The sequence below is a fragment of the Ascaphus truei genome, chromosome 5 (genome assembly GCF_040206685.1).
Source record: "Ascaphus truei isolate aAscTru1 chromosome 5, aAscTru1.hap1, whole genome shotgun sequence".
Lineage (NCBI taxonomy): Eukaryota > Metazoa > Chordata > Amphibia > Anura > Ascaphidae > Ascaphus > Ascaphus truei.
This window is the reverse complement of record NC_134487.1, coordinates 107,249,177-107,393,355: the sequence shown is the minus strand read 5'-3', so window position 1 is coordinate 107,393,355 and position 144,179 is coordinate 107,249,177. Positions and strand designations below refer to the sequence as shown.

At 41.5% G+C, this 144,179-nt stretch overlaps 1 protein-coding gene across 1 annotated transcript; it reads right to left on the bottom strand.

Moving 5' to 3' along the window:
- Positions 1 to 59,619: 59,619 nt before the first annotated feature.
- DCN (decorin) lies at positions 59,620 to 113,030 on the bottom strand. Its single transcript, XM_075600442.1, has 8 exons — positions 112,841 to 113,030; positions 102,634 to 102,881; positions 90,872 to 90,984; positions 76,557 to 76,770; positions 75,127 to 75,240; positions 69,727 to 69,820; positions 66,399 to 66,537; positions 59,620 to 63,572 (listed from the first exon to the last, which is right to left on the bottom strand). The coding sequence occupies exons 2-8, from the start codon at positions 102,842 to 102,844 to the stop codon at positions 63,378 to 63,380; spliced, it is 1,080 nt and encodes a 359-aa protein (XP_075456557.1). The 5' UTR covers positions 102,845 to 102,881; positions 112,841 to 113,030; the 3' UTR covers positions 59,620 to 63,377.
- Between the last annotated feature and the right edge of the window lie 31,149 nt (positions 113,031 to 144,179).

Genomic DNA, 144,179 nt, shown 5'->3' with positions numbered 1-144,179 from the left:
TGCGGGTGAGGAGCTTGTTCAGGTAGCTGGGTAGCTTGCCCATGAAGAATTTAAAGGCAAGACAGGAAAGGTGAACTTTGCGCCTAGACTCTAGTGTTGACCAATCTAGTTCTTTGAGCATTTCGCAGTGATGTGTGTTGTAGTTGCATTGGAGAACAAAATGACAAATTGAATTTTAGAGGGTGTCAAGTTTGCTAAGGTGGGTTTGAGGAGCCGAGCCATATACTATGTCTCCATAGTCAATAATTGGCATTAGCATCTACTGTGCGATATGCTTTCTGACCAGGAGACTTAGGGAGGATTTGTTCCTGTAAAGTACCCCTAGTTTGGCATAGGTCTTGGTTGTCAGGGTATCAATGTGCATCCCGAATGTTAAGTGGGAGTCAAACCATAAGCCCAGGTATTTAAAACTAGTGACAGTTGTTAGGGTGGTGTTAGCGTTGGTTCGAATCAGGAGCTCAGTCACTGGAAGCTTTACAAATTTAGTCTTGGTCCCAAATACCATTGTTACAGTCTTGTCAGTGTTTAAAAACAGTTTGTTTTGGGAAATCCAGTTTTCGAGTCTCAAAAAGTCAGACTGAAGTATGTGTTGAAGGTCAGAGAGGCTATGACTGTGTGCATATAGGATTGTGTCATCTGCATACATGTGTATTGAGGCTTCCTTACAAGCTGTGGGAAGATCATTAATGAACACTGAGAAGAGTAGGGGCCCCAGAACAGAGCCTTGCGGGACACCACAGGTGATATCCAGGGGGCTGGAGTTAGAGCCTGAAATGGACACATGTTGGGATCTTCCTGATAGGTAGGGCTGAAACCAGTTTAAAGCATGTTTCCCTATTCCAGAGCTCTGGAGTTTGTAAAGCAGGATAGCATGATCGACTGTGTCAAAAGCCTTTGCAAAATGGAAAAATGTAGGAATACTGCACCAGTGAGTTGTCCCCATTCCATTCCACACTGGATTTCATTGCAAACTTTTAGCAGGGTAGTTACGGTGGAGTGTTTGGGGCGAAATCCAGATTGGAATTGGCTAGGGAAATTTGTCTTGGTGTAGAAATCGCTTAATTGGGAGTGGACACATTTTTTCATGACTTTGGATAGAATTGGGAGAAGTGAGATTGGTCTGTAGTTTGAGACAGTGTTTTTGTCCCCACATTTGAAGATTGGGACAACTCTGGCAGTTTTCCAGGTCTTAGGGATATGGCCTGCAGACAGGATAGAGTTGACTATGGACGCAATTGGTTTGGCAATGGCTGGGGCACCAAGTAGTAGGAACCTAGATTGTAGTAAGTCGGGTCCACATTGGCTTCTTAGTTTTAGTTTGAGGAGCGCTTGTATAATCTCCTCTTCAGATACTGGGCCAAATTGAAAATTGTGGGCAGTGTTGGGAGGAGGTGGGACTGTAGGGATACTCCCAGGATGAGATTCAGGTTTGGGGTTTGTGCTGCGTTTCGCTAATAGGTTAGTGGCACACCCCACAAAGTAATCATTGAATGCATTTGCAATGTCAGTGGGGTTTGTCAGAGTAATATCCCCCTTAGTGATATTACTTGGTTGTTGATGGTTAGGAGGCTGGAATATATTGTTGATAACCTTCCAGAAATTAGCTGGGTTTGATGTATTCTGGAGGAGATTGTCAGAGTAATATTGTGCTTTTGCATGCCTTGTTTGCCTTGTGCACACGTTCCGCAGGCATCTGTAGTGATTGAGATCCTTGGTAGTGCCAGTTACTTTGTAGCTTTTCCACAAGGCATCCCTGAACTGGTAGAGTGCTATAAGGTCAGGTGTAACCCATGGAAGGTGGGCCCCCCTTATTTTGCGTAGTGGAGCATGGGTATCGCAGAGTTTTAAGAACTCGGATTGGAAATAGTCGAGCGCAGAATCAGGGTCGGGAATTAAATCGATTCTGTGCCATGGGCAGTTGGTAAGGTCATCCAGAAACTGTTGTGGGTTAAAGTTTTTAAATGTTCTAGTGAGGAGAACTTTAGGGCTTGAATGGGGTGGTTTAATTTTCCTTACACAGTACACTATTGCTTGGTCACTGAAAATATCAGGAAGGATGCCAGAGGATTTGATTCTGCTGGGGTTTGAGGAGAGAATCCAGTCTAGCAAGGAATGGTTGTGCGATTTCAGGTTTGTCCGTGTGGGTTGGGAAATGAGTTGCGATAGGTTAAGTGACTTGAGTTGTATCTGGATTTTGTGGTTTTTAGGGTCAAGCCAATTGAAGTTGAAATCCCCAAGAACTAGCTGCTCACTCTTCTCATTCAGAGAGGAAATGGAGCCAAGAAATTGGGTGATATCAGTCAAGGATTGCAGAGGGGCTTTAGGGGGGCGGTAGATGCCAGCAAGCAAGATGGGCTTAGAAAAGGGGAGGCAGATTTTGCCAACTAGAATTTCAAAAGAGGGTGGGCTTGGTGGGCAATTTAACAGTGTAAATTGTAATGTGTCTGCAATATAAAATAACACCCCTCCTCCTCTCTTTGACCTATCTCTCCTAGAAATGGAGTATCCCTGAATGGCGATATTTGCATCAGGTGTTTTAGGGGATAGCCATGTTTCTGTAAGAACGATGGCTTTGGGTTTATGCATAAGGCACCATGCCCTTAATCGTCCAGTTTGGGCAGCAGGCTCCAGATGTTTATATGGGCGACAGATAGCCCTTTTTGGAATTTAAAGGTGGAATTCTCAGGGGCATGGGACAGAGCTGAAATGGGAGGACCTGGGTTAGGTTCAATATCACCTGCTAAAGAGAGTAATAGTATGAGTAGAAATTTGATTAGTTGTTTGCAAGTTGTAGATTTGTGGTGTTTGCCATTAGAGTGAGCAGTGGTTGGTGTGCTGGTTTTTAGAGTTCTCCACCAACATTCAGTAGATAGTGCAAGGCTTTTGAGTAGTCCAGGGTGTATGGTGATGTTGGGTGTGGGCCAGGATGGAGGAGTTTGTAGTGGATAGAGGGAGTAACATCTCCATGAGGCCAGGAGAAAGAAAAAAGTTAAAATACATAGCAGGTTCATGATGCCAGAGGTAGGCAGTGCTGCAAGGAGCTGTTGTGAGCAGAGTGAGTGTGAGCAGACTAAACAGCAGGTGTGTGCCTGTTCCTTGTCAAATGTTTAGCTGTATTGCAATGCTAGAGTCAGTTCAGGGTTTCAGTGTATTGTGTAGTCAGTTATGGGAGAGACTGCAGTAAATAAGTTGTAAAGGGGTGGGGGGTTGAAATAGGCAGGATAGCAAGCTTGGGATCATAGTGTGATCTGAATAGCTTACCGTTTGTTGTCTTGAGTAAATGAGTTTGCAGTAGATCCAGTCCCCAGTCACCTCTAGTCAAACTATAGTCGAACTGTATTTATCACTTAAAAAGCTCACTTTACTTGCCTCACTGTAATGCCAATTGCAGTTCCTGCAAATTGCAGGAGAGGTGTTTGATTTATACAGCTAAAACAGTCACATGACCCTCCCCCTCCCCAATCAATCAGCTTATTCCAGTTGGTCAATTAACAGCACAGAGTTAAAAGGGAAAAAAAACTTTTTAAATTCAAACATACTAACTTATATCAATTCTACAAGGCCAGAGTCAGTCTGTCTTTTACACAGGTTTTGCACGTCAGGAACATACTTATATCAATTCTACAAGGCCAGAGTAGGTCTGTCTTTTACACAGGTTTTGCACATCAGGAACATATTTATATAAATTCTACAAGGCCAGAGTCAGTCTGTCTTTTACACAGGTTTTGCACATCAGGAACATACTAACTTATGTCAATTCTACAAGGCCAGAGTCAGTCTGTCTTTTACACAGGTTTTGCACATCAGGAACATACTTATATCAATTCTACAAGGCCAGAGTCAGTCTGTCTTTTACAGAGGTTTTGCACATCAGGAACATACTTATATCAATTCTACAAGGCCAGAGTCAGTCTGTCTTTTACAGAGGTTTTGCACATCAGGAACATACTTATATAAATTCTACAAGGCCAGAGTCAGTCTGTCTTTTACACAGGTTTTGCACATCAGGAACATGGAAACAAAAGAAACAGTGCACAACGCCAAATAGTGAAGCAAGTAATGCTATATATTAGTAATTACAGGGTAATAAATCTGTGTACATCAAAACAGTGGAATAGGTGCATTTAGTGTGTTTCACACAAGTTACCACTCAGCAACTGTTGTCAGAAGAGTCTGCAGCTTGCTTCTCTCAGTGGGGGCGCTACGTTGGTTCAGAGGTCCCCCGCTGAGAGAAGCAAGCTGCAGACTCTTCTGACAACAGTTGCTGAGTGGTAACTTGTGTGAAACCCACTAAATGCACCTATTCCACTGTTTTGATGTACGCAGATTTATTACCCTGTAATTACTAATATATAGCATTACTTGCTTCACTATTTGGCGTTGTGCGCTGTTTCTTTTGTTTCCATTTCTTAGAGTGTTGGGGGTGCTGAGCCACCCCCTGTGTTTATAGCAGCAGACGCCTCTACAAATACACGGTTATGTGATATAATTTCTTCATATATACACCCTCACTGTGGTTATTGTGATTTATTTCTTGGTCACTTATTTATGTGGTTTAGTCACTGCACTATATTTATATTCTAAATTTTGGGTTAGATAGTAGCGCACAGTATTTTCTCTGTTTTTTTACATCAGGAACATACTTGTGAAGAGAATGCAATTAGATCCATGTCATATCAGCTGAGATTATTGGTCTTGCATGAAGAAAGTGAGTATATTAACTGTAGTCTAACTGTATTTATCACTTAAAAAGCTCACTTTAAATGCCTCACTGTCTAATGCCTAATGCAGTTGCAGTTGCAATTGCAGGTATGGCTATCTTCGAAGAATATAAGGTTGAAGACGCCTACGATGAAACTGGCTCCAAGATTCCTGGGTCCTTTTAGCGTTCTGGAACAGGTCAAACTGTGGCGTATCGCCTTCAACTGCCTCCATCAATGAAGATTCCTTCAGGTTTTCCACGTTTCATTATTGAAACCAGTAGTTCGGAGCTCTCAATTCCCTGACGTCTCACCTAGACCACCTCTGGTCATGGTTCAAGGACAGGAAGAGTTTGAGATACAATTGGTTATTGATTCCAGATACTCCAAAGTAGGAGTCCCATTCCTAGTGCATTGGAAAGGTTTCGGACCCGAAGAGCGCTCCTGGGTACCACTTCGCCAGATCCATGCCCCCGGCTTACTAAGGCGGTTCCATGCTAGGTTCCCATGTAAGCCGTATAGAAATCGTCCTGAGGCCGATCCTTATGGGGGGGTTGTCACGGTAGCTTATGACAAGATATAATGAACACCAAATATCTGGGTTGAACTGAACGAGGCTTAGATATACTAAAATATAATTTATTCCTTAAATAAGGTGAACACAGCAATATAGTACAATTAACAGACAAGACGGTAACACTTACTTAGGGTTGGGGGATGGAGAAGTATCAGCTAGCAATTCTCCAGCAATCCGGTGACATTCAAGATGGTATCAGAAGAAGAACTAAAAACTGTAGGGTTGACACAGTTTATATACCTGTGTAACCCTATTCTTAACATTGAATACAGACTATTGGTGAACAATTATCTGTATCCAATCCCTAACGTGGAGACACAGATTAACCCATGCCCCCCAGCTAATTAGCCCATGTGTACTGGGACTCTATGGGTAGCCCCATAATTAAATCAGGGGCGACGACCAGTCGATCAAATGAAGTATCTGCATTGTTTGTAGGTGTAGACATAACACTTACAAACCACTCCAGTTTGATGATTCTCCACCCTCAGGTAACAATTAGAGTGGCAGTCTGTTGATTAGTACTTGATCTATTGATTAGTACTTAGTGTAAACAATCAGGCAGTTAACTTTTGATCACGGTGCTTAGGCTCAATCAGCCGACTGCCCTTCATGACCTTATTAGCCTAGCAGATGGAGTCTGCATTTTAGATCAGATCCAAAATACCATACATACTGTATATACTATAATATCTACACATATTAATAAGTTCCATTCTGGTGGGCTCAGTGGGTCGAAATTTGCCAGTTCTTAATGCCCACAGTGACTACACACATTGGCCAAATATCAACTCTCTGCGACCTCCAGAACTGGAGATACAGAAATGCACTTTAAAACATTAAAATACAGGATTATAATGAAACATGGGAACAGGGGAACATACATTTTCATGACATGACAAGGTGTAAACCACCTTCCTGGACCGCAGTCCAGTTAACCCCTTGCCTCCCTGGTGAGGTCAGGGGGTGGCCATATGGGGTGCAACCCCTTTAATACCGGGCCAACCCCCTCTCCCTCTACAGGGGTACTGTTAGGCATCGGGGAACAGGTCCTTTGTGATGTGTTCCCTCCTGCTGTGTTCCCCGCTGCGGCCACTGTTCCTGCCCATGCGCGCACCCCTGCTCTCATTATAGAGCGTGCGCGCTCACCTGCAGCTCTTCTAGCTTCCACACAGAACCTGGCATTGCAGGTGTAGTAGGTCTGCTGCTGTTCCTGGTCACTGGCGCCCGAGCTGTGCTCCTGTCACGGGAGACTCCTGTGGCGGGTAGGATCTCGGTGGCCGGAACAGCAGGAAGCGTAGTAGGGGTCACAATCAGAGGGTCCAAGGCAGGTGGCAGACAGCGCAGTCAGGAAACAAGCAGAGGTCCGAGGCAGGCGGCAGGTAGCGGCATCAGCTAACAGGCAGAGGTCCGAGGCAGGCGGCAGGTAGCAAAGTCAGGTAACAAGCAGGGGTCAGCAACGAGGAGACTGGAACAGGACAGGGGAGCAAGGACAGGTCTGGGGGCAGGGACTGAGAACAGGAATAAACAGGGACAAGCCAGATACCAGCAAGGGCTTTTACTGTGAACAGACTTCTATAATACAGGTACAGGTACAAAAAACAGATCAGGATATCAGAAGCATGTACATTAGGAATCTGACTTCAAGCAAAGGCAAAACCAACAGACAGGAAGCAAGCTATAAGGACAGAGAAAGGAGCAACAAGAAGACAGACAGACAGAGGAACCCAGAGCCAACAGAAGGCAGCAGCACACCCAGTGGACAAGGAAGCTATGGCTAGGCAGGAGGTCTAGGCAATCCTGACATTACTGCCCCCTCTCAAGAGCGTTCTCCGGACGATCCTCCAGGCTTTTCCCGGAGGCCTTGATGAAAAGTGGACTCAAGGTGACCCACCTCTGGTGGTTTGTCAGCGGGCAGAGAGTACTCCAAAGGTACAGACTGAAAAAGTCCATCAGAAAGCCGACAGAGGAATTCAATTCTCTCTCAGAACAGTTGAATGTCAGGATGCATCAACCCAAATGCCAGAGAATCTGTGAGCAGTAAGCTTGACTTTGCAGAGTAGGTCACAGGCTCAGCAGAGGACGCATCAGATATTCGTAGATAAACGGAAGAACGTGCGCTTGTCTTCACAGCAGGAGCAGAGGAGCCTGTAGATCCTCCTGACAACCCTCCAGGTTTAGCAAGGTGTCCCTGATGGAAGGCCAACTCACGATGGCCTTCGGACAACACTCCATGTTTTGTAGGAACATAGGGATCAACAACAACTCCGGACAACCCTCCAGGCTCTTCAGGGAAATCTTGATGGAAGGCCAACTTAATGTGTACGTCAAGTGCTGATGGGAAATCTGTGAGAGGTGCATTTATCCTCATCGCAAGAGCGTTGGCATCAGCATCAAGAATATTAGGCATAGCAAGGAACTTCACCAGGGATCCGTCTAACGTCATAGCAGGGGCATCGGGAACAGATACATCAGGCTCTTCACATGCGGCAGAGGGGACATATTCACTTTCCGTGGTCTCTTTTTGTGACCAATATATCTCTTTTAGTTTTGGAATCTGGAACTTCCCAATGGATACGTTCAACTCCATTGCAGAGGAATGGACATCAGGAATGTGGGCATCAATGACGAGTGCAGACTTTTCACATGTGTAAGTGGGAACATAGAATTCACGCTCCATGGTCTCCTTTTGTGACTGCCGTTTCGTGGTATCACCTAAAGTCTCATTAAAACCAGCTATTTGATTTTTCAGTTCTTGAAGCTGTCCTTCTGCACTTCTTTTCCCACTCAATGCAGTTGTCAGTTCGGCTTCTTTGGAGTTGAGTCGCGACTCCATATCTCCCAGCTGACTCAGAGTAAAGCTTAAATATGTTTCATCTTCTTCATTTCTGATCTGCAGCTGCCGGTACTCCTCCCGGGCATTGTCCAGCTCCAGCTGCAGCCGGACCTTATCACGGGCTGTGTGGTCCAATAATTTACAGGCATCGGCCATTTTGACCTCATAGCGCTGTGTCAGGCCAGCCACTTGACAGACGGAAACTTCTCTCTCTCCTTTTTGGCAAGCTGTGTCTTGAGCTCAGCGATCTGCGCCTGCAGCGCTGTGAGCTGCTGAGATGTGTGTTCAGCTGCTAGCTTTAGCTCTTCCTCCAGCGAGGCTCTGGTTATGCTCAGTGTGGCCTTCAGCTCCTCATGCTGTTCTTTGGGGACACACTGGGTACTCAAATAATCTTGCAAAGCATCCTTATTTTGTAGGCAGTCTGGAAACTTTCTTCCTGCAGAACTCGCTGCTTTTCTTCAGCATTCACCCATTTCTCCTTGGTGTCCTGCAGATGTGTACGCAGTTCTCGCAGCTGACTCTGCAGCATATTTTCTGCTTGTGTGTGCCGCTCCAGGGAGACACGTTCTTCTTCCAGCACTCTCTCTGCATTCTGCAGTGCTGTCTGCACGTCTAACTTTTCCTGGGCCAACTGTTTCTTCTCCTCTCCTAATTCATGGAGTTTCTTATCTCCTTCACTGACTTGGACATAGAGATTCTTGCACTCTTGGGTTACAGTTTCAAAACTGATATTTAACCCTTCGAAGATTTCTCTCATAGAACGTATCTCTGTTGTCAAGTAGCATCTCTCCTCCCGATCGACTTCCATCTCGTTTTTGAAGTAGCAAATATCCTCATGGGAGACTTTAAGCTCTGTATTAAGCCTGTCAATTTCCTTCATAGAGATTTCCAGGAATTCGTTACTTTTAGAAGCGTGGCGCCGATTCTCAGCAACCTCAGCATATGCCTTCTCCAGCTCACCTGACATGACATCCAGGTCACTCTCCAACTGGTGCTTTTCTTTTTCCTGCAGAACACACTTAGCAATTGCTGAGGAAAACAGCTCTGTAGTGCAGAGTTGGCTTCTTGCTCCTTATCTAAACGTCCATAAAGACAATCAAACGCTTTCTGTGCAGCTTGAAGCGTCTGAGTAGAAGCATCTTTCTTCTCTTCCACTATTTTTGGGATACGTCTGTGAGTTGCCTTAAGCTGCAGCATATTTCTTTCATCAAATGCAGACTCTGAGGTTAAATTTTCATTCTTAATTCCTTCTGCAACTTCCACAGTAATGCCTCCCTTCTTTTTCTTCTTCTTCCTTGCTTTGAGAAGTTCTGAAGAATCAGTGGTACTGTGTTCACATTTACTGCTCAAGACTGTTTGAGTGGGAGCCATAATTAAACCACACTTCCCAAGAAACCAGTAAAGAGGAAATGTGTTTTTAAAACAGAAGCATTAGAATGAACAACAGGAATATTAGACACAGAGAGACACAAGATAGGAGAGCTGACCCTTTGAGACTTTAACATCAGTCACTGAGATTATAAATGCAAGGAAAAAACATAGACAGAGAAACCTGCAGTTATATCTGAATCTTTAGGCATCAGGCGTAGGGATATCATATAGACAAAGAAAACCTGCAGTTACATCTAAATCTTTAGGCATCAGGCATAGGGATATCATACAGACAGAGAAAACCTGCAGTTACATCTAAATCTTTTGGCATCAGGCGTAGGGATATCATATAGACAAAGAAAACCTGCAGTTACATCTAAATCTTTAGGCATCAGGCGTAGGGATATCATACAGACAGAGAAAACCTGCAGTTACATCTAAATCTTTAGGCATCAGGCGTAGGGATATCATATAGACAAAAAAAACCTGCAGTTGAATCTGAAACTTTAGATATCAGGCATAGAATTATCATAGACAGCAGGAAACTAATACAGAGAAAACTTGTAGTTAGATCTGAAACTTTTGACATCGGACATAGGAATATCAGACAGAGAACCCTGCAGTCAAATCTGAAACCTTTGATATCAGGCGTAGGGATATCATATGTTGCAGAGAAACAAACTTTAGGGGAACTTGCAGGTAAACCTGAAACCTTAGAACCAATCATATGAAAAACTATAGATGCAAGAAAATCAAAGCATGCAGCAACAAAATAATGGGAGCACTTTTGTCTTTTGAAATGGGGACCCTGTGAACAGCAGTGGTCCAACCAGGGAAAGCAGTAAATCAAGGTAACCGTCTTAAATAGAAATGTGAGTCTGAAAATCTGCAGTGGCCCACCCACAATGCAGAGACAATTCTTGTCCAGGTAATGAAAGTCTGAAAATGGCAAAAACAGGTACTGCAGGGAGGGTTTTTTTTTTATTTTTTTTTGTAAAAGGGAATTCTTCTCAGGGAGAAAGTGGCACAAAAAAACCTGCAGAAACCTTTGCAGCAACAAAACCTTCAGGATCCCAACTGGGATTTCAAAAAACAAAAAAAAAGTACTTATCTTCCTCCAAGCGGATGGGGTCTGCTGAAACAGGAAGGCAGAGAATCTGTTCCAGCGAGATCCAGAAGTGGCCTTTGCTTTCTGTCACGGGAGACTCCTGTGGCGGGTAGGATCTCGGTGGCTGGAACAGCAGGAAGCGTAGTAGGGGTCACAATCAGAGGGTCCGAGGCAGGCGGCAGACAGCGCAGTCAGGAAACAAGCAGAGGTCCGAGGCAGGCGGCAGGTAGCGGCGTCAGGTAACAAGCAGAGGTCCAAGGCAGGCGGCAGGTAGCGAAGTCAGGTAACAAGCAGAGGTCAGCAACGAGGAGACTGGAACAGGACAGGGGAGCAAGGACAGGTCTGGGGGCAGGGACTGAGAACAGGAATAAACAGGGACAAGCCAGATACCAGCAAGGGCGTTTACTGTGAACAGACTTCTATAATACAGGTACAGGTACAGAAAACAGATCAGGATATCAGAAGCATGTACATTAGGAATCTGACTTCAAGCAAAGGCAAAACCAACAGACAGGAAGCAAGCTATAAGGACAGAGACAGGAGCAACAAGAAGACAGACAGACAGAGGAACCCAGAGCCAACAGAAGGCAGCAGCACACCCAGTGGACAAGGAAACTATGGCTAGGCAGGAGGTCTAGGCAATCCTGACAGCTCCCTGGGTAACCCTTGAAACTGATGAAAAAATTGTTTTTTTTTCATACTGCGGTAATGTACAGACTCCCAGAACAGGAAGAGCAATTGGACAGGGGCATAATGGATGACATACTGTAATCAAAATGGCAAATAAGGGAGATGTAATTATAGGAGACTTAATTCTGCAAGATGTGGACTGCAGTGTCCATTTTGCAGGTTCAGTCAAAAGCGGGGAAGCCAGGATTGCTTACAGAGGGTATCTCTCAAGCAACTATGAGCTACTAGTGTGAGATTTCACAACATATAGAAAAATGACCAGACTAAATAGGCAATAAATCTTTCCCTGCAAGAAATTTGAATCCCGAATGTCCCATATGTGGTACCATGAAAAATAAAGAAAAAGAATAACAAAAAAAAACCTCCCACAAAATTCTCAGCCTACAAACAGGGCATAATATGAAGGGGCTCTTCATTTCTGGCTGCAAGGACCCGCCTCCAACTTAAAAAAATGACTGCTCTGGTACCAAGGAGCTTTGCATCAGTTTTGCTCCACTTGTGTCAGCAATTTGAGGGTTGGTTTTGGTGCACTTAAGGGAAGAGTTGATTGGACACCATCCAGAGCCAGGAGACAGTCCATTAGTCTGTATGGTGCCTTCTGCCACCAATAGTCTTTTGGAATTGCACTGCTTAGTAAATATGGCACTAAATATTGGACATGAGGTTCAAAGATTCCAACAGTGTCGTTTTCTGTAACTTTTTTGAGTTTCCATGTTTTTCTAGTTAACTTATGTCTAATTTTTGTGTTTGTGTTTTGATTTTTTTGTTTGCATTTTTATCCACTAGATTTGATCTCGGGTATTAAGTTAATGCACGGGTGATGCTTCAAAGGTTTGTCTTGTTTTGGAACATCATTGAAAAAATTATTATCCTTTTAATTTGCATGCATGTCATCCTACAATGAGGGCCATATGTATAAATGTCCAGTTGTATTCTCCTTTTTTGTGTGGCTAGAATAGTGAACCTAATAAGATTAAATGTTTATTCCATATAATAATAACAACTTTATTTCAAATACCGCTTTTCTCCCGGACTCAAAGCGCTCCACAAGTACAGTGCACAGTGCAGACACAGTGTCTGCCCAGATGAGCTTACAATCTATGTTTTTGGTGTCTGAAGCACAGAGAGATTGTGACTTGCCCATTGTCACAAAGAGCTGTCCCTGGGAATTGAACCAGGTTCTCTGATTCAAACTGTCAGTGGTCCTGTGTCATTGAGCCACTCCTTTTCCAGTGTATTTAGTGGTATGCCTAAATCATTACACTATAATGATTGGCTCAGTAAGTAAAGACATTGACTGGCACTGAGTTTGAAGTAGGGGAGCCTTGTTCAATTCTTGGTGTCGGCTCCTTCTGACCTAAAATCACTTTATCCCCCTGTGCCTCAGGCGCCAAAAACATAGATTGTAAGCTCCACGGGGCAGGGACCTGTGCCTGCAAAATGTCTCTGTAAAGCGCTACGTAAAAAACTTGCAGCGCTATACAAGAACATGCTGCTATTATTATTATGTTTTTTTAACATTTACAAAAGTAAAAGAATGTTTGATTCTTCATATAATTACTATGCATCTTCACTTTTGTGTGTAACTGAACTTGCTAGCTATTCACAACAGAAAACTCTGCTGCAAATACACTTCTGGCTTATTCTTGCTACAGTACTGTACTTTAAGACGATGTATTTGTGCTGCACACTTTGCTTGTCAATAAAGATAAAAGAATATACAGTACTAGCACTGTACACTGGTATTACATAATTGGCAACCTTGACATTTATGACATTTATTCTAGGGATAATGGAAAACCTGGCTTCATAGCAATTGCAAATAAAGAGCAGAAAGTTCAAATGGCAGTTTGTATAGCTAGTTAGCATTTGCTTATTCTATGTTTGTGCAATAATTAAACATTCTTCAGCATGAACTTTGGCATGTGAATCACAAAGCTTTACTAATACAAACAATGACCTGTGTAAAGCATACATTAACAGACACGCTAGCTACTCATCTTCTCTTAGGAATTAACCAATAGAGAGCTTATTCTTTATTTTTTTCCATTTGCTGACTGCAAGGCTTAGAATAGCAGCCTACGACGCTAATTGCCGGTCTTCTGTGGCAGGTGCAACTTTAATGAGATGTCTTTATTTATCTAAATGTTCCAATACACGGCCTTGGCAAACAGGATTATTAGCTATTACAGAATCGTATCATATCCTAAACAATAAAGTTGTGTTTGTACTCATAAAGGCATGGGAAAGACAAACTTAAACCTTATTTTCCAACATCTCTTTTTCATGCTTTAGCTATGGTTAATCTTATTCTTGGCTCTTTACTTGTTTAAACTTTTGAAGAAACAAATGTTAGTATTGCACTTATACAGTGGTATTCAGGCATAGGGAATCTAGGGACCCCTTGCCTTCAGGTGTTGATATAGGCATAGTCGGGCTCCACTGGTCCTGGAAACAGACCCTGCACCTACCCAAATAGATTGGGGACTATGAACCAGCAGAATCCTCACACTCACACTGTCACTGTCATGTATACAAGAGCGAAGAATGTTTAAAGTCAGTCAGTATAATCACTTGACTCAATCAGCCATTCTCATCAATTGGGCTCTGTCTCTACCAAGGTCCAACTCCAACTTCAATGTGCTAATAGTGTGTTTCCGTGTGTGTGCCTTTTTATGGTATGTGCAGTAAAGAATTACAAGCACATTTTTCATTTTTGTAAATGTCGACAGCGACATTTTTCGCAAACAGCAAAAGTCCCATACAGTATTTGTCATTACCCACTTATCAAGGTTTTTTTTAGCAGTTATCGGCCAAAAATAGCTACAGCTATTCAGAAAGCCTCGAAAAGTGGCGGTGAAAGCATTTTATCGCCATTTTTGTCTCTCGCCCAAACACGCCACCAGATGTGTAGCGATGAGCCCCTAATCGCCAGTTTTGGAAAAACGTGCAATTCTAGTAGCCTCGATTAGGTTATTCAGGCTTTAGAATGGTGATTTTATTTTAAATTCGTCTCGCCAGAAAAAGTTGGCGTGAAGTTTGTGAGAAGGCTGCAAGAGAGGGACTTAGAAAAAAAAAGCGTTTTTCCTGTATCAGATTGATGCTGGGGTTCTCCCAAGCTGATAAACATTAATACCAGCACCGGAGACTCCTGACATCAATCCGATGCAGGAAAAATGCATTTACAGGCAACTTCATGATCTTAGCGGCTAACCACTAAGGCAATGAAGGGATTAGCTACCATTGCCATGTTTATTATGGGTAGTGGGGGTTGGTGAAGGTGGTATTTGGCCCTTGGTGTTTGTTTAGGCCTTGGGGGGGGGGTGTTGCGGGTGGAGTTAACCCCTTCATTACCTAAGCGGTTAATACCGCTAAGGTAATGAAGGGGTTAACCCCTCCCGCTACCCACCCGATAGGTATAAACACCCAGCAAGGGCCAAATACCAACTTCACCCACCCTCGGTACCCACAATAAACATTCAAAAACACAACAACCCTGCTACCCACCTCCTCTACCCCCAACAACCCTCCCCCCAACACATACAATACAGTAATTGGCAACATTACTATTATCCAGATATGATATTATCAAAATCAAACATTAGCCAGCCAGTAGAAATAAAGTAAATAAAACTTCTATTTACCCCTGCCATGATGAAGCGCATCCTCATCACCATACTACAGGTCCATGTCCTCCGTTGGCAGCAAGAGTACAAGAAAAAATACAATCTAATGCCCCCCCACCCCTTCATCACCTTAGCGCTTAATAACCACTATAGTAATTAAAGGGTTCATCCACCCTCCCCTGCTACCCACTCAGGAGACCTAACCACCCACCCCGGCATAAGTACTCGCACCCTCTACCTATTGATTGACACAGTGGTATATCATACCCATATAATATGGGCATGATAAGCCACTATAGCAGGCAATGGCCAACCTATCAAAAATATCATCATGCACAAAAATACACAACAATTAAAGAAATGAAGAAGCACCTCAACACTACAAGTTTAAAAGAACTAAAAATATTGTTCTGGTTCACTATGGGACGGGTATGCTATGGTGGGCGGCGGGTGTTCCAAGCCTTGATGAGGTACAGAAGAGAGAGGTTTTGCCTTGTTAGGTATACTGATTATCTGATTCTAATTGGATACCAATTGGGGCTCGTGCTTAAACGGAATCCTAGTACCAATATAGGTATCTGGGCGTAACCCTAATGCAGAAATATCTAGTACTTGCTTGGTTACCTTGAACCTAAATATTTAGGCCCAGCTAAGTAACAGGACGATCTAGTAATCACCGCAAGGGACTATCCTACTATTCAATTTGGGATTACCCACTGTTCCCCGTTGGTGTTACTATATCACCCCTTTTAATTGTTTAATGATTATTGGAGTATGCGTCGTTGTTTATGGTTTAATAAAATTTGATTATTTTGGCCATTATAGGCTTTTTGTGGCAACTGTCCTCCTACAGTGTTGGGAGCAGTTACTTTGTGTACCCTAAAAAGCCAACTAGACATTGTGTCAGGGAGTATTTAACCCCTATACAAAATAGTAGCCTTGAAGTGCAATTAAATAGGGATCTTTGGGAGATTTTGTGATCTCCTGGTTTGTGTTTGTGTATTATTACCATTCCCCTGCACCGGCTGTGCTTTGATTGAAAACAAAACTTATTAAAATTTGGTGAGCGGTCTACCACAAGTTACATTCAAATACATAACAATTTTGATAAAACAATAAACATAAATAGAAAAAATAACAATCAATTCAAAACAAGCATTTGCCAAAAAATGCATTGCCTGTCACTGTGTTTATCTGTACCCTAAAGGGGCACAGATTAATACATTAGCAGTCAATGGGCAATCAAAAACATAAAAATAAATAAATACAATAAAAAACCCTGATAAAAGACAATTACATACATTCAATATTTATCTTACCTTTAGAAGTCTTCACCCTCCGAATACCGGTGTATCAGGAAGCTCTGGACTCGCGATGTCATCCCCGCAATCCGTCTCCATCCTCCTCCATTCCCCATAGTAAATCCATAGTAAATCCAACAATGGAAGTTGCCTCGTCGTCTTCTTGAGCTAAAATGAGACGGAACAGGCCTTACATAGGGCCTTTGACATCACATTTTATGGTCAGCTGGTACAGCTCAAAAATTGAGTGTGCTCATATCACAATGTATATGTTTCAATGTTTCAATGTGAGAACTTTTTGAATTGTTACTGGTATAGACACCTTTTATCTTTTAAAGACTGCTTTAAAAATGTTAATTTATTTAATTTATTTTAATTTATGTCTAAGATAACATCCTTTAATGTTAAAGGCCTCAATAGTCCCAGAAAAAGGAGGATGATTTGTGATGTTATTTTTGGATTGAAATCAGATATAGTATGCTTACAGGAAACTCATTTTACCTCTAAAGAAGAACATTTTCATAATAATAAGAAATATTATTACTCAATATTTCTAATCTGCGTCATTTAAAAGAAAAGCAGCAGCCATTTTTCTTACATTTTTTTCCCTATTTAACTTAAAAAAGAAGAAAAAAGATAAGGAGGGTAGATATTTAATAATTATGGTCATGTGTTTGGGGAAATGATTACTAGAATTAATATTTACGCTCCCAACACTAATCAGTATACATTTTTTCATGACCAATCTCCCATTGTAGCACAATTTATGGAAGGGATCACTATTTGTTGTGGGGACTTTAATTTAGCTTTTGATGCATTAATGGATAGGTCTCGGTCAAACGCCACAAACGATAACTCTGAAGCTGTACAATCAGAGAGTGAATTAAAACAACTGGGTATGATTGATTCATGGTGTATGTTAAATCCTACAGGTAGGGATTATACATTTTATTTTTCTTCTCATTATCCCTACTCTTGGATCGATATATATTTATATCCAGTCAAGTCTCACAATAACACATGCAAATATAGCTTGTATCTCAGTATTCGACCATGCTCCCATATCAGCTTTGTTGAAAATTGTTCCGATTTCACTAAAGACATTTTACTGGAAACTGGGTTTTAATTTACTTCAAGACAAAAATATTAAAGAGGAGATTAAAAGGGATATAATTTCATACGTTGATTTAAATAGACCAGAAGATACTGCTCCTTCTAATGTGTGGGACACCATTAATTAGAATAATAAAAAAAAAAGTTGAAATAGATAATACAGGTAAACCCCGTTATAGCGCGGTCCTCGGGGTCTACCCCAAGACCACCGCGTTAGTAACAGGGTCGCGCTAATTTTTTTAAAAAAATGTCCGCCGCGCGCCTGTTCGGGAGGGAGGGAATGAGGAGGGAAGGAAGGAAGAGGCCTGTACAACATGCGGCCCGTCTGGCCTCTCTGTGGGGCCCGCGATGACTCTGGCCGGGCGCCAGTTAATTAAATAAATAAAAAAAAAAAAGTTTAACAAACGGCGGCGATTCATCCCTCCCCGCTACCTCTCCCTCCACCCTCCCTCTCCCTCCCAGCCCCCGGCAGCCGTGTGTTTTTTTTTCTTCCGGAGAGGTCAGGCGGGGGCGGGGCTTAGGCTTAGTACCGGGGAGAGAGGATGTGCTGAGCTGAGCTAAGGTAGGGGGGGGAGCGGTGTGTGTGTGTGAGTGTGTGTGAGTGTGTGTGTGTGTGTGTGTGTGTGTGTGTGTGTGTGTGTGTGTGTGTGTGTGTGTGTGTGTGTGTGTGTGTGTGTGTGTGTGTGTGTGTGTGTGTGTGTGTGTGTGTGAAAAATGGGCTGGTGGGGGTGTGTGTGTGAAAAACGGGCTGGTGGGGGTGTGTGTGTGAAAAACGGGCTGGTGGGGGTGTGTGTGAAAAATGGGCTGGTGGGGGGTGTTCTGCTGACATGTGAGGGGGGTGGGCTGCTGACATGTGAGGGGGGGTGGGCTGCTGACATGTGAGGGGGGGGTGGGCTGCTGACATGTGAGGGGGGGTGGGCTGCTGACATGTGAGGGGGGGGTGGGCTGCTGACATGTGAGGGGGGGGTGGGCTGCTGACGTGAGAGGGGGGTGGGCTGCTGACATGTGAGTGTATTGTGAGTGCTGTGAGAGCTGTGTGCTGTGAGAGTGTGCTGTGAGCAGTGTGCAGTTAGAGTGTGCAGTGAGAGTGTGTGCAGTGAGTGTATGTGCAGTGAGTGTGTTTGCTGGGAGTGTCTGGTGTGTGCAGTGTGCACAGGGAGTGTGTGCAGTGGGAGTGTGTGTATGCAGTGGGAGTGTGTACATGAAGTGGGAGTGTGCATGCAGTGGGAGTGTGCATGCAGTGGGAGTGTGCATGCAGTGGGAGTGTGAGTGTGCAGTTGGAGTGGGAGTGTGCAGTGGGAGTGGGAGTGTGCAGTAGGACTGTGTGCGTGCAGTGGGAGTGTGTGCGTGCAGTGTAGAGTGTGTGCAGTGTGTGCAGTGTAGAGTGTGTGCAGTGTAGAGTGTGTGCAGTGTAGAGTGTGTGCAGTGTGTGCAGTGTAGAGTGTGTGCTGGGAGTGTGTGCAGTGTGCTGTGAGCAGTGTGTGTGCAGTGAGCAGTGTGTGTGTGCAGTGTGCAGTGTGTGTAGTGTGTGCAGTGTGTGCAGTGAGAGTGTGTGCAGTGTGTATTGAGCAGTGTGTGCAGTGTGCTGTGAGCAGTGTGTGTGCAGTGAGAAGTGTGTGTGCAGTGTGTGCAGTGTGTGCAGTGAGAGTGTGTGCAGTGTGCAGTGAGCAGTGTGTGCAGTGAGAGTGTGTGCAGTGAGCAGTGTGTGCAGTGAGCAGTGTGTGCATTGAGCAGAATGTGCAGTGTGTGCAGTGGGAGTGTGTGCATGCAGTGGGAGTGTGTGCATGAAGTGGGAGTGTGCATGCAGTGGGAGTGTGCATGCAGTGGGAGTGTGCATGCAGTGGGAGTGTGAGTGTGCAGTTGGAGTGGGAGTGTGCAGTGGGAGTGGGAGTGTGCAGTAGGACTGTGTGCGTGCAGTGGGAGTGTGTGCGTGCAGTGTAGAGTGTGTGCAGTGTGTGCAGTGTAGAGTGTGTGCAGTGTGTGCAGTGTAGAGTGTGTGCAGTGTGTGCAGTGTAGAGTGTGTGCTGGGAGTGTGTGCAGTGTGCTGTGAGCAGTGTGTGTGCAGTGAGCAGTGTGTGTGTGCAGTGTGCAGTGTGTGTAGTGTGTGCAGTGTGTGCAGTGAGAGTGTGTGCAGTGTGTATTGAGCAGTGTGTGCAGTGTGCTGTGAGCAGTGTGTGTGCAGTGAGAAGTGTGTGTGCAGTGTGTGCAGTGTGTGCAGTGTGTGCAGTGAGAGTGTGTGCAGTGTGCAGTGAGCAGTGTGTGCAGTGAGAGTGTGTGCAGTGAGCAGTGTGTGCAGTGAGCAGTGTGTGCAGTGAGCAGTGTGTGCATTGAGCAGAGTGTGCAGTGTGTGCAGTGAACAGTGTGTGCAGTGAACAGTGTGTGCAGTGATCAGTGTGTGTAGTGAGCAGTGTGTGCAGTGAGCAGTGTGTGCAGTGAGCAGTGTGTGCAGTGATTAGTGTGCAGTTTGTGCAGTGAGCAGAGTGTGCAGTAAGTGTGTGCAGTGTGCAAAAAAAATGTAATTTTTTTTTTTTTTTAAACGGGAGCCACGTGAAAATTGCGTTATAACCGATTCGCGTTAAAACGGGTCGCGTTATAACGGGGTTTACCTGTACTAGAAATAAATCTTTGGATCTGGAAACAGAGCATGAAAGATCAGGCTCCTCCCATAGTGTACATTGGAACGTGCAATTGAGATTAGAGGTAAACTCAACATGCTTTTGTCAGACAAAATAGAAAGGTATATTATGTATACCAAACAGTTTTTTTTTTTTTTTTTTTTTACAATAAAGGTAATACACCAGAAAGATTACTAGCACATAAATTTAAAGAACGTTAACAGGGAAACTTTATTAAATCTATATCCAATTACAGTATAGAGGGCAGAAATCATATGAGGATAAATTCAAAAGGGATACTTTTCTTGACTTTTAAAAAAAACTTTATACTAGTGAAAAAGTGAATTTGTCTCTTATATCTTCATTTCTGGGGTCATTTCACTACCTCAGATTTCAGAGGAGGATAGGGAAATACTGGAGTGTCTAATATCGGAGGAAGAAGTGATTAAGGTCATTAAAACTTTAAAGATGCATAAAGTTCCAGGCCCAGATGGATATACTACTACCTCTTTTTATAACAAATACTCTTTTCTTCTTACACCTCATCTAACTAATCTTTTTAATTCATTTCTAGTTTCTGAACAAGTTACTCCATCTATAATGGATGCTTCAATCTCTTTACTTCTTAAGTCAGATAAGGATTATGGGGGCTATGCAATAAGCTCAATGGCTTTGCGATCTGATTTGGCCAAAAAACAGGTTCATTAAAAAGTGAAGCCGGGGATGCGATGCACTAAGGCCTTGAGGCCATTTTTTAACGTACCTGCTCAAAATAGCTCAAAACACCCACAGCGTACGGTTTGCTTTTTTTCCCTTTGCTAGCGTTCTGAACCTTTCCGTACGCTAGCTGATAGAAAAAAAAGCCGCATGTAACATTTGCATAGAGATTCTGTATCTCCATGCAAGGCTGTTACAGGCGATCGTACACTAAATAAAAACATTTTAATAATAGTGTACATGAGCAGGGGGTGTCCGGAGCTGAACCGCATTGGTTTCAGGTCCGAGGACACCCTACTTCAGGAGAATAGGCCCCTTTATGGGGTGCCGGTATCCCCTGCATTTTAAAGCTCCCGCGTCACGTGACCGGGTTATTTACATTCTACTGGGGATACCGGCACCCTATAAAGGGGCCTGTATCTCCTGAAGTAGGGGGTCCTCGGACCTGAAACCAATGCGGTTCAGCTCAGGAGACCCCCTGCACATCTACACCAGTATTAAAACACACATAACAATAAACAATAATTCATTACGGTAGCGGCTATACGCTATGGTAATGAAGCTGCTTTAATGTATTTTTAATAATAGTGTGCGGGAGCAGGGGGTCCCCTGAGCTGAACCGCATTGATTTCTGCCTCAGAGACCCCCTGCTTCCCGAGTTACAGGCCTCGGTATAGGGCATCGGAGGCCTATGTCGCCACCATCTTTATAGCATCCAAGACGCGATGTGGGCTCTATAAAGATGGCGTCCACACTGGCACAGATGCCCCAAACCGGGGCCTGTAACTTGGGAAGCAGGGGGTCTCTGAGGCAGAAATCAATGCGGTTCAGCTCAGGGGACCCCCTGCTCCCGCACACTATTAATAAAAATACATTAATGCAGCTTCATTACCTTAGCGGATAGCCGCTAAGGCAATGAAGGGGTTAAGGCACATTATCATGTTTATTGGGGACAATTGCCCCCAATAAACCCACATCCCCCCCGCCCCCTAACACATACAGTACTGTAATGGGCAAAATTATTATTATCCACATATGGATAATAATGCATTTGCCCATTTTAAATACATATAAATTACAATAAATACAGTCAAAACATTTTATACTTACGTTTTACAGGCACCCACAATGAAGGCCGTCTTCATCCTCATCTTTATTCTGCCCATGCCCCTCCGGTGCGGCATAACATGCACAACAATCACAATAGCCAATGTAATGTCCCCTAACCCGTTAATCACCATAGTGGTTATTAACCGCTACAGTCATTAAGGGGTTAACCCACCCTCACCCACCACTCGGGAGGCCTACATACCCTCCCCCACTAACCCCCCACCCCGTGAGGCCTAACCACCCTCACCCACTACCCACAAGGGAGGCCTACCCACATACCCTTGGGGCCAATACACCCTCCCCCCCCCAATGCATACAGTACAATAATGTGCAAAATAACTATTATCCAGATATGGATAGTATATTATTTGGCCATTATGAAACACATAAAACATGCATAAATCAAAACATGATTTTTTAATCTTAAAATCACCACATTGCATGTTACAATAAATCCAGCATCTATTGTAAATATAAGGCAACAAATCAGCAGCTCCATAAATGTATATGAAATGTCACACAATTGCATTGAGTGTGTACATGATACAATTAATCTGTGCATCATGTAACACTATGCAAAATATATGTAACAATAAAATACACTATGAACAATGTCCCCTAACCACCAATGCCATCATGAAAATCAATTAGAAACTAACCAACATCAATACAATTAGCATGAATCAATTAATCCATTTTCTCAAACAATTAAAATACAATACAAATCAATTATACAATTCCCTATTCCATTCCTAAAGCCAAACCATTGCCAAAACAATTCTAATTTAAAGTAATCACCATCATTCTAATCTAACTACCATAAAGAAGCCATTACCTAAATACAAATTACATTATTCACAACAATGACAAAATAAAGCTGCTAACTACATTATCCATACATTAAAAGAACCTAAACATGAGCCAAATAATCAATTATTATCCCTATATGTCTATCTATACAGATAGATAAACATAACATACAGGGGCAATAATAGAGCATAAAATACAAAGAATATACATACAAAATTCACATACAATACACCCATTCAGTGTCTGTGAATGTATGTATATACATAGATACATTAACGGGCATTAAATGGGACTGAAAAAATAAAAGACATGAATCAAAAATCATAAAAACCTGTAAAAGTAAAAATAATAAACTTTTCTTTTGTTTACTCACCATTAGATGTCCACTCACCGAAATCCAAGTGACCCGGAAGCACAGGAACCAATCCACAGGTAAGCCATAAAATAAAAAACCATAACAAATCCACGTCTGTGTCTTCTTTCTTCTTTGGGGTCTTCTTCCGTCTTCTTCCATCTTCTTACGCCACGCCCTTCTTCTCTTCTTAGGAGGGGAGATGTTTCCTCCTCGGCGACTAGCTTCAAAATGAGGCGACATAGGCTTTTATAGGCCTATGATGTCACATTTTGGTCAAATGTTTCACACGGTCCTGATTGGGCCGTGAAAAATATGTGATTTGGCCGAGCAAAAAAAAAATGATGACGTCATTTAAAGGCAATGAAAGCACAGCCAATCAGAATGGCTTTGCTTCAATTGCCTTTAAGATGACGTCATTAAAAGAAACATGGCCGGTCTCACATGGTACGGTAGCCAATCAGAGCATGGGAACTCCATCCCAGCTCTGATTGGCTCTAGTAGACCATGTGACAGAGGCTTGGGGGAGAACAGATGGGACGTCTTTGATAGCCTGTCACATGGTACTAGAGCCAATCAGAGTTGGGATGTATTTCCCACGCTCTGATTGGCTACCGTACCATGTGAGACCGGCCATGTTTCTTTTAATGACGTCATCTTAAAGGCAATTGAAGCAAAGCCATTCTGATTGGCTGTGCTTTCATTGCCTTTAAATGACGTCATCATTTTTTTTATGCTCGGCCAAATCACATGTTTTTCACGGCCCAATCAGGACCGTGGGAAACATTTGACCAAAATGTGACGTCATAGGCCTATAAAAGCCTATGTCGCCTCATTTTGAAGCTAGTCGCCGAGGAGGGAACATCTCCCCTCCTAGAAGAGAAGAAGGGCGTGGCGTAAGAAGACAGAAGAAGACGGAAGAAGCCGGATAAGACCACAAAGAAGAAAAGAAGACCGCAAGACAGACGGAAAGAATTACAAATAGAAGAACAAGACACAGACGTGGATTTGTTATGGTTTTTTATTTTATGGCTTACCTGTGGATTTGTTCCTGTGCTTCCGGGTCGCTTGGATTTCGGTGAGTGGGCATCTAATGGTGAGTAAACAAAAGAAAAGTTTATTTTTTTTACTTTTACAGGTTTTTTTGATTTTTCATTCATGTCTTTTATTTTTTCAGTCCCATTTAATGCCCGTTAATGTATATATGTATATACTGTACATACATTAATGGACACTGAATGGGTGTATTCTATGTGACTTTTGTATGGAAATGCATTTTTTTTTTATGCTGTATTATTGCCCCTGTATTTAATGTATATCTATTTATATGGATAGACATACAGGGATAATAATTGATTTGTTTGCTAATGTTTATGTTCTTTTCATGTTTGGCTAATGTATTTATCAGCTTTATTTTGTCATTGTTGTGAATAATGTAATTTGTATTTAGTTACAGATTAATTGTAATGGCTTCTTTATGGTACTTAGATTAGAATGATGGTGGTTACTTTAAATTAGAATTGTTTTGGCAATGGTTTGGCTTTAGGAATTGAATAGGGAATTGTATAATTGATTTGTATTGTATTGTAATTGTTTGAGGAAATGGATTAATTGATTAATGCTAATTGTATTGATGTTTCTTAGTTTATAATTGATTTTCATGATGGCATTGCTGGTTAGGGGACATTGTTCATATTGTATTTTATTGTTACATATATTTTGCATAGTGTTACATGATGCACAGATTAATTGCATCATGTACACACTCAATGCAATTGTGTGACATTTCATAGACATTTGTGTAGCTGCAGTTTTTTTTTTTTATATTTACAATGGCTGCTGGATTTTTTTTTTACATGCAATGTGGTGATTTTAAGATTAAAAATGCATGTTTTGATTTATGCATGTTTTATTTGTTTAATAATGGGCAAATAATCTATTATCCATATCTGGATAATCGTTATTTGGCACATTATTGTACTATATGTGTTGGGGGGGGGGGGGAGGGGATGTATGTATTGAATGTATAGGTCCGGTTTATTTATTTTACATTCAGGGTTGGTTCCTTGGTTCTGCGTGAGACCTCTGGAGACCACCTGCGGTATCCTCGGGTATCTCACGGGTATCAGGCTGGTGGTTCCACGGGTAACAGTTGCGGGGAAGAACCGGTGGCCTCACATCTGTGGGGGCACCGCGGACCCTTAGTGTGCAGGGATGAACCGGTGGTCCCACATCCGTGGGGGACCCGTAGCGGACCCGTAGTGAGCACCCGTGAGTCCCCAGACTCTGACCCGGGGCTCCCAGACATTTTTGTCATTGTTGTGAATAATGTAATTTGTATTTAGTTACAGATTAATTGTAATGGCTTCTTTATGGTACTTAGATTAGAATGATGGTGGTTACTTTAAATTAGAATTGTTTTGGCAATGGTTTGGCTTTAGGAATGGAATAGGGAATTGTATAATTGATTTGTATTGTATTTTAATTGTTTGAGAAAATGGATTAATTGATTCATGCTAATTGTATTGATGTTGGTTAGTTTCTAATTGATTTTCATGATGGCATTGGTGGTTAGGGGACATTGTTCATAGTGTATTTTATTGTTACATATATTTTGCATAGTGTTACATGATGCACAGATTAATTGTATCATGTACACACTCAATGCAATTGTGTGACATTTCATATACATTTATGGAGCTGCTGATTTGTTGCCTTATATTTACAATAGATGCTGGATTTATTGTAACATGCAATGTGGTGATTTTAAGATTAAAAAATCATGTTTTGATTTATGCATGTTTTATGTGTTTCATAATGGCCAAATAATATACTATCCATATCTGGATAATAGTTATTTTGCACATTATTGTACTGTATGCATTGGGGGGGGGAGGGTGTATTGGCCCCAAGGGTATGTGGGTAGGCCTCCCTTGTGGGTAGTGGGTGAGGGTGGTTAGGCCTCACGGGGTGGGGGGTTAGTGGGGGAGGGTATGTAGGCCTCCCGAGTGGTGGGTGAGGGTGGGTTAACCCCTTAATGACTGTAGCGGTTAATAACCACTATGGTGATTAACGGGTTAGGGGACATTACATTGGCTATTGTGATTGTTGTGCATGTTATGCCGCACCGGAGGGGCATGGGCAGAATAAAGATGAGGATGAAGACGGCCTTCATCGTGGGTGCCTGTAAAACGTAAGTGTAATATGTTTTGACTGTATTTATTGAATGTTATATGTATTTAAAATGGGCAAATGCATTATTATCCATATTTGGATAATAGTAATTTTGGCCATTACTGTATAATATGTGTTAGGGGGGTGTATTTAGTTATAATTCTTGTTTATTATTTTTGGAGGTGCAACATTGGTACTGCAGGCCCGCGGGGACCCCGGGACGGCCGCGGGGACCCCCGGACTCCCACAGGAACCCCCGCACTCCCGTGGGGACCCCCGCTTGGTGAGCCAGGGACCACCGGACTCCCGCAGGGTCAGTCGGGGACACCCATGCTACCCCCGGGCTCCCTCTGGGACCCTCGCGGGGTCAGTTGGGGACACCCGCCGGCCTGCTGTATGGGTTTTGCGCATGCAAAAATAAAAAGCAAGAATTTTTTCTAAGTCCAGATTTCTTTGCGTCTACTCTGACCTGACGTGTTCTGATTTAACGCAACTTTCGTGTACGCTAAGGTTGCGTTGCTTAGTGCATCCCGCTTAAGGGCAGAATTTAACGCAAACAGGGTTGTGAACCAGCAAAATCATTTTTAGAGCGCAAAGTGCCTGTTTGCGTTGCTTAGTGCATCGGGTTGAGCGCAAAAGCACGTTCTAAGAGCACTTTGCGATCTAAAAGTGACTTAACGGAGCTTAGTGCATAGCCCCCTATGTTCCTCTTATAGGCCAATTGCTTTACTTAATTTAGATGCTAAATTATTTATTAAAATATTAACCATGAGACTAGAAAACTTGCTTTCTGATCTTATTATTAATGATCAATCTGGATTTATTTTAGGACATCAAACTTTTGATAATATCCGTAAAAATCGTACATGAATCATAGCATGCCTCCAGGGTGGGCAGTGGGTGAGGGTGGGTTAACCCCCTAATTACTATTGCTATTACTAACCACTAAGGTGATTAAGGGGTTAGGGGACATTAGATTGGCTCTTTTTGTTCTTCTGTATTTTTTGCAGCACCGGAGAGCAGGGATGGGGAGAGGATGAGGATGTACTTCATCATGGGTGCCTGGCAGGGGTGAGTGCAAGATGTATTTATTTTATTTCTGCTGCTTATTGTATTTTAAATGGGCAAATGCATTATTATTCATATGTGGATAATAGTAAATTTGCCCATTACTGTACTGTATGTGTTAGGGGGCTGGGTTGCGGGGGTGGGGGGAGAATTTATTTTAAAGTATTTATATATTTGTTATTTTTTGGGGGCACAGAATTTGTACTGCAGTCAAGCGGGGACCCCCGGACACCTGCGGGACCACCCGAGCGCCACCGCCGGCCTGTAGTATAATTCATGTGCCTCAAAAAAAATCATTATGTACTGTGTGTTATGGGGGTATAGGGGTTGTTGGGGGCATAGGGGCTGGGTAGTGTATTTGATATAGTAATGTTTATTGAGGGCCTAGGAGGTGGGTAGCAGGGCTGTAGTGTGCATTGTTTTTATTGTGCATAGCGGGGGTGGGTGAAGGGGGTTTTAGCCCCAAGGATGGGTGTTTAGACCTTGCGGGTGGGTAGCGGGAGTGGTTAACACCTCCATTACCTTAGCGGTAATAACCGCTAAGGTAATGAAGGGGTTAAGTCCACCCACAGTCCCCCCAAAAGGCCTAAACCACCACCAAGGGCCAAATACCCCCTTCACCTACCCCGCTACTCACAATAAGCCTGGCATGGCTTGTTAATCCCTTCATTGCCTTAGCGGTTAACCGCTAAGGTAATTAAGTGGGCTGTAAATGTATTTTTCCTGCATCAGGTTCATGCTGGGTGTCTCCAGTGATGGTATTAATGGGTATCAGCTCCGGAGACCCCCAGCACCAATCCGAGGCAGGAAACATGCATTTTTTTCTAAGTCCCGTCTCAGCACCTCTCGCCAGCTTCTCCCCACCTTCTTGCCAACTTTTTTTGGCGAAGCGTTTTGGAGAGTAATTCTCCATTTTTGAGTGGCGAATAGCTGCGAAATGCTGATTGGGGCTCGTAGAATACTACGAGTTTCAGACCCTGGCGAACAGCGGCAAAAAGTGGCTTCTCGCCAAGCGTTTGGCGAATTTTTTTTCTCGCCAAAAAAAATGGTGACTCAAGAATTTTACGCCAGCTTCTCGGAGTTTACTGAATAGCAGTAGGCACTTTTGGCGAGAAGCTGGTGAAAACTGACTTATCGGAGCTCTCTGCATAGGCCCCCTAGTGTTTTAGCTATTTTAAATTATGTATTGTATAGTAACTTATATTTTTTTACGCACGTGGCATTTTAACATTAGCATTTAGCATTTTTAGATTAGGTTACAATTTTTGATCTTTTCAAATTTGTTTGTTTTTTTTATACGCATTTTTAGATTACAGGTTTTAATATATTTTTCTGGGGAATTAAATTACATTTTCACCTACACTGGCGACACACTTTATTCGAGCTCGGCTAGTCCCACGAATTCGGGTATACCCGGGTGTATTGAGGTTTGTGACTGTTTTCTGCCCGAGTGCATTGGGTTATTTTCCAGGCAGGGATTGAAGCATTTTATTCCCGCTGGCTGCAATACTGCACAGTATATATATATATACTGCATTACAATTCATGAATTTATGCCATCTGGTAGACACGCGAAGCATTGCAGCCTATTAAATCCTAATCATTATCATTTAACAGATCAGCCGCCCGTCAGCCAGGCATGAACCCAGGCTGGGAAGGCAAACACAACGGGGCTTGTCAGAGGTGAGGAGCGGCGCATTCCAGGTATCTGCCAGGTACATACTGGGTATTTGCTCGAATAAAGTGTGTCGGTGCAGTACTCTATAAAACAATATAAATAGCTAATTAACTCTAGGAGTGCACCTTATTTTTGGATTTCTTTCTCTATTTCTGGAAGTATTATTTATATCAATTATAAGGTACCTGGGATAACACTCTTGAATACCTGAGGCTTGAACAGGGATTAACACCCTTTAAATTAAAAGGTATACAACAACACTGCATTAGGATCCCAGTCTGTTATTCATTGCATGCCGTATAGCTTTAGACAATACACATACACCACACCCACCAAATGTGCAATTGTTAATAAAAAATAATACCTCCTTGTGGTAAGTATCCCACAGTTCCTTGCCCCCATGCTTAACTAGCCCAGGAGACGCAACTCCATCACATAGCAGGGGTGGGAGGAGGATGGGACCGAGTCAAGAGGCCCCTACCTAAATGCTGGGACATTCCCAACTAGGGGAGGCCCAACTATCCTCCCTCCATCCCAAAATAAACACACAACAACTTGTTTTGAAGGGAATAAGGTCAGAGCTATTTATTAACACATAACATCAAACAACCGTGGTAGGAAAGGCTGACATATCACATGTCTCGAGCCCACAAGGTTGCTGCAGCTCATGACTCCCGCTGCTAATGGATAATTGAACCAGCAGATATCATTTATAATGCCTCCTGAGACAACACTCTCACACACCAGAGCTCATCCTATTTCCTCCCAAACCTGGCCCTACTACCTCCTTCTACAATACTGTTGGAGGCACTAACATACATCCCAGTAGCACTGTGCCTATTGGTTACACTCCATTCCTCTCTCACTCCCTCCTTTCACATTCAAAAGGTACCGTAGATAAAACCTGTAATTTTTTCCTCCGCAATAGTACAAATATACACCCTTTCCTCGGTTGCTCTACTGCTAAAACTCTGACACAGGACCTCATTCTCTCCCACCTTGACTACTGCAACATCCTGCTGTCGGCCTTCCTGCCTCTCACCTGTCTCCCCTACAATCTACTCTAAACGCTGCTGCCAGAATTAATTTACCCTTTCCTAAATCTGTCTCAGCGTCTCCCTACTGAAATCCCTCTCCTGGCATCCTATCAAATCCTGTATCGCTCACTCAATTCTCCTCCTCACTTTTAAAGCTTTACACTCTTCTGCCCCCCCCCCTTAAATCTAAGCCCCAAGTTCTCGTTATACACCATCCAAAGTCTTGCAGACTCAAGGATGTCTTCTGTCTACCCCTTTTGAATCTAAAGCCCTCTCCCGCCTTAAACCCTTCTCACTGACTTCCCCACCCCTCTGGAATGCCCTTCCCCTCAATATCCGACTAGCACCTTCTCTATCCACCTTTAAGATCCATCTTAAAACCCACTTCCTCAACATCTCATACATCTCATACATCGGCCTTGGCCCCTTGGACACACACTTACCAAAACACCTTCCTACTGTCTCTGTACTCTCTTCCTACCTACCAATTAGATTTTAAGCTCTACAGGGCAGGGACTCCTTTTCCTAAATGTTACTTTTATGTCTGAAGTACTTCTTCCCATTATGTGTTATTTGTTATTTATATGAATATTTCACGTGTATTACTGCTGTGATACGCTATGTACATTAATGGCACTCTATAAATAAAAATATACATACATGGATACGGTATATACATACATAGCAGAGGCCTGAATATGACCTGCCACCCTTTAAATTAAAGGTATCGAACGAGGCTCTATTCATCACATTCTGCCACCTCAAATTGGCCTATCGACTCCACAGACTAATAGCACTCTGCAGGCCACCCTGGAGACCCAAATTGAAAATATCATTACTGATGTCAACAAGTGGATCCAATCAGATCTGAACAAACTGAGTTCCATATTTTCCATGACCACATGCCGGAAAACTGAGTCCCCAAAACTGGAACATGATCTTATGTACTGTATGTGTGTGTGTGTGTGCATCTGTGTGTGTGTGCGTGTGACTCTGGTGCCTCTGTGTGTGTGTGTGTCTGCCTGGGTGCCTTTGTCTCCTAAGTGCCGAGCCCGGACGCCACTGCGCATGTGTGCTAGAGTCTGGCCACCACTGCTCATGTGCGTCAGAGTCAGGTCGCCACTCCGCATGTGCAGCGAGACCCGGCAATGTATTTTTAGCATGACAGCAACGCGTGAAGGGTGCGAGTGCGATGACAACACAGGATGGGCGCGAGTGATGGCACGCACCTATTAGTACCGTGACGTCACTCGTGTTATGGTTTTTCGTTACAACGTAATGATTTTTCCTCATGAAAACCCTGTAGGAGCCAGCAAATAAGTTCTACTTCAAAAACGTGCATTAACAAACAAAGTAATATTGCTACGTGCGCAGGATGCCTTAAATAACAGTAACTGATACGCTTGAAAGCAGCCTTGCTCAAACCTAACCTAGCTGACTTTGTAGCTGCCCCAACTCTGAAGCAATGAGTCCCATAGCCACTAGAATACAACTAGACAAAGATCTACACAAAATACAACCAAATTATTAGCATTATAAGACAGAGCCATTCTGTTGCACTAAATACATCAAACCAGATGACTGTCACACAATGTCGTATTCCCTAAATATCTTGACTAGGCAAAACGACTGCCAGCCAAGGCTCCGTCATGTACCCACATCCCATCCTAGTTGAACAGTCTTAGATCTAATGACAAGAATGCTCACCTGGGAAGGAGTGAAGCGCATGTCTTCATGCTCCCCTCTCCCCCCTCCCCCCAAGAATCCCTGCGGCAGACATGCTGATAATATTTCACATTTTATGATTCAGATTAAATCTCACAGGAGGTAAACCCTTAGATTCATACGTGAAGATAATTTTTCATAGCCACTAATTCAAAGGAGTTCAACACTTGTGCCTGAACTTGTATGCTGCTCTGCACCTGCACTGGCTGTTATTTCACAGCCTGCAAACATAGAACATTTTAATTTGATGAAAGATAAGAACTACTTGGCCCACATAGTCTGTCCATTTTTGCATTTGATGTTAATTCTCAGATCCTACTTCATTTTAGCTATGTTTTGTATTTAGAACAGTCTAACCCAGGCATGTTTCAATTCCCTTACTGAATTAGCCTCTACCACCTCTGTTGGGAGGCTGTTCCACAAATCCACTACCCCTTCCTGTGAATTACTTCCTCAGATTTCCCTGGATACTGCTACTAGCCTCCAGCTTCAGGGAATGGCCTCTTGTTCTAGAACTTTGGTTTCACTGAAATATGCTTCCTTCCTATACTTTGTTGATTCCCTTTATGTATTTTAAAGTTTCAATCATATCACCCCTCTCCCTTGTCTCCACTAAGATGAACATATCTAGTCTTTCCTGCTACGTTTTATGCTATAGACAATGCACAATTTTAGTTGTACTTATTTGCATAATTTCTCCAATTTATTTATGTTGTTTTGGAAATATGGTCTTTAGAATTGGACATAGTACTCCTGGTGAGGTTTGGCCAAGGATCTATACATGGTATCACTAACTATCTCTTTTTGCTGCTAATACATCTCCCTATACAACCAAGCATCCTGCTTGCTTCCTCCATTGCTGTGTTACATTGCTTGCCACCTACTTTTAAGTCAACGTAAATAAATACCCCAGGTTCCTTTCCTCCGTAGTAGTGGACATAAAAATGCCATTAATCTTCTATTGCTTGAGAGTTGTGAACCTATGACTGACATGTGCCTGTCCACATCTAGCAGATTTAAGTCTTTCATCATGATTACATCTCCTTTAATTGCCATTTTAGTGATGTCCTCTATGCTCTATTGTCCAATCATCTTCTTATCCTGGAGGTCAGTAGATCATCCCAGTATGAATGATAACCTCACCAGTTTCTAGAAATGTCCAGAGAGTAACTCAGTATTTTCTCCAGTACCTTGTATTAAAGTAACTTTTATATTGTTCTTCACATTGGTATGTTTTGTTTGATTGGAACTCCTCTTATAAATTAATCCCATCTGCTGTTGATCTTTATTTAATATCTAGTTGGACAACACCTTGTTTAGAAAAATCATCGGTTTTAATGTCCCTCACATGTGCTAATTAAGTTGCCTGGGCTGATCTTCATTCAGTTAGGTGACATTTTAGAACTATATAACCACACACATAGCAGCCCATGCTGTCTGCAGCCCATGCTCAAGTAGCCCATTTTAAGTAGCAAGCAAAGTGGAGTTTAAAAGGGAGCTTAAAAAGAATGGACAACACCTACTGGCCCTGAATCCTGGATTTGATCTACGCTGGAAAGGAGGATATTATCTATCTCAGACTGCACATCTCAGCACTTTACAATTACTGTGATGCCGCCTTTACTATTTATATTTGCTATGGCCTCACTTCTTTTCAAATTATGCACTTCCTTCTACCAGCCTCAATATGTCTCTAACTCTATTCATATATCTCCATCTCTCCTCGCTTCGCCAATTCTCAGTTCACATGAACTACTTTCTTAATTGCACCCTCGGACGCTACACAGCTATATCCCCTGCATTAAAACACACCCCTACAAATCATCCTCACACATTCTATTACTATCCATGCTTCTCCTCCTTGCTTCTGGGGATATCGCTCCAAATCCTGGTCCCTGCCTTATTTCTACTGTATATGCTCTCGTCCTCATCTGCCAAATGCAACTTCTACTCCATCTGGTGTCATCCCCTCAACCCTCATACCCATCCCCTGCCACCCTCCATTCTCTCTCTCTTTCTCCTGTGCCCTTTGGAAAGCTAGCCTCTTTTTAACAAGTTCCTCTCTGTGCATGACTTCTTTCTCTCTCACTCTCTGCTCCTCTTTGCTATATCTGAGACCTGGATCAGTCAGTCTGACTCTGCTCTGGAAGCTCTCCTCTCTTATGGTGGCCTTTCTTTCTCCCACACTCTCTCTCTGATTTCTCCATTTCCACCTTTCCTCTCTTTGACATCACCTCATCTTACTTTATCTCTCGCTTCTCCCCTTCTCCATCTACCCCTCGTTTCTGCAGAAACCTGCGCTCTATTAACCTACCATTCTTTGATTCCACTTTATGCTCCATCCTCTTCTCTCTCAGTTTTGCTGCAGACCCTGACAACCTGGTCAGGAACTACTGAACAACTCTGCCTTATCCTCCTCTCTTGATCTACATGCCCCGCTTTCTCTCTGCCGACCTCGCCCTTCTAACCCCAGACCCTGGCTAAATTCGCACACGCGCATGCTGTGTTCTTCCACTCATTTCTCTCAATGCCTCTGGAGGAAATCTCACACTCTCGCAGACTTCGTTCACTACAAATTTATGCTGTCCTGTTTCAACTCTACCCTCTCTCATGCTAAACAAACATACTTTTCTTCACTAATCAACACGCACAAGTCTAACCCACGCAGACTCTTCTCTGTCTTTGACTCTCTACTTAGACCACCATCAGCTGCCTCTTCTTCTTCCGTCATCTCACCTCAGGACTTTGCTGACTATATTAAGGAAAAGGTGGAATCCATACGTCAGAACATCCCTTTGTTTCCTCCTCCCATCCTGCACCGCTTCCTAACTCTCTTCCTGCCTTCCTTGACTCTTTTTCCGCTGTCTCGGAGGAGGATGTATCACTGCTGATTTCCTCTTCTCCCTCTACCACCACCGTCTTGACCCCATTCCCTCCCATCTCCTAAAACCTCTTGCTCCTACTATAATCCCTACGCTCACACACTTTTTGAACTCCTCCCTCTACTCTGGTACCTTTCCCTCCTTCAAACATGCAACAGTTATACCATTGTTATACCATTACTCAAAAACAGCAAGCTTGACCCTACCTGTCTTTCTAACTACCGACCTGTCTCCCTCCTGCCTTTTGCCTCTAAACTCCTTGAACGTCTTGTATTCTCTCGTTTGCTCCATTTTCTCAACACCTATTCTCTCCTAGACCCTCTACAATCTGGCTTCTGCACTGCCCACTCGACTGAAACAGCCCTCACTAAAATAACTAATGACCTCCATGCTGCCAAAGACAGAGGTCATTACACTCTACTCATATTGCTCGACCCCTCTGCAGCATTTGACACAGTGGACCTCCCTCTTCTCCTTCACATTCGCCATACGCTTGGTACTGTATTCAGAATAAAGCTCTATCCTGGATCTCCTCCTACATCTCTCATCATACTTTCAGTATCTCTTTTGCTAACACCTCCTCTTCCTCTATCAATCTCTCTGTGGGGTTACCCCAGGGCTCTGTCCTGGGACCTCTTCTCTTTTCTCTGTATACACTTTCTCTAGGTGACCTAATCACATTGGGTTTAAATATCACCTCTATGCTGATGGCACACAATTTAAAATTTCAACCCCTGACCTTACATCTGCTGTACAGACCAAAGTGTCAGGAATCAGCGTTCTCCACGCTCCTCACACAGAGCACACCCTCCCTGCAGGGAGCCCCTGGACACACAAAACAATCCTGCCTTACCGGCCTCCATGGCTCCCCGCCCCTACCACCGTCGCGGGATCACTCCCCTCGGTGATTCCTCTGTACAGCGCCGCGCGCGCCCACGCCCTCCTGCACGCACACCTGCACCATCCACTGGCTCGGTTCATGCGCGTACACGAGTTACGGAGCACGCTCAGTCTGCACACTCTTCTTCCCGTCCCCCCCGACCTCAGGCTCCGCCCCCGCACACTGCACGAGCATACTCAGGTTACCAACAAGACTCACCTGGCCTGTTATGCCTGCACCAATCTGCAGTGTCTCCCTGTAGCTCTTCCTGTCCCGCCTCCGTTCCTAATTGGACCTTCCTGCTTTATCTAGCTCCTCTCTGCTCTCAGTCTTTGCTCGACATAGTCTCTGTATGGAAGTACTTCTGGATTCTCTCAGTGTTTTCACAGGTTCTGACGCGGCTTGTACGACTACCCCCTCTGGCTCTCGATCTCGGCACTCCTTGGACAACGCTCACTCTGGTTACCCCTTGAACACGGCTTGGACTACGACCTATCTCCACTCTCCACTCCCTGACCTCGGCAAGGCATTAATCACTCTATCTCTACAACCGGTACCGGCAAGTATTGTCTACCTTACTACACCTGGCCTGGCAACGCTTCATACCACACTCCGGACATGCTCCATTGCTGCGGGTGCGTGTATTACCACTTCCCCCTTCAGCTCAGGGTACGGGTCTGCTCTGCCGGCAGCACCGGCGTAACATTATATCGAGCCCACAAGACGCAGATCAGATCGAACTTCAGCAGTTTCTCTCCAATCTGCTTCAGCAAAACCAGGCCATGGCGGATCAAATTGTGGCACTTACACGCCAGGTCGCAGTACTCTCAGACAGGGTACCGACCGCGACCCCGCCAGATGTAAGCCCCCACTCTGCAAGCGCAGTTAGCAGCTCAGATGTAAGGATTCCTCCCCCCAAGCCTTATGCAGGTGAACCGCAAGATTGTAGGGGTTTCCTAAACCAGTGTGAGGTGCAGTTTGAAATGGCCCCCCATCTCTACAATACTGATCGCAAGAAGGTAGCCTACATTTATAACCTCCTCACTGGCAGCGCCATGGCTTGGGCTTCCCCGGTTTGGGAGCGACGTTCTGACCTTGCCCAAGATTACCCGGCATTTAAAGCAGAGTTTCAACGGGTATTCGATTCCCCCGCTCGTCGGGAGATGGCATCTGTTTCTCTCCTCCAGATCACTCAGGGACGGCGGATGGTGACACAGTATGCTGTGGAATTCCGGACTCTAGCAGCCGAGACTAACTGGGGACAAGAGGCTCTCGTCTCCGTATTCTGGCAAGGCCTGGCAGATCTCATCAAGAACGAACTCTCTCGCCAATCCAGGCCGGATCAACTGGAGGTCCTGATTGATTTGGCCGTCCGAGTGGATCAACGCATCCAGGTACGCCGCTCAGAGCGTCAGCGCACTCGCTTCCATAACTTTCAAATTCCGTTCTCCAGTACTCTCAGCAGCACTCCTGCTCCCCCAAGTGCTACCACACCTCTTCGTCCTGCACTGGAGTTGCCAGAGCCAATGCAATTGGGGGTACAACGCATCCGCACACCGATACGGCAGTTCCACCACGCCGGGGGATTGTGTTTCTACTGCGGATCCATGGAACATCTGGTTCGGGAGTGTCCACTGTGTCTGGGAAACGGGAACACCCAGTGAGTACAGAGGGGCTCTCTCTGGGTGTAATGTCTCCACGTCCTCTTCATAAAGATGAACTCCCTAAGAAACTTACATTTCCAGTCTTCCTTTCAGGCGATAAGTTCAAGACTTCTACCGCCGCTTTCATTGACTCAGGAGCTGGAGGAAACTTCGTGGATCTTGAATTCGCCAGGGTAAACCGCATACCACTAATGAGAAAGAAGGTTCCCATCGCACTCGTCGGTATCGATGAACGTCCTCTTACCCCGGCCCACATCTCCTAAGAGACGGCTCCCTTGCTTCTGTCTTCACATCTGCAGAAGGAGACCTTAGTTCTCGATGCCATTCATGCTCCTGGGATACCCATCACCCTTGGTCTTCCTTGGCTACAGCTTAACAATCCTCTCATTGACTGGACTTCCTCCGCTCCCATTTCCTGGAGGCCGAGGTCAGGCGAGACTCAACTGCTGGCCAATACCTCTGTTCCCGAAGTTATTCTAACTTCCGTTTACCATCAATTCCGGGACATTTTCAATAAGGTACAGTCAGACCTCTTGCCGCCACACAGGACTTACGATTGTCCAATCGATCTAGTTCCTGGTTACTCCCTACCCAAGTCCAAGACCTACCCCTTGTCGTTACCAGAATCTCACACTATGGATGAATATATCCAGGAGAATCTCAAGAAAGGCTTTATTCGTCACTCCAATTCCCCAGCAGGGGCTGGGTTTTTCTTCGTCAAGAAAAAGGACAGGTCATTGAGGCCTTGCATCGACTACAGGGGTTTAAACCAGATAACTATTAAAAATCGTTACCCCTTCCCCTTATTACCGAACTGTTCGATAAATTACAGGGGGCCAAGATTTTTTCCAAGTTGGATCTGCGTGGTGCCTATAACCTGGTGCGCATCAGGAAGGGGGATGAATGGAAGACAGCCTTCAACACGCGTAGTGGACACTACGAATATCTGGTAATGCCTTTGGGCTTATGTAATGCTCCCGCTGTCTTCCAGGATTTCATCAACGACGTCTTTCGTAAGGTACTCAATATTTTTGTTATTGTGTACTTGGATGATATCCTGATTTTTTCCAAAGATCTCCAGGACCACATACGCCACATCTCCTACGTCCTTTCCCGTCTCCGGGAACACCATTTGTACACCAAACTGGAGAAGTGCACCTTTCATACGACCTCTACTCCGTTCCTGGCGTACATCATTTCCGATGAGGGGTTTATGATGGACTCCGGTAAACTTCAAGCAGTCACTGAATGGCCAAGACCCAACTCTCTCAAGGCCATACAACGTTTTTTAGGGTTCGCTAATTATTATCGTAAGTTTATACGGAGTTTTTCCACCATTGTGGCACCCCTTACTGCACTCACCAAAAAAGGAGCTTATCCTTCTGCTTGGTCATCCGAGGCCATCTCCGCCTTCGAGACACTCAAGGAAGCCTTTATATCCGCACCTATTCTCTGTCATCCCGACATTGAACTTCCCTTTGTCCTGGAGGTCGACGCTTCTGATTGCGGCGCTGGTGCCGTTCTTTCTCAGAGACCCACGCCCAAGATAAGTTACATCCCTGTGCATATTTTTCCAAGAAATTCTCGTCTGCCGAGAGGAACTATGACGTGGGTAACAGGGAACTTCACTCGTGAAGATGGCTTTTCAAGAGTGAAGACACCTGCTGGAGGGGTCGAAAGAGCCGTTTACTATCCTCACGGACCACAAGAACCTTCTTTACATAGAGAACGCTCGACGCCTTGGTCCACTACAGGCTCGTTGGGCTCTTTTTTTTCCCCGATTCGATTTTCACCTTTCATATATCCCCGGGACCAAGAACGTTAAGGCAGACGCACTCTCCCGAATACATTCTTCTGAAGAGAGGCCAGAGGAATCTTTGGAGACTATCCTTCCGCATGAGAGGATTCTCGCCACGTCTTCTTTTATGAATCTTGACAAGATTTTGCACTCCCAGAGACGTATTCCCAAGGACTTGGTCGTTCCCGACAACAAACTCTTTGTACCTTCCAAATTTGTTCCAGAGGTCCTGTCTTGGGGTCACTCCTCTAAATCTGCAGGTCATCCAGGTTTTAAGAAGACTGCTGATCTAATTCGTCGGAATTTCTGGTGGCCAAGGATGTCTCAAGATATTCTGGAGTTTACCCGCGCCTGTCCCACGTGCGCTCAAAGCAAGACTCTCCGTCAAAAGCCTCAGGGTTTTCTGTTACCCCTTCCAGTTCCCAACCGCCCCTGGTCCCACATTTCGATGGACTTCATCGTGGAGTTGCCCAGGTCCAGAGGAATGAACACAATCTTGGTGGTCGTGGACAGGTTCTCAAAGATGTCCCATTTCATTCCACTTAAAGGATTACCCACCTCCCCCGCCCTTGCTGATATCTTTACGGAGCAGCTTTTCCGGATTCATGGGATCCCTTCGTCCATTGTTTCTGACAGAGGTTCTCAGTTCGTATCCAAATTTTGGAGAACTTTCACGAAGAGATTGGGCATCTCTTCTTCTTTCTCTTCCGCCTATCATCCTCAGTCCAATGGACAAACGGAGAGAATCAATCAATCCCTGGAGAAGTACCTGTGATGTTTCATATCCGATTTCCAGGATGATTGGGCTCAACTCCTCTCTTGGGCAGAGTATGCCGTCAATTCTGCCAAAAACGAGTCCACCCGGGAGTCGCCCTTCTTTATAAATTATGGGTTCCACCCTCCCTGTCTTCCCATCCCCAACATTCCTTCTGGAGTACCAGCCATAGATGAACGCATTTCTTCTCTCCAAACTGCATGGTCCAGGATTCAGTCTACCCTTATCAACTCCTCCCGCAGGTCGAAACTACAGGCCGATCGTCGTCGTCGTTCGGCGCCCAGTTACAAACCAGGGGATTTGGTATGGCTCTCCTCTAAGAATATCCACCTTAAGGTACCATCTCCTAAACTGGCACCCAAGTTCCTGGGTCCTTTCCCTATTTGTGAACAAATCAATCCCGTTGCATTCCGTCTCCAACTACCACCCAGTATGAAGATTCCCAATGTCTTTCATGTGTCCCTCTTAAAACCATTTGTCTCCAGTCACTTCTTTCTGGATCAGACTCGTAAACTGGATCCCATTACTGTACAAAATAACGAGGAATACGAGGTTCACTTTCTTTTGGATTCTCGCCTATCCAGGGGTCAGCTCCAGTTCATGGTGCATTGGAAGGGCTTTGGCCCTGAAGAGAGATCCTGGGTTCCTTCAAAGGACATTCATGCCCCGGCTCTTCTTAAGTCCTCAGGAAAAAGTTTCCAGAGAAACCGTTCTTGGACCGTCATGAGGCCGTTCCTGAAGAGGGGGGTACTGTCAGGAATCGGCGTTCTCCACGCTTCTCACACAGAGCACTCCCTCCCCGCAGGGAGCCCCTGGACACACAAAACAATCCTGCCTTACTGGCCTCCACGGCTCCCCGCCCCTGCCGCCGTCGCGGGATCACTCCCCTCGGCGATTCCTCTGTACAGCGCCGCGCGCGCCCACGCCCTCCTGCACGCACACCTGCACCATCCACTGGCTCGGTTCACGCGCGTACACGAGTTACGGAGCACGCTCAGTCTGCACACTCTTCTTCCCGTCCCCCGGACCTCAGGCTCCGCCCCCGCACACTGCACGAGCATACTCAGATTACCAACAAGACTCACCTGGCCTGTTATGCCTGCACCAATCTGCAGTGTCTCCCTGTAGCTCTTCCTATTCCGCCTCCGTTCCTAATTGGACCTTCCTGCTTTATCTAGCTCCTCTCTGCTCTCAGTCTTTGCTCGACATAGTTTCTGTATGGAAGTACTTATGGATTCTCTCAGTGTTTTCACAGGTTCTGACGCGGCTTGTACGACTACCCCCTCTGGCTCTCGATCTCGGCACTCCTTGGACAATGCTCACTCTGGTAACCCCTTGAACACGGCTTGGAACACGACCTATCTCTACTCTCCACTCACTGACCTCGGCAAGGCATTCATCACTCTATCTCTACAACCGGTACCGGCAAGTATTGTCTACCTTACTACACCTGGCCTGGCAACGCTTCATACCACACTCCGGACACGCTCCCTTTGCTGCGGGTGCATGTATTACACTGGCGACACACTTTATTCGAGCTCGGCTAGTCCCACGAATTCGGGTATACCCGGGTGTATTGAGGTTTGTGACTGTTTTCTGCCCGAGTGCATTGGGTTATTTTCCAGGCAGGGATTGAAGCATTTTATTCCCGCTGGCTGCAATACTGCACAGTATATATATATATATATACTGCATTACAATTCATGAATTTATGCCATCTGGTAGACACGCGAAGCATTGCAGCCTATTAAATCCTAATCATTATCATTTAACAGATCAGCCGCCCGTCAGCCAGGCATGAACCCAGGCTGGGAAGGCAAATGCAACAGGGCTTGTCAGAGGTGAGGAGCGGCGCATTCCAGGTATCTGCCAGGTACATACTGGGTATTTGCTCGAATAAAGTGTGTCGGTGCAGTACCACTTCCCCCTTCAGCTCAGGGGACGGGTCTGGTCTGCGGGCAGAACCGGCGTAACACAATGTTTCTGAATGTCTCTCTGCGATATCATCCTGAATGACCCTCCACCGACTTAAATTTAACACGACAAAAACGGAGCTCCTCATACTTCCTCCGAAACCTGGCCCTACTACCTCCTTCCACATTACTGTTGGAAGTACTAACATTCACCCAGTAACCCAAGCATGCTGCCTAGGGGTCACTCTCGATTCCTCTCTCACATTCTCCCTCACATTCAAAACGTATTTAAAACCTGTCGCTTTTTCCTCCGCAATATTACAAAGATATGCCCGTTCCTCTGTTACTCGACTGCTAAAACTTTGACTGAGGCCCTCATTCTCTCCTGTCTCGATTACTGTAACCTCCTGCTGTCCAGCCTTCCTGCCTCTCACCTGTGTCCCCTACAATCTCTTCTTAACGCTGCTGCCAGAATCACTCTACTATCTCCTAAATCTTTCTCCGTGTCTCCCCTGATGAAATCACTCTTCTGGCTTCCCATCAAATCACGCATCTTGCACTCAATTCTTCTCACTTTTAAAGCTTTACACTCTTCTGCCCCTCGTTACATATCAACTCTAATTTCTCACTATGTACTGTACCATCTGACTCTTGCGTTCTGCTCAAGGATTTCTTCTTTCTACCCCCTTTGTATCTAAAGCCCCCTCCCACCTTAAACCTTTCTCACTGACTGCCCCACATCTCTGGAATGCCCTACCCCTCAATACCCAACTAGCACCCTCTCTATCCACCTTTAAGACCCACATTAAGAAACACTTGCTTAAAGAGGCATATGAGTAGCACCATGGCTAATACTATACACATGATACATAAAGCTTGTTCCCCTGCAGACGCACTTACCAGAATGCCCTCCCACTGTCTCTGTACGTTCTTCCTACCAATTAGATTGTAAGCTCTTTGGAGCAGTGACTCCTCACCCACAATGTTACATTTCTTCCCATGATCTGTTATTTGTATTATTTGTTACTTATATGATTGTCACGTGTATTACTATTGTGAAGTACTATGTATATTAATGGCGCTATATAAATAAAGACATCCATACTGTACATACAGTACAGTAAATGGTAAGTATTCCTCCCATCCTTCCTTTCCTGTCATTTTTAAATCTAGTGTAACCTGATATCTCTATGTCCCCATCCTGATTTTAATTATAAGAAGAAAGAGTATCTCTGCACACTTCTAATTAAAAAACCAAGCAAAAAGAATTGTCTCAAAACACATAAAACAGTGGTACTACGAAAGAGTATATAGACAAGCACACTAAACAATACAATATATTAATTGGCTCATAGCACACCCAAATGCAAAAATAATGCAAAAAGAAACTTACATATATATTGCAGATCTATAGTCAGTGTTTTTAGTCTTCAAATTATTTTTGTCTTTAGGTGTGCTTTGATCCTATTTACATATCTGATTTTTATTGTACTATGACTCCATAATAACCACAATATCTAAATAATCCATTGTCATTATTACAATTAGTTCTGGGATTTTATTTCCTAAACTACAGTATGAGCATTTGTGCACATAGCCTGAAGACTTTTGTTACTGCTTTTCTTAATCCTTTATATTTCCCCTGTCGCTCTCCTTCTGCGTAAGCTGTCTTCTATTCCCCTGAATATTGTTACTGCTCTACAGTGTGGACCAATACCTACCTCAAGGAGGATGAGGGCAATTAGATTTATCCTAATTAATTTCACTGTCCCTGTCAGCTAGTTTAAATATTTCAGCCTACATCTGCATTGCCCCAAAGGCAGTCGTCTGAAAGGTTCCTGAAGAGCTGGTCTACTCTGCATAGAAACAAGGTGCTAAGGGTTTACATCTGTGATGTGTTTTGTCAGCTCCATCCTCTTCAGTTTGTATTGCCCTGAACTAAAGGCCTTGTATAGCACAGCTGAATTAATTTAGAACCTCTTCAGCCTACATCTGCCTCATCCCAAAAATGGTAGCCTTTGGTGGCAGCCGAAGGGCAGCCAAACGGTGGCAGTCGTTTGTTCCCGTTCCCAATACAGCTGCTGTTATAATTCCAAAACACACCAACTTTCTCTCCCCCCAGTACAAAATTCTTCCACTTACCCAGCCTTATCGATTGTAAGCTACGTGCAGCAGGGACTTCCTTACATACTCTAACAAAGTATGTTAATGTTTGTTATTTTATTCCCTTTTGTCACCCAACCCTATTGTACTGTGCTATGTAGATTATGTTGGTGCATTATAAATAGATGATGATAATAATAAATATTAATATTTGGTAATGAAGCATCTGAACTCACTGAGCACCCTTGTTCCCATTCAAGATGATTTCAGACCATCTTTCTTATATAGGCCCATATGCCTTAAATTGAAACAGCTATGTGCAATAAATCTAAATCCCTCTTCTTCACACCCCATTCTAAACCACATATTAAAATCTCTGGTCTGAGGAGTTCTGATCTCCAATACTTATATACTTTACTGGCAATACGTCTGAAAAAGCTACTGAGGATGTTACCTGGCTAACTTCACAAATTCCTCCTGAACTGCCATAACGTCATGCCGTGCCAGGTCATTAGTCCCTAGGTTGGCAATGATGTCCTTTTTTGCTGCCTAACAATTCTTTTTAACAATTCATTTTCTACTAACTATCTGCTTCTACAGTACATCTATACCCCAAACAATGGAATTCACCAAGAGGAGTTGCCTCCTCTTTTGTGATCCCATTTTCCTCACTCTGTGCTTCCTATTAATTCCACAAACACACAACTTCTCCTCCACTGTAGTAGTACTGTAGGTGAATCTGTGGTGTAATTTTGCCATGCTAGTGCATTACATTCTTACATTCATTGCACTTTAGAACACCCAATGTGTGTAAGAGATGTGTACAGAGGTACACTGGCGACACACTTTATTCGAGCTCGGCTAGTCCCACGAATTCGGGTATACCCGGGTGTATTGAGGTTTGTGACTGTTTTCTGCCCGAGTGCATTGGGTTATTTTCCAGGCAGGGATTGAAGCATTTTATTCCCGCTGGCTGCAATACTGCACAGTATATATATATATATATATATATACTGCATTACAATTCATGAATTTATGCCATCTGGTAGACACGCGAAGCATTGCAGCCTATTAAATCCTAATCATTATCATTTAACAGATCAGCCGCCCGTCAGCCAGGCATGAACCCAGGCTGGGAAGGCAAACGCAACGGGGCTTGTCAGAGGTGAGGAGCGGCGCATTCCAGGTATCTGCCAGGTACATACTGGGTATTTGCTCGAATAAAGTGTGTCGGTGCAGTATGCAATGGAGACTATTTAAGGTGAAACTAAAATGAGACTTTATTACGCCTGTTCCTTAAACACTGCAAAAACATAAAAAATAAACAAAATAAAGGCCTACTCTGCTTTGGAGAATAACTACACCTTTATTCTGTCCCTTTCTAACTGGGTGGTTAGCTAAGCTAGTTACCACCCACAAACATATATGCATATAGATATAGAACAGTCCAAGAAGAAAGTCTCGTATCTGTTTGTTGTAGCTGTAGGGAAAGACCTCTGCTCTCCGGGGTCAGGACCATTATATGATATGGCAATGTCTGTGTCCAGGTATAGGTATAGGTATTGGACTGGTCCCCTTGTCTTGCTATCAGCATACAGTCCTGCAGTTCTAGACATCAATTCCTCTGGTCAGCCCTAGTTGTGGGCTAAGGAAATCTTCTTCCTGTTTCTCAGAACAGGCTTTTTCTAACACAGTCTTAATCAGCCAAGTGGAGTCTGGTTGATTACCTGTGCAATTAACCAGCACACTGCTGGATTTAGAGACAGTTTTTCTCAACAGTGATAAGTCCCTGTTACAAGGTGTAAATGCTATTGAGTTCAAACGCTTTCTTTTTTTTTTTTAACTCACATTTAAAAAAGATTGCATGAACCCATTCATAGCTTTTCCTTTTTGCATCTGCTATTTCAAAGATAGAGGCATTTGCATAAGGTTAACTTTTACAGTGTCTGAACCTCTTGTATTTTGCATTTCAGTATTTGTTTGTGACAATCTGGAAATGATAAACAATCCTGCCAAGATTTAATATAGAGGGAAAACATTATTCAGCTAGATTGAGATACTCTATGCATATCTGTAAAATTCAAATGTACCTATAATGTTACAGATAATAAATAATATTTGTATAACTTCTTGCTATATTTGATGCATGTTAAGCAGACTTAATTGTATAACATTTCCTGTGTGTGCCTGTGGTATGCTAGGTAAGGGGTGCTCAACTCCAGTCCTCAAGCCCCCACAACAGGTCAGGTTTAAAGGATATCCCTTCTTCAGCAAAGGTGGCTCAATCAGTCCCTGCTTCAGTCCTGTGCTTTGGTCCCTTCTTCAGCACAGGTGGCTAAATCGGCAACTCCGTCAAAGACAGAGCAGCTGATTGAGCCACCTGTGCTGAAGCTGGGATATCCTTAAAACCTGCCCTGTTGGAGGAGGTGGGGGGGGGGTGGAGCTTAAGGAATAGCGTTGAGCACCCCTGTGCTAGGTAGAACAATACATCTCATGCAGTGCTTACAATCTGCCACTTTGGTACCTGAGTGCTGTAGTCACAAGGCTATTCCTCTTAGTCCAATACCTGAAACATTCCAATAAACAAATGATTAACTTTATCGGTTTGGTAAGATTCTGTAAGTTACATTTTAGATTTCCTAACCAGTAGTTTACATTGCAAAGAAAATACTAGTAATAAATAAATACTGGATTCATACTGTATGTACCTATTTGTACTGAACAATGACCATCCTGTTAGTAACTTCATATATCATGAAATACATAGAATGTTGTTGTTGTTGTTGTTGTTATTATCATTATTATTATGCCAACATATAAATACAAGATATCTAAAAGATGCAGTTGTGTGAACTGCATGCCATTTATTGTTCTTTAACTAAACCAACTTGCAGTCCGGAATCCAGACATTTCTAAATGAAGAAAGAAATGTCAGAAAGTAAAGAAGTGATATTCAGTTTGTCCTGGTCCCCTTAGTACCGGTATTCATTTTTCATAAGAGTCAACAGAGCAATCAGCACCTTTCAAACGGTAATGTGATTAAAGTCAGTGATTAATTCACACATTTATTATAATTTGATTTTAGAAAGCAGTTAAAAGAGTAAACTAAAATATATTGCAAAAACATGTCTTTATTTGGTTAAAGGTTTTTTTGTGTCTGCACTAAGGTACACAATACTGAAACAAAATTAAGATCCAGAAGGACTGCAATGCTGTTCAGATGTTAACATAATGGGATTTATAAGAGAGAGAAAAAAAAAGTATTTTGTAAAAATGTTCCTTTTTAAATTTGTGGAAATTAAAGTCGTCTCTTCCAAACTTACAACAATTACTGAAATAAAGTAACATCAGATATTGTTAAAGTCCTGTGCTAGTGCTAACATAATGGAGTGCATGAAAAGACAATAGTAAGATACGGTACATGTTTGGGAAAATATTAATGTTTTTACTTTAAGCTACTGTATAGCTCTGTGCTAGTGTTAACATAATGCATTACATTTAGAATGGTCACTTCTGAATCATCACAAAATTGTTTTATGAGTAGATTGAAGATTATTAATCACGTGAAGTGATTATGAAAACAGATCTTTTTTTTAAGAACATAAGTACTGTAGCAGTCAGTTTACCAGTCCCTCGTTTCCCACGTTAAAATGGACTATTATGCCAAGAAGTACAGTTTATGCAGTGTTGTTGTACCATCTCACTTATGAGGAGAGGCTAGCTAAATTAGATTGAATTACATTAGAAAGAGACGTCTAAGAGGAGATATGATAACTATATACAAATATATTCGGGGACAATACAAGGAGCTTTCAAAATAACTATTTATCCCAAGGACAGTACAAAGGACTCAGGGTCATACCTTAAGGTTGGAGGAAAGGAGATTTCACCAGTAACAAAGGAAAGGGTTCTTTACAGTAAGGGCAGTTACAATGTGGAATTCATTACCCATGGAGACTGTGATGGCAGATACAATACATTTGTCAAAAAAAAGTTGGACATCTTTTTAGAAAGGAAAGGAATACTGTACAGTGTCCACGGCGCACAGAGGCGGATGCCACAAACAGAGGGAGCAAGCACTATCCACGGTAGAGGATACACGTGTGAGCCCAGCAGTTCGGTGCAGCAGCAGCCATCCATAGAGGGGATACTCTTATATATCCACTGCCTGATACCTTCTTACATTCGGTAAGCAGGTACCCCCACCTGAGTTGGAGTGTCCTAACAGTTTCTATTTTATGTATTTTTAATGATATGCTTTATTAAATGTGTTTGTAATTGGTCACCTGTTGTTCTCAGCGTCCGTCTCATGTTATATGTTTGTATGTATGCCTAACAGTATTACACTATGTTGTGATTTTTTCCCTTACATGTTCACCCATCACATGTGGAGTATCCATTCCCAGGAGAAACATCCACGCCACTGGTTGTATATTTTTATTACTATATATTATATGTTTATAATTCACTAGTGCAGAGCGCCATTGATATATTTTTTGTACAGCGGGAATAAAATGCTTCAATCCCTGCCTGGAAAATACCTCAATGCACTCGGGCAGAAAACAGTCACAAACCTCAATACACCCGGGTATACCCGAATTCGTGGGACTAGCCGAGCTCGAATAAAGTGTGTCGCCAGTGTACAGGGATATACCAAATAAGTAAACATGGGAAGGATGTTGATCCAGAGATTAATCCGATGCCAATTCTTGGAGGCAGGAAGGAATTTATTTAGTTTTTTGTTTGCCTTCCTATGGATCAATAAGTAAGTATAGATATAGGATAAAGTATCTGCTGTCTAAATTTAGCATAGGTTGAACTTGATGGACCCATGTCTTTTTTTCAAACTCTTCTACTATGTAACTATGAAGTAAAGTGTCTCAGTACAACAAAAGCATCAGATCAAATTAGCTGCAGCATTTCATCCCATTAGTAGACTGGGGAGGAGACGTTGTTACATTTTAGGAGTGTCTCCAACTGTATATATGTCCCCTCACCTCCCACCAAATAAATTAGGGATAGATGCCTGTGATGAAATATGAACCCACCTGAGGTACCCTAGGAGATATGATAATGGCTATGCAAAGTATATTTAAATGAGTCACATCCCACACTTCCTAAAAGTATTTCCATAAGAACTATATTGAGTTAGCAAGCTTAAGGCCCTTAGTGACTGGAATGGTGTACTGGTGTCTGACCCAACATGATTAGAACCCACACAACTTCTGTTATTCCAGACATTAGCTCTAGCAGTGTGAGCTTAACCAGCTGATAGCTATCACTACGGTCACAGAATACTTTTGAGCTCTCCTTGTCACTGGGTGCTCATTCCTGTACAAATCACTTTACTGTATCCTGGGATAGAGAAGCATATCTAATAATCAATCTTCTACCATAAGACACTTTCTGGTGCGGGAAGACACCTTACAGTCTATTTATTTAAATAAACTGTAATGTATTCCAGCAACGAAAGTGCCTTATGGCAGAACACTGCTTAGTAAATATGGCCCACTGTCTTTATCGTTTATTAGATTAGAAGTACTAACTCAAGTACCAAGGTCCCTTAGTTATATTACTTTGTCAACATCTTCTTTATTTGCTGTGGATTTATGGAAATTCTATTAGGTGTGGGATGTGACTCATTTAAATATATTTTGCATAATCATTAGCACAAATCTCCCAGGGTACCTCAGGTGTGCTCCTTTTTTAGCACAGGCAACTCTCCGTAATTTAATTCTACAAGGTTTGAGAGGATATACAGTATATACACCTAGAGACACTGTAAAAATGTAACTCCTCATGGTTCCCCCCTCCACCTGCCCCTCCAAAAACGATATTTCTGGTGTTCAAATCTGACTTCAATCTTTAAGAATCTGAAATCTGTTCCAAGATGGAATCCAAGTTCAGATTCTTAAGAATCCAAGCAGATTGGATCCAATGACTGATTCCAAGGCATCTGCTCAGATTTTTTAGTACCTAATCCACAGACAGATTTTGGTGTGCTGATCGGTTTTAGGTAAAATGATCAAATTAGATTTAGACATTAGGTCATATCATGTTTTATTTATTCTATTATTTAATTGAGCTTGCTGCTGTCATGAAATGAGTGCAGTATTATGCAGGTAAAAGTGAAATGTTATAAATAGGATGCAAATAGTTTTTTTTTTTTGGCAATTAGATAGTACTAGCTAGATGAACAAGCATCATAGCATGAATGTCTGCTTCATGTACTCCTCTTTGTTACCCTAGTGTTAATACACATGATATAAATGCTATAAATTGCAAGGTTTCTGTGTAGAGATGAGCGGACTGCTTCAAATCCCCTTCCTGGATTTTCACAGGCTTTTCAGACAAAATCCCATCCACACGTTGAAATTGGAGTTCGGATTTCAGCAACTTATGCTCACGTGGATTCTTTAAAATCTGGTGCTTTGATTTAGAAAAACAAATGTAATGTAAATCTGTTCCACGGAACGTGTTTATATCAAATTTCATGCTGGATTCCTTTTGTTGGATTCAGATTTGGACTTGGATTCAGATTTTCGGTAACAGAAAAAAAAGGCAGATTTGCCTTTTTGAGATTTATCTGTGGAAATCCACGGCTGAAAGAAACTGGCCAGCCCACTGCGGATTAATTTGAAGAAAAACAGGTTAGTGATTTTGGGGCGATCAAGCATTGACACTTCAAGCATGGAAAACTGCATGGATCACTGTCATGACTATAAAATAAACTGGCAGAATAGGGAAGGGACTAAACCCATTTAAAGAATGACACCGCCTCTAGTGTCATTGGTTGAGAGATTAGAGTTTCTTAATAAAACATACAGTTCCAATTCTGCATCTGAAGTGGATGATTCTTTTTTTGGTAGATTTCTACTGACAAGCAAAGCCACCGCTCACTAGAATTCCTTACTCACAACTGCAGGTTTCTATAAGTGTTTTCCATGGGTTAAAACCTGCACAATTAGTTTCATTTTTTCCATCCTTTCCTATTACTGTACTGTATGTGCGACATTTCTGCACCGTACAGGCATTTGTGAAAAAAACCTATGAACAGCAATATTCCCCATAATTAATGTGATATATATTACTTTTCTAACATAAAGAAGAAGTATGAATTGGTTTTCTTTTGTGACCACAGTAAGGCATTGCTAGGCTTGTTGTGTGCAAAAATGCATTCAGCTTTTATCCATAAATGAAAACTAAGCTGAAACTGTATGCTATGTTGTGAAATGTAGCCCTTCTAGCACATTTCTGTGGTCAATAGCTTTGGTCAGAACTGGATTATTCATTTTTATATTATGTTTTAATCTTAGTCCACTTTACTTCCCATCAAATCTGATGTTATACTTTAGAGCTTTTACTTGGAAACGTTCTTGAACTGAAAGGCATTGGAGCCTATGTATAAAGATTTACATTTTAAAATCAAATTTAAATAGTACATTGCGTACAATAACAATAATCAATTCTCAAGCGTACAAAGAGACTTGCCTAGACAAGTAAGAGTACCCCTTTAGAACAAGCACTCATAACATAATTGATAGAAGTAATTAAAAAAGTAACCTTTATTAGTGTCTGTGGGTAAAATAAGTGAAATACATAAACACTCAACACAATTAAAACACGTATTAAACTATTTGTCTCTGAGTCTGACTCAGACTCAGAGACAAATAGTTTAATACGTGTTTTAATTGTGTTGAGTGTTTATGTATTTCACTTATTTTACCCACAGACACTAATAAAGGTTACTTTTTTAATTACTTCTATCAATTATGTTATGAGTGCTTGTTCTAAAGGGGTACTCTTACTTGTCTAGGCAAGTCTCTTTGTACGCTTAATGATCCTCTCACCCCTGGCACCTAACCACAGACAGTAGCTAGAGCTCTCTATCCTTCCCCCCCCATTCCCTATTACTACACACGATAGCGGTTACCCCGCATTCTTATAGCTCTAAGCACGTCCTTGCTAATATGGCAGGCTTTTTGACTACCATCTCAGACTTCTCTTCGTGGCAAAAGGAAGCCAGTGATGTGTTTTCATCTGAGACCATCATAAACTCCTCTCCCAACGACGACATCAAAAGTTATTTTATTAATCTTGAACGACTACGCATTAAGCAGGCAAAAATGTGGTGGGAAATCACGAGTATAGAAAATTATTTGAAAAATAACATAATACCAAGGGGATTGCGGGTCAATTTGGCCCCATCCGTCCCACCCACAGACAGTGATTTCTTTAAATCCTGGGAAAAGATTCTAATTCAGTGTTCTGTTAATTTAATGGAATTGATTGTAACCCATGAAAAAGAGAAATTAACTACCACAACTGAGGAATTGAACAAATGCCTAGCTGATGTTCCGACTTGGAAAGAATCTGATGAATTCATTTCACTTGAGATCAAATTCAAAAACAATGTATCTAAATTTACAAATGATCTCAAAGCACGTAAACAGCGTAAGTATTTACGTGACAAAAAGGATTACACGGAGGGATATGTCTTCAAACATAACAACCCAAAGAAACCATTTAGACCCGCACACAGCGATTCCAGCACAGATTGGGATACCTCCAACGATGAGGGTGAACGAGAGTCACGACACACAGGGGCAGAAGGAGGTAGAACCTCTTTTTTAGACAAAGACACAGATGGCCTAATACCCTTCCCCGATCCAAATATAAGACAAGAAGGGGGAAGAGGAGTCGGTCTTCGAGACAGAGAGATATGGGGTTTCAGAGGCCAGAATGGGAGAAGGAGACCGAAAAGGAGACGTCGGTACTAACAATACCCCAGGAAGAGAGTAGCCAAATTATCAATCTCTCATCAATGGTATTAAATGACTCCCACTTGAAAGTACTCTCTATGGGCCTCTCTTTTTCACCTACATCAGATTTGAATATCTTCGAGTGGGTGAAAGATGTCAATCTCTTTGGCCGGAACTTAATGTTACACAAGTTCTTCAAACGCAGAGAGGACTTTATGTACAAGAATATGGGCCTCTTAGATCTAGACCAACTAGATCGTGAGAACCTGACTGCACTTACCTCACTCGAAGAAGAGTCAACTAGACCCATTGGTGAAGGACCATTCACCGATCTGAAACCCAGAGCCACCTTTATTCCTCCACCAGGAATTTGTCCCAATGTAGAGGTATTCACCAAATTGGTTGTTACCGACTTGGAGAAAATAAGATATGCCAAAAATACAGGCAACCTCAACATGCATGAAAGAGCAGCTCTTAATGATCTACGCTCCAACTCATCCATAGTAATAAAACCCTCTGATAAAGGGGGAAATATTGTTATTTTGGAAAGAGAGGCCTATATCAAAGAAAACCTTAGGCTCTTGTCCGACCATACTTGCTATGAGGTTTTAGCCAAAGACCCCACCATCCAATATAATCAAGAACTTCTGACCATTCTGAATCTGGGCCTATCAGAGAAAGTGATAAACAAACGAGAATTCAACTGTATGTACAACAAGGTCCCAAAGATAGCTACTTTCTACAGCCTCCCAAAGATTCACAAGCTTATTAGTCCACCACCGGGACGACCAATCGTCTCCGGAATTAACAACTTGAGTGAACAAGCAAGTGTATACTTAGACAAAATACTGAGACCATTTGTGGTGGCATTACCATCGTATTTGAGAGACACTACTGACATTCTTACCAGAATTGATGACATCGTAATTGATGAAGATACACTTCTTATAAGCATGGACGTGGAGGCCTTATACACAAGCATCATACATGATAATGGTATTAATGCAACGTTGTATTTTCTGAAAACCAGAGGCCTGCTATATACAAATCATAACAAATTTGTGGAACAACTCCTTCGGTTTGTATTAACAAGAAACTATTTCCTCTTTAACAGCAAATTATACCACCAGGTGCAGGGAACAGCAATGGGGACGACATGTGCCCCATCATATGCCAACCTGTACCTGGGATGGTGGGAGGCAGAAATAGTGTTTACCGAAGAGAATGATGTATATACTAACCACATCATTCTATGGGCCAGATTCATAGATGATATTATCATCCTATGGCAAGGACCACGCACGCTGTTTATTGAGTTCATCAATAAACTTAATCAGAATTCTCTCAATCTAAGACTCACTTACGAAATAGGGGCTGATAGTATAGTTTTCTTAGACCTAAGAATAACACGTGCTAGTAATGGGAGGCTAGAAACCACCATTCATCGCAAGACCACAGCCACTAACAGCCTCCTACATGCTAAAAGCCATCATCCTCAAAACCTCATCCACGGCATTCCAACTGGCCAGTATTTAAGAGTAAAAAGAAACTGCTCGAATGATGAGGAATTTGAAGTACAAGCACGCTCTATGCGTCAACGCTTTCTCGCTAGAGGTTATAGCAAGAATAGCCTGAACAAAGCATATAACAGAGCCAAAAACACACATAGAGCAACTCTATTACATCCCAACCCCAAGCAACGAGAACGCAAAATAATACGCCTGATAGGCACTCACAATAGACAATGGTCTAACATCTTTGAAATTGTGAACAAACACTGGCATGTTCTCCTAGAGGACTCGGACCTGAGGGAAGTGTTAAAATCTAGACCCACTATGGTCAGCAGAAGATCGACAAACATTAGAGACCTCTTGGTCCACAGCCACCTCCAACCCAACACCGTTGGCACATGGCTAGACAAGAGATCACCTGGGAACTACAAATGCCAAGGCTGTCGTGCCTGTCAGTACGCTCATGTTTCAAAAACCTTTGACAATTGGGATGGTAGCCGAACATTCACTATGCGCAATTTTGTGAACTGTAGAACAACTGGAGTGATCTACCAAGCTATCTGCATGTGCGGTAGAAAATATGTGGGGAAAACCAGCAGACAACTAAGACGACGGGTCTTAGAGCACATTGGGTCAATTCGTAATAAATCTGACACCCCACTGGCCAAACATGTAAATAACACACATGATGGAGATTACTCCAAGTTACGCTTCAAAGGCATTTGCCAACTCCCCGAAACCATCAGAAGGGGTGATTGGGACCGAGAGTTGCTCAAAAAAGAAGCAAAGTGGATTTATACCCTGGGAACATTGTATCCCCAGGGTCTTAATGAAGGTTTTATGTTTGCCCCCTTTATAGGGTAGGATCAACACACTTCTTGCATTTGTTGCACTTGCACAGTAAATGTAACATATATACATCTGCAAACATAACTCCATCTTACTGTATCTTCAACCCACTGAGCTAACTATCGGTGACTATTCATTTTGCTACACATGCTTGTACTAACCATATCTCAATGATGGTGTTATCTAAGCAACTATGACCCAGTATATCGGAATTACGTACTTTCATCTACATAATACAGCCTCCACACTGCCTAATATAACTAAATATCTATGTAAGTAAATCCTATATACCATTATTGTAGGTGGGTTGCTATCAGTTCTTGTCTGCCTTTGGTATATATCCACATTGAAAAAAAATAGCACTAGCCACCCAGTTTGAACTCTTATAATATTCTCACGTTTGGTTTAAGACTAATAACATCATTCACTTACCTGAGTTAACAAGGGTTCTATTATGAGCATGGTTTCATACCCAGCCAGCCAAAATAAATGAATAAAAGCTCAAACAGCAATAAATATCAACACAAACCACTGTCTTTATTATATTGATATACTTACCCAAGTGCGATCGTTACCATAGCAACGCTTGGCTATTTAAACTGCTGGCAAACGTAGAGGCGGGGCCACCTTGAGAAAGCGTCAGTGTGACGCGAAACGTACGTCGGTGGGCGGTCCTTTGTGACGTCAGCACGCGCATCGGTGCGGCGACATCTGTTCTTAGAGCGCGGAGTAATAGCCGCTGCTTCATCTTCGAGCTCCACCCGGCAGTTCATTACATAGCGGTGTTCATGAATACACCATGCCGGGCGGAGACTCAACAGATGCCGCCACTCGTGAGCAGGAACTAAACGCTCCGAGACAGCAGCCCCCCCACAGCCCCCTTGAACTGTAGAGGGTACACCATAGCGGCTGCAGGGCACCATCTAGACTACACTCAGTCACCTATAACCAGCAGACAGGGCGCATTCGCCCTAGATGATAAGTGATTACAGAGACAAATTTGTCTATGTCAATATAGCCAGCCCATTTACAACACTTACATGGACTGATCCAACAGGGCGGCCAGTATATATATCAATCACCTACCTATATCATATATAGAGGTCTGCAGATATAGAGTGATTTTTATTCTATAGGCAGCTGAAGTTAACCCTTTATAATTGGATTCATTATTTTAGAGATATCAGCTAGCCTATCTACGAACACACTTGCTACCTTCACAGGGGACATGAGCAGCTATTTATCTCACTATTTATTCATCAAGTAAATTCTGTCGAGCTCATTTGAGGCTATTATAATATTATAATAAAACTGACCAGGGGGAAACAATATAAGTACTATTATATACCAATAGTTTCCACTATCTAGCCTCACCACCCCTAGCTACGCAGTAGCCTTCCTTTTACTTGACTTCACCCAGCGTTGTATTGAAGGAAATTTATTAACCTCTTGTTGGTTTCTCTGACAAATCAATTCAAACCGGGCCACATTCAGCATTGATTATGTTGGTCTAGCAAGAAAAGTACCAAATATATTATACCATCTATATACTGTCAGAGAACCACATATCAATCAGATGTGGTTTGAAAGCAGTGTGATTTACACTTTATTTACGTGACACACTCTAGATCCTTTCATCTATTATATACACACCACACTGAGGCACCGTACCCTATACATTCTATACTGCAATAATTAAAATCCTTTCTCTTGTTTTGACTTTATTGCATATGGTGCCAGTCACACTATATTCCTTCAAACACTACCTTCATTAGTCTATGACTCAGACTCAGAGACAAATAGTTTAATACGTGTTTTAATTGTGTTGAGTGTTTATGTATTTCACTTATTTTACCCACAGACACTAATAAAGGTTACTTTTTTAATTACTTCTATCAATTATGTTATGAGTGCTTGTTCTAAAGGGGTACTCTTACTTGTCTAGGCAAGTCTCTTTGTACGCTTAATGATCCTCTCACCCCTGGCACCTAACCACAGACAGTAGCTAGAGCTCTCTATCCTCCCCCCCCCATTCCCTATTAATAATCAATTCTCACCTAAAATCATTAGTGCATATTTTTGTACATCATTAATCTTATTTTACATTTGGCACATTTTGTTATTTTTTAGTATGGGGTGTATGTCATGTCCATACATACAGTATGAAAGCATTAAAAATTGTTTGTGTCTGCATTTGTCTTTATATGCCAAGACAACATTGATACTCCTCCTCCAACTCCACCTCTTAGAGTAATTATGTTGTGATGTAAAACACAGCAACATTGGTTTTATATGTTGTGCACAGTTTCTTTCAGTGACTGATTATACACAGAACTCATGGTGTTTGACAACTACAGTATTTTATTCATTGCCGTGGGGGAAGCATTCCATTGATCTGAAAAGCAGATAAATACTTCATATGTCATGAGTATACTTTACAGTTTTCAAAACATGGTTTTAAAAATAGAAACAGGTCTTAATTATTTTGCCAATGTCATTTATCAAACTATCACACTAGATCAGTAGTTCTCAACATTTTTTGAGCAGGGCTACCCTGGAGAATTTTTTGGAATCTTGAGGCCTCACTCATTCCCTCCTTGCTCACACATACCACACTCATTCTCACATGCAATCCTACCACACTCACAAGAATATACACTCACACCTACCATACTCACTCACCTCCTTACACACTGCCCATTTAACTCTATCTTTCACACAACATACTCCCAACACTTTCAACACACACTCCACATTCACTCCGTTTGTCACACAGAACACTAACTCTTTGTCTAAATACACATTACACATTCAATCCCTCTCTCTCATGCTCCAAATACTCACCTTCCCCCTCACCCCATACATACAGATGCAGCGGACGTTATTCGAACATATCACAGAGCCGTTTTCATGTGCGCTGCTGTACTCCACGCGGCCAATCACGCAGTTGCGTTGTTTGAATTTCATGGATCCCAATTTCTTCCAGAACACTAAAATGCCATTTTCTGCACTCGATAAAAACGAGTCAACATGCGGTAATGACGCGCCATGACATGGGTATTCCAAGGTATACAATGCGTGATATGTTCGAATAACAGCCGCTACATCTGTACAGAGACCACTCACTGGCCCCCACCCACACACCACACAATTACCATAGCCACCCCCTTTTTACATACTGTACACCGCTCTCCCCCCTTCTCTTACTCACACCACATACCTTCCCCATACCCACACAAATCTCTTCTCGCAACCATTCACTTCCTTCCCCTTCCAACATAAACCACTAACCTTCTCCCTCCTCGCAGAAAGCCTTCAACACAAAAGCCCCTTACCCCTGTCCCACACAAAGCCCTAAACTCCCTTGCCTTCACCTTAACACAATACTCCCCCCTCGCTCCCCACACAAGGCTCTCACTTCCCTCCCCTCCAGACACCCAGTTCTCAATTCTCTTCCTCTCCCCACACACAGTTCTCACTGCTTTCTCTCTCCCCACACAAATCCCTCACCCTTTCTCTCTTTCCCACCACCTAGACAGAGAGACAGATCACAACATTTTCATCTCCAGAGAGCACGCAACACACCCGCTGAGCAGCTAGTAGAGTGTTTCCCCCGATGTCTGCTGCATCCTTGGCAGAGGGTCACATCACCAGTGTACCGTGGCACCACGGTTAAGAAACGCTGCACTAGATCCTTCTGCTGACGTTTGCCCAACATTTTTATTATAGCCTTCCCCTAGAAGTAGTAGCCGGCTAGCAACATTCTTCAATTTATCTTGTGGTTACTATGTATAATTTAGTGTAATAAATGACAAAAAGTAGACATTAAGGGCCTCATTCAGAGAAGGTTCATAAAAAAAATCACCGGTCCATTTATATCACCCTTTTTATGAGCGTTACTATCACGGTATTCAGAAAGCCTTCATTACCCGTCATAGCAAAATTCACAAAATGGGTGAGAAGCCGGTGATCTGATGAACGACCCTCTGAAAAGGCCTTACCCGGCGAGTTGTATCTGCTGCAGAGAGAGCTGCTCTGAGAGAGCCGTCTCTCCCTGTGCAAATAGCGCCCGAAATTTATGTGTATAAATTTAAATTTTGTTAATAGTTTAGATGAGCATAGGGTCTCCTGAGCTGAACCGCATTGGTTTCAGCCTCAGGGACCCCCTACTTCCCAAGATACAGGCCCCGTTATGGGGTGCGGGTATCTCTTATGCATTTTATTCCCATGGTCACGTGATGCGGACATTTAAATGCATAGGAGATACTGGCACCCCATAACGGGGCCTGTATCTCGGGAAGTAGGGGGTTCCTGAGGCTATCCGCTATGGTAATGAAGTTTACTGTAAATGCATTTTTATTGCACAGGATTCATGCCAGGGGTCTCTGGTGCTAATATTAATGGATATCAGCTCCGGAGATTCCCGGCATCAATCCTATGCAGGAAAAATGCATTTTTTTTCTAAGTCCCATCTCGCCGCTTCTCTGCAGGTTTCCAACACCTTTAAGCCAACTTTTTCTGGCGTGAGAATTTTGTGCTAAAATCACCATTCTAGAGCGGTGATAGGCGTTCATAGCTTAATCACTGCTACTAGAATTGCACGAGTTTATGAATATGCCGAAAAGTGGTGATAAGTGGCTTATCACCGCTGCCTCAGTGATTTTTTTTATGACCAATTTTTTTTATGACCAATTTTTTTTTGCGCAATTCAGTCTTTTATCACCCACTTATCACTGCTTACTGAATAGCAGTAGGCATTTTGGGTGATAAGTGCTTGATAAGTGGCTTATGAATGCTTTCTGAATGAGGCCCTAAGTGTTTTTGATGAATCAATGACACAAACAAGTATGAAAATAAGAAGCTGAAGCTGTCTGTTGTTGCTGTGCACTTCAAATGCTTTATTTTTGATCAACAAAATTATTTGTGCTTTTTGTCTGAATAAAACTGTTCATAAAAAGTTTGACATCTACAAACTTTTAATACAATATTATTTTTTTATCAACAAATCTATTGGACACTATCTGAAAAGTTACATTATTTTCTAAGTGCCGGTGCTAAATACATACATTCAAATATGTTGCGTTGAGACATTTTGCCGGGGATATTTCATACCACCTGAGCCTTTGGATGTAGAAAAGAAGTGACCATTGATTTGAAAAGATGGACAAGTATTTACCATTGATATTATTTACAATGCTCTTAGAAATAAATGAAATGTAGTGCATCAATTAAGACTAAGATACTGCAAGATTATTGATCAGTTTAACCTTCAATATAAAAAAGCTTTCAACATTCTTTGCACCTTTTACTAGCAAATGTTTTTTTATTATATACTGTATTTTTACATCAGCTGATTAATGCAGCTAGTTACATGATTTCATACTCTAATATACAGTGCTTTTTCCAGAGCCACAGGATTTCTATTCCACTTTTATAACACATTGAAGATTACATATATTTCATAACTGCAGTATTAAGCCCTATATTTATGTCATCAGCCATAAAACACATTCTGGCACTGGAAGACACGTACAGCCTATTCAAGTCAGTGGGCAGTAATCTGTCTGCCAGCAAATGTGTTTTATGGGCCCAAATCTTTTATTTAGTAGTGGTGACGAGGCAATTTTCATTCAGGGAGCTACAAAATAAAAAATAAAAAAACGTCATTTATTTTTAGTCTAAACTCATTGCAATTTGGGAGTTCAACCTCCCCATCCAACATTTCTTCCCCATATTTATTGATAAAGAATTCCTAGGGTAGTCTCCTTTGTGAAGAACAAGTGTGTTTTTAAGACTTTCTACTTCTAGTTTCAGCAAGCTGCGAACAAATGTAGATATACAGTAAAGAATAGACAAATGTGTTTTTAGTACCATAACTAAAATCAGTTAAGTTGCTGGCAATTTAGAGGCCTGGATCAGCCAAGGCATGAGTAGGTTTTGATAAAGGAGAACACCCTGAGGTCTTCTTTATCAAAAACTGTACATTAAAAAAATCCTATGTAACCATGTCCAACATACCCTATGTTTTACAGTTTTAGGATACTATTTACTATTTTTTTGTGTAAATTTCGCAAAGCAATGCTAATTAGGGTACTGATGAATGTGAAGTGCCATTCAACAACTCAAGACTAGACAGTGTACAGTATAAAGTACCTCATGGCAACGGGGATACTGTATTCTTATGACATAAAGCATTATATACCTTGATCCTCAACTGTGCAAGAAGTATCACATTTGTGAATACTTATGTATCAAGAGGGACGTCTGCGTTGTATTTTTTTCTGTCGGAAATGTGACATATTTATGAGGTGTATTTTACTATTTTAGAATTTGACTACTTTTCTGTGCTAAAAAAAGACCTACAGTACGCCACCTCTAAAGCATCATAGAAAACCAACCGTCAAGAAAGTAACACAAGCCTCCCATTCATTAATATGTAGTCCTGCACCGATATGCAAATGTAACTCTGCCCTAACTCCTCCCACTTTATCCATAAATCTCTCATCTCATCGCAGATAGACGCAGATATACCGAAAAGTTGAGCAACTTAGATTAATACACGGGTGCTGCCTGGCGTAGGCATATGTCATTGCCAGTTGTGACAAAATAACGACTTTACGACAAAATTGACCCTTTGATGCATAGAACCCTCACTGTCATTTGCATCTTCCCTCCTGAGGTTTGTGGAAATTAATAATTTCTTACTGGTAGCAATTTAACTTAAACTACTGTATATCAGAGTTGTCTTAGTATTGAAGATGAGCAAATAATCTGTCTTCATATGCAAAAGAGGTGAATGTTGACTTTTCAAGATCAAGTTTAATCGCAAATTTGTGAAAATGTACTGTACATTCAAAGGCTTTCACTAGAGGTCATTCTTGACGGAAATTTCCCTATAAAAATCTAATAATGCCTAACAAATCATAGCACTAACTACAGCTGCATTTACCCTGTATTTTCAAAGATGTGTGTTTGTAGTTTAAAGTCTATACAAAATGTATAGAAAAAGACTGAGACTTATCATATCTTTAGGTGTTAGGAAAAAGGTTATATATGATTTGTGATTTAATTATGGCCCTCAGACTGGAATTAATTGATTGGCAACTGCCATTCAAACCAATGGTAGTTAGCGCTAGATTGGGGTGGAATACCCCACATCACAGCTTGATGAATACCAGCTATTATAAAGTTTTGATAATAGGCATCGGAGCCTAATCAACATTATCTTACATTAACTTGAATGGCACTTAATGCTGATCGAGCTCCGATACCCATTAACGGGGATTACAAAAATCTCTACAATTGAGTACAATTGACGCTGTGCTACATTGGCATGCACTCCTTTCCTTGCATCTTCGTCTTCTTATGGAAAACTGCAAATGTGCTGGTGCCTTGTAAAATTCTAGCTGAAGAAACAGGGCGAGAATAGACACGTTCATTATGTTCCCAAAAATGCTAAAGCCCCACAGATAAGTTATGAAATCCAATGGCATGACACATCACTCGTTAGTTGAAAATAACTACTGTACTGTATATTTCAATCACATTATTTTAAGTATCGCCTAGATATTTAACATTTTCAGATTATATGTGTGTATTATATGTTTCACTATAGATTTCACAAAACATTGTCGTAATTTTCAAGAAAATCAACAAAGTTAGCCACAGAATTGCAGAAAGTGTCACGGTTTAAGGGTTTCATTGTCTTTATTTGTACATTTTTATTACCTACTTTATTCCAATCCAATGCCTGCAAAGAAAATTGTATGGAGACTGTTGTGAGAGGGATGTTCCTGGTCCAGATTAGTTGGTAACCTTGCACAATATTGTTTATTTTGTCCAATTATTAAAAGCAACTGCATTACTTTCTATCTACTGTACATTAAAGCCTCATATTTGTATTTCATAGCTTTTAAGCCAAACATATGTCTACCGGAATATGCATGCTTAGAATAAGAACTAATATGGTTATATGCCTAATACGTACAAAAAAACCTCAGCTCCAAAAACCTAGATATAACTTGCACGTATATTGAATATTCAGTAAACTAAATCAACAATTATGAATGGTAAGATACAGAATGTTTTTCATGGCGTAAAGCTTTTCCTTTTCTGAATATAAAAAAGTAAAGTCAGACAGTGAGTTCCACGAGAGGCATAAACTTATCTACACCTTACACTTAACAAAATGAAAAGCAATTATACACTAAAGTAAAAGTAATGAAAAATAAATTGTCAATATCACTCATTGCAGTACAGTACATAGTTTTGCTTATGTTACAATTATCGGACTATGGAGCATTACTGTAGGTTTTTAAGTAAGGATTGTAATTCTACAATACTTTGAAATGAGCTGGCAATTATTGAAATCAACGGAGTTGTTTTCTATTCATGTTATAGCCTAATATTTGAATTTCTAGCACATGCAATTTTTGAAGTATTGCATCATACAGAAACAAACTGTTCATTGTTACCATTGCAAAATAAATCCTTTCTAATACATCCGGCATAGAATCTGTTTTTTTGGGAAAATTTCCAGTATTTGACTTATTTATCTGTCACTAAGGCTTGTTAAAAAGAAAACAAAGAAACGACTTTATTTGAAATACAGCAGATCAATATACATCACGTTTTATTTGTAGTTTCCCAGTTGTATTGCGGAACGTTCGTATATGCATCGGAAAGTAGATGGCTGAATTTCCCAGTACTGGACAGGATTACTGAAGAGACTGACACCTGAATATGAAGCCTTCTTCGTGTTGTATCCAAGGGGGCAAAAATCATTTGTTCCAACAGCAGCAATTTTGTTGCTATGAAGGTATACAACCTGCAGAATTGTATTTGAAATACATTAAGACGTTGCCGAAAAATGTAGCTAGTCAAATGCAATAATGTAAATCAAGCTTAATGTAGATTTGTAGCACTTTATCATCTACAAGAGAAGTGGTTATTATTTCCAAGATAAGTTACATATGTAAATAAGGGCGTCGACTCATTCATATACAAAACTTTAAAACTAGAGTGTCATTTAGTATTTTTCTCTGGTAGGGCATATCAAATCCTTTCTTTCATCTATTTATTTTTCATATTCAATGGATTCATCAATTTTTTGCTCGCAGTCAGATTATGTTTGTTCTATGTTTGTTCTATATAACTGGGATTAAAATAAATAGTAAAACCCATACAGACTCAACTTGTATTTCTAAGCCATATCTTTGACACCAGCAATTCAGAAGTTCCAACTTGGACACTGGGTGTCCTTCTAGAGGCACAATCCCTGCTAGAACCAAAGTAAACAAATTCCAGTGGCATGTTTAAGGGGTTTCATCTGAGTAATTGATATCTTTATTTACCCACATCTGACACCTATAATAATGTTATCATTTATTTGTTAATGTCAGACTCTGGAGAGGTTGGATTTCCTCTGGCTACTGCCTTTTCTCTGATGTCACTGTGTGTTCAGCAAGTGCCTCTGCATCCAGTCTCCCACCCCCAGCTTACCTTACCTTTATTGATCTCTGATAAGGAGAGGGGGGGGGGGGGTAAGGCTAAAGAAAACACCTGATTGACAAACATTTAGAGTCCCCTAAGAAATCTAAACTGACGGACTTTGTGGGATTGCTTGCACCTTTAAAAAGTTAAAACTGCTGCAATAACACTATTGTTGGCTTTTTACAGTATATGCTATCCTGCCATACTGTAGCAAACCAGCTCACTTAGGGCTCACTAGTAATTCAGGGTAAATATCATGATGTTACCTAAAAGATTAAGGGAAGTTATTTTCCCTGAGCATATCCACAAAGCTCATAATATGCAAAACCAACATCCATTTTACAACTCATTAGCCTAGGCTTAACATAACGTTATTGTAGCGTAATATTGCGTTACAGTAGCTTTCAATAATATGATATTGAGTATTTCCAGGCATTGCTGCCATCCACACCATTGTATAGGTTATTAACTACAGTTAAAAAAGAGAGGTAAGGAGAGGGAAAAAAATGCTGAAAATTACATTATGTTAGTTAAATCATACCTAACTGTGGTGTTACACCCATCCAGACCCTATAAACGCCCTATTTCAGGGTCTGGATGTGAGTAGCACCAAGTTTAGGTACGTGTATGACCTAACTAAGATATTGTTAAGTACTTATGTTAACCTTAACAGACCTTAGTGTGTGTGTGTGTGTGTATATATATATATATATATATATATATATATATATATATATATATATATATATATATATATATATATATATATATATATATATGACAAGCAAAAAAGAAAAAAGCTGCGCCTCTAATAGAAGTGAACCAGTGTGGATATATTAGTTCTAGTGAATCCCAATCAATATGTACTAATATGGGAGTATCCCTAAATGACATATGCAATTATTATAAACCCTTACAGATAATGAAGTGGGCACATAACAATAATAAAACAACATATGATTGAAATGGACATAATATAATAAAAGAGCAAACAGGAAAGAAAAAACCAGTCCTCAAATTGTTCCAATAGTTGTGATGGATACTGGTATGCAGGGTCTCCGGCAGCTCTCAATGTGAACAACCCATGTCCACAGGGTATCTAGAAGGAAAAGAAGAGGAGAGAGCGCACGCCCATAGCGTAAAATAGTATTTAATGAGGAGAAGGGGGGGAGAGGGGGGGTAAAAAATGCACTTACAAAAGTACAATAAATTCAAGCATGTGTGAAAATAATCACCACCATCCGGTTCAAACTGCAAGCTCTTTGGGACAGTCCCAGGCTCCGTTGGTGAAGGATCAGCGTCCCCGCAGGTTTCCAGGGCTGGTGTGCTGTTAAAAGTCCAAGAAATCAGTTCCGTGTGATGAAATCTCTTTAGCACCTGCGCTTGGATATGTCCGCTCCAGCGCTTCGTATTGACTTCAATGTCAGTGCGTCTGACGTAATGACGCTCCCTGAAGCGCTGGAGCGGACCTATCCAAGCGCAGGTGCTAAAGAGATTTCATCACACGGAACTGATTTCTTGGACTTTTAACAGCACACCAGCCCTGGAAACCTGCGGGGACGCTGATCCTTCACCAACGGAGCCTGGGACTGTCCCAAAGAGCTTGCAGTTTGAACCGGATGGTGGTGATTATTTTCACACATGCTTGAATTTATTGTACTTTTGTAAGTGCATTTTTTACCCCCCCCTCTCCCCCCCTTCTCCTCATTAAATACTATTTTACGCTATGGGCGTGCGCTCTCTCCTCTTCTTTTCCTTATATATATATATATATATATATGCACTGTAAGGGGGAACACCTCTTTTGTATTTCTAACATCCATAAAAATGAATGGTACCTTATTTAGATGAGTAAAACTGGATTAACATTATGCTATTCACTTTAGTGTATAAGTGTTACTATTAACATAAAATTCATGTAGGTTAACATCACATTAAATAGCTAAATGGAGCCTAGTGAATCTGTCGCTGAGTCCTTTAGTTCAGAATTTCCCTCATTGTCTGTGGTTGTACCTTTCACTACAGTTTCTACAAGTAGAATGAGAGTGAAAGACTGCCAAATTGTACTCCATAAATGTTTAATTATTATTCCACTGTGGTTCCTTTTTACCATGAAGTATTTAATTGTGGTACTAAGCAAGAATACTATTACATACTGTACCTGAATGTACTTGTGTTCACCAAGTCCAACAGGCACCTGTGTCAGAGCATTGTGATCTAAATGCAGTTGCCTTAAATGAGGTACACTTGCTATGGATCCATTTTCAACAGTAGTAATGCTGTTAAAGCTCAAACCTAATCTGCAATACAATAATGATTTAAATTGGAATTAGCATGTGCACTGATTTGTAAAAATAATGATAGAAAACCTACATTTGTACATGTATACATTGTAGTTGACAGTATATTAAAACATATCTAGCAGCTTGTTACACCTGTCCGAAAGTGGTAGACAGTTCTAATTTTCCAGCAACATTTAGTTTATTCTTTACTTGAAGCAGAAGTTATATTTTTTTCATAAAATTAAGGTGGTATGATTATATCGGAGACATGACAAAACAATCTTTAAAAATATAATTCATATACTGTAGTTCGTGCAAAATATACAGTCTATACAGTAAAGAGGAAGCTGTGTAAAACTGATCAATGATGGATATGCAGACAAATACATTAAGCAGATAAGGAGGAAAAGACAATTATAAACATAGAAAGTCTTGAAGAAAAACTGCAGCAGAATGGAAGAGATTGATAACAAATAGACAGATGTAGTGATAGTTAATAAGTACAGCAAAGTTATAGTACATGTATCTCTGTTGGTCTTGAAAACCATAGATTGGGTGTACTGTAGGTTATAATATTTTTTTCATGGACCAACAAAGGTGTAATTGCATAAACAGATCTTCAGAAACCTTTACATGTCTTTTTTTTTTTATATGTAACCTCTTAGTTTCAATATTACATCTACTGTATGTACTGTAGAACTATCTTGCTATTTTACTAACATGCATCACAATCTACCAATCTCTTTGTTAATAATTGAGTTACTGTATGCCCTCATTGGGCATGCTCACTCATGTTTTATTTTTGGTTTTTATTCTAAAACATTGTTCTTTTTACGTGTTTAGGTTTTGATTCTGAGTTGACAGAACCGTTTGGTCTTGGTATAACACTTATTTTTCAAATGATGGACAAATCTAAAACAAAAAAAGGATAATGCTAAAATAGCAGAGTAACACATAGAAATGCTTAAAGTACGTATGAAATCCTTAACAAACTAGCAGAATAAAATAATATAACTGAAAATATTTAAAATTATGTAAAAACATACAGTATTGTAAGAAAGACCCAAAATGTTAAACTCCACTGGAAAATCCACAGTAGAGATGGGCACTTGACAAGGTGTTCTGGGTTTGGTACTAAATAATTTGGGGGGTTTTGGTTCTAAAAAAAAAAACTTAACGGTTATAGATTTCATTTTGTATTTGGTTTTGGAATGTAAGGTTCTGATTTGATACACTCAATTTTGTCCATTTCTACTTATAATGTGTTTGTATTGCACACTGTCATAGTAAAAGTAAACATTCTATAAATGTTTACTGTGATAAAGATACTTAACGTGCTATGTGTACAGTATGTGCCTTACTCAAGAGTTGAATGGGAAAAAAAACAATTTTTTTTAGCAAGCCTGGAATGTGTTATCTAAAAAGCCATAGGGTGTCAGGTTGTGTTTGCCTGTGCTTGTTATCAGTCTATTATGACCTCTAGGGTTTGTACATGTTTGAGCACTGTTATCTGAGTCTCTAGTATTTATACTAGTAGACCTGTCAAAGAGGTAAATGTGTGAGTGCACATACAGTAGGTAGTAATAATGAATCTGTTACAAAAAGATACATTATTCAACTGTATTCCAGAACACTCAAAGATATTTTTAAAATGTTTCTTGCCAAACTAAGCAATATTGCAGTTAAGCCATGCAATTTTTAATGAACAGAAATCATTGCTTAGGTGTAATAAATGTAGGTTTGTATGTGTTCATTTAAAAAAAAGATACACTGACCTATCTTTTATTGTAAATAAAATATTGTGGTGCTTTTAATGACTATACGTATAGCACATACTGTACATAATTCAAAGAGTTTTCTTAAAGAGTATTGATTTTAAGTTAAAATCTTCAGAGCCTTCGCCTAAAATGTTGTTTTTTTGCGCTGCTCACTTTTACGCCAGGGTTCACCAGCCTCTAATACAGTACGTGTTATCACGCTGCAATCTTGCTATAACTTCCAATGACTTGAATGGAAATTAACTCTGGGTTGTGGTGTGATAACTAATATTGGAGGTTAGTGAGTCTTCCCCTTAGAGGACTCTATCTGAAAGGCATCATGTAAAAGGAGGAGAAGCCGTTAACGTATAATTAGCAATGCACCAGCATCCATTCAACCCTGTAATAGATAGAATATTTTCAGCTTTCAGGGATTTTTGTACAGAAGATTAAATTGAATGACCGTAGGCACAAGCAATCAGGTCAGCAACCTATCATTCTTATGGTTCCTTATTTTGTTCTTTCCACTTAGTTCTTTAGGGAAATTAAACATAGTAATACTTCATTTTGCTTTGTTACATGCTCATTATAAGGGATGTGGCTCTCGGACATGCAATTCTGCTTTAATGGATACATAGCTTGATTTTATTTTATAGGTAAACCCACACACATAAAGTATCAATTGGTAATATGGTGGTGGAATGGATGTAGACCTGTTTATTGGAAAATGTATCGATGTGGGGATTTTGTATTTGCTTCTGCTCTTTTGGGAAGCAGTAGTTGTGGTGAATACTTGATTGCTTAAATAATGTTGTCTTTCTTATGAAAATCAACGGTGTGGGCACTATTGAGCCTGTTTCTTTTCTTTAGCAAGTAATAACTAGATACTGTACTGTATGTGCAAACATTGTGCTACACTTTTATGAACCATGCAAAGTTGCTGTTTTTTCAATGCAAACAAATGTCACACCGTTTTCAAAATTCACAAGCCATTTGCCAAGTAAAAAGCTTTTCCAACCCTAAAACAGTTTTTTTTTGGAGAGGAGCAGATGTTGCTTAGAATTACTGTAGATTTGCTGGCCAAATTTGGTAATTTCGCTAGAGATTTCTAAGTTCCAGTTACATTTGTAGAACATTTCCGCCTAAAAAGTTCAAGTGAACTTTTTGCAAATTTTTGAACATTTTAAAAGTTTGCATGAAACAGTGGCAAAGCGAATCTCAGCAAGTTCATACATCTCTACTAATAACAAGGTGGGAAACACTGCAATATTGTATATTAGTGCATATTTTGTGGCTTCATTAAGCTAGCTTCTACCTCAAAGCTAGTGCATTGCCTATAGAGCGCTTGCAGAGGCACCCAATCACACGTTCTGAAGTTTGAAATGAGATTGCAGCAAAGGTAATGAGGATACTTTAGATTTTCTGTAGGTCTTACACAAGCTTTACTTACTTTGCTAGGTTATTCAGCCCATTTAGTCTGTCGGCTTCAATTTTAGTGATTTTGTTACCGTCAAGATGAAGCTCAGTAAGAGAACTTGGTAGACCTTCAATATAAATGAGACAAAAATCATTCGCACATAATGAAATATACTGTAGTGTAGACGTGAACAAAACATGTTGTGCTAAAAAAAGAGATGTCATTTTTGCAGATATTGCACTAACATTCCTTCTTAAATGGAGGTGATTTTACATGAGTTTTGGAGACCTACATTATGACGTTTCTTCTTTAGCAGTACAACCCCTACCGCTGTAAACGTCAATGTGGAAAACATCTGAAGGATTAATCCACCCTCACTAACCTCCATTTTTTACAGGATGGGGCCGGGCGGTCCTCCAGAGCTGAACCGTACTATTTTCAGTTCCAGGGACCTCACCGGTTCCAGATATACTTATTGGTGAAGTAAGTACTGCCTGGTTTTTAAAGGGGATTTAAGTTGCTATCCTATAGCAAGCCCCAGCTTGATGATGTTGCAGCTTCCTATTGGCTGAGATTTGGCAGCAATATTGTTTCCCCTGAGGGAGGTTTAAAACCGGTAACTTCACTGATAAGTATCTTGGGAACCGTGGGGTCCCCAAAACTCAAAATATTAGGGTTCAGCTCGGGAGTTTAAAAAAAAAAAAAAGAAGAGCAGGAGGAACTTCTCCTTTAAAGTGCTGTAAAGAATGTTTAAAGATGCATTGTCCAATATGTATTTTATTTGTACTAGGTGGAAAGCAGGGGGACTCTGGAGCCATGCCAGTAGCGGCCGCAGCTGGCACGCAATATGGCATAACCTGCAGGAGATACCGGCATGCCGTACGGAGGAATCTCAGGAAGCAGGGAGTCCAGAGCTGAAATGAATGCGGTCTAGCTTTGGACCTCCTTCTTCCCACATAGGGGGGAATTTGTATGTTATTCTTTTTAAAGGAAATACACCTTTAACTTAACAGTTAAATTTGTCTCATAAAATTCAATAGACAACATACCAAATATCTACATTATATCCCAATTACGACATAGCACTTACATCTGAAAGAAATAGTTTTTGAGAACTCAAAAAAAATTAAATCTACTTTATAAAATTATATGATTGATATATTGTTTGAGTGATTTCATTTTGGGCAGTGGTTCTTAATCTTTTTTTGAACTGGGGCACCCGTAACAGAATGTTAACATTTCTGCTCTTCAGATCTCACTCATCCCCTCCTCACTTAAATGCATACACACTCACCCTCCTATTCACAAACACACACTCACCCTCCTCTTACAGATCCACATTTACCTTTACACATCATACTCACCTTTTTACTGAACACACACCCCACGTTCATCCCCCTTCTGACACAGCACCCTCGCCCTCTTTCTAAATCATAAACACCACATTCACGTCCACTCTTCTCTTACTTACACCACACACTTTCCCCCAGCCCACAAAAGGCACAAGCTTACCTCATCCTCCCCTCACAAAGCCATCACACTCTCCTCCCCACATACAGAAAAGTCCTCACAAATTCCCTCTTTCCTCCTACCTTCCCACACACCTCAAACATGTCAGATGCTCAGTGGGCATCTCTTGCCCTGTCTGGAGATGAAGAGGCTACTCTCTCTCCTCTGTGCTAGGCTGAGAGGAAAGGTGGATCTCTGCCTCTGTCTCCAGGCAGCACGGGAGTTGCCCACTCAGCAGTCAGCGGAGGTTCTCTCCTAGAGCTGCAGCACCCTTGGCAGAGGGTCGTGGCATACCAGAGTTCCCCAGCCCCCTGTTTGGGAAACACTGTTTTAGGAAGTAATAAATGCAAGATTCCTTATATTTTATTTATATGTTGATGCACATCTATCACGCTCTGTATCTCCTAAACCCATTTTCCATCCTGGGTATGTTGTACATCACAAGTACATTCCAGGAAACTGTCAGATGTTTTAATTTTCAAAATCTGTACCCAAAACTTTGGAAACCCGTTTATTGTTTGCCTGTCATGCTATCTAGTTACTACAACCCTTTTTCTACCTGGCCCTGTTATAAAGCAAAGAGAGCAATTCACATACATGCAGCGCTAAACCTACTATAATTAGCAATGTGATCACCCTGTGATACTTAATACAGAATGTTCGACATTTGCAAGCAATTAAAATTAAAAGGGTCAGCTTTAAAATATCTCTTAAAGGAATGGCAGCCTGGGGAAGCCACAGGTTCTTCTCAATAAACAAAAGTCATACACTTGGCGAAAAAATGGCTCTCCTTGGTGCAGAAATATTGAAGAAGGGTATATACATGTGGCCATGTTCCCCCTCTGGGCTCCCCATGTCCCCTTACCTCCGCGAGTGTTGTGGGTGCTGGCGCTGGGGTGGGCATGCTTCCAGTGAGTGCGGGGAGGAGGTAGGATGCAGTGCCGGTATGAGGAAGGTGACCGAATCACTGAAGGCTCCCGGTGGCTCCCTTTGCAGTGCGCCGCCATCTTGAATGTGGCCGCCCATGTGCAGTGCAGTTGCGCATGCACAAAGGCTCAGTAGCGGTGGCCATTACAGACACAGGGCTCTGTGGGGACTACAAGCCCCACAATGCACAGGGGCTGGGGGATCAGGTGCCACAGCTAAGCCAATGGGGCTGCGTGGATCCCCTGCTCCCAATATTGATATTTTTCACGCGCTGAGGAGACCACACCAGTCTGCAGAAAGAGAAAAGCTGAGTGGTAGTGTCCAGGGAGCTGTGCTTCCCTGGACTAAGCCTAGCTTATCCCCTTAGGCCCAATGTAGGCCATGAGCCCCAAGAAGCTTGTGGCTGTTATAGGGACAGTCCCTTAAGACAGGGACACTGCCTCACTTAGTATCATTAGTGACACAGCAGAATACCACGCAGCAGTTGTGACCTGTGGTCTGGGACCAGACCACCACCGCAAGACTAGAGACTTTCATCATGGTGGGACACTCCAGCCGGATACCACCCCACATAGAGGTGGACGCCTTCGCTAATGGCGATGGCGTGGGACAGACTGTTCTCTTTTGTCGGTGATACCAGGTGCTGGAGCACCTGGCAGGTATCCCCATCTATAAGTGCACCAACATTAACACTTCTTGTGGGCAGTGCTGTCACACATACATTGGGTGGGTTGGCTCCTGTGGACACCGGGTGGTTAGGTGCCATGGGCACGTCCGTATTTTAGGGTAAACTCCACCGGCGTGTGGACATGGTGATTGGGGTGCACTGTGTGGGGGTACGGCCCTGTGAGGCCTGAGTGGTCCTGTTGTTATTATTCCTATGTGTTCAATAAACTTGTTAAACCATACCAGTGTGTATTTCTTACATTGTGTCTTGTGATGGGGTTATTCCACACTTATTGGATCCCTAATGGGTGGAGGTGCTGTCACCATACGATCCAGGTATGCCCCAGGTGCCCCATAGCGGAGGTTCAGGCCTCCTGTGAGCCACAGGTAATGCACCACACACACAGTAGCCACCACATCTCCCATAGGGTGGGGGAAACTGTGCTACTGTACATACAGATTTTTTTTCTAATTGGACTTTAAGACCAAAGAAGACATCTGTATATATCCTTCTTCAATAATCCTGCGCCAAGGAGAACCATTTTTTCGCTAAGTAACCATCCCTGTAATACATTGATACATTGATACAAAGCTCTTTGGGAGTAATTTCCAGTAAAATTATAGGATGTTTACATGTTGTTTTTTTGGACCCTGAAATGTTCATACTGTTACGTGAATGCAACCATTTTGCAATCCAGTGATGGTATATATATATATATAAATATCGATGGAAGACTCTTCATCAGTACCTTTCAAGAAAATGATCCCTTTTTACATGAACGCTGACATTTGGAGAAAACTATTTTCCCTCTACTTGTCACATCTCTCTGTCTCTGTCTCTGTCTCTCTCTCTCTCTCTCTCTCTCGCTCTCTCTCTCTCTCTCTCTCTCTCTCTCTCTCTCTCTCTCTGTGTCTCTCTCTCTCTGTCTCTCTCTCTGTCTCTCTCCCTCTCTCTCTCTCTCTCTGTCTCTCTCTCTCTCTCTGTTATACATTGATGGATAACTCTTTAAGAGTACTGTAATTTCCAGAAAATGTGCCTGATGTTTTAATTTCCAAAATTTGGACCTCAAGAATTCAGGATAACTTTTTTGATGGAAACTTTTTGCTACCCAGTCATGTTGTACATCAATGGAAAGTTCTTTGCTAGGACCTTCCAGGAAAATTCTCTGATTTTTCCATTCCCAAAATATGCATCCCAAAATTTCAGGTCAACAGTTTTTTTTCTGCTTCTCTATGATAAAACTGTCTAAATAAATCTATTAAAAAAAAAAATTGTTCCATATCAACCTCCATTACAGATCTCAAAGACCAATGAAGGGGAAGGGAACAGTAACAGCCTATCAAACTCTCCTCCCCTGTGCTTTAAAGCTCCATCCAATGTTGTCTATGCAGAAGTACTATAACCTACCTCAAAGTTTACAGTTTTAAACAGGTACTTAATCCCTATTAAAATGTGCAAACTACAGGGATTAAGTTAATTTATCTTGGTTCACTTGTGTCCTTTGTCATGCATGTGCGTGGGTAGTGTTAGTTTAAACTATAAGGTTTAGTTGTGATTATGTACTAATAAAATTAATTTCATGCATACAGATGTGGCATACGTTGTTGTATTTGCTGGCGCATCCCAGTGGGTGTAATAAAATGTTAGCCCTGCCCATTTTTTGTAAGTCCTTACATCAAACACAATGTTGTCTACTAACGCTGGTGCGTTGTGTGTGTCCCGCTACAATGGGAACAATAGCGCCTGTACAGTGTATGCAATTGTTTCTTTTTCATGTGAATATATTTTATTGTTATCATCAGGGCACGGCAAATGCACTCGCCCACTTGCCTGCGGCGAGTTCATTTTTCCTGCTGTCGAGTGCTTACCTGAGGCATCTCTCTGCATTCTCCGTCTTCTACCCTGCAACTTTGACTATTTCCCCTGCAGCACCTTTAAAATGGCCACGTTGCCATGACAACGGGATGCTACATGTCCCGATGTCACATGGAGTCACGTTGCCGTAATGTCACTTAGCGTCCCGTTGTCATGGCAACGTGGCCATTTTTACAGGAGCTAGAGGGAAAACAGTCAAAGTTTCAGGGGAGAAGCAGGAGAATGGAGGGAGACACCGCACAACCGCCGCCGCACCCCACCACAGATAAGAGTGGGCGGGGGGGTTGAGGGAGGTTTTTTGGGGGGGTTAGTTTTTTTTGGGTGGGCGAGGGTTTTTTTTTAAGACTGTCAAGCCCTGATTATCAGTATATTCATGCTCAATTTTGTTTTAAAAAAAGCTATTTTTTTTTTAAATTTCCCAAACCATAACTTTAATGATACATTATTATTCTTACCTTGAGGAATACTAGTTATGTTGGTGTCTGCAATCCTGATATAGGACAGTTTTTTCATTCCTTGAAAAGCGCCTTTTTCAATTCCAGAATTTTCTATTGGATTTGTGCCCAGTTCTGCAATACAACATTTATGCTTACACTATTTGCTGTAGTTACTTGAACAAATTCACAAAAAAAGTACACGCCTATTTAAACTTGGCATTTGGTAAAATACTTTTTCTGCACCTTGATGGGCTACTCTATTTTATCATTTATTTAATTTAGCTGTCTTTTAACAATATTAATAGTCACATCTGCATTTTTCACCATTTCCCACACCCTCTCATTTGAAATACCAGCATAATCCTCTCAATGTTAGAAATGGCACTTAAGCAGAATCATTCTCATATGCCTGGCATTATTCCATAATAGGAACAAGTAGAGGTTAGAGATGTATCCTAGCTGCCAAACTGTGTCCCAGATACACTAAACTCTGTAAAATTAGGGTAAATAATGTGATTTTAACTAAATCAGAAATTGCAATTATTTGTCCTGAGTTTTATGATGTACTTATAAAAACAATTACAATATACAGTATGCAAAAATAAATTTCATACAAGAACTAGAAGTATTGGGGGAACGTCATTCAATTTCAGGATAACGCTATGTTCCAGTATCTTCAATTAATGTGACGTTATTTAAGTCCTGCAATTACTCTCAGCTAGTCAATGGAATAGGAATTTTACAAGAGAGGGACATACTGTAAATACAGAAAATCAAGCTTTGTTATTTAAGTCAGGCCTAAACCTGGCGTTACTTCCAGCAAAATACAGAAATAGGTATTTTGCCTATTTCTTTTGTCTGAATGGGAGTAACGCTTTTGGATATGAAGGTTTGGATATGACTTAATAACATAGCATTATTTTTTGGTATTAACATTAGCAGAGCATTGTAAGAAGAGTACTTATTTGCATATAATTTGTTTATTGTCTTTAACATCTGTTTTTTTTATAGTGCTTGGCTTTTAAGAGGACAATAATATAAATTAACAGGAGAGCAGGAACTATAATTTTTTTCCTGGTAGGGGTTCTCTACATACGAAATCAGTAACATACAGTACGTACAGTACATTACAATAATGTATAAATGTATAAACCCACCGCACCCCTAATTCCAGCTCCAGTGTAAGTTAACGTTACCTTTCTCTTTGTGAGTACATTTTTACAATAGACATTACATTGACTAATGTTAACTTTTTGTTAAATAGAGTTACGGAGGTTAGCCCTGATTCTTTGATTCCTCTCGGTTTTCATCTACTGTATGTACAGTTTGTGCTCAATTGGCAGATTCAAAGCGTCTGATCATGCTACAAAGCTACCAATTAATATTTATTTTCAATAAAGTGCTTGTTTTTAAATATTTCAATAAATTGCTAAAAATGATCCATTTACCTATAACAATCATGTGATTTAATCCATCAAAAGCCGATTTTTTCACTTTGGATATGATATTCTCATGCACACGCAGCTCTTGAAGTGATTTTGGCATGTTAGCAGGAAGTTCTTTTAAGTTATTTTTCGATAGGTATAGTCTTTCCAGTTTCGTCAGAGGAGCAAAAGCAGAGGGACTGATTGCTTTGATTTTGTTATTAACGAGGATTAAAGCCTGTAAAATAAAATACTAGAGTTAGGCCTCATATTTTTGTTTTCTAGAAAGTAAGTAAACATATCCCATACATTAAACATCTACATATAGCAAACGTTATTACCCCAGTTATCGTTAAATAACGCAAATGTTGTGTCTTTTTAGAGCACACTTTATAACAGTAGCCACTTTTATGCAGAAAGAATAGATGTGCGAGATGCCACATTTTTGAACTGGGTGAGATGTTCCCAAGACAGTATTACTATTGTTAATTTACAAGTAAAATGCATAGTCTGCCGCATAGAAGCACAGAAAGTGGAAGAATGTGGGAAACTAATAATCTGTAAATATAATTCAAGTTTGTTATATTTTATAAATATTTTCCTTCAGAAGATGTTATAATCTTTTGTTCCTCTGTACAGTACTCTGTCTGCACATGGAAAAAACAGAGTTGTGACCAGCACTTGCAGAGGTACAGATGCAGCCCCAGTATTAGATCACTTGCCTTGGAAAATCTGGGGCAATCTCACAGTAAATGTCTCAACATGCCTCAAGTTTTCTGTGAGATTCCTAATGGCCCATCGCATTAACACAGCGGGGGGTCCTTGCAGACCCATTCAAACCCCTACTGTGTTAATCCGATGGGCCATTAGGAATCTCACAGAAATGTTGGGGCATTTACTGTGAGATGCCTTAGTTTTTACCCAGGCAAGTGATCAGAAACTGGTGGCTGCATCTGTAGCAGACTTTATTGCAGCCGTTAACACGGTGCTTTAACAGTCATGCTATTGACATAATTCGCTAAAGAGATTACGCATTATTGTGTTTTTTAATTTGTGTTAAGGTGCAATAACATCTGCTATGTCTGCAATTCAAGATTATTTTTCAAATAAAGTTATGGAAATAATTGTGGTAGGTTTGATACCAGTATTTCAGACACTGGTTATTACAGTTCTGGAAGTAATACATTTTATATTTCACACTGAATCATATTTGCTTATATCTGCAACTTGGTGTCTCTAAATGCGGAGTACTTCTTTAAACTATGGGCCTCATGCAGAGAGCAGCGCTATTTCAAATCTCGCCATTTTTGGGGGAAATTCGCACAGAAAACTGCCGAAAATGGCGAGTTACGGAAAACGCGGCATTTTTTTTTTCTTGTTCAAAATCTCGCCGCGCTGCTGGCGAGAACCTACATCTCGCCAGTTTTAAAAATATCCTAATGCAGAGAGCCGCGAACGGCATCTAGCGGCTGTTCGCGCCAAGAAAATGGCGCGATTTGCTACTATTTGCCTCGCCAAGAAAAGTTGGCAATTACATGGAGCTCGCCGCCTATAGGAAAGGGAAAAAAAAATGCGCGATTTTTTTTTAACACATTTCTGCAGCACGCATCTCTCCAATTCTAACTCGCCACACGCATTAATGCCAAACATTGCAGAATTCGCACATTTCTGCATATGGAGAATAAAACTCTCCAAAAAAGCTACTTTTTATTAAACTCTCCAATTTTTAAATTCGCTGCTCTCTGCATGAGGCCCTATGTTTATTATAACAGTTTTATTTTTGTTTCATTTCAATTTTTTCCCTTTGGTAAAGAATACAGCAAGAGTTGGATTTTCTTTTTAAAATCATGTCTACTGAAGTTTTGATAGCAACAGTAACTTTAAAAATTATTTAGACTTTATTAGTGGGAAATTTGAATACCATATATTGATGCCGTTTTTTACAAGTACCAATGGTTAATAAGAAATATATTTCATTAGCTAGCCATGCTATTACACATCGCTAGTCAAAATATTGACTAGTACATACTGAAACACGCCCTTTTCTAGCAATTTCACCATTAATTAGTGTAACCTGTCCAAATTCACATAATGAGAACACCAGGGGGCCTATGCAGAGAGCAGCGCTATTTCGAAATTCGCCATTTTTTGGAGAAAATCGCGCAGAAAGCAGCAGAAAATGGCGAGTTCCGAAAAACGCGCCAATTTTTCTTTTCTATTTGTAAAACTCGCCTCGCGGCTGGCGAGAACCTCAATCTCGCCAGTTTAAAAAATATCCGTATGCAGAGAGGCGCGAACGGCATCTAGCGGCTGTTCGCGCCAATAAAATGGCGCGATTGTCTCCGTTTTGACTCGCCAGAAAAAACTGCCGCTCGCGGCCATTGCAAAGGGAAAAAAAAAGGCGCGAATTTGTTTTAACACATTTCTGAAGCGCGCATCTCGCCAATTTAAACTCGCCACACGCATCCATGTTAAACATAGCAGAATTCGCACTTTTCTGCATATGGAGATTAAAACTCTCCAAAAAAGCTACTTTTTAATAAATTCGCCAATTTTAAAATTCGCTGCTCTCTGCATAGGCCCCCAGGAGAGATATGTATAAAATATGGTGCAATTTGTGCCAAACACAGAACATCTGCATCAATTCATGAGCAGCAACATATGTTTGAATCTTTCAAAAACGTGCTTCTTAAATTTGGCACAGATCCATTTGGAGCAGCGACTAATGCCACTACAATGTGGCAGATTTATTTGGTACAACTGCATCAGTATTGTGGCAACTTTGGATACATCTTATTATAATATTGCGCTGACTCTCTCTTCCCCTAACCCTACCTATAAGCACTCATCAAAACCCTTCTGAAGCAAGTGGCGCAAATTGGGGCAGACAATTGAGCAATGCACCATGTAACAATGACGCAATTTGCACCAGTTTGAAAGCAGTGCTTGACCATTGATACATATCCCCTTATGATTCCTGACTACATGGAGCTAGATTAGTAATACTGTTGCTATTCTTATCACTGTGATCATTCTTTTAGTATATGTACTGCGCCTAAAAAAGAGCAGAAATGCTGTAATTTGTGATACTTTTTTTTTTTTTTACTTTAATTATAGGTATTTATTTCTTACAAAAATAACTACAGTCAACATATTTACAGTTGCAATCATTGGAGTCACTTGAGATACTATTTAATCACAATTCAAGCGCATCTACTGTACATTTGTCTTTAACAAATAAATATCCGAATTATATAACCATGCTGCCCTCATTTCTTTCAAATAACGCACAAGATCTTAAAGATGCAATCTACTGTAGGATTGCTTATGAACCACTGCATCAAAAACAAGACCCACTCTTGTCAGAAGGTTTCAGGGTTGTTTCTTAACAACTAATAACATTATTTATTGTGAGATAACACGACACCCATTCAGTCTTATTCAGCAGAACTATATTTCTGGCGTGTCGTTCGTTTTGTATTTTACTAATGACGCCCCTATATATGTATTTGGGGAGAACCTGAGTGTTTTTAGAGTGGTTAAACAGGGTGCACAGGAGTTTGGCAACCTCTTTACACAATATTTTGTAGTATTCAATTGGAAATCCATGGTCATGATTCTAGTAGTATATCATAAAGATGCAGTTAGTGCCAATTTAATTGCACCAGAGCTATTTATTCTTTCTCATAAAGTGTATCAAGGACTCCTGCTTTCTCACCATTTAGATTATCTGTTCCTTGTCCTTGTTTTGTTGACATGTAAGTAGTATTGCTCTTGGTCTTTCTCCTGGGTTAAATATTGATCCCAGTGTACAATGAACTTCCTCACTTTCCCATTTTTTATCTGATGCCATGTTCAGCACATTTTTAAGAACTTTTGACTTAATATTTCCAAATGTGTGTTACCCCCTACACCCCCTTAGAAATTCCCAATATGCGTATGTTGGATCTACGATCTCGGTTTTCTCTGTCCTTGGCTTGTTCTTTCAGTTTAACTACACCTTGTTCAAGTTAATTGCTACCTTTGTAGTTTATTGAGATTCAATACTTTTAATTAGATGTTTGCCAAGTTTGGAATTTAAATTAGATTGACCTGGTACTTTAATTCTTTACCATTTGCACGGATTTCTTGCAGCATCACTTGTTGGATGTCATTTGGATATGGCTGCAAATAACATTTCTGAGAAGTCCGGACTTCTTCCTCAGATTCATTATGATTTGGATGATTATTATCTTAATTGATTCTGTGTAATTTTTTAAGAGACTTACTATTTCTGTGTGATCTGTTTATGAAACCAGCTAAAGCCAATAATTCCCAATATGCAATATTCCTATTACACAGATCAAGGCTTGTGATAATTAAATCTTGCTATTTAAGTGTATAGTATTAAAGGATCCAGAGTTTTGTTTACTGTAGTAGCATGCCTCAGCCTCAGCAGTCATCATTCAAATTTAATTAGGCTTTTAAACGGAAGTGTGTAATCGCTAACAAAAATAGATATAGGAAACTATTCTATTCTAGTTGCTCCAAAGTGTGACAAATCGCTTCTAAAGTGTACTTTAGAAGCGGATTGGCATGACTTGCAATTCTGTAAGCCCTTATCATATGCCTAAACTGCATCAAAACGTTTTTTTATAAGCTGTTTCTCTCTTGCTTTGACAATCCGATTGGTTTGTCAAAAAAGCCTCCAACTAGCTTTTTTTGCCCACAACTAATATTCTCGTAGCTCCGTTACACAAACTGCTTCTAAAACTCTCATTGTGTTTTCACCTAAAGAGTGGCGAGATTGGTATTGCAAGTTACATCTATAGCCTGAAATATTGGTTTGGTTGAGAGAGCAAAACCCATGTGTTAGACTGGGGATCGAGTTGAAGTAACACCACCTCTGCTCATTCTGCTTCTAAAACAAGTACAAACCGTGCGGTTTGGCTGTTGAATTGTGCGGTTTGTCACTTTTTTTTTAGACGCGGTTTAGTAGAAGCAGTTTGCAATAAAGAATATTGTTTTTTTTTCACATTTCATTCTTCTACTTCTGAACATGCCAAACCATGTCGTTTGGCAATGCCAACTTTGGAGCTACTGGAATAGGCCCCTTAGTCTCCTGAATAATGTTGGGCTTTACCCTCCTTGACTTCGATGGGCTGCGCTTCTTAGCTAACATTTCTTACTTTTAGCCATCAACAAGCCTCAGTCTGCAATAATGTGTACAGAGGCCTTTGTTTCCATCTGTATCATTTACAGTTTTACAGTACAATTAACAGTTTCAGCATTTAGGGGATTATTAATTAGGGCTCATTGGGGCACTATTGAAGAGAATGGGACTTCTGTGGCACTTGAAGTCAATAAGAATTTCCATGAGCTACTGTAGTGTCCCAATCGGCACTACCACAGTTTAATTAATTGCACCCGTAACATGTCATTTTGCTGTGGCTTGTGTCTAGAATTTAAGATTGGAACTGAAGTATCATATTTAAAAATTGTGTTGAGTTAGAAAATAATAAATTAATGCAGACAATACAAAAATATGTACAATCGAGTACATACTAATTGCTCAGCAGACTTTAACTTGCACAGCAAAAGACAAAGGAAAGGAAGAAATGCAGTCATACTGTAGGTCTGGGCTTTATTCATTTTTTACAGACCAAATAAAGAATGGACTGTTAAAGTAAACCTTAAGGTAAAATGAATGTAAAAAGTTGCAAAGTTAAACAAATGCAATACAATTTTTTATTTTAAATATACAGAAGCTTTATATGAAAAGCACATATCAGTATATTTTACACATTGAGTCACTTTGCTTGAAAGGAATCTGGCTAGAGTGGTAACTATAATTTATACCGGGTAAAAATGTGGACTATGAAGAACTGGTCAGCAATAGATTCTAGTACTTGGTTACAGTATGTCACAAAAACGCTGTTCTGACTCAGATTTACTCTTCTGAACAATCTGTCCATATTTTGTACTATCTAAATTAACCTCACTGTCTATTAAATTCCAAAAATGTAATTTGTCTAGAAATCAAGTATCCTTTTATTTTGTAGAGTCCTGTGGTTTGTCTATGGCTATGCACCATCAGGAACCTCTTAATACACACCATCTCGAGAGAGAGGTACATTTTCATGTTTAACTTTCGATTTTAAGTATGTTGTCTAGCAGATGTTTTTTGTTACTTTCTGTAACAAAGCCAATCTTGTAACATACTTATTGGCCTATTTTTTGGAAGTTACTGGGCTTGCAAGCAGTCCTTGGAGATGACCTTCAAAAGTAGGTCATGTTAAAATAATTCTGATTCCCTGATTTGTTTCTTTTTTTATTTAAAAAAACATTTAAGGTTCCTTAACCAGTTTTCCAGTATATACTGTATATTAATATACATTTAAAGGATGTACACAGCTAATATTAAGGTCTCTTTTAAATTGCATTAGCATCTGTCTTGTTGCATAATGATTACAAACAGAAGACAAGCACCACCTAGGGGAACTGCAGTATATTTACCAACGTATCTAGTTTAGTAATTTTGAGCACCTACAGTTAAACCTTTTGCCTTCATGCAGCACTTATTACACATGTTACTACATACACTACCGGCACACTTTATTTGGGGATAAAATAATGCTAGCCGCACTCCCTCGGCGTGCCGCGCGTCATCGACGCGCAGTCACGCGTCATCGGGAGCCTGCGCCCCCTTCACGCGCGTCCAGGGCTCCCCGAGGGAGCCCTGGTGTCCCGCGATGTGGGGGACGGCGGCAGGGGGTTCTGGGGGACCCGGCGGACCCGGCAGCGGGAGAGAGAAAGCCCCGATCGGAGGGCGCTCCTCCGTGTCTTCGGCGCGCGCCCGGCACCCTCTGGCGCGCGCCAGGTTACTGCTGCGGCCGAGAACGGGCAAATGCTCAAATAAACTCGGCCGCAGCAGTACATGTGATGAATGTCAGTGGAGTAGAAACGTTTGTGCCTCCCAGATCTGGTACAGTAGATTATTTGCATCTAAAATGGGAGAAAACTATGGGTCTATGTGGCAAATATTGCTACTGTACATTCAATTAACTAATCTGCACAAACTAACTATTCCTGAGCTCCTCTTATTGATATTGATTGATATAAAAGCTTGCTAATTTGAGCAGTGCCTACATCAGTGTAAAGAGCTTAATGTATTGACCAATCCACTTCTAAAGTGCACTGTAGAAGGGGATTGGTATGCTTTGCTATTCTTTAAGCTAATATTACATGTCCAAACCGCGGCTAAATAGCTTTTTTAGAAGCGGTTTCTCTCTTGCTCTGGCAATCCGATCGTTTTCTTAAAAGAGTCTCAAACTCACATTTTATGCCCACAATTGTTATTCTAGTAGCTCCGTTATTCAAACCGCTTCTAAAAACGCGTATTTTTTTTAACACCACCTAAAGGGTGGTGAGATTGGTATTGCAAGTTACTGTAAATCCAGAGCCTGAAATATCAGAGGTCTGGAACTCGCAACCACCAGAGCTCAGGTGTACATCAACTTTACCACTGTTTCAGGTACGGTGTAAGACTTATTTCTTCCTTCTGGCTTTTCCTACAGTCTCTAATAAAATTAATTGTGTATAATTTTAGGTTGTTGTTAAAATGAATGTAAAGTATTGCGGTGCTCGATTGTAACGCTTGCGCTACCCACAAACAAGACAAGACCCCGGTACTGAGGTGGGAAGGTATGAAACCACGCACCGACAGCAGTGTCAGCGTAGCCGGGTCTGGGTAGGAGAGAGTGGGTTAGTCTGTATACTCGCCGGGGTCTTGGGTTATAGAGAGCAGTGTAGTTGAAGTCCGTTAAGCCGTGGTCTGGGATTGGAGAGTTGAGAATCGTCGAAGTCTGTGTAGCCATGGTCTTGGGTTAGAGAGGTAAACGTAGTCGAGGGTAAGCCGAGGTCAATATCCAGAGATGTTTCACTAACAAGCCGGGTCGGTACACAAGGAGACAAACTACTGGACAAGAGCTAGCACAACTAAACTGTGGCACACAAGGCTACAATAGATATGCTGAGCAATGCAAGAGAGTGCAAGCAAGATATTTATGGTATAGCAGCCAATAGGACAGGGGGCAGAGCAGAGGTGTGACCCCAGTGGGAGCCGTGACCCCAGCGGGAGCCGTGATAGGCACAGGAGACAAGTGGCAGTCTGATTAAATGCCGCGCAGCTGGGGAGTGGTTCATGTCATCACGTGAACACGCCGCTGATGCGGGAAGTGTGGTGCATCGGGGGGGTGGGGCTATGCTCCGAGGCAACTCTAGAAGAGCTGCGTGTGCGCTCGCTCCGGTGCCAAGACGGAGGACTGAGTAGCAGCAGGCAAGGAGGGAACACGTCGCAACGACGTGTTCCATGATTCCTTACAGTACCCCCCCTTGAGGATCGGCCTCAGGATTATTCCCATAAGGCATATGGGGAAACCTGGCATGGAAGCGCTTTAACAGACCGGGAGCATGGATCTGATGCTGAAGTACCCAGGAGCGTTCTTTGGGTCCAAAACCCTTCCAGTGTACCAAGAATTGGACAGTTCCTCTGGAATATCTGGAATCGATTATTGACCGAATTTCAAATTCCTCCTGTCCCTGTACAATGCCCGGTGGCAGTCTTGGAGAGACGTCCAGAAACTGAGAACTTTGGAAGACAGGTTTCAATAGTGAGACGTGGAAGACCGATGACATTTTCATAGATTGGGGTAGTCATAGGCGGTGTGCCACAGGATTGACTCGTTCAATGATGGTGAACGGACCCAGGAACCTTGGAGCCAATTTCATCGTAGGCATCTTCAGTCTTATATTCTTTGAAGACAGTCACACTTTGTCTCCTGGCCTGAATTTAGTTGCCTCTCGGCGATGTCGACCTGCCTGCTTCTTCTGTCTAAGGACTACCTACTGAAAAGTTTGTTGAATCCTTTTCCAGGAGTTCTGAAGCGCGTTTACTCTGGCATCAGCCGCGGGAACTCCGGAGGAACTGGAGAAAATAGGGAGCCGAGCTGGGTGAAACCCATAGTTTACAAAAGAGGGTGACTTCTGGGTGGACTCGTTTCTGAGTGAGTTGTGAGAGAATTAGGCCCATGGAAGGAGGTCTACCCAGTTATCCTGTGCGTCGGAAATAAAGCATCTGAGATACTGCTCTAAGGATTGGTTTGCGCTCTCCGTCTGACCGTTGGTTTGGGGATGACACCCGGAAGAAAAAAGAAGTTAAATATCCAATCTTTGGGCGAAGGCAAGCCAAAATTTCGAGACGAACTGTGAACCACGGTCCGATACTATAGAGAGTGAAACACAGTGGATGCGAAAAATCTCCTTAATATAGATGTCCCCCAGGGTGGCAGAATTTGGAAGGCCTTTGAGAGGTATGAAATGAGCCTGTTTCAAAAATCGATCTACAATGACAAGAATAGTATTAATTCCTTTAGAGGCAGGAAGATCGACAATAAAGTCCATAGAAAGGTGGGTCCATGGACGATACGGAATAGGTAGTGGGCAAAGCAGACCAGACAGCTTGTTGCGGGCAGACTTGTTAGCGTAGCCGGGTCTGGGTAGGAGAGAGTGGGTTAGTCCGTATACTCGCAGGGGTCTTGGGTTATAGAGAGCAGCATAGTTGAAGTCTGTTAAGCCATGGCCTGGGATTGGAGAGTTGAGAATCGTCGAAGTCAGTATATTTGTGGTCTTGGGGTAGAGAGATAAACGTAGTCAAGGGTAAGCTGAGGTCGATATCCAGAGGAGTTCCAATAACAAGCCGGGTCGGTACACGAGGAGACAAACTGCAAGACAAGACTGGACAAGAGCTAGGCACAACTAAACTGTGAGGCACACAAGGCTACAATAGATTATGCTGAGCAATGCAAGAAAGTGCGAGCAGGATATATACAGTATATGGTACAGCAGCCAATAGGACAGGGGGCGGAGCGGAGGCATGACCCCAGTGGGAGCCGTGATAGGCACAGGAGACAAGTGGCAGTCTGATTACTTGCCGCGCATCTGGGGAGCGGTGAACGTCGTCACGTGAACGCGCCGCTTAAGCGCGATGCTTGGTGCATCCGGGGGGTGGGGCTATGCTCCGAGGAAACTCTAGAAGAGCTGCGTGTGCACGCGCGCTCACGCCGGTGCCAAGATGGAGGAATGAGTAGCAGCAGGTAAGCACGTCGCAAAGGACGTGTTCCCCAATTCCTTACATCGCTTAAGTAGAGGTGTGCTTTTACTTAAAAAATAGATGATGATGATGATGATGATGATGATGATGATGATGATGATGATGATGATGATGATGATGATGATGATGATGATGATGATGATGATGATGATGATGATGATGAAAATAATGTTTGGCTGAGAGAGCAAAATCCATAAGTCAGACTGGGGGTGGAGTTAGCACCACCTTTTTAGAAGAAGTGATTTGCAATAGAAAATACTGTTTTGCTCACATTTCAGTCCACTTTTTGGGAACATGCCAAACCGTGAGGTGTGACAATGACAACTTCAGAAATACTGTACTAGAATAAACCCCTATGTATTAAGGCAGTTTTGGAGTAAAATTGATTTTCATTTTGTGACTCCTGGAGTCAATATATTAAGGAACGTCCTGTCATTTTCTCCATGTGCATCAGGTTTGATTTAAGATATTGTAGGAATATTGGAGTTACCTCCACAGTAATCCTTTGAAGATAAGGGTCTATTTGTTTGGTGAACAAAGTTCATCATTTGAAACTCTTTGACAAAGCGCCAGTATCAGCGTGAAACGCGTAAGAGAATTTTTTCTTGCTGACTCAATGTGCCAATAAAGTTTTTTCCTGCACCGATGGTTACCGGCAGTCCATGTCTGTTTCTTTTTCTACAGAAGTGCACCACCACCACTAATGTCTTTCTTGATTTAAGATATGGCAAAATGGATGGATAGAAATTAGCAGTGGAGGTAAAAGTATAAAGAAAATGTTTGTAGGGATATGCTACAAACCACCAAATATCTGTGGGATTGAGGAAGCTAAAATACTTTTGCAAATGGAGAAGGCATCAAAACTGTGTCATGTTTGCGTACTGGGGGATTTTAATTATCTAGACATAGACTGGGGCAATGAGATTAGCATTACAACAAAAGGAAACAGGTCATTGGGGGTACTTAAAGACAATGACATTACCCAAATTATTAAGGAACCAACCAGGAGAGGGGCAATACTGGATTTGGTACTATCAAACAATGTAGAAGTAATAACAAATATTCAAATCAGGGAACATATGGGTAAACGTGATCATAACATGGTCTCATTTGAAATAAATGATCAAAAAACAGATTACTTGGGTTCAACAAAGACCTTAAACTTTAGAAAGGCAGATTTTAATAAACTGAGGTCTAATCTAGTAGTAATACAATGGGGTGATGCTTTTGCAGGGAAAATTGTTGAAGATAAATGGACAGTCTTTAAAACATTGTTAGAAAAGCACACTCATCAGTGTATACCCTTGGGTAATAAGTATAAAAGAAATAAGTCAAAACCAGTGTGGCTAAATAAACAGATGGGGAGGAAATGGAAAAGAAGAGGCAGGCGTTTAGATTCTTTAAGTCAGACGGGACGGAAGCATCGTATCATAATTATAAGGAATGTAACAAAAATTCCAAAAGGGCCATCAAATTAGCAAACATTGATAATGAATAAAGGATTGCAATAGAAAGTAAAATTAACCCTAAATAGTTCTTTAAGTAACTTAATAACAAAAAAATGAGAAAAGAAAATATAAGACCTTTTCAGTGTGATTTTGGCAGGCAGATTATTGGAGGTAAGGAAAAATCAGAGGTATTAAACATATTAGTTGCCTCTGTGTTTACCAGGGAATAATCTATTTCAATTGTAGTGCTGCAGGAGGAAGCCACAACCTCCATATTAATGAACAATTGGTTAACTGAGGAAGTAGGTCATAGGCGGCTTGAAAAAATTAAAGTAAATAAGGTACCTGGCCCCGATGGCATACATCCAAGAGTTCTCAAGGAGTTAAGTTCACTAATAGCCAAACCATTACATTTAATATTAAAGGACTCAATTTCCACAGGCTCAGTACCACAAGATTGGCGTAAAGCAGATTTGGTGCCTATATTTAAAAAGAGAGCTAGATCACAACTGGGGAATTACAGGCCTGTAAGCCTGACTTCAATAGTGGGGAAACTATTTGAAGATTTAATACGGGATAATATTCAGGAATACGTAAAGGAAAAGAAAATTATTAGTGATAGTCAGCACGGATTTATGAAGGATAGATCATGCCAAACTAACCTTATTTGTTTCCTTGAGGAGGAAAGTAGGAATTTAGACCAAGGTAATGCAGTTAATGTGGTCTACTTAAATTTTGCAACGGCTTTTGATAAGGTTCCACATGAGGTTGGTGTACAAAATATATGCACCTGGATTGAAAACTGGTTGAAGGATAGACAACAGAGGGTTGTCATAAATGGAACTTTTCAGGTTGGGCTAAAGTTGTGAGTGGAATACCTCCGGGATCGGTTCTGGGTCCCCTGATTTTGAACTTCTTTATTAATGACTTTGAGGATGGCATCGAGAGCAAAGTCTCCATCTTTGCTGATGATACAAAATTGTGTAAGGTAGTAGAATCAGAGCAGTATATAGTTTCTCTCCACAGAGACTGGAAACTTGGGCAGGTATATACCAGATGAGGTTTAATACCGATAAATGTAAGGTTATGCATATGGGAAGCAAAAATAAACATTCAACTTACAAATTAAATGGGGATACATTGGGGGAATCCTTGATGGAAAAGGATTTAGGAGTGCTTGTACACAGCAGGCATAGCAATAGTGCCCAAAGTCATGCAGTAGCTGCAAAGGCAAACATGATCTTTTTTCCATTAAACGGGCAATGGATGGAAGGGAAGTAAACATAAGTATGCCCCTTTAAAAAGCATCAGTAATACCACACCTTGAATATGGAGTACAATTTGGGGCCCTACTCCTTAGTAAAGACATTAAGGAATTAGAGAGAGTGCAGAGAAGAGCCACCAAATTAATAAAGGGGCTGGACAATTTAATTTATGAGGAGAGGCTAGCTAAATTAGATTTATTTACATTAGAAAAGAGGTGTCTAAGGGGGAATACGATAACTATATAAAAATATATTCGGGGACAGTACAAGGAGCTTTCAAAGAATTATTCATCCCAAGGACATTTCAAAGGAATCTGGGGCATCCCTTTAGGTTGGAGGAAAGGAGATTTCACCAGCAACAAAGGAAAGGCTAGGGCAGTTAAAATGTGGAATTAATTGCCTATGGAGACTGTGATGGCAGATACAATAGAATTTTTCAAAAAAAGGTTGGACATCTTTTTAGATAGGAAATGTATACAGGGATATACAAAATAAGTAAACATGGGAAGAATGTTGATCCAGGGAGTAATCCGATTGCCAATTCTTGGAGTCAGGAAGGAATGTATTTTTCCCATTATGAGATATTATTGGATGATACAGTTTAACAGTGGGGGTTTTTGTTTGCCTTCCTCTGGATCAATAAGTAAGTATAGATATAGGATAAAGTATCTGTTGTCTAAATTTAGCATAGGTTGAACTTGATGGACGTATGTCTTTTTTCAACCTGATCTACTATGCAACTATGTAAATTTAGGAATTAGGAAGGAGTTACATTACACAAATATTAAACTAAGACCAAATTGTACATCTCTTCTTCTCCCTTCTTCTTCCATCAAACAATGTACCTAGTCTGGGGTGGCATAAACTATCCAGACCGAAGAATTTAGACCTAAAGCCTTGTTTCTATCAAGCAGCTTGGAGTACAAAAAATGGTGCAGTGCTTTACCTGAGAAATCTAAAAATGATCTACTTTAATGTAATCGAGGGCCAACAATGTTTTATTTTTATATTTAGGTTTTGAAAAAGTAAAAAAAAGTAATCCTTCCATTAAACAAGCATGAGATGCTTCTGCGCAGTGTTGAAATTAATCAGCTTCTGTTAAATATTTTTTAGTGAATATGATTTCTGTGACCCCTCAAATGTATCTTTGTGACCTAGAACCAAACTGTGCAGTCACACTGCTATGATGACAAAGTAAACAATACTTAGATAAACTATTCATTAGATTGGACACAATACTTACTGTTTTTTATGCTTTTTTCAGTAATCTATGGGGAAATTATTCTGAATGTATAAACATTTGTTTGACTGAAGTTAACATTTGCTTAAAAATACATTTCCTGAAGTTATGTTACTTATACATGAAGTATTCTTGGAGTTCTCATTTAATCAGTGCAATCATCTATCTTTCAGGGTTAATTTATTTGTACTACATGTGTATTGAAGTATCGTATGAAATATTAAAAGACTTCTTACATGAAGATTCTTGAGGTCCTTGAAATCGCCGTCCTTAATGTCAGTGATCTTGTTGTTTTGTAAGTCAAGTAAAGTGGTGTCGGCAGGGATGTCCTTTGGCACTTGCTCCAATCCTGCAAAATAAGTTAAGCAATCTGTACATTTTACCATCATATGATTTTGTACACTAACTAGAAATATTAATAACTTCTAAGCAGTTACTGTAGTAATTAAATGATAAATGCTAAAACCCACTGTTTTAAAGAAATGACTTGTTTCACATTCAACACTTGCATCATGTAGTTTATTTTCTAGCATAGTTCACAAACAGTTTCAGCAATAGATGCCTCTACAACACCATTGTTTCATTATATCAGACTTCTATGTAATAAGGGTGTCTTATTCTATATAAAGCATGTACTCTGCCTAACAAATACTGTCTGTGGGGATCTATATTATAAATACAAAACCTAAACTAAGTTTATGAAATAGAATAAATATTTCTGTTTTCTGCATTTTGAGGTTCCAAAGTTGTCATATCAACTATTTGTTGATCCATTAGAAATGTATCACACTTCCTACGCCTTTTGTTATTTCACCACATGGCAGAAAGGCCAACACTGCTACCCACCCTGCTTTACCTACTTTAGGTTAGAAGCAGATTTTTGGTTATAATTAAATTATCAATCTTTTGAATCTACTACGTCAATTTTAAGTTAAAAGTAGAAATGCTTTTTTGGAGATTGTGGAATTAACAAAGTATTCTAACCATCTCTGAATTACCATGCTGTACAGTAGTAATGATGCTTTATATCCCATAATACTATTTGTTTCCATTTCTTGCTTCCACGCTCCAAGGGAGTAATGGTTACTGGGTAAGTATCTGATGTAATTTCTATAGAAGCCCAGTAATGTTTGTTGTGACTACTTTCTAGAACAAATATGTTTTGCTGATTTGCAAAGTCACTGGTGCAGTACGATAGTCTCCCTTTTTCTTGCACATCAAATTAAATAAATCTTCTTTTATGCAGATAAACCTCGGTATCTGGGAATCTGGCAAGTCCGGATAGAGATCAGTTTGTTTCCTGGGGATCAAAGTATCCAGCTCTTCTCTTCCTAAGAAAATTCTGCTCTCTTTCTTACTATTAAGAATAAAAAGGCAATTACATAGAGCAATTCCAACATCACCTCTTTTCTTTTCCATTAAGTTGTTCACCTCAGCAATTTAGACACTAAGCAAATAGAATGGGAGTTGACCGTTTTATGACTTCTTCAGAGAAAGTGTTTCCAAATTAAGCTAAAAAAATTGAGTTTGCATCCAAGCGTTCTGGAGAACAGATTCCTCATTTTCACAGTGAGTGCCAAAAGAACATCAGACAGTTTAAATTAAAAGCTCTCAGTGGGACAGTTTTATGAAAAACTGATATGTAGCACAGATGAAGTAATGGAAATGAAACATGTTCCTGGTAAAAAAAAAAAAAAAAATACTGCCTTAACCCTTCTATACTTTTTGGTATAAACTTTTTTTGAAGTAGAGTGTTGTACAGCCCACACAATCCCTGCAAGCTCTTACTCCAGCACCCACAACATTATATATATATATATATATATATATATATATATATATATATATATATATATATATATATATATATATGTTAAAAGGACTGCTACTGGCCGTGGCCAAATGTATGCAACAAAAGACAAAAATACCCAATACAGCACATTCAATGTGACAGAAAAAACATAGTAAAATACTTAAATGTTTGTATTCTCATAAATAAGGGTCATTTAATTAAACCCTTTGGATACTCACAGGTAGTGTTATGACCTGCAGAGTAGTCATGCCGGGACATAGTTGCAGGCCTATAACGTTTTGGCCAAAGGGTTCAACTAAATGACCCTTACTTATGAGAATATAAACATTTAAGTATTTTACTATGTATTTTCTGTCACATTGTATGTAGCATTGGGTATTTTTGTCTTTTCTTGTATAGAGCAGGCGTGCGCAATTTTTTTGCGGCACCCCCTGCCTTACCTCCTCCGTTGGCCGCTCCCCTCCTTACCTCGTGCGGCATCAAATGATGCCGTGGGGTCGTGTGACATCACGTCACGTGACCCGCAGCGTCATTTGACGTCACGTTACCAGAGCAACCGTGACATCACATGACCCCACTGCCTCATTTGATGCCGAGTTGCTATGGTCACGTGCCCTGAAGCCGTCTGAATCCCGGTAAGTAGATTTTGCAGAGGCCTCGTGCAGTACTCTGGCATTTAATTTAAATGCCTTGGAGAAGAGCGCGGGACCTCTGCAACCACCCGCGCCCCTCAAAAAAAATCTAGCACCCCCCTAGGGGGCGCGCCCCCAGTTTGCGCACCGTTGGTATAGAGTGTTATACAGTACTTGAGATTACTGAGGTATAGAGGGTAATTGTATATACTCCAAAGTGGCTGTTTGGGCCTTTTTGGACTAAATGGATGTCTTTTTCAGGTAATCAGAATTTTCATGTGAGTTTTCTCTTTAATGTTTTTCTAATAACCTATGTTACTGAAAACAAACTAAAGTTCTGTTCAGTGCTAATCTGTTTTCAGTAAAAGTGGAAAAAAGTTCAATCCAAAATGATAAGATAATACTTAACAAATTACAGTATATAGAACATTTCTATAGAGTAGATGCATTAGTCAAAATAATATTTTGTGTGTGAGGGGGAGTAATTCTTCTCATCTGCCACTTGGTATTTTTTGGAACCTGGTATCTTAGTGTCATGTTTCTTTCCTCAGATGCTAAACCCAGAAAACTGGATTTAAAGAATAGCTTAACATGTATACTAGGAATTAGAATAAAAAAACAAATCAAACAAAAATAATTAAATAATTCCTTTAACGCTAGGAATTTTGAGAAAAAGAGAAAACGTTAATGCATATGGGGACTGTACCTTAATAGAAACCTAACTCTAAGTGCATCTTAGAAGTCACTGCTGCCTTAAATAACCTTTCAATATTTACAAGCTCGTTTTCTAGACCAGGGGTGCACAAACTTACCGTCACGCGCCCCCCTTTCTCCTCTCCCCTATGGATCGTGCCCCCCTCTGCACAACTCCAGCGTCAAATGACAATGCGGGGTCGTGTGACCCCACGGCGTCATTTGACGCTGGTTGCCATGGAGACACGTCGTTGGAACCAAAGTAAGTTAAGAAGTTACAGAGGCCTCACACGATCCCCGGCATTTATTTTAAATGCCTTCGGGGAAGCACAGGGCCTCTGTAACAGCCGCGCCCCCCCTAGAATATCTAGCACCCCCCACTTTGTGTACCCCTGTTCTAGACAAACAACTCCTACCCTGGAATTCACAGAGCTTGAGCCAGCATTAACTTGAAAGGGAGTTAATGCTAACAGAGCTCGCATAACCCATGTGGGAGCTTCATGAATCCTCCTTTATTCTACATAAATTGCAAAGTTACTTAATAGAGGAGGTTGAAAAAAGACATGCGTCCATCAAGTTCAATCTATACTAAATGTAGACAACAGATACTTTATCCTATATCTATACTTGCTTATTGATCCAGAGGAAGGCAAACAAAAAACCCCAGTGACATATCATCCAATGATATCTCATAAAGAGAAAAATAAATTAATTCCTGATTCAACAAATTGGCAATCGGATTACTCCCTGGATCAACATTCTTCCCATGTTTATTTATTTGATATATCCCTGTATACCTTTCCTTTCTAAAAAGATGTCCAACCTTTTTTGAACAAATCTATTATATCTGCATCACAGTCTCCATGGGCAATAATTCCACATTTTAACTGCCCTAGCCTTTCCTTTGTTGCTGGTGAAATGTCCTTTCCTCCAACCTAAAGGGATGCACCAGAGTCCTTTGAACTATCCTTGGGGTGAATAGTTCTTTTGAAAGCTCCTTGTACTGTCCCCGAATATATTTGTATATAGTTATCGTATTCCCACTTAGACACCTCTTTTCTAATGTAAATAAATCTAATTTAGCTAGCCTCTAATCATAAATTAGACTGTACATCCCCTTTATACATTTGATGGCTCTTCTTTGCACTCTCTCTAGTTCCATAATGTCTTTTCTAAGGAGTGGTGCCAAAAATTGTACTCCATATTCAAGGTGTGGTCTTACTAAAAATTTATAAAGGGGCATCATTATGTTTACTTCCCTTCCATCCATTGCCTGTTTAATGCAAGATAAGATCTTGTTTGCCTTTGCAGCGACTGCATTACTTTGGGCACTATTGCTAAGCCTGCTGTCTACAAGCACTCCTAAATCCTTCTCCATCAAGTATTCCCCCAATGTATCACCATTTAATTTGTAAGTTGCCTGTTTATTCTTGCTTCCCAAATGCATAACCTTACATTTATCTGTATTAAACCTCATCTGCCATTTACTTGCCCAAGTTTCTAGTCTCTCCAAGTCCTTCTGGAGATAAATTACATATAACCAAATGATCAAGAGAAGATCACAAAAAGAAACCCAATTAAACTTGCACTCAGCCTATATTAGTAATGAAACACATTGGTAAGTATATCTAGGAGGGGTAAAATCCAAAATAAGAAAATTTTATTAATAAACTCTTCTAAGTGTATAATGTGAAAACTATATATAAAATGGATAAAATATCTCAAGATGAGATGATGCTAATTACATACACCAGGTCTATGGTAACTACTTTGTAGAGAAACCATGGGCCAAATAGGATTAGCACAAATAACTTTAGGGTTGTAGAACTGAATGTGCAAGGGAAAATACCCACATGAGCAATTTTGTATTAGTAATGAAGTATACAGTAGAGGCAACGATTATTCTAACATTTACTGTAAACTAGCCGGGTTACATTCTGGGTATGTGCTGGGTATGTGCTGGGTATGTGCTGGGTATGTTCTGGGCTAGTTTGAGGCACGTTTAAGGCATTTCTGCATTGACTAACGACCCATAGGATTAACACAGCAGGGATCCCTGGCAGTCCCATTCAGTTTGAATGGGACTGCCAGGGATCCCCGCTGTTAATCTGATAGGCCATTAATCAATGCAGAAATGCTGGGGCTAGTTTAAGAGAAGTTTAAGGCATGTATTCAGAATGTACCTGGGTGTACCTGGGTCTTTTGGGGAATTGCCACTGGTTTTTGTTAGAATAATCTCTGCCTCTACTGTAGTTGCCAGATTAAAATTTGTAGAAACAGACTGTGGTAAATATATAGTATCACTTCCAATGTTTGGTAACTTTTTCCAAAAGTAGCGACAACAAATTGCATTCAAATACAGTTCAAACACAAGCTAGCTAGCCAATAACTTCATTACTATCACCATGTAGCAATCATGTTTTAACCTGCTGCATGTCGCGTCTAGCTCTTTCACCCAAATACTTATGAGGCACACTAATATAGCCTAATGGTATGAAGGATCCTCACTATTTGTAGGTAGGGATCAAAACATTCTCAAGCTAGACTGAGGAGTTGTTTAAAAACATCAGCTGCATGTGTGACATATACAGAGTAACAGTAGTCTTGTCATATTCTGCAGTTTGTAGTACTCTCACTAGTATATGGTGAGAAGACACAATGGTATGGTTAAGTGTATAAATAACCCCCCATGCCATGTGTCTGAGTACAATGTCACTGAACTGAATAATAGGTGCACAAGAAAGTATTCCTTATATTTCAGAGGGATTCATACAACCCGGTTTTGCGGCTTCACTGGAATGAATCCCTGGAATTAGTTAATCTTGGTCCTAGGAGAATTTACCCCTTTAAATCTTAGACCCTACATGATTTCCTGGTTTTATTGTGTTTTTCCCTATCCCATGGACTTTCCTTGCGCCTATCACAAGTTTTTGAAGTGAAACTTCTTTGCGCCCACCTACCACACGAGAAAATTTCCCTGGCAGTAAATGGACTTCATGGTGACGGAAGTGACGTCATTGCTGGCAGAATATGCCATTAGCGACGTCAGTGTTGCGAGCTAGAGGAGGAAGGCAGAACTGGATCCATTGGGGGGGGGGGGGAAGAGGAGGATATAGGACACACAGACACAATCCATTCGGGCGTCATGTCCCCGCAGCTCTGCCGGGGGGAGAGAGAGGAGGGACTGCTCCGGGCCGTGGAATGCTGAACCCACCAAAGCAAATGCACACCCCCCACACTGAGAACACTGCTCCACACTTAGCTCCCCCAAAATCTCCTCTTCTTCGACCGGGAGATGTGACGGGGGCTGCGAGATCCAGGTGCCGTGTCCCCGCAGCTCCACTGGGGGGGAGGAGAGGGGGGGGCTGCTCTGGAATCTGTGCATGCGCGTCGGAGGCCTCTGCGCATGCACATTATGCAAGAGAGGTCAGACCGAGGGGGAGGAGAGGAGCTGGGGAACACCGAAGAAGGGAGGGACCAAGCCGTGTCACCCGAGATCCCGGTGCAGACACAGACACAGTCACAGAGTCAGACACCCACACACATAGTGACCAGTGTTGCCATTGTCATTCTCCGGGTGGTAGTTTGCGGTGTGGTGCAACAGCGTCTCCGACATTCGCCATTATTTTCCTGCAATTACCCCTTCAACTGCTGTTAACATGGCTGTGCGGCATCAGCTGACGCCGTGTTGCCATGGGAACCAGACGCTACATGACATCATGACACTATGCGGCATCACGGCAGCGCATAGCATCATGACGTCACGTAGCGTCCGGTTGCCAAGTTCACTGCATTTGGAGGGGGAATTGCAGCACGACGCCTGGAGACGCCGCCAAGTAAGGGGTTTTTTTGGGGGGGGGGGGTTGGCCTCGGTAGAAGGTGGCAACCCTGAGAGTGACACACACAGTGACACACACACAGTGACACACACACACACACACACACACACACACACACACACACACACACACACACACACACACACACACACACACACACACACACAGAGTAACTCTTAAAATGCACGTGCTCGGCACACACCCCCTTTTGTTTTATATTTCTTATTGCTTTCATGCTGCTGCTTTCTGGATGCTACCTGAATCTTAATTTTTTTTTAACTGGAAATACTTTTAAAATTCATTCCTTTTATTTAGTAAATTATTTTGACATTGCAAATCTTAATTGTAACCCAAGCTCCGTTTGCCCAGGGGGTAGATAGTGAGGTCACTAAGAGGGTAATTCATTTACCTACAATAGTACCAGTTGGCGATTGACTTAATTGGGAGTTGTCATGCGATAGTACTGTGAACGGCAGCTGAATGAATAAACTCCTATGCTTCTCCTCATAAGGATTTCACTGCAAAGTGTGTTCAAGTTTGACTGCCTTGTGTGTGCATCACCATGGTACAAACCCATTCCTTAGCAAAGTGCAAGCAATGTTTCAGACTGGTTGAAAAGCCTCCTGCTGAAACTGCATCCAGAGATTCTTGAACACACAGGATTACTGTGTGCTGATTGCAAGGCACGAGGGGAACAGACCTTTCTTCCAGGGTGCAGAAAACCTATGAACTGACCAAAAAGCTGGCCCTAAACAAACACCCACCTGGAACCAGGAACTAACCTGAAGGGCCACCTGCTTTGGGGTACCTTCTGAGACTTTGTGGTGATATACTTTTCCTCCCAGTCTTGCAGATATGTACTGGGAAGTGAGTTAGCCCTTACACAGGATTATTTGTTTATTTGTGTTTGCTGTGCATTGTTTAAAGGGACAGGCTAAATAAAGCCATGTTTTAATTTCCCCAAAATTGTCTGCCTGTGCGTACCTCATCACGTCTCTTACAGTCACCCAGAGGGAGTGTGTAGAGAGAAAAAAGAAGAGGTCCCAGGACAGAACCCTGGAATATGCCCAGAGAGAGATTGACAGAGGAGGAGGAGGTGTTGGGAAACAAGACACTGAAAATACAATGAGCGAGGTACTGTAAGATGAAATCCAGAATGGAGCTCTGTTACTGATAATAAGAGTATGGAGAATGTGAAGGATAAGTGGGTGGTCCACAGTATCAAATCCTGAAGAGAGGTCAAGTAATATAAGCAGGGTGTAATGACATTGGGCTTTGGCAGCATGGAGATCATTAGTTATTTTGGGGATGGCTGTTATGGTAGAGTTTGCAGTTTGGAAGACAGATTGTAGAGAATCTAGGAGAGAATATGAGGTTCGAAAATGGAGCAAGCGAGAGATTACAAGGCGTTCAAGGAGTTTAGAGACAAATGGCATAAGGGAGACGGGGTGATAGAGAGACAGATAGGGTCAAGCTTACTGTTTTTGAGTAAAAGTATAACTGTTAAATGTTTGAAGGATATGAGAATGGTGTGAGAGCAGAGGGAGGAGTTTAAAATATATGTGAGTGTAAGGATTAGAGTGGGAGCAAAAGGTATGAGGAGATGGGAGGTAATGGGGTCAAGAGGGCAAGTGGTAGAGGTAGATAGGGAGATGAGCAGTGACACTTCCTCCTCTGTGACAGAAGAAAAGAATAGAGATGGGCTGGTTCCTTTGGTCTGCAGAATAATTTCAAGGGCAATCCGCCATTCCCCGCCCCCCCCCCCCCCAAAAAAAAATCCTATCACTGGCAATCCGTGCAATGGATTGATAATTTGAACCAACTGCAATCCATGATCTGCGGAGGAGGAGCAAAGGAGTATTAATAGAGGACTTCTTTGATATGAGACCACACAAGTCTCCCCGAAGGCGGCTCCCCAAATTGGGTCTCCCCACCATGCTTCCCCTTCACTGCTCCTGTCCACTAACCCGGCGTGGACAGGGTTAATTTCATCAAGAAGGGACAGACACAGCTTGAACAGCCTGGAAATCATCACCTACACTTCTTCTCCCCCCTCCCCCACCCCATCACGTGTCTCCCCAAAGGCGGCAGCCAAAGGGTGTCAGCTTGCTGCCATTCGCTGATGTATGAGATGCTCTGTTGTAATTCCGATATTCATTTTTTATCTTTAACTGTCCATGAAATGTTTGTAAACTGAATGTATAACCTCTGTTTATTTAATGTACCCCCCTATATCTTATGTTTCCAGTTACCCTACCTTGTTTTCGTACTCCTATTGTACAGCACTTCAAACCATGTTGGCGCATCATAATTAAATGATAATTTATTTATTTTATTTATAAAATATTTTACCAGGAAGTAATACATTGAGAGTTACCTCTCGTTTTCAAGTATGTCCTGGACACAGAGTTAAGACAAATAATACATGGTCATGGATAATGACAATGTATTATTATAACTCTAGCTTTTCCTGTCTCTCTCTTGTGTAACATAATAATTGTATTTAATTTTAGCTGTTCTCAAACTGACAGTAAAGTAATACGATGCCCCCTTAAGTGGAGGACTGTATTTACTTAAAAAAATAAATGATGACTATGAGGTACAGTCCTCAGGACATACTTTTTTATTTTTTCAATCATCAAAATTATTATTATTATTATTATTGGGTTCTTATAACTGTATATGAAGATTTGTATCTCTTGAAATGCTGACCGGCTATGGGATTTTTGGGTAATCTCTGGGGACGGCCGACATGAGTCAGAGCATCCAATTACTACCTGGTTTTAATAAAAGCTATTGAAGCTGGAATTACCGTGGCTGAATGACTGCTGGCACCACACAATGTTGGGTTAATTATCTTATTCACTAGCCTGCAGTTACATCCGTGATCTTACCCTCTGTCATACTGTATATAATTCACAAATCGCCATACCATCAACCCCAAAGATATCTTATTGCCAAAACAAGCAATTTTGTCATCATATATTAGTTCTATTTCAATGTTAAACATTTAGTAGTAGTGATGATGTCCCAACCAATTCAGCCCCTTAAGTGCCGTCGCTACTGTGCCAGGCAGGCAGTGCTACACCCGCTTCTAACATATCTGTCACAATTCAGAATTGACATTTGAAGCCACATACCAATTACATAACATCCATATTGTATGTAAAAAAAAGACAGCCAGTGTCTGCATCAACACATTCAATAGACATGAAAATGTATGTAAGAATAGTTTATATTAAAAAAGACCAATATAGCGCTGAGTCCTGATGTTTTATTAATAAAAATACATAATATGATAGAGCGGTTGCTAACTCTCACTCTCCCTCCCAATCCCATGGTACTAGAGGTTAGATATGTGGCAGGGATTTTAATGGTTTTAAACTTGGTATAGCAGTGAAACTAGGCAACATACAGCATGATTGACACACACATTGTCTAGCACACGTACTCTATTTAATTAATGGTCTCATGTTTTCTAGTTCAATGTACTCTACTAATGTGCATAGCATATATTTGATAGTTGGCAGAGAAAAATTTGCTCACTGTAAATGATTTTGTATTCCAAAAATGATCTTATTCTGGTTGTAATTTCTTATGATGGATTAATCCACATACTTTTTTTTATTTTTACAACGGATAAACAAAATCTGCGTAATTGATTTAGGTTCATCCCACTGGGAGGTTACTTTAAAGATGCATAACCCATTCACATAGGAGAATTTTAACTAATCCACAAATATTAAAGTTGAAACAATCAGTTTGGATTTTACCCTACTGAACAGGTGCCTCCCCAATGCATTTCCATTTCCAGTGTGAGATGTATGGGAAACTTGTTTTCCTTTATCAACAACTATATAATTTCTAACCTTCTTGAGAATGCAATATGGGCGGAAGCTCAATGATGACCAGATTTACTGTTGCAGTGATCAAAGAACTATGATCATGAATGAAAATCTGGAGAACAGTTCCCCCCCTTCCTTTCTTAGTATATAGATTATTTTTCTCTTTCCAAATTTTACTCGTCACCGCCCATCATCCACTAAGCTAAAAGCATAATTCTTAATACTAGCAAATATTATTTATTATGTGATCTTAAAGATTGATGGAGTAGAGCAAGATATGATTAAAGGACTGTGGGATGTGACCAAGAAATTGATGTTAGGTGGTATTTAAATAAGAAGCACACCAGCATACATTTTAAGTTCCAATCTACTTCCATACAAGCCCTCTACTAAAGTATCTTCTTCATTCTGAGACTAAATATGTAATTAAAACAGCAATCCCGGCTGCTTCTAGGGATCCCCGGAGCTGGTCAGAGTTATTTTTGCTCGGGAAATCCCCTGATTCCCAAGATACAGTACTTACCTGTGAAGGTATTAGTGTTTCACTTCCCTAAAGGGAAAACAAAAAGGCAGTTAAAATCTCCCAAATGATGTAGGCCAATATGAAGCCACGACACCATCTTTTGTGGCTTTTTATTGGACTACGTCACATGGGAGATTAAAAACCAGTGCAAAGTCAGGAAGTAATGCCAATAACCAGCTTCAGTCCTGGAAATCCCTGGTTACCACCCTGTAAAACAAATTGGGGCTTGGTAGGTGGGAGTGCTACTTTAAACTTTTCAAAATGTTCAAGCGCTTGCTAACTTGCCATCTGGATAATTACTTGTTCCCAACCCACAGGAAGAATGAATCGGCTATGACCACAGATAGTGGTTATACTGGTATGGGTATAAAGGGAGAGTTTTTAGGTTATAAATGGATGTTTTTTACATTTTTATCTTTATCCTTACTCAAAGGGATTATTCATTAAGATTCAAGAGATCAGACCAGGCATTACCGTACAAAAATGACAAATGACTTAAATAGAAGATTTTGTGCAGTAGTGCCTGGGAGTAACACGCCAAGTGAGAAAAAGAGGAACGTCTTTGATTTGTATTTTAACAATATCATATTGACTATGTTTGTATTTAATTATATGCCGTAAAGTATTCTTTTTTTAATGAAGTTATAACTTACCTAAGTCAGAACACTGCACAACACGGAGATGACACTGACAACGAAATGGGCATGTAGGTCCAACTGGTTCATTTTCTGGAAACAATGTTGTATCAGTGGATCCGTCACCAGATGGCTCATCTTCTAGCATAAAGTCAAACAAGCCTTTTTGGTGAAAGGGCTTAGCCCAGCAAACTGTTACGAGGAGAATGAGTATGATAGCTGCCCTCATTGTGTCAGATCATCTAGTCCAAACAGAGGGGAATAACCTAGGAATCAAATCAAAGTTTTAAATAAGAAGGATAAAAAATGAAATGTAGCACTGACTGTACAATTTAGCATCTATGCACTAAAAATATAAACAAAAAAATGCCAAATAGATTGGCATGATCTCCTTCTATTAAAGCATCTAAAAGGCTTTAAAAAATTTTTGAAGACTTTATTAAACTGATTATGTATACTGTATAAGGTGTACCTGCCTTTATATCTGTATACTGCATACAAAGTGAATCCAGTGTTTCTGTTTACCATAAAATGCACGGTAAGTTTCCCATCCAGCATGTGCTATTTGAAGTAGTTCACTATATGACTTTCAGGTAAAAAATATCTCACCAGAAAATAAAATTTAATTATTCCTAATTAAATGTGCAAACCGTCCACCCATTTTTTTCAGATATATAAAAATATTTTTTTAAAGGATTCTTCAAAATAAAACAACATGGCTGCCAGATTAATTCCACCTGTTGCAGTTTGTAACACATCATATTATAGAGAACAGCCCAATTCTTTAAGTATAGAAGAAATGAAGTCAGTGGTGGCCATTTTCTCCTCTCCTTTCAGAAGAACCAGAGGATATTTGTAAATAAGACCCCTTTCCCCCCCAAAATGATCACAACTACATTGATGATGATTTTAGTATTTGATAGGGCTATGCAAGATTTCCAACCTTTCCTCTTAAAACTATGAGAACCCATAAATGCATTTCAATATCCCCTAGACCTGTCTCATTGCCACATGTCAAACAGTGCATAGCCTGCCAACAAGGAATTTGGGTACTGATACACCAATGAGTACGTGTGTGTAACTTTTTAGCTTCCAATCCATTTTAACATGAAAGTGTCGCATGCCGTATTGCATATCAGGTTAAAGAGTTTAAAAAAAGTGCAGAATCAGAAGACACATTTTGCACCTGCTTAACTTAGAATGAAAGATTACCCATCACCATTTATGCAATTATCACCATAGTTATCTGTCATGCACATTTGCTATGTTTTATTTACATTTCGTGAACCGTGTCTTTCCTGATTACCCCCTACAACTCTGCACCATTGGGTTCATTTGGTATCTAAAACAGTAAACATGAAAATATAATTTAAGAGGTATCTGAAATGTAACCCCCTCTGTGCCGGGAAGTCCACAGCACCTTCTAGCTTCCAGGTTATGTGATCGCTAAGTGTACAGTAGTAATCACATAACCCTGAATCACCCGCTAATGTCAGGAACGGACGTTGAGGACGTTCATCTCTTCCATTCTGATTGCCATCTCAGTTCAGTGAAAGCTGATGTCACAATCTCCCTTTGACATTATCCAAACTGTCATGATATTGGTTGTCATAAGGAAAAAAGGATGCCAATTGGCTAACACTGACCCAGTATCATGGGTCACTCAGACGTTTGACTTTTAATTTGGTAAAATCAGCTAAAATCCCAGGTACTTCACTGTAGCAGCAATATTGTTTTTAACTGAATGGATAACGTTATGCTGCTATATTTACACTTTTCAGGACTATGAATCACTGCACACACAAACATTATATTTATTATTGATACACACTGTTGTGTTGGTTTACACTGTGTTATGAAATTGTGGGTTTGAAGTCATTGCTTCTGATAAAAAACGATGTATTCTGCCATAAACTGGAACCCTATATGAACTTTCCCTCACAAAGATAGATTGATAAAATATTGCAAAAATAATAACAAATGATAGATATACTTTATTTTTATTTCATTTACAAGCAAGTTACAACCCAAACTGCCAATTAATGTTTCTACTGTATATTTGTATTTGTCTTCTCTCGGTTGAAGAATCCTGCAGTATACTGTAGATATCTAGTTTTCAACCTGAACTCGTTGTTGTACAGTATGTACTGTATTAAAAGATTTCAAATAAAATGTTATCACTTTTATACTTTTCAGACAGTCCAGGAGAAGCATATATGGGGAAAAAGGAAACAAAACAGTGCAAATTTAAGTGCAGACGTTGAGATTAAGTGATTGGCTGAATGATGAAATCTTGGCTCTAATGGTCTATCTACTCACAAGATGTTTGTGGTATATGCGCGGTTAGCAGATAGGGCTGCCACCCAAAGTGGATGATGTATATTGTGGGGTTCCCTCCAGGCTCGTCTCGTCAGTGTGGCAATGATATATATGGAGGAGAAAAACAGCACTACATAGCGCGATCTGTCTTGTATTAAACTTTATAAAAAAATAGACATATAAAATGTGCACTTACAATGTGCTAATATAAAAATCGCATTTATCACATTAAAAGTGAATGAAGTGGGTGTTCCGCCGCTCTCACCGCCTCCTCTCTGGCTCCGGATCTCCTTCGTCTGCAACTTGGGATTCCAATCTCTGTGTGTCCTCCGGTGCGTGTGACGTCACTGCTCAGTGGACGGTGCAGCTACGGATCCCTCACTAGTCCAAAACACCACTCAACGCGTTTCGCCCAGCCCTTGAAAGCTGTGTATGGCTTCGTCAGGAGAGTGTCAACTCCTGACGAAGCCATACACAGCTTTCAAGGGCTGGGTGAAACGCGTTGAGTGGTGTTTTGGACTAGTGAGGGATCCGTAGCTGCACCGTCCACTGAGCAGTGACGTCACACGCACCGGAGGACACACAGAGATTGGAATCCCAAGTTGCAGACGAAGGAGATCCGGAGCCAGAGAGGAGGCGGTGAGAGCGGCGGAACACCCACTTCATTCACTTTTAATGTGATAAATGCGATTTTTATATTAGCACATTGTAAGTGCACATTTTATATGTCTATTTTTTTATAAAGTTTAATACAAGACAGATCGCGCTATGTAGTGCTGTTTTTCTCCTCCATATATATCATTGCCACACTGACGAGATGAGCCTGGAGGGAACCCCACAATATACATCATCCACTTTGGGTGGCAGCCCCATCTGCTAACCGCACATATACCACAAACATCTTGTAAGTAGATAGACCATTAGAGCCAAGATTTCATCATTCAGCCAATCACTTAATCTCAACGTCTGCACTTAAATTTGCACTGTTTTGTTTCCTTTTTCCCCATATATGCTCCTCCTGGACTGTCTGAAATATATCATTCTACTTGGGACCCAGGAAACAGGTTCCACCAGAGGGTTCGAGCAGGGATATAATATTTGAGCACATATTGCATATTATATATTGCACTATTAACTCGCACTTACTGTCACTTATATATTTTAAGTTGTTAGCACCTTTTATTCACTATTATCTACAATATCACTTTTATACTTGCCATTCTTTACAACTTAACAGCTGCAGAACTTTGCTAATATAACCAATATGTGGTTTAGGTAGAATCTTACTGCCCATTTTTGGAAGCTTTGAACTATTTTGAAGGCTTCTAAGGTTTTTCTGGTGTTCTGACATAATGTGTTCTCCTGGACGGTAACCATTCTAATGTTGCTCAGACATGTTTGTATATTTTTCATCCAACCACCTGCATGCATCACTTTAAAGCTGCAGTTAAAGCAATATCCTAAATGTGTGTTTTTTTTATAAATCAGTTCTGTACTATGAGAAAATACATGCCATACTAGCATTAAAAAAAACAAACATTTTAAAGACATTTGTAATGTATTCTAATGTGACAAGCATTTGTATTCCTATAGCAACCATTTACAAAGCCACACACCCTTCCTCTTCTGAAAGCAGAGCCCTGCCCTCTCTAGCAGTGAACCAATTGAATCTAGTACCTGCCTGTCACATGATCTTCCTCACAGAACTTTTGCTGTCAGTGCAGCAGAAGAGGACCCAAGATGCATTTAGTGAACCCTGAGCCGAATCTTCACTGATCAATCACCGGAGAACAGATCAATCGGCAACTTGGCTAATCACTTGTCAGTGTGTAGATTGTATTCATATACATATTGAATTAAAAAAAAAAGACAGCTTGAACTGCAGCTTTAATGAAACTATGAATGTAACTTCAAAAACATATTTTCACTTTTCTTTTTGTTTTCATGGTTAATGGAGACTGTGTGTACTGTAGTTATGGAAATGCTAATGTTGTTGCTCCAATAACAATAAATATACACTGAAGAAAAGTACTGTAGAAAGATTGTAAGGGGTAGATCCACAGAGGACTTCACTTTTGCGCTAATAACAATCGTTACCCATTTAGGTAATGGACATTGTATTTCTCCAGTTTAACGGGAATCTTCAAAGCTAATGATATGAAAAAATGAAGTCCGTTAATATAAGTAGCAGTGCCAGTAACAGGGATTTTCATGGAGCAGAGATGCGTTAACAATTTTAATGCACATGGGCGTTGGCAAAACTTTAACTCACATGTGTTAGAGATGCATTACTCATGTGCAGGGGGGATTGCCCTATCGAGACTTTGAGCTTGCCCTGTTTGGCCAGTGCTGCGGGTGTGCCTCAGCATGCCCACAAGTTCACAGCACCGGCCCATACCATGTTCGCAACCCCAGTCTACAGCACACCTGTGGGCATGCTGGGGGCCGGGGCTGCACTTTGCATTGCGGTTACAGAGGCCCCCGCTCTTCACCACAACAATAAAACTGATTGCCGGTGGAGAGTGCGGGGCCTCTCTAAGACTTACCTCTTCCAGATTGGCCTTCCTCCATCAACATTGTGGCGTAACGTGACGCCGCACTGTCATGGTGACACAACGTCCCATAGCGAGACGCGAGAAGGAGCACCTCAGTGAGTAAAGACACTGACTGGCACTGAGCTTGAAGCAGGGGAACCTGGTTCAATGCCCTGTGTCAGCTCCTTGTGACCTTGGGCAAGTCACTTTAACTCTCTGTGCCTCAGGCACCAAAAAGTAGATTGGTGTGGATCATCAGGAAGCGCAAACAGAGGGATAGCAGAGACACCACTCAACCGGTTGCAGAGATCCACTGCGTGAGATCTGAATGCTTTTTTAAATCTTTGACCATGTGAGTGTATTGGATTTTATCTACCCTTATAAATTATCCTGTACAGTCTGCACTACACTGGCGACACACTTTATTCGAGCTCGGCTAGTCCCACGAATTCGGGTATACCCGGGTGTATTGAGGTTTGTGACTGTTTTCTGCCCGAGTGCATTGAGGTATTTTCCAAGCAGGGATTGAAGCATTTTATTCCCGCTGGCTGCAATACTGCACAGTATATATATATACTGCATTACAATTCATGAATTTATGCCATCTGGTAGACACGCGAAGCATTGCAGCCTATTAAATCCTAATCATTATCATTTAACAGATCAGCCGCCCGTCAGCCAGGCATGAACCCAGGCTGGGAAGGCAAACGCAACGGGGCTTGTCAGAGGTGAGGAGCGGCGCATTCCAGGTATCTGCCAGGTACATACTGGGTATTTGCTCGAATAAAGTGTGTCGGTGCAGTATGTCCGGCTTTATCTTTTACTAAGGTCCATTGGAGTGATCCATTTGGTGGGAGACAGATTGCTATCCTGATTGCATTTGTTTGCAGCACACCTCCCAAAGATACCTTTACGTGTCCATAATCACCACACGTTTGTGAGTATTCTACATATAGACTTGCTAATATATTACCCATGCCACTATCACTACTATACTGCACCATCAGTATTTGTGTTTTGTTTTCACATGTTTGCACTTCCTGATGATCCACACCCTTCCACTTGCCACGAGGACTGAGAGAGCAGTCCTACACCGGGTTACAGCAGCATTTGTTACATGTGTTTGAATGAGTATCACTAATTTTTTATTAAGTTGATTTTACACCTCACTGTTGTATTTACTCACTTCACTTTAGTATACAGCGCGCCACGTTTGATAAGGTTTTTTTCTATACCAAAAAGTAGATTGTAAGCTCCAAGCAGGGACCTGTGCCTGCAAAAATGTCTATGTAAAGCGCTATGTAAAACTAGCAGCGCTATACAAGAACGTGCTACTATTATTATAGCGACCCTCTGCCATAACGATGCACCATTATGTGACATCACGTGATGCAGTGGGAGGTGGCCCGGAAGGAATGTCAAATGCCCTGCTACACATTTCCCCCCCAATCTGCCCCTGCTCAAGTGGGTTACTTAAAGCTAATGCAATTATTGCTATAATATGGATAAGTGTATTTTGGGGGACATTTTTAAAGTTTTTTTTCGTTATTTATAGTGTCTTTCTTTCATTCATTTATCTTCTTTGTTCATAATTAAAAGTTGTTTACCAATTATTATTGCAGATATGTATGGATAAACAGTATTGTACACCCATACTTAATTGTCATTATTACAGAATACTGTATACCATATTAGATCATACAAACATATCACTTTAATCACTAAGAACCATAGTATAGTTTATGATGTGTTTTAGACATTTAAATGATCCCTTACCTCTTTGTTTGACACTTTGTTTTATTGAACGAGTTAATTTATATGTTCATTATTGCTTTTAGGCTATTCTAAGAAATAATACAATGATAATAAGGGTCTGGATATTGGCAAAGCCAGCTTTTGGAAGGTCCTAAATATCGTAGCGTTATTCCCATGTGCTAACATGCACGGAGAGGTCTAAGGATCTCCATTGTAAGGTTAAATGATCATAACCATATGATTTGCATATGATTAAGCAAGATGTCCATTGAAATTTATTGATGACATTTTTTTCCGTTAACGCGAGGGTATGGTAACGCAAATCCCCTTTGGGGATACGCGTAACAGATGACAATGCGTTAAATGACGATAACGTTACGATAAATATTTAACGGCCTTCTGTGGATCTACCCCTTATATTCTATAATGATAAATTCAAAATTAATTATTGTATACAATATCTGAGTCTATAAAGAGCAGACAACATTATAGCATGTTGATGTTTTCATAGTGTTTAGTAGATGTAAAAAATTAGGAAAAATACTCTTCTCATGAGTGAGATAGGTGGCTTCGGGCTACATGGAGAAACCACTGCATTAATAGGCATGGCTGCTAATGTCTCTCTTAGATAAACAGGAAGCAGATTTGTCACTTCCTTTTCCTCTTTGGCCAGATAGGGATCAACATTTCTACTTTATTTCTCTTATTGGGCAGAAGCAAATAGGGATTTCTACAACTTTTTAATGACCAGTAGTAGAACATATTGACCTTCCAGCAGCAATTAAAATGTGAACAATAAGAGTAAAAATTGCTGCAAAATGTCGTTATTAATACTTTGACTAAATGTAATACAAGTGTAGCTCATTATTGGAATGACTAAATACTGTATAAAGAGAGGTTTGTTGAACTTCGCCTGAAAAATACTTGTTTGTGGTAATTGTCCGAATTGTCTTTTATACAAAGAAAATGTGAATTGTCTTTTTAATTACCATCTTTTAGTAATATAGTATTACTTGAAAAAAGTATTGAAAATTAGTTTTAGTGAGTGAGTTTAAATCTGGATATCTTGGAGAATGAACACATGTTATTCATTAAAAGAAAACATAAAGGTTATGACATACTTATGCTTAACATGCAATGATTGTGTCAAGGAAAATCTCAGTGGAAAAAATGCTGAATGCATTGGGACGAGTAAAGCTTGCCAAATCTTTATAAGATTGCCTGGGGTATTTGCTTTCAGCAACATTTTCCTTTTCAGATGAATCATTGTTTTGTTTTACATTTTTTCACATAGTTTAAAACAACAAGATACAACTGTTCCTTATAGTAATTTAAAGTTTCAGATGAATGTGTACTCAGAATTTGTCAGTGTGGTCATGGTTAACTTCATTAAAAATGAAGGGTGGGTGCATTCACTTGTGTTTTGGTTAAAAATAATAATTGTGTTTTGCTATTGCTGGAAATCAATTGTTTTTAAATTTGTAAACATACTATATATGAGAAATAAAACTCCAAAAAGGCATACAAATATATATATATAATTTGAACTTGTGATCATATATAGGAGTTTGTCCTTTTCAAACCCAAAAGTTTTCCCAGTTTATAAAAAAAAAAAAAAGTGAAATAAATGTAAATAAAATAAATCCGAGGATGAGTCTCTTGAGTTTTGGCACATATTTAGCTTTCATTCAAAAATGTATTCCAAAGTTCAACACGGACATCTGACGCACTTTGCAGTTCATGATGTTTGGCTTTTGAACCCATTGACCTGCCCATCCTTGCTATAAGTGTTTAGCTTCAGTGCAGCCTGTTCTTATAATTTGAAATGTGAATCTTGATATGATAATAGTATTGATCTCAATATATGTTACTTGAACTGAGATTTTTCCAATAAAGTTCTTCCTCTTTCAAAGTTTTTCTTTATTCCCAATGTCTTTGTCTTAAACTTTGTCCTGCCATCTTGCTGATTAATGTTGATTTCCATGCATGATACTGTGCATTGGAAATAAAAAGTGCATGGATACTTAAATACAGGTTTGTGGCATTTCAATAGGTTATGTCACCATAGTGTCTTACAACAGTTGTAAATGTAGCTTATACATGTATACAATTGTTATAAAATGGCTGCAGTGTAAAGATGCAGGTTTCCAGAATGTAAGATTCCTGTTGCATAGACGTTTGATCCATTCCTGGGTTTATATACTGCACATACATTGAGACAGAAGTATAGGCAGGATAAAGTAAACCAGCATGCTACAATTTAAACTTACTTCCAGACCTGAAGCAAAATAGACATTGCAATAAAGATGCAATGTTGATCACTGACTAAGCAGCTGTAGTAATTTCTGTAGACAGGCTATGATATATGACACATATTTATATAAACAGGACAGGCACTCCAAAACTCACAGATGAAATGTAGTCCTCAACGCTTTGGCTTCCAATGAAGCCTTCATCAAGAGCACTGAATGCTCCACTGGAAGCCAAAATGTTGAGGAAAACATTTCACCGGTGGATTTTGGAGTGCCTGTCCTGATCTTTCATATCAGATGTGCTGCTTTGCTGACACCTGGATGGTATGCACCCTGCATCAACTTTATCTACATATGTCAGTGCCTTGTCTCTGGACTGTACACACACACACACACACACACACACACACACACACACACACACTGTATATATACATAATCAATATGTATGTAATCAGCCATTGGTTACAAACAGTGAACACTAAACTGCAAAGTGGGAGTAGTAAAATGATAGTGCTGCTGACACAGCAATCTCATGTCACAGTGATAGCAGCTAAAACACACACTATAGATACTTAACTTTTTCAGACAATCCAAATAACTTGTTGGTTAAAAACAATCTCAGTTTCTACCAAGTATAGTTCTCAAGTATAATGTATGTCCTAGAAGTGACAATTGTTATTATCAAGTAATATAGAATATTTCTAACATTTGAAATGGTTTCATTGACTCATAGAATAGTAAGAACAGACTGTTACTGTAAATGAAATAACTCCAGTAAAGAGTCTGCTCTGTTTTGCTTTTTGAGGTCCTCATATTGAACATAAGCATAAACCATTACAGTTAAGCACTTCCTATGATTAGATCTGCATTTCACATACTGTACTACTATACTGTAGCTAACTGCTAAAAGGTCAATTTCTAAAATACTAAACTATGAATTGAGAAAGATTAATGTTTGATATGCAGTATTTGTTTTAAATAATGCCTTTTCTTTTCAGTGTGCTTTAACATTTTATTTACTAATAATGTATTATGAGTAAAAAGTCAAGACTTATTGCATTGCACATATTTAGTTAAAGTACTCTGCATGCTGATACTAAAACAGTTACAGCATTCCTTAGCCACTCTAATATGATGAAATATTGTACAATAGAAGCCACTTGCATTCAATATTTAACTGTGCTTTGCATCCTGCAAAAACCAAAATAACAGACATGTTCACCATTAAAAGTATTAAAACATACAGTCAAAGGCTATTTGTATTGTCTGCCTTGATCTTAAAGTGCATTCATTGTTCCCTGTGCTGTAGCACATTCATTTCTGTTAGTTAATAGTTAGCTTCACATTTTATATAACTCATACCTTTTAATCCTGGGATTTGGAAGAAGACCTCTCAAAGCAGAGATGTAATTTAAATATTCAGTCCAGACAAAAAGAGTTTACAGGTGTGCAAAGGAGGAGGGGGTAGATCAGTGATCAGCCACTGTCACTTTGTGGAAAACCCTCCTGCTCTTATTCCTAAGCACAGTTAGAGAATACAGTTTCCTTCAATGAACACAATCCAGGCTAACACCCACATTAGATCATATGGTAATGATATGTCTCCAGCTCTTTAAGCCAGAATTTTATCTGCCTTTTCTTTTGCTTTTCTGTACTCTGGATACTTTGTATTGCTTTCTTTGCTAATAATTTTTTTTGTTTACTTGGTGTGACTAAATTGACATCTTGTAAAAGGTTTAAACCAAACATCACTTTCTTTAGTTTGTTTCTGATCTCCATCTTATCCCATCCACTAAACAAAGAGGAGAGAATGCTGTGGTCTTTTTTTAGTGTACACTTTCACTGCATTTACAATTTGCTGCCAATTCTTTGATTACCTAACTATGTCATAAGGTAATATAAAACCGTGTAGAGTACAGAATCACCATATATATATATCAGAAAGAAAGAGTAGATTAGTAGTTTTAACTATTTTACTGGAAAAAGAAGGCATATTGCAGTGCTTGATTACAAAAGAAAAGTATATCCTCTACTTTCCCTTTTTCATCTCAAGTACATTCGTCATTGTGAAAATGTGTCTTTTATTTGGGAAACGATTGAATTAATCTTGTGTAAATTCATATTTTTTGGACTTGCTAAAAAGTCTATTGGAAATGTTTAATAACTCAGACCAGATCACTGCATCTTAGCAATCTCTACATAGTTCTTCCCTCAGTTTGCTCTGAGCTACTAACCAGTCCCTACTGAAATTATTATGTAACACATACAGTACTATATGTTTTTTATACTGTTTGAAGATAGGCTTTTGGGCCTAACTTTTAAAACATTAGAAAAACTTTGAGCATAGTAAAGGACTTTTTTTTGTGCAAGAGTATTTTATGTTAATTGGAATTCTATTGCTTGTTGTTAAGTGAAGTTTTTGTAAACATTTTAATTAGTGATAAAATATAAGTAGAATAGTATTGTTTAATCTAATATCTACACAAAATAGAAGAATCTGTTTCAAACCTACATGTGGTGTCTAATATTAAATATATAAATTAACTGAGAGTTGTATTGAATAAAGAATGAAACTGTGTCTTTACATTAATCCGCATCTTGAAAGCGATGGAAATATGTATACCTACTGTACCAGGCACAAATATGCATATACTTTCCAGATTCAACATGTATCACCATGCCTGCCCCTAGGCGAGCACCAGGTGCAACTCTGCAGTCAACCTCTATGTAAAGTAGAACATAAAAGGTTCACCATGCTTGGCAACTTACATGATTGTGTAACTTATATAAATGTTGTTATAAATAAATGTAATCTTTGTAACTAATGAAAAGTTGGCATTCTTATATTATTGCCCTTCTCAAGCATAGTTTACATTTCCCATAGACCTAATAAATATATGCACATGTATACATTGATATTGAACATCAAAGAGAGGCTTTCAATGCCTTATAAAAGTGTTTTATTATATATTTTTGTATACATAAAGGTCTAACCCCAACTGCTTCCCATATAAGTATTAACTTATCCATTCAAATGATTAATTCACTTTTGTATATTATTTCTCCATTTGTTGTGCATCAGTTGCTCCTTCAAGTCACAGTTGTATAAACCTTGTCTGGCAGAAACTGGAGACAAATGTTTTAAACTTCAAAAGCATTTAACCCAGACACTGAGGCCCATATACTGTATATATACTGTACTAAGCATTAATAACCCCATGGCATCTTACTATACCTCATATTCAATTGAATAAACCAAAAGGTGCCACAAGGCTTTGCACTACTCAGTAATATTGTCCTAAAGGACTCAAAATATATTATACAGAATTTAACTGACATGCTTAATTCCTGCATGGACACCTAGATCCCTCTACTGAGAATTATCTTCTTATTTTGCAGGAAGGAATAACAATTGCATCGTAAATAATGGTATGACCCAAACAAATTTGCATGATCACATGACCAATGTGCAGGTGACAATGGTCATAAGACCTTCTCATTTTTAATGCAGCTTTCAAAAAAATGGAACGAAAATGTAGAAATGTCATCAAGTTTAAAAAGTGTGTTAAAATATGTGAACCAAAATGTACAAGTTTGCAATTCTCTAGTTATTACTGTTAATGTCATTTTGTTTAAATAAATACGAATACCGACTCAATGAAATGTTTTGCTTTGCATTGTTTATATTTGGGAGTCTCCACCCTTTCCCCCCCTGTTCGTCTCCCTTTTCTACCCCTCCACCACGCTATAAAGCTCACTGCCTCATTACCGAGCAAGATATGAATTGATCCCAAGTGCTTCCTTAGCTTCCCTGATCAGTGGTAATGAGGAAAACTGGAGATGTGATGTTGGTGATGTGATCTCTTTCACGTGAGTAGGTCTATTCTTGACAAATGTAACTGATGTGTTACTGCTATCATCCTTCAGTCAGATGCTACAAAAGGTTAAGGGGATCAGCCTTACAAATTCCCTAAAAAATTCAGCCATGAAGTGAAAGTTCTTACACTGCAATAGACATGACCTTTCAGCCATCTCTGAGCCTTTTGTAGGGTCTGCTAGCATCAGAAAAAGTCACCGAGTGTTGAAACGTGGGGTAGATGGCACTATAAGAATTTAATTCAAGTATAAAATAAAGTTGCGCCCAATGAATCTCTTTATATTACAGATCTGAAACAAAGGTGCCTATTCAGTATTATAGAAAAAAAAATTCTAACACAAACATTTAGGTACATTCGGTAAACATTACTGTACATATGCATGATTGTCCCATGAAAAAAGGCATCATTTATTTAAATGCAAATATACAGTACAAAATTCCTAACCTTCCTCTCTTTTTCACTCTCCCCACCTCACACTCATTATACCCAAGGTACATTATCCAGCCAGGCCTAACAGATCTGTAAGACATTAAAAAAATACAATGTTAAAAAAATGATGGAAAAAAATACATACAATAATTAAAAATAACATTATTATAGAAACACTTTCAGTGCCACAAAGGCTTAATAAACCCTCTAAGTGGGGGCCCAGGTAGCCTCAATGACGTTCATTGAATTATAACAATTCATCACTCGTAAACTAGAGGAATTGATCCATTAAACTTAGAAATCTTCTGGGTCATCAAATAACATGCATCAATTACAGCAACCAATTATATTGGTAGCATAGCTACCATCAGTAAATGTTTTTGGATAGTGTGAAGCATATGTTAGGATACAATAATAACTACAACAGGTAACGGAGAGGAAGCCAATGGAAATAACTCTTTTATTGATCAGCGACATTTCCAATAACCTTCTAATACATTTTGAAGATACAGAATGAAGAGGATCTTTATGATTATATTACTTGGTATGAAATATAGGCGTGTGGCGTATAGGCGTATATAGGGTAACCTTGCTCGACCACTATAATAATAAGTGTAGGAGGGTGCTGCCTGGGATGTGTAGAGCATAACGACAATAGCTTGTGCTGGCACAGAGGAGAAGAAAAAATCCCTGTGTCTGCACACACCTCACAAATGATATATGATTCAGATATAAACAGTACAACAGCAAGATTGAAGAGACACTGAGAAGAGATCACAGCGACCTCCAATAAAGATAGCACACCGTGGGCTAAGTATAATGTATCATTTATTTATTATTATTATTTATTATTTATTGATAATAAGCGGATAGACACAATGTCATAATATGTAGTGATAACACATAGACGGTGGAAACATACAATCGTGCTCGAGTTAAAAATCAGGAAGACAGGACAGGCAATAGGATGGGAGGCAAAGTGCCTATATGGCAGTGCTTGGAGCACAGGGGTAAAAATCCTGCTCAAATTGATTGAGAGCAGGGTCCCTTAGTTAGTATGATTAGGGTGCCAAGTGTTCTGCTTCATTGACTGAAGTAAAACAGGTAGGAGCACTAATGGCTACTGTTATATAGTATATTAAATTATGTCTAATTACTATATAATACCAGACCTGCAATAATCACATACAGTAGCTGCAGTGAACCACTAATTGACATTTGAGATTTTAAGTGTAAAATAGAGATGTAAGCCTAGCTCACAGTAGAGATTGATCTGTTGAAAGTAGTTGAATCTGAGAATACACACTACCCCTGATGACGCTCCCACGTGAGTGAAACGCATAGTGTGTCATGAAGCTGTGACATAATTCAGGAAGTGGAAGGCAGTCAGTCATGCAGTGTCGGCGGAGGCGGCCGAGCTTGATTAAGCATGATTTACTTCTACCTAGCCAGTGAGTTCATGATAGCTTGGGAAGTTTCAGGATAATGATTCCTACGCTCAGATTCAACTACTTTCATTAGGTCAATGGTATGGAATGGAACTGGGACAACTTACTGGTGAAAATATTCCGCAAATTAAATTTGAAAAGGCTTTTGATACTGTTGATAATCTTACCTGGTGCTCCAGGTAAGAGTTCCAGTGCTCTAGAATAGGGCAACACGTTTCAAACTAGTTTCACCTCTACCTATCGGGAAGATCCCAACAAGTGTCTATCTCAGGCTCTAACACCAACCCCATGGATGTCACCTATGCTGTCACGCAAGGCTCTGTTCTGCGGCTCATTCTCTTTTTCAGTCTTCATTAATGATCTTACTAAGCAAAAGGGAGAAAAACGGAGCACTAGGTCCAAAACTGGCCAAGCCAGAAAAAAGTGCAAGGATGCGTTCCCATAATAAAAAGCTTATTTTAATGGATCAAAAACAAAAACCACACCAACGCGTTTCGGACTATTAATAGTCCTTTATCAAGGTGATCCATTAAAATAAGCTTTTTATTATGGGAACGCATCCTTGCACTTTTTTCTGGCTTGGCCAGTTTTGGACCTAGTGCTCCGTTTTTCTCCCTTTTGCTTAGTACATTCATCTACAGGCGGAGGCACCGTTAACCCGTGGGACCCTGGATACATTTGGACTTGCTGTTGATCATGGATATTCATCCCTATGTGAGTCTATTCCAGTTTACCCAAATAATGTTCTGGACATTTTATATCAGTTTTGTTCCATTGAAATAGATGTTCATTATACTGGTCACCGGCAGGTGTTTACTATTAATACATCCTTACTATCGTGCAGCATGGGATTATAGTTTGCCATTACACATCTTTTGGAATCATCTGTCACATTCATTCATGGGGTTAATTCCATTTTACAAGAATTTATCAATTTTTTAGTATTGCTGTTTTCTATTGAGCACCATACAACATTTTTTTCATTAATGATCTATCTACAGCTTGTAAGGGAGCTTCAATGCACATGTATGCAGATGACACAGTCCTATATGCACACAGCCCTAGCCTCTCTGACCTTGGACACGTACTTCAGTCTGATTTTTCAAGATTTTAATACTGCATTTCCAAAAACAATCTATTTTTAAACACTGACAAAACTGTAATGATGGTACAGTATTTGGGACGAAGGCAACATTTCGAAAGCTACCAATGACCGATTTACAGATCAGAACCAACTCTTCAAGCCCCTGTCACTCATTTTAATTAACTGGGCATATGGTTTGACTCCCATTTAACATTTGTTTTGCATATAGATACTCTATCATCCAAAATCTATGCCAAACTAGGTGTACTTCATAGGAACGAATCCTCTCTAAGCCCATTGGTCAGAAAGCACATTGCACAACAGATGTTAATGCCAATTTGGGACAGGGAGCAACTGTGGGTCTGGAGTCCAGTGGCTTTGACAGGCTGGCAGGCTGGTAGCGATGGTCAGGAATGATGCAGATGTCTGGGCTTGCGATAGGCAAAGGAGAGTCAGGAACAAGTACAGGCCAGGGCTGGCGGCAGGCACAGGATGTCCGAAGACAGAAATCAGCTCAAAAATGTACATGGAAATAATGACTATAAAATGATTGCAGATAAGCAATTGAAGAATAAAAAATTAAAATTCACATAGGAATAAAATTCCTCAATGATACATTGATACAATGTTACAATATTACCAGACCCTCTGGGTGGTTGAGGGATTGAAGATGGACACGAGAAAATGATGAGTTCAATTGTAATGTTCAGGTTCAGAATCACCTTATGTAGATAAAAAGTAAATATCCACTCCCCAATGAGAGCTCCGTTACAGAGGGAGGAGAAAGGGGGGAGGGATTTTTGGGCTCTGCCGAGTAGGTAGAAACTTTTTATTCCTACAAGCCGACACTCGCAGCACAATAGAGGCAGATTGACCCCGGTAGGGAAAGCACCCGCTCCTGGTGTAATAAAAAGTCATGTGACAGCAGGGAAATCAGCTCCAAGACAGACTCCTGATGCGGGAAAGAATAGAAAAAAGGCAGCACACTGCCAAAAAAGGCAGGAGGAGCCTCACAGGTTAAAACAAAGACTTTATTCCATGTTAGGATCATACAAAAACCCCTAAGCAGCCCCAAAAGCACCACACCAACGCGTTTCGGCTGTGTGCCCTTTATCAAGGGGTATACTTTTACATGAAACTACCGGCATCTAAATACCGGTCTTTTGGTTTTGATGCACCGGCTATCTATACTCCTGATGCGGGCCCAGCTTTTACTGCACCATGAAGGAGAATGGACTCTGGTAGGGTATGCGCTGGCTCCCGGTGTTAGAAGGGCTCCTGTAGCAGCACGAAAATCAGCTCCAGAACAGACACCTGTCACGGACCCAGCATTCACAGCGCCGCAGAGGGGGTGGTGGTGGTGGGTGGGGGGGGGGGGTAATGTACCCCGGTAGGGTATGCGCCCTTCGAAATTAGTGTGTCTTTGAAAATAGGTGTGACCACCGCATTCTTAAGGATGAGTGGAAAGAGCCAGAGGACTAAGACAGGAGCAAGTGGTCTGATAAGGTGTGAGGGAATGGGATTGAGAGGGCATGTGGTAATAGTATGTAGCCCCATTTCCCTGTCACCAGAGGAACTACCTGTATCGCTGTTACCTGTTTGGCTACCAGAAGGCCTGAGCCTCTACCACTGGGAGCCTGGGGTGATCTCTTGTTTGCCTCGGTGCAGTGCCTCCAACTGCGAGGGATCCCAACGTGGTGGGATAAGCCCCTCACAGGAACAATACCAATAGTAATCACACACAGGGTATATCATAACTGGTTTTAGTGAATGTATGATAATCAACCTGTACCCCACAGTATATAGCCCCCACACACTACCCTAATACGCCAGGTGAGTGTCCCAACAGTACATAGTGTCGGTGAGTGTCCCAACTGTACATACGCCAGGTGAGTGTCCCAACTTGGCACCAATATCCCTGATGTCCTTTCCCCAATGTCAGGGTCACCCAAAAGTTGATGGAATAGCGCTATCCCATGAACCGTTGGTGCACTTGGTGAGGTACCTGGTCAGGCGCTCCAGCACCCGAGTACTGCCGAACAAAAAACAGGGATCTGATGATCCAGCGACGTCGTCGTCAGCCTCTGCGTGAGGTGAACTCCGGTTGGAAGGTCTTCCCTTTAAGAGTCTCTTTATGCAGGTGGTCTGGTCCCTGACCAAAGGCCGTAATCACCGTGTGGCGTCACACAGGTGCTATATGCTAACTAGAGGCAGCTACTGGGGAAATTTCCCTAGCTATGGGCTTTCCCAGTAACCGCCACAATCTGATGTGAGTCAGGGCCTAACAGGGGGTATCTGGCCTAGTCTGGGAGCCACTTTAACCCAGACACTACCTTATCCCCCTGCGTCCCTGTTCTGACTAGCGTTGTGCTCCTAGCATGCCAAATGTATACTTTACTGTCCTGGAGCCCTATTAGCTGTCCTCACTCATGTGGTAAGCAGCCCCTGGGGCTGCTGGGACTTGTAGTCCCATGCGAATCTTGCCCAATGGCCGCCACACTTCCCTAGCCACTGCGCATGTGCGAGGCTTCAATGTACATGTGCCTTTAACAAAGATGGCCACCGCCTGTATTGTCAAAGCGCCCTGCAGCTCCGGCTGCTCCCTGTATAGCTGCAGCCTTTCAGTGGCACCTGCAGTCTCCCCCAATTCCCGCACACAGCCGAAGATAAAACGGGGTTGGGGCTACAAGTAGAAGAGAAAATTTTGCTAAAAACTTTCGACTCTATAACAGGAGAAAGGGAGTTAAGAGTAGTAGCAGAGCGGAAGGGGAAGGGACAGAAGGAATCTCGTTGTGATGAAAGTTTTGTAGGTCATGAAGACATGTTGCAGTGGAGGTGCCTGGCTGGGAGAGATGGTGCCCGTCTGGCAGAGGCACTGAGGACATGTGGAAGGTGGTAACAGTGAGGTGACCTGTAGTTACTCGCCCTGCATTTAGTAGTTATGGCAGTGGAGTGCCAGTGGCAATTTGGCTGTGCAGCCAAATGTCCCATTCCATCCACTGACGCCTGGAGGCTGCGGACCCTCACAGGAGTGGAAGTTGTGCCGAGTAAACCATTAGGATCTCTAGGATTCCTCCTGTATTCCCCTGCTATGTGCATATAGCCCTGTTAAGTGATTTGTGTTCTGTATGCTGACTCCGGATGGCATAAAGATTCTTTATTTGACCTCTGTGTCCAGTCTGGTTCTCTATCCCATGAAAGAGTTGTGGTTTTTAAGGTATTGAGGGCATACATAGCATTCCTCATAGGGCTACTACTACTGCTACTTATATCCTATTGTAGGGCAATACTGAGAGTGAGGGGCATAATGGCTTATGTGTGTGTTTTTTTTTTTTTTAGAATTCTGTGGTTTTGTAGGTCTATCCAGCAATGGTCATAATGTGTTTAGCACACTGCAGACATTCCTGCATTCTAGGCAATATGCAATATGCAATTACAATTACTTAGGTGCCTAGATTGAAATCACAACTGAAGCCCTTATTACTGGGGTATTTACTTGCCCTCCTCAGTGTCTGATGTGCACTCACTCAGTTAGTGCACTGCAGGCACTCTTTGCTGAGCTCTAATAGGATACATTTATTGTCCAGAGGTCATTTATAATTACAACCAGTTGCATTTAATATAACAAGAGAAAATCTGCTCTTTAAGTCTATCTAACCCTTGCTCACAGAGATTCTCTGATAAGTATTATAGGTCCAAAATGCCTTTGAAACATTAGGCTAACCACACTAAGTTTATCATAAGAATCGGATCAGAGACATGCGTCCTTTTAGTTCACTTTAAATAAAAAGTGCCTTGTTTTTGCTCTCTATTTATTTTATTTGAGTTTGATTATTATCAACACGTGATCTTTTAATTTAGTCACCAACCCAACCACTGCTTAATCATATACTTGAGGGTGCTTACTTATTTAGTTAGCCACTCTCATCCAAGTAACACAGATATTCTTCCACCTTCAATGGTTAAGGGATAAATTAACTTGATATCACTGATGGTTTTCTGTTATTAACCCATAATTGCAATATGCTGTAGTTCGGTACTAACTGCACATGTGGGGGCTTTCCTACCTACTCTCAACCCTGGAGAGAATCCTTAGGTTTGGACCCTTTATTTCACTGTCAATGGCAGTTAACACTGGTTAAGCTCTTGTATCCATTATTGCAGATTCTTCAACCCCCCAAATATGTTTCTTATCCTTTTTTAATATTGATTATTTGATATTTTAGTAAAGTAAATGATCATATTTTAATGTTTAACCTGAAAATGCAAAGCTCCATATTTATCTTCACTGCTCTTGTGCTGTACGCCAGTTATGTCTTTCTACATTATGTGCCTGAATAGTTTGCTTCTGTTATTGGAGGCACGTGGCCCTTTTCAGGATGAAATATCTATAATAAAAAAAAACATGTATGTGTATACAGTATTATGTATATATTTATATAACCCCACCAATATATGCAGTACTTTACAAAGTTATATAATACAGACAGTACAGGGAGATAATATACAAAACTACACAAGTGCATTATACAAAAGAATATACAAATTCACAGCTGCTGTAATATTGGACTCTGCTGTAAACTATAGTAATTATATCTCTCTAATGATAAATCTATATAGTGTAAATAATCAATTTACTTATAAGGTTTATGAGATCTGGAGAAGAACATTAAGATGGAAAAATGATATTTAAATAATCTGTATATGTTATTCTATTCTTGTGTGAAAAAATGCCATTGGTGTAGTATAGATGTTATATTTGTCAATGTAAATTGTATTTTGAGTCAATAGATTTGTTTCTGAGGCCTACAATATTACTTTCATTAGAGAAACTTTTTTTAAGAGTTAACATGTTACCAAACTACTATATCATTGTTTTTTTCACTAATCATACCCAGCAAAAGTCTGCCTTGGTTTTATTTAGCAATGTCTTATTTAAGCACTTGTACTCTACCTATAATTAGAGCTGATTCATGTGGTATTGCTTTGTTAAAGACACACTCAGTTTTCCAAGAAAAGTTCTAGGCATATGCCACGTTTCAAATAGGTTTTCTTTTATGGACTAGATATTTTCCATTTCTGATGTAGTGTTGAAACATTTATGAAAGGACAATCTGTAGAAGTAATTGGGGTTATCTGTAGTAACTTTAGGGCTGTCTTGAAAAATACAAAACGTTTTACTGCACAGAGGAAAAAATATTTCCTGCCCATGGAGAACGTATCATTTAGAAGTAATAGAAAGCTATGAATTCTAGTTCTGCACACAAGTATTTAATCTAAAGGCATCCGTGGCTGTTGTGCTGATGTTTAGATTTACATCAAGAAAGGATACTTGCACATGTTTAGATAGTTAGAAAATATACATTCACGAATACGTCAATGTGTCTATTTAGTTATTCTAATATTAGAATATACAATACTTGCCATACATTTTCTCCACTACCCCGAAAGCCAATTTGACAGCCAGTATCTACAAAAATGTACTATTTTTGTGACATGCTCATCTCTAACCAGGAGGCTGACCTGCAGTGCTGAGACGAGATATGGGAACTGACCACAGGCCTGGAGACCAAGTGCTGACCAAGGGAAATGTCCAGGTCACAAGCCATGGTCGGGGTAGTGAGTGACAGCATAGTTGGGGTCATGGTTCCTAAGGTAAGGCAGAGTGTGGCAGTGTAGTCAAGGTCACTGTTCCAATAATCCGGGCCAACACGAAAAGCACGAAGAGAAAGTCCCTGGACCTGAGATCATATTTCTGGCATACCGAGCAGACAAAGACCAGGGACGAGACGGCCATGTCAGCAGGCGGGAGTTCCGATACGGACTCCACGCAGGGACGGGGGGACCCAGAGGAAGACGCGGAGATGCAGCCTGTCCTAAGGAAGGACATGTCAAAATTTCAAAAAGAAATAAAAGATTTTTTCCGCCACTAAATGGACGGGCTACGCAAAGATATCCAGGGGAGAGGGGAACGCACCCATGATTTGGAGCAGCAAATGGACATTTCTATGGAGTGTCACCAGCACACAGGGCAGGAACTTGCCCAAATAAAACAAAGGCTATGGGATCTAGAAGAGAAGTAAGAGGACAGTGAGAATCGCGATAGAAGAAACAACATCAGGTTGAGAGGCATACCCGAGGAGGTCCTGGACGTCAAGGACTTCGTGGGGAGGTGGATGGAGTCCCTGCTGCCAGATAAATCCCCTCCGGAGCTCCAGCTGGACAGATGCCATTATGCCTTGCGGGCGAAGCCTCTCCCTAACAACCCCCCGCGGGATGTCATCATGCGCATACACTACTTTAAAATTAAAGAGGAGATATGCAAAATCATCAGGGCATCCCCTACACTTCAATTCGAGGGAATAAAATTATCCGTCAATCAGGACATATCCCCCACCACACTTAATAAACGGCGTTCCCTACAACCCCTAACCAAAGTGCTCAGGGATAGGGGCATCCGCTACAGGTGGGTCCTCCCCTTTGGGCTCCTTGTTATTAAAGATGGCAAGGCCCACAGCGTGCGGCATCTGGATGAGGGGGCAGCGCTTCTCAAAACCTTAGGGGTTAAGGACACGCTCCCGCCACAAGCCGAGCAGCGCCCGGCAGCTGAAACAACCTGGACAAAAGTGAACAGGGCTGCCGAAAGCAAGAAAGCTAAAAACAAAAATAAGCCATGATCTGGAGACTGGGCTCGACTGGTGCTGTATCCCTGGTGCCCCTGGTTGGATGGGACGTCACGTTGCCCCCTAGGGTACCATGGGTATTAGGAACAGACAAAAGTTGTTTAAATCCTGTTCCCTCCGCTTAAAGCTATGATGCTGCACTGTCTACGGGTGAATATATCGTAGGGAAAATCCGGAAAACACCTGCCTCAGATACAGAGACTTTGCATAAAAAAATGGCGCATCTTGATCCGGCCTGCAGATACAATGTGGCGCCAAAGAAGAAGTGGGAACTCTTCGCGGGCTAACATGGTGCCCCTGCAAAAGGCGCGAACAGTCTGCTGCACAGAAAAGGGGGCGGTAAGGGAAGCTGCAAAGGAGGAGTTCGGGGAGGAGAGGAGGAGGAGGGAGGTCCCACTTACCCTAGCCGAAGACAAGCGGATCTGACGTCAGAGTCCAGGGACGGTCGACCGGAACTGACATCACCGGCGGACCAACCCGGAAGTGCACAGAGGTCAAGGTTGGATCTCCTCGGCCGAGAGACCTGACCCTGTGCAAGGGGGGGAGGCTCCCGAAAGACCAGAGAGGCCGGTCCAACAAGAGGCAACATATAACATGGACACAGTTGCAGCACAAAGCACAAGGTACTCTTCACATTGGGTCTACGGATCGAACTGCAGGGGAAGAAAGGTGGGACATAGGGGGGAAGCGGAGACCAAGGGAGTAGAGGGGAACGGCAAGGGGAGACAGCAGAGGGTAGAGAAAGCTGGGTAGAGAAGAGGGGAGAGCGCAGAGAGGGAGGGGTAGACGAGGTGCAGGGGGGCGGGGGAAGAAGCGTTAAGGATCTGGAAGAGCACTGAAGGGCTAGTGGATAGAAAGGGAGGGGGGAAGCAAAATACAATGAAAAGGGATAGTTAGTCTAGCTAAATCGTACGGGGCTGGAGCGGCAGGTTAGTTACCACACATAGGGATATATGCTAGGGAATGGGACATACAATTATGAGTCTTACTCATTCTTTTTGTACAGTTTTACGGTTCTAAGGTTTTACAAGATAGCTGGGTGTAAGGAGCAGGTAAATACAGGTAATATTGGAGTATTTAGTTTTACATATTATAATGATCCATAGCGCAGGGGGCTGGGCGGCTGCCCCGCTCTCCTGACAGTAGGCATGGGCCTAGACCGCACTGACCGGGAAACACATAGGTCCGTGGGGAAAGTCCCGGGGAATGTGGACTTCCTACAGAACTGGAACCTTGCTTGGCGGAACTGGAGATGGATGCAAGGGCACGGAGTCCCCGGGCGCATAAGCTCGGACCTGCGAGGTCTAGCATGAGCTCAAAACAGTTGTTGTTTACATTGTTTATTATGATGTCTGTACTATTTGTCGTGTTGTCTTCCTCGTTTGTTCTTGTGAGTGTCTTCCCCTCCCCTCCTGTCCCGACCCCCCACATGGACCGATCACTGGACCAAGTGGGACTACGCAGCCCTGCGGCAACTCTATCACCATCCGGCAACTTCACATGTACCTGTGCACAGAATGTGGTAAGCAGACCAACACACACATCACAATGTCTGTAAACTGGTTATCTCAAAATGTAAAAGGCTTTAACAGCCCACAGAAGTGGAGAATAGCCTTCTCCGAATACAAGAAAAAAAGGATAGATGTCCTGTTTCTGCAGGAAACCCATTTTAGAGCCAGACACGACCCCAGGTTTTTAGATGCCCAGTACAGACAGTTTTATCTAGCATCAGCAAGAGAGAAAGAAAAGGGGTAGCGATACTTCTGCATAATAGCTTCCCATTCAAAATAGATAAAAATGAAAAGAGATGTAGAAGGCAGATATCTCATTCTAGTAGGGACAGTACAAAATAGTAGTTTGATCTTGGCCTCGGTCTATGCCCCGTGTGAGAATGACCCAGAGTTTTTTAGATCTTTCTTTGCCCTCCTAAATAGAGTTGCGGAAGGCAGCATAGTGCTCGCAGGGGACGTTAATAAACGATTGGATCCACACATGGACAGAACACAGACGAGACATAGAGACAGAGCGGAAGGGGTCACAGCACTCCGACAGGGGATTAGAGAGAATCAACTGGTGGACATTTGGAGGGAACAACACCCTGGGGAGCGAACTTACACATTCTATTCGAACCCACATGACAGCTATTGCAGGATCGATTATGTTTTGGTGTCAGCTAGACTGGTCCCCCAGATCACCTACTCAGGGATCCATGATACTTCATGGTCAGATCACGCACCAATCGAGCTGAGGTGCTCCCAGATCAAACTGGTCAGCCCGGGAGCAATTGGAAACTTAATGAGTCTTTACTCAAAACCCCAGAGACTGCGCAACAGATCAAAGATGAGATCTCACAATTCTTTAAAAATAACACAGGCAGTGTGGATTCCCACGTCACCTTGTGGGAGGCTCACAAGGCCACTATGCGAGGGATCTGATAAATATAGCCACGGGTAAGAAAAAAGCAAGGGAAGCTAAAACAAAGAAGCTAAGAGAGAAGCTTCATGAGCTCTCAATACAGCATACCCAACCCGGTAGGCCCGACATATTGAAGGAGTTGAAGGACGTAAGAATAGAACTTAACCTCCTCCTCACCTCCCAGGCTGAGAAAGCACTGAGTTGGACAAAGAGGAAATTTATTGAAAAATCGAACAAGCCAGATACCATGTTAGCGAGGAAAATTCACAATAAACAACACAACTACACAATCCATGCGATTAAGAATAGAGTGGGAGAGCTAACAGCCAATCCCAAACACATAGTAGAGGAGTTTAGAGCATACGATGCAAAGCTATACGATGGCCAGAAGGTACGCCACAAAGCTAAAACAAGTAAGGCTTTAGACGAATTTTTAGCCATAGCGGATCTACCAAAATTAACACGGTTGGAGCGGGAGTTCCTTGGAACGGAGTTTACAGCTGAAGAACTACAAGAAGTAGTTACGAACCTTAAACTGGCAAAAGCTCCAGGCCCCGATAGATTCTCTAACTTGTACTATAAAAAAATATAGGGATCCTGTCCCCGCACTTGCTGAGGATGTTCAACCATATTCTAACAGGGGGCTCCTTCTCAGACATGATGTTGCAGGCATCCATCTCAGTGATTCATAAACAGGGCAAAGATCCCACTAATTGTCCAAGCTATCGGCCAATATCGCTGATTAACTCAGATATTAAAATGTATTCCAAATTACTGGCCAACAGATTGAGCTCAATTCTGCCAAGGCTGATTCACCCAGATCAGGTTGGCTTTATAGCAGGTAGGCAAGTGGCCGATAACACCAGACGAATAATCGATATTATAGGCTACATAAATGCCAACAAGATCCAAGGGCTAATTGTAAGCTTAGACGCAGAGAAAGCCTGTGACAGAATTGATTGGCCCTACCTGGATGCTATGCTTGCAGCATTTGAAATGGGGGACACGGTTGCATGGGCAATAAAAGCGCTGTACACTAATCCAACAGCGCGGGTAATCCACCAAGGGTACCCGCCTGACTCGCTGCAAATTAAAAGTGGTACAAGGCAGGGCTGCCCACTTTCGCCCCTGCTGTTCGCCCTATGCATGGAACCACTAGCAAACCATATTCGCAGTAATAAAGACATCACAGTAATCCGAATTCAATCTCAGGAGTACAAAGCTGCATTATATGCGGACGATGTTATCCTGACATTGTCAAAGCCCCTGGTCTCCCTACCCAACCTCTTTGACCTCCTGGACAAATTCAATTCGGTCTCGGGGTTCAAGATCAATCAAGCAAAATCAGAGGTGCTGAACTTGAACCTCCCTAAAACTACTGAGAAACTAATAGAGATTAACTTCAATCTAAATTGGCAACCCAAGATGATTAAATATCTGGGAGTGAATCTCACTAAGGAGGTTAAACTACTATATAAGGCAAACTATCCCAAACTCTTACAATCTTTGAGAAGGGAGCTGAAGGAATGGGCGACATACGGTATCTCTTGGGTTGAAAGAGTTTATAGCGTTAAAATGAACCTTCTGCCCAGACTCTTATATCTTTTCCAGACACTCCCCATACCCATAGATAGAACGGACATAAGGGCCTTACAAACCCAGATCTTTAAATTTATCTGGAAAACAAGAAAGCCAGGATACCAGCAGCAACACTGATAAAACCCAAAACAGCAGGTGGACTGGCGGTACCTTGCTTGTTCTCATACTATAAAGCGGCACAATTGAGCCAAATTGTCCAATGGCACATAGATCCGAAACGGCGTAGATGGGTGGAGCTGGAGGGCGAGCTGTGTGCTCCATTGGACATTCAGAACCTGATTTGGTATCCAAAGTCTAGACTAAAAAAAATCCCGAGACCGCTCTCCTCAATAACCACGTCACTCTCAGGTTGGGAGGCCACCAAATTTAAATGTGCCTTAACCACGCGGAACTCGCTGATGACACCACTGTTCGGCAACCCAGATTTTGCTCCGGGGCTGGATGAGGGACACTTTATACTCTGGCAGCAGAGTGGGTACGGGAGGTTAAGGGATCTGGAGGGCATAAACACTATTCAAACATTCACGCAAATTCAGGCTGACAAAGGCATCCCCAACACAGAATTTTTTAGATACCTCCAGATCCGGGCATTTTACACCAAATACAAGAATCGTCCTACAATAATGACGAATTTTGTATCGCTCTGTGCACGTGGGCACAACAGCTCAGGACTTACATCTAGACTATATAGAGAACTAATCGATCCTGGGTAGGCCCCAAGCCACGTCTGGACTACATGATCCAATGGGAGAGGGACTTGGGGGGGACATTAGAGGATGAGGACTGGACAGACATACTTGAGGCGACATCCAAATCTTCGATTTGTACAACGTTTTAAGGAGAACTCATATAAAGTATTAATGAGGTGGTATCTCACTCCAGTTAGGTTGGCGAAATTTGTCCCGGGTTACTCCCCCTTGTGCCCTAGACAATGAGGAGAGCCTGGTGACATGCTACACATGCTGTGATCTTGCCCTCGTCTGCGCCCAACATTGGAACAGGTTCAGAGTTGGCTGGAGAGGATCTTGGGCCTCCAAATTCCTCTAGATCCCTGGCTATTTCTCCTAAATAGCCCACTAGAGGGCCTGTCAAGAGCAGGAAATAAATTGGTCGCACATTTCGCGACGGCGGTGAAATGTGAGACGGCAGCATTGTGGAAGCAAAATATAACTCCATCATTAGAAAAGATTCGGAACAGAATTTGGTTCGTCTGCCAGATGGAGAAATTGACAAGTTTGGTCAATGACACTGGCTCAAATTTTCAAAAAGTCTGGTCCCCCTGGCTGGCACAAACCGACATTGTAGGGGTGAGCAATGCCACCATTTGGCTATAATAGAGATAGGTGAGTTCTCCTATGACATGTTTCAGAAGCGAGGGTAGTAGGTCAGAGTCCCATACACAAAATATTGAGGTGATGTGGAATGAAACGCCCAACACAGGGTTGCACGGTACGAGCCGAACGATCTCACGAGAGGCCAGAAGATGAGGACGGAGGGTCAAGCCCCTTACCCACACCCCACCTACCCCACCTTTGTCCCCTTTCTGTGTTACCCCCCCCCCTCCCACATGTGTCTCCCCTACTGTGCCTCACCCCTCCCCCCCTGAGTCTACGTTTAATGTGTATTAATAGGAGCAAGTAAATGCGGCAGCTAGAGCTAATGAGGGTCAAACAATGTCTTCACACTGCTGTATACTTGGAAAATGAGGAAAATAAGAAGTTGAAAAAAAAAAAGGGGGATTCAAAAAATGCAGGCTTACACTTCATATGATCGAGGTAGGCAGTATGATATTATAGGTAGTGGGTGCTCATCTGGTCGCGATCCTTTTGAGTTCCTCACTATCCTCTGCTCCACCGCAATACTCTCGCGTCCACGCCAGGCACTCCCGTTGCGTCACTTCCGGTTGTTCAGCGAAAATCCGGATCTGATGGCAGCGGTGGACCTCAGTTGTTCTTCCTCTTCAAATGTATTCTGAAAGAATACATTTATTTTCAAAAATCCGTAGTGCCCTGGATCTCCTATTCACTTCAGTTTATTCATTTGCCATTTCATGACTTTAGAATTACAGTTAGTGAATGATAGCATGAGGAGAGATGGAGCTTCCACACCCACTTTGACCTCTAGGGACTATGGGCCACAACATTAAACAAATTCCAAAGCTCTAACAAATGATTACATAACTCACACTTCCTGTGGGATATGACACATGGTATATTAGCCAAGGGAGCTTGGCTTCTTTTTCGTCTCTAAAAGTGTTTATAAGAGACATATAATTACATCAACTATGAGAATGTGCCACTTCTAGAAAAGGTATATGTCAATCTACAGCAAATGCTAAAACCTTAGCTGATGATCCATCATTCTGAGACTCCCTGGTGTGATCGCTCCTAGTTGAAGGATTTTATAAGATGCTTACTGAAACAGAAAACAACGGCATTTAAAATTACCATTAAGTTCCCCAAGACAAAATTCAAAGCCAAAAATTACAAGAAGTTAAATGATATCCCGATAAAAGATAATACATCCCAATGGATGTACTACCCAAGATCCAAACAGGAATACAGCTCGAAAACAACATGATTCTTCTGACCTCAGTGTAAACAATTAATCTAAATCTGCACTGCTGCACGTTTGTAGATACTTACAATGTGTGCAACTGCTCTGGTGTTTTCACAGCTATGACAAATGACTGCAGGACTATACATTGTAGTATTTTTTTTGTAAATATTTTAACATTCCATAGGATCAGTTACACAATTAATACCATATTTGCTTGGTCAAACATAAAATATCCAATCCCTTGCCGAATCTTTCCAGGTATGCATTGATACTAAGTCAGGGGAAATTCATAGCAACACATCAACCAGCACCACCCCTTAAAGTACAGTATTAATCAAAACAAGGCTGAGCAGCAGATCAGCCTCTGGTTAATACAGTAGTTGGTATTCCATGAGTCGTAAGTGCCAAAATACAGGAAGAATACTTTGCCAATAATCCAACTTTATTTGATACCATTGACTTTCAAGTCAATGGTAGCAGATAAAATTTAGACAAAGAACTAATCTTGAATAGGCACCCCAATAATAGCATAAGAAATAGCAATTTGGAAAAGTGTCCACAATCTAGCTCTGAAATCAAAAGTACAGCAAAAGAACATACAGTATGTATATTCAATTAAAAAATTATATCTTAAAAATGTATGATGGTAAGCAGTAAACATACATACTGTACACATGATGCCCTTGATAATGTGCCAAATTCAGCACAAAATGTATTGTATGTATCAGTATTTCCCCCTCCTATGTATATTTATTGTTTAAAATCCTATTTTTTTTAATATCTATATTTTTGGTGTAATAAATGTATCTATATTTATCAGTTTTGTCTATGATTTTTTTGCTGCACATTTAAGTTCAGGACTAGATTCTAAGCAATAGGTTTTCTCTTTGATTTTATCCTCTGCCTTAAAATATTTTGTACTAGTGTTGAGTAGAATAGAGTAATAAACACTATATCCATCTACTGCTATTCCTTGTCCGTGGTAAATGTGTGCTTAAGGCCTCGGGCATGGTCAGCGCTTAGGCACTGACCCGTGTTGAGGCATGCTGGTGCTTACCAGTGAGCCCCTGCAGCCGCAATGAGAGCGTCTTTAGTAGGGGCTCGCGTATGCTTCCGCAAGCGTGCAGAAGCGTAGGTCTTATCCAAATTTTAGATTTCGCACTCATCGGAGCGCAGGGCCGGTCACGTGAGCGGTTCGCCCAATGAGGGCGAACCAGCTCCCTGACGTCACTGGCCCACCCCCCAATGGCGCGCTAACCAAGGCCAGGGAAAGCACCCGCTTTCCCTCAGCGTGCCTCCGTACGGCTGCTGCAACCCTGGACGCAGCCTAAGAAGCTTGCCAGATAGACAAGTTTCTCTAACCTCAGATTAAATAGTATGCCTGAACCTTTTTAGAATAAATTGCCACATCTCTCCCTTGGGTCCTATATATGTGGGATTAGCCATATACATTTTCTTAATCCTTTAGTTATTTGTCTCTTGCCACGTTGATGCTCATATTTTTTTCAGTTTCTAGCCTCCTACTGTTTCGCTAATGTTCTAACATTCCATTCTCGTGACCTTTTTTAGTTTTGAAACCCAAGTAATATGTACAGTAGCAAAGCCTCTATATTTGAATAGAAAATGTATGAACCATTGTTGAAAATTGTGGTTTTCTTTCAAAACGTTTCTCAATAAATGCACATATAAAAAACAAAGTATATTATTGGCAAGCAAGCATTTTGAGATGGCTATCATGTTTTATTGTTTCATTAAAAATAATGTATTCTTTTAATTTCAAGAATAGAGGGGAGGGGATTTATCATAGGCTCTCTGCCACAAAACGGGTGCAATACTGGTATAAATGAGTAGCAGTTTGTAACGCGTAGCTCACCACAAACGTGGCGTGGAACTGAGGTAGGGATTGGTATATAACGCCGACCACAACTGCGAGGGCGCATCTAGAGAGTAGGATAGTCGTGCAGGCCGGATCATGGTTAGAAGATAGCATTAATGTGATACCTGTCAGGTCAAGGGGTGTAGAGTAGCGGATCGTTGGGGTACGTAGCCAGAGTCTGGGTTGGAGAAAGTAGAGTAGTCATAATGCCAAAGCCAGGGTCAGAGTAGGAGAGGGCAACGTTGTTGTAATCCAAAGCCAGGGTCAGTGCAGGAGAGAGTAGAGTCGTCGTATCCAATCCAGGGTCAGCGTAGGAGAAAGTCACAATGTAGGTTCCAGGCAGTGTCAGACAGCAAGCAGGCAGGCAGGCAGGCTCTAAGCAGTGAGGTTCAGCGTCACACAAACAGGAGTTATGCTCGGCAAGGAAGGAGAGATCTGAGAGTGTATTTAAAAGGAATTCCCACCAATGGGAGGCAACCAGGAAATGGAGCTGCAGGTCCTGATAGGCTGCTGGATCATGCAGGTGCGTCCTATTGCACAGCCAATTGCGACTGCGTCAGCGTGTGTGCCCGTGCGGCGCGCAACTCGTGTATTATGTTGGTGACCCGGTCGCGCGCCATCATTGCGCGCCACAACGCCATTACCAGTGCTTGGGCGAAGACCAGAGGCGGGACCCCTGCGGTACGAAGGCGGAGCGCTGAGCAAAGCCGCATGAGGTAGTCCTGACGTCAGAGTGGGGGCGGGACCTTGGAACAGAGACTGCAGACCGGCATAGAGAAGGAGCACCGTGCATGCATCGCGTGTCACGGACAGAGGAACGGCAGCGTGCCCTGCGCCCAGGAACAGAGGGGACCGAGGGAACCCGCACAGTAACCGCGCTTATGTTCCCTTGCTATGTTGCCATTCTTAAGTGCCACAGGGAACAGTAAGGGTTGAGGGGACATAAGTACTAGAACGGCGAATCCTCACACAGTTTTAACAACCAATCCCAAAAACTATTGTACTGCAATTATAAAACAAAAAATAAACTAAATTTCATTAATTTAAAAAGTCACACATTTCTATGCCCCTAAGTAAGAGATGTGTGCAGAGGTATGCAAAATGGAGACCGTTTTTAAGGTGAAATTAAAATAAGGCTTTATTGCGCCTGTCCCTTTTAACACAGCAAAACATATCCCTGTTTAAGGGCTAACTTACTTCCCCAGTCCCTTTCTCCAGGGCTGGTGGGATAATCCCATTACCACCCTATTACCCAAAGTCTCAAGAGATACCTTAAAGCAGGTGGCCCTTCATGTCAGTCTCTAGTAGGTTCCTGGGTCCCCTGTGTCCAGGAATATAGGTCTTTCGGTGTCTTGATCTCAGCAGAGACTTTCTGCTCAAGATCTCTTTCCTCTTGTCAGCATCCTTGTGTACTGAGGAAAATCTCTCTCCTGTTTCTGGGAACAGTTTTTTTTTCTAACAAACCTCTCATCAGACAGGTGAAGTTAACTGCTGGATCCAATTAACCAACACACTGCTGGATTAGTGGCATATTCTGAACAGGGATAAGTTACCTGTTACATACCTCCCCTGTTTGTAGGAAGCTCGGACTTGCCACGGCCAAAGCCCACCCTTCCACTCTCATTCGAGATCTTTCTGTGACTTACTGCTGCGGCCAGCTTTATTCTAGCATTTACCCGTGGTTACCCGTGGCTTATTTCGGCTGGCGCCGAACTTGGCCGCATGCCAGCCGCATCTTCCCCGCATCTTCCCCTCCCCCTTCCGCTCGCGACCCCCTGGCTGCTCCACTCCACAACGGCACAACGCTGGATGCACGCATACCCCCCTTACCTCGCCTACCCCTTCAGCCTCCATCCATCTTCGGGGATGCCTGGCGTCTTTGGGGATGCCTGGCACGCACCCTGACATGCGTGACTGGTTCCCCAGGGACGCGGAGCACGCGTCGGGAAAAAAAAACAGCCGCGTCTGCCCGCACATTGCGGTGGCGGCCGCAGAAGAATAAAAGCGGCCGCCAGTGTAAATGAGAGTGGATGGAGGAAGAGAACACCAAGTCCCGCTGGGATTGGAGCCCTTTCTCCAGTTTATTTGTGTCTCCTCCCGAAGGTGCTGGAGCTCAGCACTCCTCAGTCGCTCGAGGAGGACTTTTCCCAAGTATTGTCTTCTTTCTGAGTGCAAGGTCATGAGATTTCCCTTGCATCGGGCGCTCCTCTTTTTGTAGATAAACTGTACGGCGACAGTTGTAGAGCAGTTAGGACTTGCCCTTTGAGTTTTCCGCCCTTGAAGCGGTCTTTCTGCACTTCCTCCACTCAATGGAGTTGCTAGTTCAGCTTCTTTGGGATTGAGTTGCACTTCCAGCTGCATTTCCAGAGAACGCCCTATCTTTTCAGCTTTCTCAGCTAAGGATTCTTTGGGCTTTGATTCTGCACTCCTACCTCTGTTTGTTGCCTGTTGTGGAGCACTGTGAACTTCTTCGCTTGGGCCGCAGATACTCGTCTCAGTTTCTGGACCTTTTTGCGCTCCCTCTTGTACCGAGTCACCTGGCCTCTTAACTTAGCCTCTAGCGATGCTTTGGTGATGGTCAGGGTAGCCTTCAGTTTATCATGCTGCTTTGCGAGGACACACCGGTAATCTGACGTTCCTGCAGCACTTGTATTTCCTTAGCAGCCTGCAGCTTTTCTTCCTGCAGAGTTTGCTGCTTCTCCTCGGAATTCTGGAGGTGTGTATGCAGACCTTGCAGTTGGTTCTGTAGTCGGTGCTCTTCTTCAAACTTGTCATCCTCCAAAAGTTTCTTTATTTTTTCAAGCTCGTGCAGCTTTTCATTCTTTTCATTGACATGGTCTGTCAAATCAGAATTTTCTTCATTTAGTCTTAAATTGTCTCTTTTTGCAGTCTCTGTAATATTCAGGGCCTCCTTGTAGTCCCCCTTCCATTTACGTACTTCGGCTTTGAGACTCCTGGTCTCCTGGCGTGAGACTTCCATCTCTAGATTGAGGGTCTGAAGCTCCTTCTGAGAGACTTTAGGATCCATATTAAGACTGAGGATAGTTTTTTGAGAGATGTCCAGTTCCTTAGTGAGACTTTGAAGTTCCTTTTGAGAGATTCCAGTTCTGTGCGACAACTGCTGATCTCTTGGTGTGAGGCATCCAGTGCTGTGCGGAGAGTGTGAACCTCCTTCTGGGATACGTACACCTCTGTCCGGACACTGTTGACCTTTTGTTGTGAGGCCTTCCATTCTAGGCGAAGACTGTGAACCTCTTGCTGAAAGACTGTAATCTCCTTCAGTGCCAACTCATGCTTCTGCTTCAGATTAGCAATCATTATATCGGATTGACTCTGCTTTTCATCCATGGCGGTAATAGTAGTGTTTGCAGTATCTAGCTTAGTCTTGAGATCATCCAATTCTGTCCTGGCCAAAGAGTACAACGTGAGCACAGTCTTCTGTAGCTTCATGTTATTTTTCAGTAGCTCTGCGTAATCATCTTTCTTCAGTTTCAATTGTTCCCGGAGCAGATCACAGTTACTGCTGCGGCCGCCTTTATCCTCCTACTTGCCCGGATAAATGCGGGTTTTTTCTCCGTTTCTTCCGGAGTTTCCCGCGCGGCGGTCGCATCATCAGATAAGCGCTAATGGCACTTATCATTGAAAGCGCCCGTGGCGTGGGAAACCTGACGGAAAAAAGCTGCGCACCTCCGCGTTTTTAAAATTCCCGCGGTGGCGGACGCAGGAGGATAAAGGCAGCCGCCACTGTACGCCTGCCAATTTTCAGGGCATCTTCAGGACTGGTCAAGAGATCGTCCCTCATTGGTTCCGGCTCCGCTTCCCTGGGATGGTTGGTTGAGGGTTTCTCACTATTAGCACCGGACAGACACTTCTTTGGGGTACACGACTTCTGCCTTGGGCCCTATGGATATTCAGTCATCCGCAGGACGAATTCTCCACTTTCTCTAGGCTGTAGGGCATTTCGGACCCCCTTTTCCTCCGCGGGATCTGCAGATGTGTCTGCTCCTTCCACGGTAAGTGAAGACCATTTTTTCTTTTTCTTTTTCCGCCTTTTTGTTTTTGACGACTCCGTCCCATCAGGAATACTGGGGTCTCTGTCTTTATTTGAAACTTCAGCAGCTTCACTGTGTCTGCCATGTTTTCCTTGCAGTTGCATTAGGTGGCGTAAATATTCAGCAATCTGCTGTTCCCGCTCTTCCTGCTCTTCCTCCTGCCGATCACATTCGTCATCATAGAGAGCGGTCTTTTCAGTTCGTACCGAGTTCAGACACCCCCACCATTCTTGGGATGTTTTGTGGGTGTGATTCGGTTCGGGTTCCCCGTAAGAGATGTCTTCCTCCTTATCAGACTGTAAGGGCCACTCTTAGGTGGGGTAGGGTTCATTACAGGAACGCCGCATCTTGTCCTCCATTTTGGGGCTATCGGGTGTATTTTTCTTCCTGACCTCAGGAGACGCTATTGCAACTGTTATCACTGTATTTTCTAGAACCCCAAATTGTGGTAGTCCTACTGGTGGGTCTATTTTGCTTGTAGAGGTCGCAGCTCTCACAGGCCTCTCTGTAGACTTTTTCTTCCCTTGGGTAAGTTTTACAATATTAGCAGTGCTGTGCATACATTCACTCTCATCGTCTGAATAAGGCCTGAAGGGACACTGCTCCGTGTGGTAGGGTTCTTTACACCAGGAACACATTTTCTTCCCCATTTTTGCAGAGTCTGTATTTGACTTCAGCTGGGCAGCCATTTTAAATTCCCAGAAGCAGTACCTTGCGTCGGTCACCGTCTGTAAAAGTTTCCCTGCTTAACACAGTCTTGCATCAATTTTCACACTTTCTGCATATACTCCATTCACAGCTGTTAGTCCTATGCGGTGTGGCAGCCTTTACTTCCAGAATCAGTACCGCTCGTGGGTCACCGTCTGTATTCACTGCTTCAGCACAATTTAAAATTTTTAAAAAAAATAAATAAAACAATAAACAAAGCCTAGCTCCTCTGGAGCGCTAACTCACTTCTTGAACCCTGACTACGGCTAGAAGACAAAGCCCCTTTTTCAACCACCATTTTACACATTATTGTGATAGGCATGTAAGGTTTACCTGCTTCAGCAGTCTCTCTCTCTCTCTCTCTCTCTCTCTCTCTCTCTCTCTCTCTCTCCTCTTGGGATTGGGGAAAAGAGTCCATCTGTGGTTTTGTGGCTTTCTTCAGTGCAGTGTAGATTTCCTGCCTGGATGTATATCCCTTTAATTCTAGTCCCTGCTGCATGGGATTCTTTGCTTTGTTGCTCAGGCTGTTTGCAGGAACTATATGCAGGAAAATAAGCACAACATTTTTCACAGGCTGTGCAGTTTTGCTGCCTGGATGTGTTTCTTTGGTTTTGTTGCTCAGACTGTTTACAGGAACTATGCAGGCAAAAGCACAAAAATTTTCACAGGCAGTCTCCGGGGCCCCTATGAACTTCAAGGGCCACCTCTCATCCCAACTTCTGACACCATATGTAAGAGATGTGTGCAGAGGTATGCAATGGAGACCGTTTTTAAGGTGAAATTAAAATAAGGCTTTATTGCGCCTGTCCCTTTTAACAAAGCAAAACATATGAAAACAACAAACACCTATCCCTTTTTAAGGGCTAACTTACTTCCCCAGTCCCTTTCTCCAGGGCTGGAGGGATAATCCCATTACCACCCTATTACCCAAAGTCTCAAGAGATACCTTAAAGCAGGTGGCCTATCATGTCAGTCTCTGGTAGGTTCCTGGGTCCCCTGTGTCCAGGAATATAGGTCTTTGGGTGTCTTGATCTCAGATGAGCCTTTCTGCTCAATACCTCTTTCCTCTTGTCAGCAGCCTTGTGTACTGAGGAAAATCTCTCTCCTGTTTCTGGGAACAGGCTTTTTCTAACAAACCTCTCATCAGCCAGGAGAAGTTGGTTAACTGCTGGATCCAATAAACAAACACACTGCTGGATTGGTGGCATATTCTGAACAGGGATAAATTCCCTGTTACACCCTAATACAATACTTTGGTTTCATTTGCATTGAAATGTTGTTGGGAATTTGATAAATATCCTATGTCTTTAGTTTACCTACATACAGAACTGTATGTAGAACTGTATTGCAAAGCATTAAGTATATAATATTAGATATACAGTAACACACTGTTTTCATATACATAGTAAAAATATGTAGATGTTTGCTGCACACAGAAACAACAGTTCAAAAGTAGAGATACTTATACTGATGCTCCTTAATCCCAGGGAAGACTTGTGTTGCATCTGATGAATCCAAAACTATGAATGGACAAGAGCACACAGATTTCTTAATCATAAAGCATTTATTGTGCCATAGAGTACACTAATTTAGTTACATAGTACATAGTTACATAGTAAATGAGGTTGAAAAAAGACATACATCCATCAAGTTCAACAACCTATGCTAAATTTAGACGACAGATCCTTTATTCTACATTTGTAAATCACACTTGAATGATATTTTGATATATTGATGGTTGTACCTCTACCTAAGAAATCCTTCTTCTTTATGTTGGTATCCACATAGTCTACCCAAAGGCCTAACAAAGAAATATAAAAAGAAAATGTAGTCTATAACTGTAGATGTTAGCACCCCAGAAACCCTTAATGGAAACAGCTGCCTCCGTCTTGGGGAAATAATGCAGCAGTTATAGTATCCCAATGTAACATTGATTAGACATGGATAATAGAGCTGTTTTTTTGTTTTTTTGTTTTTTTTAAAGGACAAAAATGTTTCCAGATTTTTATTGCTGCAGAATGAAAATTGGTAGTTTATATTGAGTGAAAAATGTTTGTGGTATGACATAATGGGAACTACAACCGTCAACATTTTGCACATACAGATTGGTGCCACAGAATTGCACTTAATCTACTTGTGCTGGATGTAGTTAGTTGCAAGCAATTCCTATGGAAGTCCCATAACCGTTGCCGCTTACGACACATACACAAAACGTTCTCTTTGTTGGTACAGATGGTACTACAGGAAGACTGAAAACATATACTATACATGATAAACAGGTAGAGTTTGGGATATGCTAAAGGCAATTTGTAAACAATCCCCCCCCCCCAAAAAAAAATGGTTGTTACAGTGTAGCCACACACGTCGGACAGCAAAGGACCCATTCTTTGTCTTACTTGACCTTATAATTCTCTTACAGATATTGCACATATAAATATTGTTTATAATATTGGGATGCTTTGTTTTTCATGAACCTGTGTCATTTAAATTTGAATCATTTCCGTTCTGCACCACGCATGCACAAAAGACATATGATGAGTTGTAGAAGAGTTGAAAAATGCTTCTGAGCATACTGTATTTTAAAAAAAATAGTAAAGGCATGAATGAGTACATCATATACAAATGTGTAAAAGCTTTTTGTCAATCATTTCAGCTGTGTTCTTGTGATACAAGCAACATTCCAATTTTACCCAAATTGTGGAGAAATAGTGAAATCAATTCTCACCAATAGTTAGCAAGATTTAACAGGAAAGAGTATAATGTGTGTTTAAGAGTATATATTTGTTAAAGGATCTTACCCATAAAAGTAGGAAACAGAACAGAGAACAGATCAACAATCAATCCCAAAAAGACTCAAGTAAAAAGTGTAAATCATTGCCTCTGCGTACATGAATAAGATTATGGAAAGTACTTGTAGTTTTTTTTTAAATGTTTTATTACTTCTTGACTGTGTTAGATATTATGTTATGTGGATGACATTTTTAGCAAAGTAATTTCCTAGTCATTAAAAACCACACAACCTCTTGCTGCTTACTGGAAGAAGGCTCATATGAATGTTAAGGGATAAAGACATAAGAGAATTGTCAATGTTCTTCAGACAACACTTTTTCTTTTAACCAAATCCATAAAAAGCTTATGAGTCATTTAAAAAAAGAACAGGGACATAAAGTATTACTAAGTGCAAGTGTATTTAGCAGAAAAAGATGAGTTTGGAAAAAAAAACATACCATGATGATTCAGGGTACAACATGATGGTATTTTAAATACATACTTCTGATATTTAAAGTGTGTTTAAGTTGATTCTTGTTTAGAAATGGGCATTTAAATTGCTGTTGGTATTATCTCCCTTTTCGAGCTGGAATTTCGTCTGTCACAATTGTATTAATGATTTATTTGGATATACTGTATTGGCCTGAATATAGTACAGCCCAGGGCCATCTTAACAGCATTATAGGCCCTCGGGCAAAGCAGTGCACTGGGGCCCTGCCTACACAGCAATTGTTGACCCCAGCCATTAATTGCCTCCCGCTAATCCGTTACAATATTCTGCTTCCATAACGTTGCAAGCAATAAAAACGGCAACATTTCTCTCACGAATGCAGACATGCCAACTCTCCGCTACAAGTCGTCATTTTTCTCCTTCTACCGAGTTAGCGGGAAATTTGAATGTTGAGGCGTGTGATCGGAAAATTAGTGTTAAATTCTGGTCTGTGCATAGATTAGCATGGGGCCCCTAGGCTCATGGGGCCCCCGGGCAAATGTTCAGCATGCCCATGCGTTAAGACGGCACTGGTAAGGCCTCACACATAATACGACCCTAAAGTTTTGAAGGTGCCCTACATCAAAAATAAAAGGTATTAGGCTGCTCAAATAATACGAGTACAGTTTTCGGAAAAACATTTTTAAGGAAAAAAACATAGCACTATATTCGGGCCAAGACGGTAACTACTGTAGTTTTGTGCTATTACATTCAAAGAGCGTGGGGGAGATGTATCAATAAAGTGGGAATAGAAGTTTGTTTTGACACATTGCTCTGTTTTCCTTTGCATGAAATGCAGAAAGGGTTTCTTACATTTGTCACAAATTCTGAGCCAGAAAATGTATGCCACGTTAAACCTGATGGATTTTGTTTGACAGCAATACAAGTTTAAAAAAGACACGCATTGTTTGCAACATCTCATTGCAATCTGTGCATCATCAAATTCCTCCTGGACTCCTCCTATGGATACTCCACAAGTCACAAACTGATGCACTTGGTGCCAAAGATGGATCAAAAACCCTGATACATTGCCCCAAAGAAACGTAGGTTAAAAATGACACTATGGTGCCTACTCACTAAACTTCGATAAGTGACAACGCTTTTTAAGTAGCTATTCACAAAGCAGGGATAACATGGCACAATCGCTTGGAAAAGGCTTTTTAACAATTGTTATCACGCTTGCTCAGTCATGCAGTAGCTCCGGAAAAGCTGAAACTCACATTCTTTGCCAGTAACGTCTTTACACAAAGCTCTGAGATGCAAATCGTGGCTTAAATACTCGCTTTTTTATCTCGCTACCTAAAAGGTGGTGAGATAGGAATTACAATTTCCCTCCACAACCTGAAATGGGGATAGGAAGACGAGGAGGACAATTTTTGACTGGTTTAATAAGATTAGCTGGCAAAGCCATCTAATCATAAGAATAGAAATTCAATTGGGGTCAGCCAATGGAACAATGAAAAATGCAGAACAAATAGAAATAAAAACCAATTATCAGTGTACTGTAATGTAAAAATAAAGTGCGCTATATAATGATGGTGAGTGAAAAAGAATCCAAGGGGGATACCGAGCAGAGCACCCCGCCTGTCGCCCACTGGGAAGCGAACTCTGGGATCATCCCAGCAGACTCTGCATTCAGGATCGCACCAGCGCCCGGAACATGGCCATGATGTTTATTGGAATTTCCCCTTCCAAACACTGCTTCCTGGTTTTATAAATGCCCAGCTTAGACAATGCCAGGAGCAGTGTGGTGAAGAGATTCCTAGACTTATTGTCCAGGGGACACTGGGCGCCCAAAAATTAAAAGCTGAAGGGAAAGATGAAGCCAGAACTGCCGGAAAAGGCCCCTCAAGGTGGATAATAGGGGCTGCAGTCTGGCACAGCTAATATAAACATGGACTCCCTTTCACCACAAATGGGGCAGGTGGCCGGGGAGTTCGTGAAGTGGGCCAAGTACAAGTACTCTCCCGTACTCAGTGCACCATAGAGGATTCGCCAACTCAGATCCTCGGTGGGGCGGGGAACCAACTTTGAATAGAGTTCCCTCCACCGGTGCCTCTCACCCTTGTTTTCTGGTAGTACTCGCCTTCAGATGGTATCAGGGCGGGTGACAAGGGAGAGGTAGTGCGCATGAGAGAGTACAGCCCTTTCCTTGGCATGCTGCGGAAACATGTCAGGGACATGTCCTCCTACCTGCTGATGTTAGGGATGAGAGGAGCATGAAGGGGTTGCCGTGGTTTTGGTCCCACGCAAAGATCCGGAGAGCTGGGGTTAAAAATGGAAAGGCTCTTCAATCTGCAATACCCCCACTATGAATGTGCGTGAGTTGGCAGAAATTGCATCTTTAAAATCCTGGATCAGATGACGAGGGACACGGGGAGTAGACAGACCCATATGGTGTGCGAGCACCTCTGCCTCTACCCAGTACCATCACTCGAAGACCAGGAGATCCCAGACTCTGGTCACTCACACCAGGATTCGTTGGCAACGGATTTCTTTCATTCTAAATTTGCGAACAAGCCTTCATGGAGACGTCCGGAAGTCGCTCCTAGAGGAGAGGGCGGGGGGGGGGGGTACTGTGAGGGTTCGCCATTCTGGCGGCTGGAGACCTTCTCCTCACCTGAGAACCCCTGCCATGATAGACGCCCAGGATGCACGATCTCACGGTCTGGTTAAGCGCGCGGCCTGCGTGCAGTCAGTCTGTCCTTCTG

Excerpts from the sequence above, each read along its gene's own strand:
- DCN (XM_075600442.1), bottom strand. The coding sequence starts at position 102,844 with ATGAGGGCAGCTATCATACTCATTCTCCTCGTAACAGTTTGCTGGGCT. Across the intron at positions 90,985-102,633 it reads TGTGCAGTGTTCTGACTTAG|GATTGGAGCAAGTGCCAAAG; the intron begins GTAAGTTATAAC and ends CTTATTTTGCAG. Across the intron at positions 63,573-66,398 it reads GTGAACACAAGTACATTCAG|GTTGTATACCTTCATAGCAA; the intron begins GTACAGTATGTA and ends ACAATTCTGCAG.